General features: G+C 40.9%; 5 protein-coding genes across 13 annotated transcripts; 1 reads left to right on the forward strand and 4 right to left on the reverse strand.

Annotated features, from left to right (window-relative positions):
* Positions 1-2,852: 2,852 nt before the first annotated feature.
* LOC136719095 (regulator of G-protein signaling 7) lies at positions 2,853-77,493 on the reverse strand. Of its 6 annotated transcripts, none has more exons than XM_066696926.1 (19): positions 77,259-77,493; positions 69,750-69,867; positions 33,275-33,371; positions 26,889-26,939; positions 23,538-23,644; positions 21,986-22,037; positions 15,575-15,639; positions 15,008-15,084; positions 14,713-14,794; positions 10,530-10,604; positions 10,320-10,400; positions 9,715-9,776; positions 9,060-9,170; positions 8,363-8,488; positions 7,591-7,777; positions 6,952-7,041; positions 6,023-6,076; positions 5,372-5,408; positions 2,853-3,513 (listed from the first exon to the last, which is right to left on the reverse strand). In XM_066696926.1, exons 1-18 carry the CDS (start codon positions 77,306-77,308, stop codon positions 5,388-5,390), a joined length of 1,506 nt encoding a protein of 501 aa, XP_066553023.1. In that variant the 5' UTR covers positions 77,309-77,493; the 3' UTR covers positions 2,853-3,513; positions 5,372-5,387. The 6 variants fall into 6 exon arrangements, with proteins under 6 accessions (XP_066553023.1, XP_066553022.1, XP_066553027.1 ...); XM_066696925.1 differs by having other exon boundaries at positions 10,320-10,418; XM_066696930.1 differs by lacking the exon at positions 77,259-77,493 and adding an exon at positions 70,819-70,982 and having other exon boundaries at positions 10,320-10,418; positions 69,750-69,864.
* A 4,174-nt stretch (positions 77,494-81,667) lies between these two features.
* Positions 81,668-89,166, reverse strand: fh (fumarate hydratase). 3 transcript variants are annotated; one of them, XM_066696817.1, is made up of 10 exons: positions 88,995-89,166; positions 88,024-88,158; positions 87,450-87,560; positions 87,045-87,221; positions 86,764-86,946; positions 85,958-86,123; positions 85,640-85,843; positions 84,543-84,670; positions 84,223-84,376; positions 81,668-82,187 (listed from the first exon to the last, which is right to left on the reverse strand). In XM_066696817.1, the coding sequence occupies exons 1-10, from the start codon at positions 89,115-89,117 to the stop codon at positions 82,045-82,047; spliced, it is 1,524 nt and encodes a 507-aa protein (XP_066552914.1). In that variant the 5' UTR covers positions 89,118-89,166; the 3' UTR covers positions 81,668-82,044. The 3 variants fall into 3 exon arrangements, with proteins under 3 accessions (XP_066552914.1, XP_066552913.1, XP_066552915.1); XM_066696816.1 differs by having other exon boundaries at positions 88,989-89,166; XM_066696818.1 differs by lacking the exon at positions 88,995-89,166 and adding an exon at positions 88,830-88,935.
* A 9,932-nt stretch (positions 89,167-99,098) lies between these two features.
* LOC136718971 (E3 ubiquitin-protein ligase RLIM-like) lies at positions 99,099-101,384 on the reverse strand. Its single transcript, XM_066696782.1, has 7 exons — positions 101,254-101,384; positions 100,450-100,634; positions 100,280-100,366; positions 99,893-99,945; positions 99,685-99,770; positions 99,392-99,491; positions 99,099-99,152 (listed from the first exon to the last, which is right to left on the reverse strand). Exons 1-7 carry the CDS (start codon positions 101,382-101,384, stop codon positions 99,099-99,101), a joined length of 696 nt encoding a protein of 231 aa, XP_066552879.1.
* Positions 101,385-119,044: 17,660 nt separating this feature from the next.
* kmo (kynurenine 3-monooxygenase) lies at positions 119,045-126,407 on the forward strand. Its single transcript, XM_066696944.1, has 15 exons — positions 119,045-119,218; positions 119,488-119,557; positions 119,763-119,860; positions 120,376-120,465; positions 121,221-121,269; positions 121,831-121,918; positions 122,460-122,625; positions 122,780-122,851; positions 122,987-123,108; positions 123,407-123,554; positions 124,264-124,321; positions 124,485-124,567; positions 124,862-124,963; positions 125,150-125,209; positions 126,158-126,407. Exons 1-15 carry the CDS (start codon positions 119,162-119,164, stop codon positions 126,296-126,298), a joined length of 1,404 nt encoding a protein of 467 aa, XP_066553041.1. The 5' UTR covers positions 119,045-119,161; the 3' UTR covers positions 126,299-126,407.
* Positions 126,408-128,267: 1,860 nt separating this feature from the next.
* On the reverse strand, positions 128,268-135,010 carry opn3 (opsin 3). Of its 2 annotated transcripts, none has more exons than XM_066697015.1 (4): positions 134,318-135,010; positions 131,753-132,072; positions 131,197-131,470; positions 128,268-129,105 (listed from the first exon to the last, which is right to left on the reverse strand). In XM_066697015.1, the coding sequence occupies exons 1-4, from the start codon at positions 134,688-134,690 to the stop codon at positions 128,873-128,875; spliced, it is 1,200 nt and encodes a 399-aa protein (XP_066553112.1). In that variant the 5' UTR covers positions 134,691-135,010; the 3' UTR covers positions 128,268-128,872. The 2 variants fall into 2 exon arrangements, with proteins under 2 accessions (XP_066553112.1, XP_066553111.1); XM_066697014.1 differs by having other exon boundaries at positions 131,197-131,448; positions 134,318-135,008.
* Between the last annotated feature and the right edge of the window lie 9,169 nt (positions 135,011-144,179).

Consider the following 144,179-nt stretch of genomic DNA (forward strand, 5'->3'; position numbering starts at 1 on the left):
TATGAACTGTTTAGGTCATTTCTTATGTGGATTTTCATTCCAAAATCTTATATTTTGCATCATGTTAAAGAACCTTTAATCACCCCTTTGGTTATTACATATTTAAACTGATACTGAGTCATACAAATCAATATAGTGAATATAAAATAACACAAAGGAAGAAATGTATTTAACATGCCAACCATTCTTTAGTTTTGCATGTTCTCAGTTATTGTATAAATGTTTTATATATTAAAAAATACAATCACCCCTCTCATTAACAAAGATTTTCACCTGACAGAATTGTTTAACTGTTTTGATAGCTTTCTTGTTACAAATAGTATTTAAAGTAAAAAGCTGTGAAGAAAGTATGTTTTTCTCCATCTCAGAGAGTGTAGTTACTTAATAAATAAAAAAAAAAAAAACAGTTCTGCTCCAGTGTAAGTCTTTGGCACACCGTCTATCATCAGATCGTGTTGCTGTCCCTAATTATAATAAGCCCCAGTGTTATAAAAAGTTGCAGGTATTTATTTATTGATTTATTTTCCCAAGTGGAGCATCATGTATCAACGGGATTCCCCTCTCTTCCCCAGTGGGTCAGTCCCGACGGCTCCCTCTAGCGCTGTGCTGTGGAAGTGCACCTGTATAACAGATCCCATCGAGGAGAGTTATCAGAGCATCTAGAGCCGCCAGACAAAACAGTGAAACAGACGGGACGGGCATCGTCTCGGCACGGCTGTTTACAGACAACAGGTAGCTGGTTTATTTCAGGTGAAAGGTCCTGTTTTTCCCGTGCCTGACTGCGTATTTCACCCAGGCGTTGCTTTGTAAAATACATACATAACTGAAGTGAGTAAATAAGAGCACAAAATGTAGGATGGAAATGTAAAGAAACCTGTCGAATCATAAAACATTGATATATATGTTAAAGTAATATATAAATACATATGGTAATTATATATCAATTAAGCTAGTGATCAATCCACATTCATTTGACTCCAGAGGGACAATGCCTGGATCGGATGTCTTGCAATCCTAAGAATATTTGATGTTTTATTCCAGTTGACTGTGTATATAGAGTGACTCATACTCTGACACTCAGGAAAGCTGTCAGTCTAACCAAGTCGGGGATGTTGAGAAGCATGACTTAACTCTCAGTCAGCCAGTGGAGGATTCATTTATATACAATTTAGTATTATTTGACATGAAAAGAAACTGATATTCATTTAATTAACTGTGTTGGCTTGAGGTTTCCAGATATTTTTCCATTCATTTAGATTTTTTCCCCCATACCATTACATGAGACAGCTTTAGGAATAAATGTGTGTCTTGTAATTGCCCTGAAACTAATGAAAACAGGCTGTTTCTCTCAGATGAGATCTCAGCCTCTGTGTCCCTTAAACATCCCACCATTTCAGTGAAGATGTAGTGGCTACTGCCTAATGTCTTATGTTTATAATACAAACAGGATGAAGTGCATGTTCCTTACATTGGTGACAGCAGGGAGGGTTGAAGATTATATATATTTAAACTATTCATTGAAGGAGTTAACGTTAATTGCTTCAGCTGTTCAGAGATCCGCTTGTCCAAGGCACTGTGCAGGAAAATTATAGCGTTTTTTTTTTTTTTTTTTTAAAAGGTCTGATTTTCTACAAATGCCATCAATATTCTTCAATTCTGCAAAATGTAATTGTTGGTAGGAGACGGGGGTGGATGTGATAATGTAATTGGGATAAGCACAAGAAAACAAAACGGTTTTATCCTCTGTGCGTCACATGTGTATCTGTGTCCAGCAGGCAAAAGACATCCATACTCACTAACCACAACAAAGTCCACTGCACAAACAACAGATGAGCCTCACTGTGGACAGAAAACTAAAACACAACAGTAAAACAAAGCACTTCCACATTCATTTTGCCGTGCTGTAAGGACCTGGGTATTTCCTGTATTTGCGAGACGCTCTGTCACTTTATAAATGATTATCATGCATAATATTCCCGACACATTTGACAATTGACAAGATGCTCTTGATTTCTTAATTCGTGGTTTATGAGCAACACTCCTGTCAGTTGTTTCATAAACTTGCACCCATAATTTAACATTTTGAGAGAGAGAGATTGTGATGACATGTATGTAGGAATTTCTGAACAGCATTTCTACATTTCTTTGGCATTTTATGTAAAGTGATATCGATGTGTAAACCTGCAGTGCTGTGTAGATCTGACAGATTCTATGAATCGATGCTTCATTATTGTAAACATATTATTATTTATGCTAATGACTGAACTCTATTCCTTGTGAATAAGTAAACCAGGAAAAAGAAAGCGAACTCTACCTCTGATGCCCTCTGGTGATGACAGTCAGCTCTGTCTCGGGTAGTGAAATGCATTTTACCGATTGCTCATTTTAAATAGTGTGAATTGAACTCTGTACTTAGTGGAGATTTGAAAATAGCAGTTTAATACATTTTTCTAATTACCTTTAAAAATGCTTCTGTATAAATTGTTTTTGTTTCACGGTCACATATTCTAGCGATGAGAGTTGAGTGTGTATTCAGCAGTGTATAACTTGCTTTTTTTGCCTTAGCTTTGATTGTTTTGAATTTCTCTTTAATTAAAGCAGTTTAACAGTCATGATGGCATTGAAAAAGTTTGTAAAACATCTTTCATTGTATTTGAAACCTATTTAGCCCATTAAATACCTAAGAATGTTTTTGTTTGTTTAAACTCGAGTGCAAAGCTCCTGCGAAGTCTATGGAGTTTCAAATGGGTTTTTTCAAAGCAAGATACCAGAATAAAGTGACTCCTTGCTGCACTGTGTTCCTCCTCTGAGCATCACAGCACAGACACAAACAAACCAACCACCACAATATAAACAGATAAAGGGCCAACTTTAATACATTTTAAGTAAAAGGTGTCTTTAAATATGGTATAAAAATAAATGCAAGAAACATTAACAGAATTACAGACTACATCGGACAAAGACACAGCTTTTTTGATTTTTAAATTGTGACGTTATAAGTGTGATGAAAATCCCCTGTGCTAATTGTTTGTAGTGCAATAAATGCAGATGAGATGTAATATGTGCATATTTTGTAACGTTTCGGTTTTGTGGCTGATTATCCGTAATTAAGGTCATGTTCCTATGCAGAATTTTCTTCGGCGTCGTCTTCGTTTTTTTAAATATTTATTTTAACTCAATGTACTTCAGCTTGCGATAAACACACGAATCCAGCTGACATGGAAGGAAGAAATGAGCGAACAAAATCTTAAAAAAAAAAAAAAAAAAAAAAAAAAAGGCATTTCAATGTTTAACGTCTCTAGAAAGTCCATAATGCCTTGCCACACACTGAAGAAAAAATGAAATAAACTCAGTTCCTTGGACATGCAACAACTGGTCTACTGTCCTCCGGCTGGGCTGAGTAAACAGTGGACTACAATAAATGGGATGGTCCTCTTCCAAGCTAAAAGGTGACTGTATTTTTTAGTATGATTGCACAAGATTTGTTAGCCGCTTTGAAGTAAGTGATTTCCCCTGAAAAAAAAGAAAAAATACTTTTAAAGAGCCCAGCGACAGTTTAGGGTAATCAAAAAGCAAAGGCGTAAGAGGAAATGTGAGCAGCTGATTCAATGCAAGTTTTTTTACAAAGTGCTGGTGTGTGACTCGCTGTGTGATGTTACTGCTAACAAGATCACAGAGCAATATCATAACATCGTTGTATTGTTAGCAGCGAAGGACCGAGATCGAAAGAAAATGCGCTCTATGTACTGAATATTGAATAGGAGTTCAAAGCAAAGGGCAAACGGTTATATTTGAAACTACTGATCCACAAAATAGGCCAATAACTGTGATCTCGGTAAAACAGACGCTCAGAAATGAAAACTGACGCCTCGGCAGCCAAGCGAGGCGAGACGGATCCTCCACTTCTGCTAACTGTGGCCACCAATCCTTCAACATCTGCATTTTTTCTCTCGATATAATTCCTGCAGTAAATTTGAATGGAGATCCCAGGAGGTAGGGCTCAAGTACTAGAGTGTCCCTTTGTGAAACAGCAGCCCTGATTGCTGTCAGCAGATATCTCAGTTTGGGCAAATCCTGTGTTTAATTCTCACATTCATCAGCAGTGCGATTGCAGTGAATAATTAGCTAATTAAGTGTGACTGTAAGAAACCGCGTGGCTGTCACTCACTCGGCTATAATCAACTCAACATGATTTGCAGATGATTTGAAATAGGGACGCTCTCAGGTTGATTTTCTGGAATAGAATACAGTTGCTTTAATGAAACGTCTGTGTTCTGAATTGCGACACTAAACGGCTGTATCGTTCGACACAAACGCCGTGGAATTTGGTCAAAGTCATTCAAGGAATGCGTGCATAAGAAGATCTGGGAACTTCTTAACATTTGGCTGTATGTCTACCTCCAAATCCTTCCTGACTCATGTTGTTGTTTTGTAAATGGCTTTTCTGAGTGACTGCGCAAATTGGAAGATAATCTCTGTCCTTAAGTGACTTCTAATGCTGAGTAAAAAGCATTTTGCAGACAGAATATGGCAAAGTAAACAAGGGGCCAATGCCTCCGTTTTGTATCGTTGCAGAATTCATAACGAATATCTACCCATCCACTTCCAAAAGATTATCAAACTTAAGATAATGTAGCACAAAAGAAAATGGGACATTTTTAACGATGTGTATATTCTGTCGTGATTCTGCGGTCAACACTCACAGTGTTAGTAACTGATAATCACAGCAAACGCCACGATGATGCACACAACGGCTGAGCAAACAACACACACAAACTCCAGACACCCCGGAGGACCGGCTGCCTCTTTCACGACAGGTTAGTGTTCGGCTGCAATGTTGGTGTACAGTTATTAAGGCAGGGGAAAATAGAACAATATCAAAATAATGTGATGAATGTAGAATTAAAACACCACCAACATGTAGATGCAACATTTTCTGGCCATTTGCAACGAAAAATAGGGAACACAACATTAATTGTGGCAGCAAATGTTTTTCCAGACAGGTGTGTGTTGTTAGTGTACAGAGTAACCAACAACTGGGTGATATACAGTATATAAGGGTCTTTAATCACGTCATTTACATTTTCTGGTGACTTCCAGGTTTTATGCTGGTGAATGTATAAAAACATATGTATTGATATGTTTACTGTGAACATACCAGAAACTAATACCTGTGCCTTGAGTGTGTATCTTTGATATAGATGCGACCCTGGAGTCTGGATGGAGAAATCTACTGCCACAGAGACGGTAATTAAGACCCTTATATAATGCATATTGTTTAAGTGCAACACGAGGACGACACACACACGGAGGTCTACAGAATGGATGCGGACAGAGAAGACAGACGCCACTCGTTTAGCATCATCATTACCTGGAAGCAAAATCCTTCAAAATAAGTTCTTACTTTTCTGTGAACAAGGAGAGAGTAGAGAGATGAGGCAGTGAGTTACAGCCAAGATGGCACCCGTGCAAAACTACAGCAGTTTGCATGCACAGTCTCAGTTCACAAGAGCCGGTGAAGTGTCACTCTTGACAATTTAAACAATTAACAACGGCATTCACTTAATGCAAACGTATATATCGAGCAGAGTAGATTTTAAACAACTAAATACAGTAAAAACAAAAAATACATTTTCTATTCAAGACTTTCAGGAGAGGTGCACGTCAAGCAGATTTTCATCAGCCAATACCAGAAATCAGCCACAGTGTGCATCTGTGTGTATGTTTATATACACACACATACACACTATTCATGTTTTAAAGTACATTTTATAATACCGGGCAAGTTCTGGATGAATGAAAATCTACTAAAAGGAAGGAAATTAGACACAATACAGAGGGAAGAAAGAAGACTGATTACAATTGACCCTTTAAAGAGCTCGGCTTCTTTCTGCGGGTGCGAGTGTGCGCTGTGCGACGCTACTCTGCAGGGTGCCGCGCAATCGAGGTGCAGGGGCTGCGCTGTGTTTGTCAGGAGAGCGACGGGTCTGCGCAGCCTGCCATGCCAGGCCCATTCACTTACCACATTGCGAGTGAATTTCTCGAATGAGGTTCGGCGCTGCTGATTGTTTTCCAACTTAAATAAGCATAAAGAAAAGCAAGGGGGGAGAAAAAAAAGCAAGGAAAAAAATACACAGCTGAAAAGAAGGAGTGATGAAATGACTAGCAAGCAAAACAGAAACTATAGACAGAAACAAACGCTGAGATGGAATTTGTAAAAATAAAAATATAGGCATCGGCATAAATCACAAAAGAACGCATCCAAACTAATAATAAAATAAGTTTTGGGAGTAGCAATTAATCAATTAAATGAGTTGCGTAATAAAAATATCTGACATGATGACTAATGGAGTAGCTACATTTACACATGATTCATAACTGAAAGAACACTTTGTGTGGCCATGTTTACATCTGAAATACACACCTCTATAACAACCCAAAACAGGTCATTGTGGCCGACCACCCTTCTGTCACTCTGTCAGCTAGAATGTGATATTAATGAAAACCGTTCTGAATGGACAGAGGATTTAACAGCCTCCGCACAGCGCCCTGACATCAGCGACACATCCAGTGTGATTTGCAAAAGGGGAAAAACAAGGCGGCGCTGTCAAAGTGACTCCCTGTCTCCCTGAGAGGTTTTTATTATTTCAAATGTCCGTTTTCTGCACAGATATACATGCAAGAGAGTCAAACACAAATCCGGCTGGAAAATCACTCTGCGACCACCTTGCCCCTCGTCAACCTCACGCTGATTATGCATAAATGTAGCTGAAAAGAGGGGAGGATGACAAATGTTGTTCATGCAGCGTCGCTCACAAGCGTTAATGAGAGTAAATAAGTGGGTTTGAGATTCTTGTTTTTTTGTTTCTGGATGTTTTTCACCTTCAATTGATCCAGAACCTTTATCTAAAGTGTCTCTGCAGGGCCTGACCCGACCCTTTAAGCACGTACCTTTTTCTTGGCCTGGAGCAGCTCCTGGTAGGCACTGGAACGTATGAAACGAGCATAGGAGTCACTTTTCATCAGTTTGTAAATGTGCTCCTGAAAGTAAGAGCACGACAAGCAATTATAAAAGAGGCAGAGCAATCGGTTCACAACTGTAACTGAATCAGAAACATTTTATCTCCTGGTAACATGCTGAAACCATACAAAAGGCAGCAGGAGTCATTCCTCCCTGAATCCTGGCAACTATTTAGGACAAATAAAACTAATAATCAACATTGAATGTTTAATCCTCTGATCATAAAGTCTACTGACAAAATGGCTGCCCCCGGACGGAGCCCAAGAGTGAGAACGTATCACTTAAACTCTGCCATATATAGGAAATAAAGATAAATGAAAAGATCAGAGCAAGCCACCTGAATCACAGACATCAATATGCACTCAGCAGCTCTATAAAGGTAGATCTGCTGTATTTAACATGAGTCTCCAGCAGAGGGCAGCATTTTAATTTTGAAGTCACAAGACAGTATCTGAAACTGGCAGATGACACGTTTCAAAAAGAGACGCAGCATGAAACTAAATAAATCAGTACACCAATAAACATCGAGATGACCGGTGATCTGAAGGGATGCATCGAGCCGGGCACACCTGAGCGTCTTCGAAGGTGTACCGCCCAGGGTCCTTCACGTTCTGCGTCGTTTTGTCGTAACTCTTGGAGTCCACGTTGATGGCGCTCGGAGCCCCCGGGGCCAGGAACTCCTGCCAGATCTCCTGCACTCGGGTCGGCACCTCTCGGATGGGCCGCTTTTTCAACTCCTGAACGGCTAACCAGAACCTGCCGAGTCCAACAGAGCACAATGGGAGCTTGCTTGTTGGAGTCGCACCTTGTTTTGTTTCCTCTGTACAATTGTCATCAAACAAACCTGGCATGTGTCACAAAATAAACATGCTCTGCTCAAACGGCATTCACTAAATAATAGAGACACGTGGGCATCAAACCCAGACTTGTATTTCGGTATTCTGTACAATAAAACAGGCCAGGATCTCTGTGTTAATTCTCTCCACCTGTGATTCAAGCACTTAACCAGCAGGGGTCGCTGCACAATTGGGAATGTTCAAAAGAAACAGGCCATTATATCTGCAATAGCTACTACAGCTGTGCTTTCTCATTAGTTCACATTTTACAGCTGGTTTAGTGACCTCTTTCACCTTGTGAATATTTTGTTATCTGTGTCAGTATCTCAGAGCTGTCCCCCTCAGTATTATGGGGTCGTGCCAGAAGAACGAACGGATTAGTGTAGGAATAATCAAATCAGATCCATTTAAAAACCTTACACTCTTTACAATGAAGTCTATCCCTACCCAATGGACTCGAGTATGAGACTAAGATCCCTGCCGCTCCACTGCACAGGGTACGTACCTCAGGTTTTCCGAGCTGAACTCCGACTCCAGGAACTTGAGGAACTGCTCTCTGCCAATCTGGTCTTTCAAGACTTCGTTGATGCCGAAGGCCCATCGCTTGACTCGCTGCTGCCCCGGCTCTTTACTGCAGAGACAGTAAATAACAGTCACAAAGAGACGTCATCAGACTCACGACCACACTCTCGGCACTTATTGTGTTTAGACAGGGCCTTTTATATTCTACTGATTGTAAATGTCCACCACAATGAAAAAGTATCTCTAGGATTGTGCCAGTGGCTGCATTATACCCCCAGTTTTGTGTGGTTGTGTGGGAGAAAAAAAATGAGTGGAATTGATCAAATTAACAATTTAAGAGGGGCAAATAATAAAAAGTACAATATTTTTAATTCCTAAGGCTAGGCTGTTTGGGGGAGTTGCTGACTGACTCCCGAGAGCCGCTGGGAAGCAAAGCTGATCACATTTTCTACCACTAACATATGTAGCTGCAAGAAAATCAAATTACCGCCATAATTTGCAGTATAATTAAGACCCCTGGTCAGCCTCTTTCATTACAGATGCATTTAAGAAACACTGAAATGCTTCTCATCAAATGCCAAAATATAAACAATATTGATAGTCTGTTTGTAAAGATAACGTTGTTGTTGTTGTAAAAAAACATAACTACAGGGAATAAAGTGACGCTGTCATCAACAAACCTTGCTTCCAACTCCCACACTGTGGTGTCATCAGAAAGCCACGGGTTCGAGGGGTCGGGAGGCGTGAGAAATGGATCGTATTCAATATATTGTTCTGTGTAGCCTAACAAACTGTGGAGGAATATTATTATAAAAGATACTTGTTTGAAACATTAAGGCCTGTAAAACTGAAACAAAAGGGTAAAACATCAGTAGCAGCAAATTAATTGTCCAATGCCTTTCTTTCTCAAAGGAGGAATGGATTGCCTTTTCACTCACAAACACAAGAGATAATTGCTGTTTTAGATATGATCTCTTTTTACACAACAATGGGAATTTGCACATTAATTGCTCTGGAGGCAATGTGGGGGATGTTGGGAAATCCAGTTATTTGCACCACCTGATTATATATCCAAGCTACACAGCACAGACTCTCGAGACAGAAAATTAGCTTTATCATTAAATGGACATTATTCGCAAATAGATTCAATAAGGCAATATCCTGTAAATTTCCTTGGAAGTAACAGCCGACGTGAATATTTATCAACTAAAGATATAATCATGAAGAACTGCCAGTCTAGCGCAGAGTAACATATTTCCTGTGTGTGGCAGGGTACCTGACATTGCAGAAATGTATATATTTAGCTGATTAAAAGGAACCAAGAGCCAGACTTACCTCTCTGCAACTTTAGACATTTTTAATCGGTGCCTGTCTAATTGAACTTGCCAAAACTTTATCTGTAAGGAAAAGCAAAAACAATATCTCGCTGTCAGAAGCAGCACCAAAGCAGCAAATTACTAGTTATGGTCAAGTGATGTGAAAATCAGATGGAGGGAAAAGTTCTCTCACAGTGCAGATCTATCAAACTAGACAATCAGGGTTACATGGGGGGTATTTTTTGTGGGGCATCAAAACCGACATGTCTCTGTCTATTCACGGGGGGGTCCTTGTGAAGCAGCCAGGTTTGTTTTATTCACTTTGACAGCTGATTGACGTCTGTGACGGCAGGAGGAATATCGGGGCACTGTGGCGTCTCAACATTTTCCGCTTGTCCTAGAGATGTACATCTTCACAGGTGAATGTTAGATACCCTCCTAAGTTAATGAGTTAATTGTGACGATCAGACATCTCCCTGGCTCCAGAAGTGTCACATCATATTTCCTTTTTGATTTCAAACAATTCAATAAAACCCCCACGCATGTTCAGGGGGAAGTTTCGCTCTCGCGTGTGTGTGTTTCCTGAGCTGCAGTGTTCCCGTCGGACCGCGGAGGGACGCCTACCTGATCGTGCAGTTCTTCGGCGGTCGGCTGCTTGGCCTCCGGTGCTGGCGTGTGTGTGGGACTGTGACTCCGTATGTCGTTCTGTAATCCGTATACAGACTATGAGATAAGCACATTGTATTAAGGAGGCCACCCAGCATTAGCTTACTTGGGTTATAGATACCATTTTTATTTATTTATTTTACTTTTTCAGATTTTTAAAAGTCTCACCTTTCTCGTTTTATGGGGGTTTTTCATCCGTGAAGATTTCTTGATATCGACTTCTGTGGTGTTTACACAGCCAGGCTACACAAAAAGAAACACAGAAATATGCAAAATAAAAAGTCTTTCCATGTCATTGTCTTTCAAGAACAGATTATCAAAGAGCCTGGTGACTTGCAGCCTAAACTAAATGCGTTTGTGCTGTTTGTTAATATTGTATAGCCAGCAGATTTAAGCCACAACATTGCAAACCACTGAACTGCTGTCACACTGTTAGGCTAAAACATTATAGACATTACTGCAGCAAACGTTAAACAATACTTCAGCTATTTGTTTTTCAAAACATAGATTTTAAAATGGTTTTGGTCTTGGAATATGCTTGAATACAGTAAAAACCTGCTCAATCTTTTTTTTTTTTACAGCTAGTTCAGTTGGTAGAAAAAGCCAGCAGCCGTGATATGAATCATCAACTCACATAACCAGAGAATCAAAGCTGGTGTATGGAATTAATAACCCATTGTGTCAGGTAGACGTAGTGTACGCCTGTATGGGGGCCTCTGACAGAGGACAGATAACACGATGAGGCAACCCATGAATCCAGCTGTCTCTATCGCAGAGCCCTGTTCAGCGCAGCCGTACACAACCGAAAATCAGTTTGGTTCGTGACAAGACTTTTTCTGTTGCATTTCCTGCAACGTGTGGAGTCTGAGCTCACTGGCCTCCATGTGACAAGCTGGCGCACACTGTGATTGGGAAGAGCCAAAAAAAAAAAAGAGCTGAGAGACGCACGTTGAGTATAAATCTTGTGTAGATCACTTATTGCATGGTGGAGGCAATTTTTAATTAATTTGCTTTGATGAACCTGGCATTCATCAAAACATTATTCAGAGATGCAAAGGGCTGTTCCTCTCTGGATTGTCGTCTCACACAAATAGAGAGGTCCAGTTTGGGTATCTTAAAAGCATGGCATTTGAAACGTGGATATATTTTGCACGCAGTCTGAAGCACCACGGTGCAGATTAGTGATGAATGAAAATATATTGCTTCAGCTACACAAGCCAGTCTGCTTTATTATTTATTATTATGGTGCTGCGTTGTGGTATATTTTTAATAACGAGTCATCTGCTTAGAGGAGATGTACGATGTGAAAGGGGGACTGTGTTTAAACCGACTCCCTAAACCATCAGGGTGTTTATGATTCATGACTCTTCAGTGGCATACAAGAGCACGATGCTTGGAGGATGTATTTGTTCCTCCTGGTATCAGGCTTGTATAACTGTACCGATGATCTTAGTGAAGTCTGTCACTGCTCACTTCAAGAGAGACATTACTGTGAGTGTTGTTATCAGTAATGAAGCACTGTTATGGGACCAGTCTGACAGAAGCCAAAGAGAAAGTATTATCTTACCAGGCTTCCCAAAAACCCTGCAGTGACACCTGCCACAGTGCAGGATTTCTGACCTCTATAAAACTAAACCTGTCTGTTTGGTGATGAAACACAGACCAATGACCAATTATAGTGTCTACCTGGTGGCTTAAACTGCTGTTTCAAACACAAAACTGAATCCTACACCTCTAAAGCAGTGGAAGTGGCCTGATGTTTATGATAAGCACAATATGTACAGTTTACACATTAGTGGAAACCTCTGACATTGTACTCAGGAACTCAAAACACAATAAACATGACACTTCACTTTGTGTGGCGTAGAGAGAGTATGCTACTACTGTACACGGCAGGCTTTTCACTCTCAAGGAAAGCACGCAAGACCTGGAAACGTGCCGCGAAAAGAAACTACGTTTGAAATCCAGGCATAATTATCTTCTCCTAGGATTCCAAATGTTCCGTCACATTAGTTCCAAAAATGCATCCGCAAATAACACTTGAGAGTTGTTATCCACTAGAAGCCAGCGGTTACGGTTTTGAAGTGTTAAATGCTTTTGCTTTTAGACCACGTAATGGAAGACGCTTGTGAAACATGTCAGCGCTGCGTGTTGCGCTGCGTGTTGCACCCGCGATGAACTGTTTTAACAATCCGGAGAGGGAGAGAGAAGGACGGAGAGAGAGAGGAAACACAATGCCAGTGAGGTGCTCTTTATTCTCGTTATTACTCTTACTGAATCAAAGAAATCCACACGATCACTTTAACAGTGCAGAGGTGACACACAGGTCCACACAGCATGTGCACTGCCAGTTACAATTTGAATATAGCTAATTTTAAAAAGAGTAAAGAACAATTCAGGTCCAACAAGCACAGTTCCACATTTCAATTCATATTCAACTGGAAAATAGATAGATTAATAATAAAAGCATTAAAAAGAGGATTATGTTACATTTGTTCAATTAGACAACCTTTAATTTTTAATATGGCAATCAAGATGCCAGGTAAAGGCAGATGTTGAGCAAACTGTATGATCAAATTTTTTTACTACTGGTAACTTTTAGAATTTGCTCTTTCGCACACAGCTCCGCTCCACTGTTTTCTACCCAACCAAGCAAAACACCAACATTGCACAAACATGCCTTCTCTCCCCAACCTGTTTTCTGTTGTTGTTGTTTTCTAAGAGCATTCTTGCTTTCTTTGCAATAATGAAACTTCATGTTTGAACCTTGTTACATTTATTTTCAAACACATTCTAATTGGAACTGTCATTGCCAATTTACAGCATAAATCTCTCCTCGTGTAGGCAAGGGAATCCAATTTAACATCACATTGACCACACACTGGCGCACTGTTCCCTACTGAGAGCTAATGAATGTAGCAGTGTCGTTAGACCAACTGATTGACAAGGACACAGAGCACTTAAATTGATAATGACGACGGTTAGCACAGCAAAATCTGTTGCAAGTCTAGAAGATTAAAGGTTGACGCAACATGCATTTATCATAACAGTTTATCGATAGTTAGAGAGACAGACAGAAAGAAAGGATGGGAGTAGATAGACAAAAATGGCTAAGAATTTGGTCTTGAACTTTCTATTTTTCAGCCGTATTTTGAGCCAGTTTGTTTTTTTAAAGAGCTGTCGATGACCAGACCAACTTTACTTAAACTGTCATGTATTGAATGAGCCTTTGATTCCATTGTGCCATCTTTGTGTTCAAACAAAACGACCGTTGACATTAAATCACTCGCCTCTGCCTATTTTCAACTGGCATTGTTGGATGTAGCATCAAATGTGTCACTTTTCTTGCGGTGCCTTGTTCTGGAGCACACAATAAACACCATGGCACCATAATTAGGATGCAGATGGGTCTTAATGAGAACCAACCAAGGCATGTAGTGACAAGGAGAATACAAAAACAGTGTTTAAGCCCCACTGATTGCAGTGTTGCTTCCCTAGCTGGGTCAGAAAGTGCGTTGTAAGTGTAATGCCTAGAACTCAAAGAGCTTCTAGAATCTAATGGAGATCAAAGGACAACATCGCCCCCCCAACAAAAACATGGAGGTATATTAGGCTGCATTATATAATTATAGCAGATCACAGGGGAGAAACTCGAGAAGCAGCAGCAGTCGGTCTTCAGTCGGCGAGGCCTTTATCTTGCCATCAACATTTTACACCTCATGTGCAACCGCAGTTTATACATTTACTCAAAATAATCACACCGGCCTACAGCACATTTCATTCAAAAATACAATTCCACGGAGATTCATGAAGAACACTTAAAAGTGCAAACTAAACAGGCAGAAATCAATACCACGCCTCCCAGATAAAGCAAAATCGATGCTTGCGCCGGTCAGAGAATGACTGAAATGGGGCCCCCGCTCTAACTTCTGCATTTTAGAGTTTGTGGAGATAAACTTCAAGAGCTACTGGAGAGGAAGTTAGAGTCCTGCATCACACTGGGTCAGAAATGTGCTTTTGTCAGCTCTCTGGTCGCAGACACTAATCTGAGCAACTCCCTTAAGACCCCTCTCTGCGATTCTCTGGGTCCATTCTGGCCAAGACGTTACTACAGATGAGAAGAACGCGGACTTCCCTATTTATTAACAATACATTAGTGTCATTGTTTTGATTGACATGGCAGAAAGGCCATGCAAATGGAAATGTGCAGTTTTCTTTATCCTTTACATACAACATATTTATTTTCATCTGCTCTATAAGGGCAGCACCCCCATATGCAATGCTTCACATTATGTATAAATATATACAATAATATGTCAAATCATGTTTTAAATATGTGGAAATTACTTACAACGGGTCTGTGTACATCCCAAAATGCCCTTTCTTGACTGTCAAGGATTTTCCTTTCGATTTTGTCTCTTTTCTTGTCAACTCTGTACCAATACAAAATAAAACATGTTAACATCATAAATATGGTCAGCAGACTTTTTTTGAATTGAATATGTGAAATAATTGTTTATATTTTGTTCATCTTAATATAAGCCTTTGTTTTGCCAGTTGATCAAAATCATCCATCAGTGACAAATGCAATACAATTACTTTACACTTGTGTCAGTAAACTCGTGCAACACAACAACTATACTTACTTTGCTTGTGCTTCTGCTTGCATAAATATAAATTCCCATTTCCGCGCAAACGCTCTCTGTAGCCTTGCTAAGCTTTCCTGAAACACAGAACACAGAACGTGTCCTTAAACAATATCATGCCACCCGACGGTGCATTACCTGCAGTTTCCCACTGTGACACAACTTGTGCAAGAGCAAAGGAGCTGAAGATCTGGTTTGGTAAATAAGCTTGTGGAAACGGCACAAGAAAGGCCGAAAACAGTAACGTTTAGGAATTTACATAGGAACACAAAACTGCGTCAGACTCGAAGGCCGTGCTGTCATATATGTGCTGCTAGGAACTGAAATACACAGAAACTAATATATTAAAGGTCTGACAGCATAAGAACAAAACAATATACTGGGAAATTGCTCTTTTATATGATGATTATAATTACACCACCACAGAGTTCAGAATAAGTGCATAGTGAAGAACGCATATGACAGCGATATAAATGATCTTTGGGGTGATTTATCACAAATTTAAAGTAAAAAAATTGTTTTGATCCTTAGAAGGACACATGGACAACAACAACAGACGGGTCTTACGGCTTCATAGTCCGCCAGCTCCAGCCGGGCTTTGTTTTGCATTGTTCTTTTGCAGAGGTAAACAGCTGAAAGACAGGAATGAAGACGAGAGGTTACGAGCCGCAGTCTGACCGCAGACATGTCACAGCTAGTGCTGCTGGTGTTATTTAAATTTCCCGTCAAAGCCCTGCAGAACAATCCATGATATTACTGTTTACACAAGAAAGCAACAAAAGTACGAAATACTGGATATTTTAGGGAAACCATGGACTTGCTGGTTTGAGTAGCTGATTTGATCTGATCTGATTTGATGTCGGCTCTAAAAATATGTTCAATCCAATCTTATATAAAGAACAGTTTCAGTAGCAAGTAGTTGACCAACATTTTAATCCAAACAGTAATCCTTTGATTGCCATCATAATTTGTATATTTTTCATACATTAATTAATACATTACAAATATTAGCAGTTAACAAAAACTACACAAGAAAATACATCTTAATCAGCTATTTTTAAAATTGGATTACATTTATAATAGATCTCCTGTTTTAGACGGGATTTAATGCTGCCTGTTTCAAATGTATTAAAAATGAAGTTGTCAGGATTTATAAAAATAAATAAATATTGAGGTTGTTACTTCAGTAATACACTGTCACGGTCCGTGCTTTTTGAAATGTGTAACACTATAAATACATTTCAGGATCTGAGTCAAATGACTCATTGGACTGTGAATATAAGACTAAATTAGGTAGAAACACTGATGAGGATCTGTTACTAAATTAATTTTCCCAAGTCTCCCCTTTCGTTTTTCTGTTTGCAGAGATACATTACCTTCTTCTCCACCTTGAAATTAATTCGTAATAAATTGCTTCTGGGGATCCTGTGAGCTGGGAATCACAGATGATTTTCAATGACATTTTAAGAGGAAGGACAGATGCTCTTTTTTATCAGCATTACCTTCAAGTTTGATTCCACATTTCACATCAAACAGGTAAACATTTAAACATACTAAATATCTTCCATCTATGTTACCACATTACACAACCCCAGAGACAAAAATCGTACATCATTCCCCGTCCCTACGTTGATCAAATCTTCCACACACATTTATCTGTCAGTTCACCTCTCTGCTCCAGACATGCAAGACTGTCACTAAATTAGACTCCGACCGCACAATAACTCACCTCAATAATGACACACTCTTGACAAAAATACATCAAAAGAGCCAAAACGACAGGACAGATCATGGGAAGAAAGAATGACTGAATGTGGCAGATTAATCTGAACTTTTCTAAGATGTAATGCATAGAGAGACTAAAAAAAGCAAACACAGTCATTAAAATGGAGTCGGGATCATTCTTTTAGCTTTTGTAAGGAGGTTACCAGATATCCAGGAAACTCTTAATATAAATTATTATTATTGATTGTTATTTTGTGTGCAGGCACATTGGTAGAACAAATACCGCCACAAGAGGTATTTACAGAGCACAGATTTGTTCCAGTTTCTGCGTACAGTTGTGCCAGTTGTGAACCTTGCCTACTTCGATGGTTCTCTTAATCGTGTCCTAAAAAACATGCAGGGAGTCTCTCTCTCTCTCTCTCTGCCTGACATTATTCGAGGATTATTTGGACCGGCCAAATCAAAGACAACCCTACAGCAATGCGCTCGCTGCCACACAGGCACCTCAAAGCTCTGCAGAGTCTCTCTTTGAAGTCTGCTGTAGTCGTGTGTGATTTGCTATTAAGCCTAACCTTCTGCTCTCAAAATGATATCCTCTACAGTTTTAAACAATTACACATTAAGTCTCACTACACACAAGGAGAAAACAATCATAACCTGTACAAACTCGTGAATGTTAAAGTGATTTAAAGATATTCACGCATATAATCGGCAACATCTGTTGTCAGCTGATTTACAGGCCAAGGGGCCATAAGCAAAACCATAAACTGGAAGCGCCTGGAGCCTCTTCTCTTGCCCTCGACAGGTGGTACTGTCGACTAATGTAAATTCATCGGGAGGATTTTAATGCATTTCATTTATCCAAGGTGTTTTTTTTTCTTTCTTTCTATAACTGGGCATATTTTGCTTTGTTTGTAAATCGCAGGGCCTTTATTGGATTGACGCAAAGAGTAAGACCTGATCCATGCAAATCAATCTGGTGGCCAGTGTACATATTCACAGACGTGTATAAAAGTGGTCTAATCTCTACAGGCAATCATGTCAATAGCGTTTAAGTGCCCAAACAATACTTGTCTCACCCTAGTAGAAACGTGTCACAGTGCGTAAGAGTATGCGATGACATGGGGGCTTCTTATCTGGGTCTGGCCAGTGAGAGATGGAAAGAGGATTATACAAACAGTTGTTCTTACTGTATACTACGGCAGATTTTCATTTGTGTAATCACAAGACAAAGCTATTAAGCCTATCTGCCAAAAAAGGATGAAAAAACAACATAAATCACATCCCTGTGGATCTATCCACTTACCTACTGACCTACCTCTTTATTTACTATGTCTATATATTAAGTAAATATACAAGACTGAGAAAGCATCTAGTATGTAATGCTAATGAATCACATCCCCTATACAGTATTCCTCTGCTTAAGAGATAGATTCTGTCAGTGCCTTTTAAGCCTTTTAAACGTGTACCTGTGTTCAAGACCTAATTACTGTAGCTTGTTACTGTACTTGTTGCTGACACGTACACATTTGACTTGAGAAAAAGCAGATTCCACACTTTCCAAAACACTTTGTCTGTTCATCTCCGAGACGAAGAAAAAAGGAAAAAAAAACTCCTCAGATTTTTAATCTCATTGTTTAAGGCAAACATGCCCATTATCAAACAACTAATTGTAGTGCTAGCGCTACTTCAGGATTTTGCAGTATGCTGCCCATCAGTGAGGAGGCTAATTACAATGTTTAGTAGCAGAAGACGGAACAGCCTAATTACACGGCGGAGTGGAGTTTTTTAACAGACTTTGACATCAGTGAAGAATTTAGACTCGTTGTGTAAAAGCTGAAGGCATTTGTTCACCACAAAAGCGGTGTCCTTCAGCACGGGACTCAAGGGCATTCCCCGCCGTCACAATGCCTGTGTCTTACCGAAACACCGCACACATTGGACACAAGGACAACTGGCACGCTAGCACACTGACGTCAATATGTTCAGCTTCTATTTGGGTCATCTTCAGTTCAAACTGAGGTTTAAAGGAACTTCTCCAGTTTAACACGCTTGGTTTATACCTTATGTAAGGGAAAATACACATCGTAGCATCGGAAATCAATGCAAAACCTACACAGTTTCAAACCATAAGATCCTTTCCCCAATCCCATGACACTGATGTTAAGGTGTTAGCTTAAAGTACTTGAGTTTACATGGAAACTTGCACACATTAATTAGGTAATTGCAAATTAATCAATCTGGCTTTATTTTATTCAATCAAGTGGTGTTGGTTTTAACCCCAGGGCAATGCGTGATAACTTCATTAAACGGCAAGATGATGCATTCATGTTAAGAATTCAGATTTGCAAGCATAATAATATTTTAGCTCCTTCCTCCTACAAAGGTAAATCTACCGAAACACCAGACTATCACCACAGAAAATGGAATTCATACAGTGAGACCATAAACATAGTTTGGTTGGTGTTAATCTTTCCTGGATAAAGTGCAAGTGTATTCATAACTGTTAATGAGGATTTTTCATGCCTTCAAACGAGAAAGAACAAAGAGAATTCACTGTGCATTGAACTGCTTTTGAATGCAATATAGAATTTAACATAGCTTCATTATAAAGATCACGGCTGTCTTGCTGCTGAAATTTGACGAGATAACGAGTTTCGAATATGCTGAAGCCTTGAGAAATTATAAATAAATCTAAGTGGCGCCTTATTCCAGAGTGATAAATGTTTATTTCATAAAGCAGAAACTGGATGGTGGATCCAGCACAAAAGTCCTTTGTAGCCATCAATGAATTTGGCAAAACGACATGAAACACGACAGCAGCCTTTGAAAATCCAAAGGAAAACCTACTGCAAACATAAATGGCCGCGAAACTCATAGTAATGTGGGTCATCGCCTTTCATTCTTCATTCTTCTTCAAAACTAACACCTTTAAAACTCTGCGATTCTGGTACGAAGAAATAAGACAAGTAACTTGAACTGAAGCTACTGAACATAATCACATTCACTGAAGGAGGGATTTCAATCGCAGAATAAAGTGACTTTTTGCAGTTAGTTTTGCAGAGTTTTGCAAATAGCTGAACAAACAGCATGTGTCGGTATCAACAAAAGCAAATACACGTTTATATAATATATTTTTGGACCACAGCAGAGAATATTCCTGGTGAATCAGAACCAAAGCAGCATTAAATGAGTTTAAAGATAGTTTGTCACTTTCAACAGGAAATATCAACAGGGACATTTTTTTTTAATTAACACTTTCAATTAAAGACTGGAAGTTGACATTTAATTAAAATGTGTGCAATTTCCCCGATTTCATCATCACAGCTTTTAAAAGTGCAAATTCGTCCTTTGTTTTTATTAACCCATTTCATCCCAAGTGCTATCTGATTAAAAATGAATACACATTGAGAGAAATAAGTTCACAAAACATATTAAAACTTATAAAGTTGAGTATGCTGTCAATTAATCATTTTAAATGCTACAGATATATTTTATTTGTTTTGTCGAGCATCAAGAACTCAATCACTTGTTCGATATAATGATAATCAACACACACATATATACATTAACACAGGTAACATCAAATATAATAAGTGCCATGACTAATGCAGTTCACTGAAAGGTCAAATCCTATTAATAAAAACATGAAGAAATGTGTCCTGACACCAACGTGCCCAGTATGCGAGTGGACAAGCTCTTCAGAGTTGTTAATCCGAGCACCACCTGGCTGTTCTCATAAAATTAATTTATTTGTATTGATTTATTTGTAATTAACAAAATGAAGTGCTTTACATTTTGATGATGCCTCTAATGGAATTAATATTCAACATCTCTCTGTCTCTTTCTCTCTCCCTATATATATATACACTCACCTAAAGGATTATTAGGAACACCATACTAATACTATGTTTGACCCCCTTTCGCCTTCAGAACTGCCTTAATTCTACGTGGCATTGATTCAACAAGGTGCTGAAAGCATTCTTTAGAAATGTTGGCCCATATTGATAGGATAGCATCTTGCAGTTGATGGAGATTTGTGGGATGCACATCCAGGGCACGAAGCTCCCGTTCCACCACATCCCAAAGATGCTCTATTGGGTTGAGATCTGGTGACTGTGGGGGCCAGTTTAGTACAATGACCTCATTGTCATGTTCAAGAAACCAATTTGAAATGATTCGACCTTTGTGACATGGTGCATTATCCTGCTGGAAGTAGCCATCAGAGGATGGGTACATGGTGGTCATAAAGGGATGGACATGGTCAGAAACAATGCTCAGGTAGGCCGTGGCATTTAAACGATGCCCAATTGGCACTAAGGGGCCTAAAGTGTGCCAAGAAAACATCCCCCACACCATTACACCACCACCACCAGCCTGCACAGTGGTAACAAGGCATGATGGATCCATGTTCTCATTCTGTTTACGCCAAATTCTGACTCTACCATCTGAATGTCTCAACAGAAATCGAGACTCATCAGACCAGGCAACATTTTTCCAGTCTTCAACTGTCCAATTTTGGTGAGCTTGTGCAAATTGTAGCCTCTTTTTCCTATTTGTAGTGGAGATGAGTGGTACCCGGTGGGGTCTTCTGCTGTTGTAGCCCATCCGCCTCAAGGTTGTACGTGTTGTGGCTTCACAAATGCTTTGCTGCATACCTCGGTTGTAACGAGTGGTTATTTCAGTCAAAGTTGCTCTTCTATCAGCTTGAATCAGTCGGCCCATTCTCCTCTGACCTCTAGCATCAACAAGGCATTTTCGCCCACAGGACTGCCGCATACTGGATGTTTTTCCCTTTTCACACCATTCTTTGTAAACCCTAGAAATGGTTGTGCGTGAAAATCCCAGTAACTGAGCAGATTGTGAAATACTCAGACCGGCCCGTCTGGCACCAACAACCATGCCACGCTCAAAATTGCTTAAATCACCTTTCTTTCCCATTCAGACATTCAGTTTGGAGTTCAGGAGATTGTCTTGACCAGGACCACACCCCTAAATGCATTGAAGCAACTGCCATGTGATTGGTTGGTTAGATAATTGCATTAATGAGAAATTGAACAGGTGTTCCTAATAATCCTTTAGGTGAGTGTATATATATTCTATATATATCTATCATGGAGGTATGGCTATAAGTGATATAATAGCACATCCATAAAGAAAACACCGTCTGTATTGTACACTGTTCTTGGGTATGAATGGAAACATACAATCCTACAGCCATTGAGGCAATAGAGAAAATCAATATTTACTAACCATAGTCCGTGTTTTCTGGCTCCCAACAGTTTGATGGCCAAAAGTATGGTGTCTGTTGGGAAAAACACAGAGTATCATCTTAAACGTGGGGACATTTGTCTGAAGAAAGATTGATTTTTTCAGTCAGGCCTGATGATGTGATGTTTATTGGAAATGTGTTCATTTATTTTACACAGACTTCTGGCTTTGGCCTCGCATTCAGATAGAAAGAGATACATAGACAGATAGATAGGTAGATAGATAAACCGATATTCTCACTTTCAACCTGCAAGGAGAGAGTTATGACATCACTGCTTGTATATCAACTCAAGACATTTAAATCCTGATTGATGTGTGATAATCAGACCTGCTCTAATTAGGCAGTTAAGAGCCAGTGAATTGACAGGTTGTCAAAGCTCTTTACCAACACAGGTGATATGTGTTTACTGTTATCTATGTCCTAGTAATTAAAAACCTTCTTTCCACTTAGCTGACATGTAGTCATTTTTCTCCATGAAATCAGTTTTATTTCTACAGGGTCAACATGGGTATGAAAAACATTATAATATGATAATAATAATCTTAATAATTGTTCATAACATGAGCCACAGCTAGTGGATAATTAAAACAGATTTCCTTTGTCCAACATGTTCCACTGTGGATAACAAAAGCTGTTTAAACATCATCAACAATTTGTGAAGACAAAGAACTGATACGAGCGCTTTGGTTTTGTAACATTGTTGAAAAGGTCTGCTGACAATAATAACAATGACAAGTGTAGACCTAGTTTTACCTCACACACCACGACCAGGAACGAAACACTGAGTCACCAGAGACCCTGAGCTTTAGATACCTGCATACATGACGTATGTTTATACACCGAGATGTTCTTTAGTAAACTGTGATCATTATTCACAATGTTTATTGCATTTAGACAGGAATACCTCGATTGTGCTTATTTGACCCCTGTAATATAGTACGGTTAACATCTTCCTTACAGATCAACTTATTGTCAGGTTGTACAAAACTTGATGGAATTTAAACACGCTTTGACTCGTGCCACTAAGATTATGCTAAGAGAATCAGACATTTTGAAAAAAACTGTTCTGCTTGCCCTCAAAGAGCTGACACAGGAACTGCCGAACAAGCTTAGAAGTCAGGGGACATCTTTTCAGCCTCAGCAATCATTCAAGGATATCTTCGAGGAAGGCATAAGTGTTCTGCATAAAGTGACATCTATTTATTTTGCACAGCCTTTTCATTAACATATCAGGAAAACGCTGAACTTGGTCACAATAAGTATCTCATCTTCCAGCTCCATGCTGTGTCTGTGGGCTCAGAGTGTCAGCATCTTCAACCCCTTCCTCAAATCATCCACAGGTCTAATTTGTAACCGTGGCCACAGTGGTCACTAAACAAGCTGTTTACCATACTTCTCACAACCTACGTCCACGCCACCTCCTCGCCAAGATTATTTGTGCGCTCTGTTACATCCAGCTGAAAATAAATGCCCTCTCCGCCCAACATGAATGGACCAGAGTTGGTCTTCAGTCCTCTCGTGTGGTGCTCTCACCTGAAACCTGTAGAACGTGCCGTCGTCCTTCAGGGTCAGTACATGGTCTGAGATGGGAAAGAAATAGCCATGTGCTGCCATCAGCGTGCCAAGGTGCAGGGCCTCAACTGTGAAGGGACAAAGCGTGTCATTTTGTAGATTTATGATTGAGTATTTTTTTCATAGTCCTAACAGTATGGGAAAAACATACAAGTCTGTAGTCAAATGAGTTGAGGAGTTTCTCCTCAAATGCCCCACTATACAAAAAACAAAAACACCTCCCTGCTCTCCATATGTATTTCCCCTGACGACTACGTGCCATTATTAAGGCACGCTAGTGATGAACACTCTGCGAACCGAAACGAGAGCAACCCTCATTAACCTCGCCCTTACGGTGCCGGCCCACAGCGCTTTCCCTTTATGATCTGAATGTTTTTGTCAGTCCGTGCGAGCGCCACAGGCCAGGGCTGGCTGCCAACAGCATCACAGCCTCCCACAGGAGGCCTGGTTGGTGCAGTGGCTAGTCTACCATTGGGTGACACGGCCAATCACAGCGCAGGGAATTACACTGCTATTGATCTCAGTGCATCTGCAATAGCATCCACTCACTAGTGGTAATAGGGAACACACTGCCCTGGATTCCTACATTCTTTTATTGGTATATTAAATATCCAAATTATTTAACTTCTTAACGAACATCCTGTTTTATACTGGATGCAATTCAATTGAGTCCTGCCACATGGTTCAATTCCGATGACATAATTAAATGATCTATGGGTTGCATACACTCAAATTGCATGGAAATGGCAAAGTGTAAGCCCACCCTAAGAGAGGCACAGGCTGTGCGTTGGCATACAGATGGCAAGATAATCAATTGTCCAGAAAGGGCTGTGAACATCTGCAACAGGAAATAGCATAAAAATAGGTTAATGTAGCTATGGCTGCTGCCAAGAATATTAGAGAGTTCGAGAGATGGAGAAACTCTTCAGAGTGCTTCGAGTTTGTCAGTATGGGAAAGAAAAGATGGGGGTTGAGTTTGCAAAGGGGAGAACGCACTAAAAGGGATGAAAATGCATGACAATCTTCCTTACTCCTCAGGTTACACAGCAGAAGAAGAAAAACGCTGGTATTTTCTGGCCATATCCTGTCACACCGACACTGTGATTTTTCTCTCCTCACTTCTAAGCTCCTTCCAGTATTAGCAGAAAGCTCACAGCATGTATTAGTTTCCAAGGTCAGCCCAGAAACTCCAGCAAAGTCAGACAGTTTGGAAAGCGACTGTAAAAGGAGCAGCACTTGATGACTTATTCATCAGTTGCTACCTAAATTATGACAGAGCAGATGGCACGGAAAGATTAATGCTACACCTTTCTTGAGCATAATTGCTCATTAGGCTGCAGGCAAATGTCATCAATTCATTATTTCGCTGCAGCATAAAGTTTACTGACTCTTTGACCGCTCAATTTTTTTACTTCACAGCATCGATCCTTTGCTTGCTATTACTCAGGCAGCTGAATGTGAAATCTTTGTCCAATTCTTTTTTCTTCTGTTTGTGAGCGAGGCTCATACGGGGAAATGCGTTTTGACAATTTCTGACACTGATGTTGGTTTGGACACAATAACAGAGTTGTCAATCACTGATCCGTTCAGAATAAGGTACCGCTGTCAGTCAAGAGTGAAGCTGAGAGGCGCTAATTATCTGCCAGGGCTGACTGACTTGTGACTCCATGTTATTTCCATGGGAATTCCTGCTCAACTTGTATTCAATAAATCATCACATTTAATCATTGGATTAAATGAGTGGGTTGCGCCAAAGTGACCGTGCTGCCACACAGAAATCACGCATGATGGACTTCGATGAAACTAAAGCATGCTGGCCCTAAACAAGCGAACCCCTCAAATCCACCGTCTCGGAAAAGTAAGATATGAATAGTTTGATCATCACTTGCTTGATTTGAAGGTGAGCATGTTTCCTGTAACAGGCACGTCAACTCAGTGGCTGACACAAACGTTTTTATACACAAGAGATTCTTACAATTACTTTTAGACAGAGAGGCATGTTGATGACAGACTGGGATAAAAGTTTCTATGCCGTGTCAGTGGTGTGGAAATTTGTACTGTAATAGTTTTCTTGCCTCCTGATACACAAGGTCTCAGAACTGCGCAAGCTTGTGTTTTATTTCTCTAACAATGAAATTCAACCAGAGAGAAAAACATAATAATAAATATATACAATTTGTGTTGTTGTCAGCAATGGTGAGAGGAGCTCCTCTGGGTCGATACACTAAACACAAGGAGCTTTCAAACAGTGAGCATGCTTCCTGGCACTGGTTTCTGCTTTGACTACAGCAGGACTCCTGTCAGGAGAAGCCGGGATCCCTGCCGACTCTTCCCGTTCAGAGGGGAAGGTGCGGGAGAGCTGCGGGGGGGGCGGCTGTCATGGCAGGAGAGAGAGCAGTATTGTGCACGACCCCTCCATGGTGGCATTAGCATGTTGCCCGCCCGCAGTGTGATGTGCCAGGTGTGCCGAGGTACTTTTTCCTCTGCCCTATTAATGGCCTGTGGCAAGATCCGGCACACTTAGAAAAGGAAGGACTGCAGAAACATTTTATGGTGGGTTGGCTTTTCTCTTTCCCCCCCCCCCCCCCCCCATCTCCTGACAAAAAAATCACAGGGTCTAGCAGGTACGATCTGGAGCTCGATGATTCCTCTACCGCGTAGAAAAACAGCCGAAGCAGACATACAGTTTGACACTCATGGCTCTAATCTGAATGCAACGTGATGCTTGTTAAAATACCTTGTGTATTCCAAGGAGAATCTTCTCTTTTTACTTTATTTATTCATAGCCTTAGGAAAAAATACCACCAGCCCTACCAAGTGATTTTTATCTGAGTTTTGAATTGCACACGAGCTACATGCAGGATTTCATTGACATCACTTTCACTGTATACGTTGTATACGTTGGTCTACTCCTGAGAAAAAGTCTATACACTGAGAGCATTACTGGGGAACCATGAAATGCAGCATGACATCGCGCTAAGAGACTAGGAACACATTATAGCAGGACATCGCCGAGCGTTGAGGAGATGAACGTTAGAAAAAGACCCCCAGCAGGTCGCAATGCATGAAAGAGCTGCTCAGAACGGCACAGAAAGCCAGTGCAGGACGAAGCTCGAGCAGACATGCTGAGAATAACCACTGGATGTCAAAATGATGACAGACGCATTATGAATGAAGGGCATGACACCATCAGCCCCCTTCCAAATGGGTTTATTTGCCTCAGATTTAAAGGTTTAAAGAGCTCAGTGGGAGAAAATAATCAAATTGGAAGACAAACTGTACTTCAGGAACACAACTTATCGTATCTCTTACCTTGATCTTCGATACTTAGGTTTTTGATCATCCACTGTACAATATCAGAACCTGAAAGAAAACAAAAGTACGTATTATAAGGAGAAATTATATTTTAATCATAATCCACACCAAAAAAGAAACCAGAAGAGACATTTTTGGACTGTATGCAAAACACTTTCAAGTAGAGCTATGTGGGTAGTTAAATGCCCACCTAAACAAATTATCCACTTTTTGTTTTTCCCAGTGATCTGAAACCACCTACTTACTATCCATTAATTCAGATCAGAAGACTTTGATGGTACAGACCACGTGTCGTACAATAGCCCGTATAGAAAGTAGCGCACCAGGCCACCCACAGACTTCTCTACCCTCGGGGGTTATTTTTATTACATATTTTCTAATGTAACCGACACTGTGTGGTATACCTGCTGTTCATGTCTTAATATTGGTCATATTCTATAGAGAAAGGCCTTAAACTCTGAAATTCTGTTTAGTGTCTAAAGTACACATCCGTTGTTTGAAGTAGGGGTTCAAGGCATGTTCGAAAGTAGGACACATCTAAAGTCTGGCGGTTCTGCTGCATGTTTCATATTCTATAAATATTAAGAACAGAAGTTTTTTTAAGCGCTTTAAGGTCTACTGCAGAGAAAGCTGCAAGTTTGAAGAAATCTGCATAAACACCCTCTGTTCAAACTAAAAATAAGCAATTATATTTTTAACAACAGGACCATGATAAAAAAAAAACATCTAGACCTGAGAACAGACATCATAGGAATTACAAATAAAGCAAATTCCAAATAAATGCAAAGTTCACCTGAAATTGTATGCGCTTCTTCAAGCACGCCCACTTGTTTAGTGGGCTGGGATTATTATTAAATTTCAGTCACAACAGGTAATGTGCACAGCTGGAATGAATTACTCAGAGTAGACAACCATCAGGTTATAGTGACCGAATGATTATCAGCACTGTGCAGATTTAAAAAGGAAAAAATCAACAAGATCAGCATATACATTACACACAATTCAAAATCACAGAAAACAAATAGCCTACACATTGTAAATAGTAAAGCTATGTAGAAAGTTATGTAAAGCTATGTGGAAAGAACTACACAAACAGTTTAATTTCCATATCAGAATGTTCTGGCTCTCAAAGAAGTCAAACTCAAGCATCTAAGTGCAGAAGAGGTAGGAGACCCACTGATAATCAACACAGACAACTGCCTACCTGCTACCCGGGCTTTTTCACACATGAAATCAACACCAGCTGCTCAGATATTCTAAATTTAAGCTCTTTTAATTATCACTTTCACTCGTCTAACTTTGGGGCCAGGCCTATAACAAGCAACAAACAAGTGGATGGAGTAATGGGACCATATGGAGCTGCATAAACAGGCAAGTCGTTTATTTGAAGATCTGCCACCTTCTTCAATGACTTTCTGGGAGAAGTTGCCAAACTCATAGATTAGGAGAATGGCTTTCACGGGCCCACTTGTAAGCACGCCTATGTGTGCAAACCCAGATGAGACATTACAATGGATTAACTCTGCTAATACATTAGAAATTCTTGTTGTTTTCCATCTGCTTGTCAATGGGAAGTTGACCCACTTTCAAAATAAAGTATATTGATTTCTTCATATAAAGCAAGCCTTTACAAACACTACTAATTCTTAGACCAAAGTTTACCTAAAAAATGACAGACCAGACGATGTTAAAAAAAAACACGAAGGGAAAAGAAAGCGTGGCATTGGCCGTCAGGACCACAGACTGAATAATACTGTTTAAAGAACGGATCGCTCTACAATTCGACTTACAAGATGGCCGCCACTGACCAATTACTCACAGATGTTGGATGTCACTGGTATACAATCTGAGACTTGTGGCTGCTATATGGCATGAATTTCTAACCACCACTTGAGGTTTCTCTGGATCCTGCTGCACTAAATCTGTATAAAAAAAGGGGATGCTAGGCCTGTAAATACAGCATAATAGAGAAACAAAAATAATTGTATGAAATTCAACCAACCATAATTCTGATGTAGAAAGGCCACTCTCTACACTACAATGGATGGGCAGAGTGCCTGGACTGCTGAGTTGGTCTATATCATTTACTGCCTTTTCTCATTTTACTTAAAGTGTGTTTAAATAATTACTTTGACACGTTTAACTGGAGGGATAGCAACATTATGTCTGTGAATACAATAATGTCAAAGATGTGCACCCCCACCCTGCCTGGTCTCGGCTTGCCTGAAGCTTTGATAAAAACTGAAAGAGATATGAACACGCGGAGATGACGCCAAAGGAGTAGCTCTGAGAAACGGATAGTGACTCAGTTTCTACATGTGTGGCATTCATGTCACATCCCAATACGACGCAGACTCTCCTTTTACAACACAATGCAACACAGATGATTACATGAAAACAACAATAATGGTCTAGCATGGCCGCAAACGCACTGCAGCCGTGTCAGAACGCAGGATGTTCATAGAGGCCACTTCAGAACAGAGAACGGAAATGAAACACATTCTTCATAACAAGTATTCGACGAGGGAAGACTGGCTCTGGGTGTTATCAGTCTTATAAAATTAAATCATCAAAACAAACAACCGCTGAGACAACTACCAACAAAACAAAAACAAAAAAGAAGTTACTCACTACAGCAGTATCGGGTATAATAATAGTCTAGGCTGAGCTGTTGCTGCCAGACTTTTTTATTCCCTGACTTTCCTGTCCTTTCAAAATCAAATTGAGTTGTGACTTTTCCTATTCCGAGACGCTGAGAGTCTCCCCAGGGCTCCCCCGAGTCTCTTCTGGCGCCATAGGTGACTGACGCTCCACCCAAGCACCCTGAGGAACAGAGCAGACGTTTTAATACACTAGCAGAACCGATAGCGCTTTTAAAATATTCCACCCTGACTGGAATGAGATTACAGCGAAATGTGGGAAAGCATATCTGAGGGTTTGAGAAAGAAAGCACCGAGTAGGTTTATGTATTTATTTCCATTCCTATAGATTCGCAGCATTGTTCATTTGAAATTTCCAACATTCAAGTGTGGGTGTGCTAGAATTTGCAAGACAACACATTACCTGTGATAACCGATTTCTTTTGGCATATCTCGTAAGTTTAACATGAATGCCCTAATTGTCTTCTCATCTGTTATGTGAACATCCTCCCAGGGGACTACCAGTTATGCACAACTGTCGAATAAGGATAAATAATTAATCTAACATTCAAAGTGTGGAATCCTGTTAATGGATTTAAAATGTACTGGACACGCCTCAATATATGGGTGGTTATAAATCTTTGACCTTGTCCTTTAAAAACTTTAAACAGCACCTGCCTACTGCAAAAACAACAACACAGACCCTTGTGACGGGAAGTACACAATACAGAGCATTAAAACTAGCTCTGGGATGAGAGAGTTTGATAACCTATCAATATGAGAGTGCTGTGCTATATCCAAGGTAGCACTACACCCTGTATTGTCCTTTTCAACTAATGGAATTGTATCTCTCTTTCATTGTATCACAAGATAGTATTACCTGGAAACATGTATTGAACATTTCCCAATTCCTTCCACACAAGGTAAGTATGCATTACTGCTTTGTCGATATGTACAAAGTAGGGCGACCCTATAATGTGTCTGTCTGAAGTCTAAATGGCATTGAGTCCATTTGTGGAAAATACCTTCAGGAGGTACTGAAAAACATACCCAGATACACTCAAATTACATTTTATAAAGAGCCACTGAACTGCTATTTCTGTTCCTCCTCGTCTAAAATCAGACCACATTCTCTATCTCGTACTATCGTGGGCACGGCTCTAGAAATAACTGAAATTGAGAAAATAAAATGCAGTTGATATGTTAAAATATTTAACAACTAAGAACTGGCATAGGTGACCAGGTGAACTGTTAGCAGTATAGAAGTATTTCAAATAATACGAACAACATGGCAGATGGAGTAGATTTATAATACAATTGCTGCCCACATAACAGCCTCTTACTTACACACCCTGTAGTGTACACAGCTAAACTACAGCAACAGGGAGCTTAAATGGAGTTCACTTAGAGAATACAAAATATCAATGCAATCCAATACTCTGAAATTTCACAAAGAAATGCAGCGCTGTGTAAAACAAGACTTCTGAAATGGTCTTGCATAGATTGATTAAATTACCAATTCGGAGCAGCAGTCCTGGCACCACAGCGAACAAGCAGCTGACTTGCCAATTTGCACAGTTAAAAGCTGCTGCTCTCTTCTCCTGCGTCTATTTTTAAAACGTTTATGCATCATCATGCAACAGCTCTCCGAACTCAGCCTCCTTGCCTGTTCCCTTGGTTTCTAGCACTCTGGAAATAAGTTGATTGTATCATCAGTTTTTAGTTTAACTTCAAATAATATTTCAGTATTCCATGTTATGACACTCAAAATTATATGGAATTTATGCATTAATATGAATATAATTGAAAAAATGGTTAGAAAGTTACATATACATATATGCATACAATATATATATCAGCAGCAGCCTTTATTGATCCGCTGCTGGATATAAACAATATTGTATGGACACTGCTGGATATATAAGTGAAATTATGTACTACATTAAATGGGAATAACCTCACAAAGCTTTCGTATGTATTGAGAGTTGATGACCACTTCATTAAATGCATGTTCTTTATGCAAAATATTCACAGCAATCCTGCTCTTTATCTTGACAGCTCAATAAGACTATAATCCATCTGGAATTAGGCTGCCAGGCTTACAGCTTTTTTATACTTTTAAACAACCGTTTCATAACTGTACCCTGCAACACAGACGGTACTTTTTTATTCACCTGCATTTTAAATATGTGTTGAAGTGGGCTGAATCATACAGAGTTATAAACGCATGAGCCGGGCGAGGCCGTGCGTGTCGTACAGGACATACGGAGGGTTTCTCTGCTCTTTGTGAGAAAAAAAATATGCCAGTAATTTAGTCTTAATGAAATACCACCCCAAGAGGATTAGATTAGTACAAAGGAGGAAGGAAAATGCATAATGAACTGGTGCTCTCTCTCTCTCTCTCTCTCTATATATATATATATATATAAACCATGTATAACCAACATATTGGTTTGTGAGTTGATAATAGAGGACACAGGTTTTAGTGTATTAACTTGAATGGTCTCTTTGAAAATTAAGTTTTGTCTTCTTAGTACTACATGCTTGGTTACTGAATGGCTGAATGGCTGAATTAGATGATTAATTATTGATATTATTAATCTGGTGTTTCAAATGGGAAAACGATTATTTTTAGCAAAAGGATTCTCAGTAAAGTTGTGAATATACCTTTCAGTGCTTTCCTCTTCGGTCTGATTATTTCCTCTGTCTAAGCCCTGCAATGTGATGCAAATTAACCATTCATCTCCATTCAAATGGGGCCTATTGAAATCCTCAGCATTGTTCATCTTTGTCCTTCTGAGATGTATTAGGATAAATCTGGGCCATCAACAGAACCTTGTGTGTGTATCTTAAAGCAATATCCTATAGCTTGCCCTCTTGTAGCTGTACATACACAGGACAGAGTTTACAAAACTCATACTGACCTACTACTGTACCTACTGGTACATCAAGTGAAAAATGAATGAACAATAGGAAAACATATGTAGCATAATAGCTTATGTTGCCCATTGTAGATCAAAGTGATATAACTTATAATAACACTGCTCTTTCTACTTTTGCAATACTGTGGTTTTGCCTCTATAAGGATGTTGCTGTAACACCTAATTTGAAGGAAAAGCATGTCCACAGAAAATACAGCACGTTCTTCCTTTTTTTTTAAGATGCAAAGTGGGATCCTTGGTGCTTTTCCTTTGCTATGGTTATTAGTTATAAGAGAAGGGACTGGCACAGCGAGGATAATTAAAGTCAGCAAAATGATTAAAGATGCCATAGCCTTGAATGCAACAGAAGGTCTGAACAGAAGTGAAAAGGCTAGTGGCAGCAAAGAGAAGTGTGAGTCACTTCCGCGTCTGGCTGCGTTTCACCTGATCCTACAGCCGGCGCAGTCTCACCGAACGCTCCTGCCTATCTCGGTGCAGTGAAGAGTTTTGCCAGGGGCAGTTCAAAACTTGGAGCATTAGAAACTTTGTGCATTTGAAACTTCGTGACTGCATTGTAAATAAATGTCTAATAATTACACAGATGCTATAAGCAAATCCCCTAGAAATCCTTTCGCAACTAAGCCTTCAGATTTTCCCGCAGTGTTTGCTTTTGACTTTATCATCTTCCAGGGCATGACTCATATTATCTCTCTCAGTTAAATCTTAAACACTTATTACCATTATCATCTATTACCATTGTCAGCCAGGAAATAATAAGAATGATTTAAAAGTCCAGATTCATACAATACAACGTGTATCTTACCTGAAAAAACACTGGGGATCTTGGATAAAAAACTCTTGACTGTCCGGATGGGTATTCCATTTTTTTCATCTTGCATACGTGCTATGATATCTTCCATCTAGAAAAGGAGAGAAGAAAAGGAGGTAAAAATAACGTACAATATCAGTTTATGTAGCTTCTCTGCATGGGAAATAAATGTATCAAAGGTATATATCGTGAAATAAGTCATAGGTATACTTTATAGCCAATATGTTTTGCAAACCCACCAAATATCTAAATATGATCCTCTCTCTCTCTCTCTCTCTCTCTCTCTCTCTCTCTCTCTCTCTCTCTCTAATATATATATTTAGCGTTAGTTGTTCCATACATTTCCAATTCACATGGCAATGGCAAAGCAGTCAAATTCCACACTCTAGTACAATCACATGCCATATAAGTACCCGTATTAAATTGGACAGATTATATAAACCATGTAATGTAACGTCGGAAAATCAAATCCAAATATATAATAATGATTTCCCCACACTGAGCCTGAAACAGCATCATGTACCTTTGGTGGATTCAATTAAACAATTGAATCAATTGTTAAACAATTGAAAAGGCAAATCAAATCCTATACAGTTTCTCACACACGCAGTCATATTTCACTAGGCCTTTCTGTTACTTAAGTTGTTGCTCTTGGTTGGTAAAATAAGAATATGAAAAACTTCTTGGGGAACGTCTGCATCTTTAAATGGTCAAGCGCCTGGATGCCATTACATTATATTACGAAGCACACTAGCCTGAGCAAAGAACTGAATCAGAAATATTAAAAAATAAAGACTCTGTCATAAATCTTGATGTACCTCCATATTCTGCCTGGAAAAAAAATATAAACAATGCAGGAGATCCATCAATTTAATCGGCAATAATTCCATGTGAGGACTTACTCCTCGGCCGTAACTAACAGCCCTGAAAGTCCCTCATGCGTTTCCCAGACTGAAACTAGGTCTGACCAGGTGACTCAATTTAAGAGGCACACAAGCACTTTTTTTCAATCAATTTTACAACAGACCTAAACAGGAGCGCGGCTGCTCGAAATTGCTTTCTCTCTCTGGTGGCAGCAATGCCCAGCGCGACAATGTGACCCTCTTTGTCCACAGTTTAACACCTTGGGTTCTAGGAAAGGGGAAATTGTACCAACACGCCCACATACTGAAATACTGTGGGCCCAGCCGTTTCCCTCAGGGGTGAATTCGTGGATAAAATTAAAATAGGGGTTAATTCATATTGTGATGCATTTACTTTCGTCAATAAAAAGAAAGAAAAAATAACAAAAACTGCACCGTAAGAGCTAGACAAGTTGTGTTGTGTTCTGCTACCCATATGATGCCAAAAAATGTATTGATCTGACCCATCTTCACTCTATCGCAAGGATCAGTATGCATATCGTAATCTGCATTCAGTGAAAACAAATCACCTTATTATCGGGGCAAGAAATAATTCCCTTCTTCCTCCACAAGGGGAAATGTAATCCCGGAGGCGCTCTGTGATAGGCCGGCTCCTTGGCGAATGAGCATTTGATTCACAGTCACCTGACCTCGTACTCGAGCTGCAGAGAATAAGCAGCTTTCCTTTTCATCAGTATTAGCTGCTCCTGATGCCTTTATTATCTCCTTATCTACTTAAAGCAGACCGGCTCTGGAGACGCACTGTCACTATTAACTTAAACCCTTTTACTGGTGTGTAAAAGAAAAAAAAAAAAAGATAGGAAGAAAAAGAAACAGCCAGCAGTGGCTACTGGGACAGTCAATCACGGACGGAGCTGGCAATCCCGGGTCAGTCCTGCAGTATAATATTTCTGTCTGCTGAGAAGTAATGGAGACAAATGCCAACGAGATTACAGTGAATGTCGGGCGGACGCTAAGGTCTTATTTAGGCATCTGGGGCTACTTGTGCTTTTGTATCTGAACTTACTAATGGGCACGAGCAGTGAATAATCAGTAGGACTGAGATCCAGAGGCGAGGGATACGAAGGTTTTGACAGATCCCAATCTGATATGATATTGCACAAACACAATGGCTCTCAGGCTCCTGAAAGGATTGGCTGCCAGGGGGAGAGCGTACGGTACTCACGACGGCTCTGAAACAAACAGTGCACTAATACAAACGTGTGCCTGCAGCTGGGTCTTCCCCGAACCTGGCTGTGCTATGCAAAAAAAGCCATTAGGACTTTCTGAAAGAATAACTAAGATTGTTTTTTCTTAACAGATTTTCATGAACCTGCCATGATTTTTTTTTAATTCTGTGTGAGGTATTAATGCTTTAATAACAACAACAACAGTTTTCAACAGACCAAAATAAATATACTGAATTTAAAAGCATTGAAATGATTTTATTTGCTTTGCCATGTGTGCTAGGACCAAAGCAAACTAATATATAGAATCTCTGTACAGATGATCTGATCCCTCTTGAGACCAAGCTTAATTAGTGCCAAATAATGTCACTGCATTTCCAATCTGAACGCATGAGGTGTGGTTAATTCTGTAACCGAGGGGACCTAACATGGCAGACTAGGTTATTGAGATGCCTAACGTTGATCCAGGTTAAGAAACCAACAAACAGACACATACAATGTTGAAGCCTAAATGTAAATCCTCAAGCGTCAAATACAAAATGCCCCTCGAGCTGAATTTCATAGAATGATTAAAAAACGTAGCAAAAACAACAACTACAAATTTGCTCAAATTCAACCCGCATTATGCCAGCCTAACGATGCCTTTTGGTACCAGATCAGCAACTTCACCAACTGAGATCTAAGGCACCGTATGCTATTAAATAATAAATGCGATAAGAGTAAGCAGGTTATATCATTTAATCAAAAATGCATTAACAGTCTTATTCCAGAGTAAACGAGTCAAAATAAGTGATACATAACCTTGACAATTCGCCCGTGAAAAACCATGGTTCATATTAAATATTAAAAACACGATATTAAATTCAGAGCACTGTCTTAAGTCCCTTGAATAATTATAATTTTGAATCCAGCATTAATCTGTAACCCAGTGTTCCCCCCACAGTCTGCATTTGTTGAAGAAGTTGTCAATATTGAACTAGGGTGCACAGTCTACATTGCTACAACACTTCAGCAGTACCACAGTATCTGCGCACTATAGGAGCTCTGACAAGGATGCAAGAGCATGTAAAAACACCAGGAACAAGAGGCACTGTGTGGAAATCTACTAGTACAAGGTGTGCATCTAAAGTGCACAGCTATAGAAGCCACCAGCACGGAATAGGATCCCTGGATTAGAACAACATTGCGTCTCTATCACAGTCTGGATTCATAATTGAATTAAAAATCACTTCAGTATTAGGACAGTCAACATGCAAGTCAGAGCAGCTTTTATGGAAATGAGGTACTGTCAGTCGGCATCAGCGAGTGCTGCAGCTCTGCTCTTAAGGCCTGGCAGGATCATTACTATTATCCCCCTTAGCAAGGCTTCTGACTCAGATTAAATGGATCCAAACTGACCAATGGGAGCACAAGCAGCTTCAGAGAGTAGTGAAACCATCTTTCAGGCCTAGGCATCCCTTAGGTTTTGTTTCTGTATACGTTTGCAAGGGTAAATAAACATCTATAATGTGTAAAAGTTACATGCTATAATAAAGCATCAAATAAACGTATCAAATGTTTTTTCACCTAAACCATTTTTGAAACCCTAGACATTGATGCAAAGTAAATAGAAATAATATCTGATATCATTCATTCCGTATAAATGTATTGATTTGCTGTTGAAGAGCGGAGGGTAATAATGCTGCTGTAAAAATCCAATATTTCCGCCCCCCTTAATTTGATCACACTTGTAAAACTAGGCAAGCCATCATCTGTACTACGATAAGAAAGATAAGATTTTTCATGACACATTCCTAACAAGGCAATATAACGCTGCCATACGTTACAATTAGGAACTTCCTAGTAGAAAAGAAAAACAAATATTTGAACAAGTATTTGTCTCAAGAGCACAACTCCCAGAACTGTAGTCCGTAAGAGGTGCATGTGCATAAATGTAATATCTGTTTGATGGCACAGACATGAGACTAATTTTAAAGGCAATGTAAACTGTTAGTGGCTTCTAATCTGAGGTAAATTAGTTTTAGAAAAAAGTAATTGAACATTTGTAACTAAGCAATATTCAAACCAGTAAGAGCCCTCATGAGAGAATTATCATGACTCACCCGTGAAGCGAATACACACCTGTATCCTATTGTTCTACTACTAACAAATCAAAACGCGGTAGGGTACAAGTTTGTAAATTATGTTTCGCATGCAGGTCTGGCCCTCAGTTACATTTAAACAATCTGTCCTACTGTGAAAAGTAACCAAGGTATTCTAATGTCTCCTGGAAACAGGTAAACAACAGTAAAAGTAGGATTTTTTTCCATGAAATATAAAACTGCTATACACAAAGAAATAAGATGTATACAAGCATGTACAATTTTGCCATTTTATCATTATAATCCTAATTAAAAACACACACACATATACAGTGAGGGAAAAAAGTATTTGATCCTCTGCTGATTTTGAACGTTTGCCCACTGACAAAGAAATTATCAGTCTACAATTTTAATGGTAGGTGTATTTTAAGTTATAAATTGATTTGCATGTTAATAAGGGAAATAAGTATTTGACCCCTTCGACTTAGTACTTGATGGCAAAACCCTTGTTGGCAATCACAGAGGTCAGACGTTTCTTGTAGTTGGCCACCAGGTTTGCACACATCTCAGGAGGGATTTTGTCCCACTCCTCTTTGCAGATCCTCTCCAAGTCATTAAGGTTTCGAGGCTGACGTTTGGCAACTCGAACCTTCAGCTCCCTCCACAGATTTTCTATGGGATTAAGGTCTGGAGGCTGGCTAGGCCACTCCAGGACCTTAATGTGCTTCTTCTTGAGCCACTCCTTTGTTGCCTTGGCTGTGTGTTTTGGGTCATTGTCATGCTGGAATACCCATCCACGACCCATTTTCAATACCCTGGCTGAGGGAAGGAGGTTCTCACCCAAGATTTGATGGTACATGGCCCCATCCATCGTCCCTTTGATGCGGTGCAGTTGTCCTGTCCCCTAAGCAAAAAAACACCCCCAAAGCATAATGTTTCCACCTCCATGTTTGACGGTGAGGATGGTGGAGTTGATGCCAAAGAGCTAAATTTTGGTCTCATCTGACCACAACACTTTCACCCAGTTCTCCTCTCATTTCAAAAAAGTTATAAATTGATTTGCATGTTAATGAGGGAAATAAGTATTTGATCCCCTATCAATCAGCAAGATTTATGGCTCCCAGGTGTCTTTTATACAGGTAACGAGCTGAGATTAGGAGCACTCTCTTAAAGGGACTGCTCCTAATCTCAGCTCGTTACCTGTATAAAATACACCTGTCCACAGAAGCAATCAATCAATCAGATTGCAAACTTTCCACCATGGCCAAGACCAAAGAGCTGTCAAAGGATGTCAGGGACAAGATTGTAGACCTACACAAGGCTGGAATGGGCTACAAGACCATCGCCAAGCAGCTTGGTGAGAAGGTGACAACAGTTGGTGTGATTATTCGCAAATGGAAGAAACGCAAAATAACTGTCAGTCTCCCTCGGTCTGGGGCTCCATGCAAGATCTCACCTCATGGAGTTTCAATGATCATGAGAACGGTGAGGATTCAGCCCAGAACTACACGGGAGGATCTTGTTAATGATCTGAAGGCAGCTGGGACCATAGTCACCAAGAAAACAACACACTACGCCGTGAAGGACTGAAATCCTGCAGTGCCCGCAAGGTCCCCCTGCTCAAGAAAGCACATGTACAGGCCCGTCTGAAGTTTGCCAACATCTGAATGATTCAGAGGAGAACTGGGTGAAAGTGTTGTGGTCAGATGAGACCAAAATTCGAGCTCTTTGGCATCAGCTCAACTCGCCGTGTTTGGAGGAGGAGGAATGACCCCAAGAACACCATCCCCACCGTCAAACATGGAGGTGGAAACATTATGCTTTGGGGGTGTTTTTCTGCTAAGGGGACAGGACAACTGCACCGCATCAAAGGGACGATGGATGGGGCCATGTACCGTCAAATCTTGGGTGAGAACCTCCTTCCCTCAGCCAGGGCATTGAAAATGGGTCGTGGATGGGTATTCCAGCATGACAATGACCCAAAACACACAGCCAAGGCAACAAAGGAGTGGCTCAAGAAGAAGCACATTAAGGTCCTGGAGTGGCCTAGCCAGTCTCCAGACCTTAATCCCATAGAAAATCTGTGGAGGGAGCTGAAGGTTCGAGTTGCCAAACGTCAGCCTTGAAACCTTAATGACTTGGAGAGGATCTACAAAGAGGAGTGGGACAAAATCCTTCCTGAGATGTGTGCAAACCTGGTGGCCAACTACAAGAAACGTCTGACCTCTGTGATTGCCAACAAGGGTTTTGCCACCAAGTACTAAATCGAAGGGGTCAAATACTTATTTCCCTCATTAACATGCAAATCAATTTATAACTTTGAAATGCGTTTTTCTGGATTTGTTTGTTGTTATTCTGTCTCTCACTGTTAAAATACACCTACCATTAAAATTGATAATAACTGATAATTTCTTTGTCAGTGGGCAAACGTACAAAATCAGCAGGGGATCAAATACTTTTTTCCCCCACTGTATGGATTCCTCATATAGACCACTGGAAGCAACATACTGAGTAAGGATTTCAAGCGTCAAAGACTATAATTATTAATATTTACAGGTTGAGATCCACAATCTTTATACTAATTAGAAAAAGCATGAATATTGTTTTTAATTTAAATTAAATATCGTGCAGCAGTAAATGAATTAGATGCTGCTGAAATTATATGGAAGTGTAAAATTATGCAACACTTCCTAATTTTGTTTAACCGTAAAACAGGTTGTATCCCATTAACTTTCTAGCTCAGCGCGTTGTATGCCAAATTACAATGTTCTGACAGGTAGACAGGTGCAGAATCAATTCCGCTGAAAAGCTGGCACGTATGGGACCAGTGCCCACTGTGCAAGTCGTCTCTGCAGCTTGCTTTCAACAGAATCACAGCTCTTTAGATTTTGGTTTGTGTACCATACATCCTGAATCATAAATCATGCTAGAACAGCTGCTGACTGCACTTCTCACCACATTCTCATATTGGACTCAATCCCAAAGAAAACCTTTGTCACCGTTGCGCCCGACAGGTATATAAACATTGTGTGTGTGTGTGTGTGTGTGTGTGTGTTTTATTTGCTGACTTTTATTCTTTGACGGCTAGACCTGTGCTGAGCACAGGACACGCTAAGACAGTTAAAGTATCCAGCTGCCCCAGCCAACAGCAGATTTCCAGACATTCAAACCAGCAGCTCCTGGGCTGAGTGACTGCTATCGTGCACACAGTTAAATTTATTCCACAAAGTGTTTTATACCTCTTTAGAAAACGATTTTAGAATTAGCTGAAAGTACCAGTTCTGCTAATATGCATAACGTCTGCAGGGAAACACTCAGCTAGCACACAAGGAGATTTGCTCGGGCTTTTGTTTCCTGAGGACCAAACCTACTTATTTTGGCTCACTTTACACTGAGTGGCCACTTTATTAGGGACACCTCCCCTTTCCATGAAACAGACTGCACGGTCTGTGACAATCCAAGAATCTGTGGGATGAGGTGGAACGAGCTATTCGGAGTAGAGATCCAGCACTGGACAATGTGCAACAACTACAGGAAGCAATGGAGTCGACATGAGCAGCATCCCTGTGGCACGCTTTCGACACCATCAAGTCTTGATGAATTCAGGCTGTTCTGAGGGCAAAAAGAGGGAGCAACTCGCTACTAGGTCGCTGTACCTAATAAAATGGCCATTCAGTGTAAGTGTCCTGACTACTGCTCTCAACAGAGGTTTTGAAGCTAATTGGCAGGTATGAAAGACTCTCTGATCTTGGAGAAACACCTGCTGTTTACATTATAACTGCCTAATTTCTGATTATCTAATCACTTTTATAAATGTTGGTAAAAACAGCAAATACTCTACGCACGCAGCATCAGTTTTAATGGTTTACACATCAAATAATGGTCTATAATTCTTTGTCCTTTTAATTAACACTATGTATGCAAATTACCCTTTATTAAGTATCCACTATTTTTCTTCTACCACTTTATCACCCTGCAGAGCTAGCAGGTCTGAGGCCGAGCACCTTTTACTGCCCACTGGCAAGCTTGCCAGCCATGAATGAAACGACGGCATGAGCATGACAAACTGTATTCGGGAGCAATGGTCCCCATCAAAGAGGACGCGATTTTAGAAAGCTCTCAATAATGTTCCAGATTACAGAGATAACATCTAAATTAGGCCAGCCATAAATAGATCAAATTAAAAGACTGTAGTTCTGCTGTATAATAAAGCTGTCAGAGCGACCACTGCAGGGAGTGTTTATGGGACAGCCGGGCCATTCTTCTCATCAACAGGTAAATGATGCTCTTCAGAAAGCTGTTTAGCCTGGCACTCTGCAATTACCACAGATACAATACTGCCTTTGGAAACTGTCCTTCAGATAGCAGCGAAATAGCAAAACACCACTTAATTATTGATTAAGTTGTAATTGTATTAATGGATGTCCAACGTGTAATTTAACATGTTTCGCCCTCTTCATAACAAAAGCAGCTGTGTCGGCATGCATGACATCACTGAAACACTGACTGTAGCTCTAGTGGAGACAATGTGTGGCTGGGTGTCACCCGGGGATCCCCTGAAGCCCAACCATACAACTACTCATCTCCACATTATAAGCATGCCTATAGGTTAAAATATTGTATTCAACAGAGAGACTGTTGGTATGGATTTGAAGGATTGCTGTTTCACCCTGAGATCAATGTGTGTAAAATATTCATAAAAGGCGTTTACTTAAACCACGAGCTGACACTCATAATTAATGGCTTTTCCTGGAAATGTCATATCTATAGGCAGAAAGGCAGAAACAGAATAGCGTTATTGCTTTAGTGTGACATCACCGAAATCAATACTGAGGTTTTTAATGGATCATTGCCTCAATGAACCAGAGGATGTGTAGGGAACATTCCTTTTGTCAGCAACGACTGCCAGGAATGGCATCCCTATAAATGGTCTAACCTTTCGTAAAACTAGCGTTCTATTACACCAATCAATACGAGATCCATCAAACAGATGGAACTTGATAGCGATTATACGCAGCTTAAAGGTTTAAATCTGTGTTGTGTACAGAACCCGCCCGCAATCCAAGAAAGCTAATATGGCCACAGCCTCCATTTGATAGCAGTAGTTATACTTTAGAAATAAATGTAGTAGCATGACTGAGAAATGAGATTATATTATTATTATTTGAATTCTTCAAAAGGATAATCTGCACAATGGAATTACTTTTATTTAACTGTTTATCTTCCCATATGTTTTAGTTGGATTGAGCATGATGGCCTGTTTATTTTATGTCAACAGACATATGGAGGTGTCTATATATATATAAAGAAAATACATTTCTTTATATATATATATATATATATATATATATATATATATATATATATATATATATAAATTATATATTTTGAAACACATCACCGAGGTACTGCAAACTGAATTTATTAAATGTATTAAATTGTGTTGACCTGCTGGGATCATGGGCTGCTTTGTTTTCAAGCTTCTGACACAGCGGTGCAAGAGTGAGACATGGCCTAATCATCTTCTTGTTAAGGAGCATTCAGGACACGAAACTATTTTCATTTTACTGTCGGTTTAAAGCTTTTATATCTCCCTAGTGTTGTAATAGAATACTATCCTTTTAAGATCAATCAGTTTTTCTTGCAGTAGATAAACTAACATACTCGTATGTCTTTCTTTCTCTTTGCCCGTCTCATTGTCCTTTGCTTTTTTGCATCTCAAATTAAGCTTTGAAGACAATGCCAAGAAGGTGGAAATCAACAAGTGTCAATAACCTTTTTTAAACATTTTCAGCAGCTGACCTTTTTCAGAAAACCTTGAGGGCAATAGAAAAATAGATATTTCATTTTATTTTCAGCATCCCAGAGGGGACAGCATTTGTGTCTCTGAGTGCCACCAATTCCCCTGGTTTCAAGCAGACCATCATGCAGCTACGCTCTCAGCTTTCTCTCCTCTGTTCTCCGCAGACCAGACTTAAGAGGGAGAAAAAGCGGCTCAGAAGTTAGGAGCCATGTCTGTCATAACAATGAGAATACATTCTTGTGCTGCGGCTGGCACACACACATATCTCTGAAGGGTTTGAAATACTGTCCCTTTTCTGTATATTTTGGAGTGGTTTGATTTTCTGACACGATGATAAAGTCGTGCTTAAAAATTGCATCTTGTAAAGAATTTCTCTTTTGAAGACCCTCATCCTCATTCTCCACCTCACCTATCTACCTAAATGGTGATGTGCTCAGAGATGCTGGCAGAAGGATAATGCACTTGCCAAATAGTAATAGTTTTATGTTAAAGCCGAGTACATCTTGCCCTTTAAAATTAAGCTTTTTCTAGCACTGATTTAAAATGTACCACGATGTGTATAATATGGCAGACCACAAACGCAGTGGGGGCAAGTGTCGAAGCAGAGAAAAACAGAATCTCGCAAACGACTTACATCAGAGGAGGTCATCTTTCTCACAGGCAACTTGTGTCTCTCTAAATCGGTAATTGCCTCGACACTGAGCTAAACTCTGTTGAATAAAACTAGTGAAACAAGAGCAAGTGAAGGAATAAATTATCCTTCTGCATGAGATTTCCTTCCAGCCATCATCATTAAAAATAATTAATTCTCGTTCGGTGAAGTCAACACCTAGCCGGGACGTACAAAAGGATCGAATTCGGCTATTGAGCAGAAGTTGTATTTAATAAACATTTAACATTATCACAAAACACAAAACGACTGGTTTCCACTACTTATAGGTACAAAATGACAAAACAAACACTTGTCAGAAATTCTGGGGAAGATAGTAAGCAAGCAATGTTATTTTTCTTGTTAGAAATGAATACATAGGTGTGAACATCTTCCTTTATCTGAAATTACATTGTCACATGGGTGCTGCTAAGTAAAACAGTTTCACAGTCTCGCTACATCCACTAAAATGGAAACAAAACAAGGACGAACCCGAAAGAAAAAATGGTTTTCAATTGGGTGAGTCATGAGGTACAGTAAAGTCAATTTACTATTTACTAAGTTAACAAACAGCACTAAATAAATAAAATAAAATAAAAAAATGAAACGTTGCACATTTGCAGTTCCACAACTAGGTCTGGTTTATTAAACTGACAAGGGAAGCAAAGGGAAAAGAGAGATTTGCTGCAAATATTTAAAATAAATTCTTACTTAAATCTACCCCAGTTCCCCTGAGAATTAATTAAACCATTTGACATCTTATGAAATTCTAGCTCGATCTGATTTAATGTTAATGACATATTTATTAAACTACATCAAAACGTAATTAAAAAATAACCACCCAGACTGAGGAGAGTACTGGAAGCTAATTACAGATGTTTAGAATATTAAATTCAGATTAAAAGTTAAAATTACCAGCAATATTACCTATTCTTTTTTTTACGTATTCTTTTTTTAAAGATGATTAATACCAAAGTATAACAGAAAATGACTGAAGATAAACTCAGCTCCCAACATAAAACCATGAAAAGGATTTGGTTCCTTTGTTTTGTTTTCCCACCAGTCATTAAGGATATAGATCCCACTAGAGAACACAGCTTCCCTGGGCAGCATTGTCCTCATATTAAAGTACACTTCAATCAGAACAGAAAAAGGTCAGAAAATTAAACCGATCCGAGTTGTGTTTGATTTAGACTGGGGAAGTGTAGAACTCTGGGTGGCGAGATAAAGAGACACATTGTTACACAAAACCTCCCAAATCACAAACCCTTTTGATCAGTGCTTTTAACATATAGGCATCCACAATGAGATTGACTTATTGTACCGTCTTCCTGTTCCTCTTCCTCCTTCTTCTACAGACGACTTATGTCATCTTTTATGTATGTATTTATTTGCCATTTTAGAAATCCAAGGAGAGTATTTTAAAGGATTAATCTCCCAACACAGATCTACCGGAATGAACCAAGGACAAAGCACAGAGAGGTGTAATAAATGCCTTGTCACTCTCCGCGCTGCTGGGAGGTGTGCAGAGAGAGTGCAGCGGCTCGGAGCCGGGGAGTGGCCGACCGCAGACCCGCAGACCGTGGCTTCGGAGGTACGGAGGGAGGTAAATACTTCAGACGGTGGGGGGGGGGCGAGTAATTCCAAAGGACAATTAGGAGTCGCGCAGAGAAAGTTATTGACCTCCGAGAGATAAGGTTATTGGAAGGCGAGGTGAATTTAAAATGTCTGTTACTGTGGAAACTGCAGAGAATTTGAGGTCATTGTGACTACATCACACACGCGCACGCACACACACATGCAGACACACACAGGCACACACACACGCAGACACACACAGGCACACACCGAGTGCCCATAGCAAACAGGCATCGAGGAAATGTCCACCAGTGCTGTAGCTTGCTACCGTTTAAGATGGGCCACAGTTCTTCCCTTCGGCCCCAAACACGTTTTTAAACCACCACCTTTAAAGGAGGATAAAAAGTGTGATTTGAAATGTAGTGTAGAGTGATTTATATTATTTTACTTTTTTCATTACATTCAGATGCATGTTTCCACCAAAAACTTCTAAAGAGACACCGTGCCCCTTTGAAACCACTGCCCAAAGCCATATGAAGTAACCATTGTGCGGTGGCTGCTGCTTTCCATTTGAAAAGAGCCCGTACTCCTGTGTCTGATCATCGGTCCGGTCGCCCTTTGTTGTGAAGTGAAGGATTTCTGCATTTAGTGAAAGGTTTTAAATAAAAGGTAAATTTGCCTTCATTCATGAACAGAACCGTCCGAAGATTAAACGGGATTCTATTTTCGGGGGTTCGGAAGCGTTTTGAAAACATTTCAACGGTTTGGCAGATCCAAAGCCTGCCTGCTGGAGGTGTTCGCTGCATGAAAAACAGATTGAAAGTACACATCAGGGAAAGCAAATACTTCAATCGGAAGAAGACATTATCCAACTGTGACTGCCAACCAGTCTGCCTGGCTGCACAGAGCGGCAGGGACGCAGAAGCTATCCTCGAGGAAGGAGGGAGCTCTGCGTGTGGTAAAACCGCCCGAATCAGGTCAAATTAACTCCAACCCCCTGGATGTATCGTCTGAGACAGTAACCCATAAGTGCTTTTTCATTTTATTTCATGTATTAAGACTGCATGCACTGAGAGACACAATAATGCATGGGGCTCCAGGCAGTGCCTAAGCCGACCACACACTCCATGTAATGAGCGGAGACTCGATTGTGGCGCTGCTGAGCTCGGAAAACACATTTCAAAAACGTTGGATAAAATATGAAGAGATAAAGACTTTGCAGCAAAAGGAAAAGAAAGACACTAGACCGGCTCAGAGCTCAACAACAAAAGCCTCTTTCATTAAACAGAACAAGCAGATAAGCCTCTGATGACACCCACGTTTGTCCAGTATATGTTTTAATTTGCCAGTTAACCTTGACTCCAGGCCCAGATTTGAAAAAGAGTCCTAGATTTCACATCTGATGACCGTGAGTAACTTGGAGGGTTATCCTGTTGGACTATTACTGTTCAAGCTGTTAATTATAAACAGAACAGTGTTTTTTGGGCCAATGCAAACGCTATTCAAATATAACTTCTTCCTACAAGAGACCATCAATCTCGGAAAGCTACCATGCATTACTAAATGAATATTCTTCCCACTCAACACCTGCAAGAAACATGGGGGATTACATGACTCCCGGATAACTAGGCCATGCTCAGCCTTGCCTGTCTCTCTGCATTCGAATTGCACTTCACCGTTTTGTAGGTCTGCTCTTTAAGGACAGATTACAATCAAATTAAAACAACTCTTTAAAATCCCCTGTTTTGAAGGCACTGTGATTATAAAGGATGCAATCAAGGTAAATGTTAATTTAGGTTTAATGTGTTGTGGTTTTCCTTCAAGCAGAAGTAATGTGCAGTGTTTACTACTAACCACATCACACAGCTTCAAAAAAGGCACAGGAAAGGTGTGAAATGTGAACAAGGCCAAGAGCGAGGTCTACCTCTCCAGGGCATGGCCTGTCGGCCGGGGCCCGCCGACCGTGTTCCCTGTGAAGCCGTTTATCAAGGTTCTGGGGATCACGATCGACGGGACCAACACGGGCACCCGGAGCTGGGAGGAGGCCATAGCAAAGGTCCAAAGGAAGATCCACGGCTGGAGCACAAGGACCTTGACGATGGCTGGTAAGGTGCTGGTCGTAAAGGCCATCCTCTTCCCGATACTCCTCTACGTAGGAATGATCTTCCCCCCAGACAAGGTTATCGCAAAACTAGTGACCCGAATTATATTTCGGTTTGTCTGGGGGAGCAAAATGGAGAGGCTGAAAAGAGTGCAGATGGTGAAGGGTACCCTGGATGGAGGCAGGGGGGTCCCGGACGTTGTGCGGCTGATAAAGGCGCAGGGGCTGGCCTATGTGGTCAAGAACATCCAGGCTGCTGGCAAGAAAGTGAGTTTCATGAACCGCTTTTATTTTGCCAGCAGCCTGAGACCATTCGGCCTCTGCGCCATGGATAACACCAGGCCGCACTCGTGGGATCCCCCGCCGTTCTACAGGGCGCTCCGAGCCTTTGCGCTCGAAGTAGGCCTCCATAAAGTCGTGCTGGCCTCCTGGGATTATAAGACCATCTGTAGTCAGATGAGATCTACCCAGGAGACCAGCCGGATAGAAGATTTCCCTCCCGAAACCTGCCGGTTTATCTGGGCTAACGCTACGCACGTTTGCCTCACGAACACGCAGAAAGATGTCTCCTGGATGGCTGTGAGTCGGTGTCTCCCCACCCGAGTGTTCATGCACAGAAGGGGCATAGCTCCTTATGACACCTGCCCCTATAAGGGTTGCCTGGGGAAGGAGACGGAGGCTCACATCTTTAGTGAGTGCCCCTCCGCCCACAGGGTCTGGCTCCTGTTTTCTCCGTTCCTCCACAGGTTCGCCGTTCCTGCGCGGGCGACCGCCCAGCAGATCCTATACGGTCCGGCCAGGGGAATTTCAACATCTACCCTGAGGTGCTGGTGGCGTGTCGTCTGCGCAGTGAAGCAGGCACTGTGGGAGGGACGGAACATCTGTTTGTTCAATAAGCAGGAGCTGGACCCGATCGTCATCGCGCGGAGGGGCATGGTGTTTGTGAAAGACTACGTCAATCTGGAGGTCCATCAGAGGGGCAAGGAGGAAGCCTATAAGAACTGGCGCATACAAGATCTGGGGGAGCTCAGGATCCCATGATGGGACCCACCTCCGGGGACGGTTAGTTCCCCCTGCTGGAGCCCGAGTCCAAGATCTTTTAAAGATTTTACGGATGACTGTTTTAAAAAGATTTAAAAAAACGAATCTTAATTGTTTTTAAAGATTTAGTTGTTTTTAAATCACATTGTTTAGGGCTTTTTTGGTATAGTTTTGTTATATTTTGTTGTCAAATACATTGACCGTTTTGGGTTTAATTTAAAATGCATTAGACTTTTTTTGTTTGTTTTTTATTTTTTCCTTTTTAATTGTTTCTTTATTTTGTTTAATGCATTTTCAGTTATTTTCAATGTATTTGACTCTTTTGTTGGTGTGCAGTTTTTGCTTTTATCACGTTTTGTTTATTTGATTTGAGCACGTTTATTTTAAAGTTAATTGTTTTAGTTTTGTTAAAAATCACAAAGATTTTAAATTTTTTTAAGTGATTTTAAGAATTTATATTTTAAATGATTTTAATCATAAGTATTAAATATTGAATTGTTTTTATTTACGAAATGTAAAATACTTCAACCAAATAAACAGTATTAAAACAACTCTTTAAAATCCCCTGTTTTGAAGGCACTGTGATTATAAAGGATGCAATCAAGGTAAATGTTAATTTAGGTTTAATGTGTTGTGGTTTTCCTTCAAGCAGAAGTAATGTGCAGTGTTTACTACTAACCACATCACACAGCTTCAAAAAAGGCACAGGAAAGGTGTGAAATTCAAGCAATCGATCAATCAAGCAAAACCAGCATTTGATGATTTGTGTTTAATTGAGTACCATTTCCCAATGCTTTAAACTACTGTATCAGCAAAGTAGGTACTCAGGCCTCAGTACGAGCAATACAAGCCTGCAAGTTCAGCTCGTGGCTGGAGGTTAGTGTGGGAGGGGAGCAAGGAGACCTAATGTGTCTATAGAGAGAGCAATGGTTTTTGAAGAAAAGAGCTCGCAAAGACTGAAGCCAGAGTTGTAGCATAAAGAGACTTGAGATGAATCAATAAGGATGAAAGCAGAAATACACACATGGAAGACTAGCCCACAGCGCTGAGAGGCAATTTCCTTCAGCTTTCTTTTCAAAAATGGTTAAGCACAGTGAAGAAAGTGCGAGGGGGGCGCATTTCCACGCTACAGGAATCGCTGAAGCACCAACGCGTACGCAAAGATGCCAACCTGAAGGATAGGAACAGGAATAGCTGCACAATGTCTAATTTGCCATGGAGGGAAGAAGCGATCTTGTCCCTAATACAGGTGGGGGGGCAGAATGTGCTATTCATGGATGCCGACCAACACACAGGAGGGAAAACAGCTTTTTAGGACGAGGTCCTCAAGGTTCCTCACATTTAAGAAGGCATTAAAGGAGCAGAAACTACCTTTCAAATAAATTGCTCGGCTTACGACAGATGACCTGTGCAGTGAAAACATAAAACATGTTTCTTCCCCCCTCGATAAAATCACAAGTTACAAGCATGCATTTACAATTTCAACCGAGACACTTTTCCAGGACACAAACCAACGATTTCTTAATCTATTTATGGTGCAAGAACATAGATATGCATGCTGAAAGGCATGTTGGAAGTATATTTCCAAAGATCAGCAAGATATTTTGCTCCAAATCTTTCAGGAAGCCCAGACCTGAGTGGCACTCCCCAGGGTCTCAAGGCAAGATCAGAGACTGGCTTTGTTCATGAATGGAGCTAACATCCCTCAGTAAGGCATGGCTAGCTTCAGACATTGTGCGGCTCTGCGGGGCGCCTTGGAGGGGTTTTGCAGCAGGACCTTTACATTTCATGTTTGCAGCTCCTTATTTATTTTCTGCAGTTAAAGGTTAATATTGCATTACATGTACGGCTGTGTGCATAAACACTATGCTTTCCTCGGCCTGTGAAGACACTGAGAGCCGTTAGCCAGACACGTCACGCAGAAGGATGTTTTAAAACGTCCCCCTTCTTCTCATTACAAAAGCAGTGCACATTCTAATATGACACGCCTTCCGTTTGAACAGTTATGTTTAATACCCTGATAATTAACCACCAATTAACTGAATGCGGAGATTTATTATAATTAAACACTGATATATATATATTTAGAGAGAGAGCGAGAGAGAGATTTAAAGAACATCTCGTTGAGATTAAATTCTAAACTCATTTAGTTATTTCTTTGTTCTGGAAAATAACATGAATGTCACACTGTGAAACGGATTTAGAGATTGTGCCGAAAGCATTTACATAAATTCTCCTTCTGACTGCTACATTTCCCTGGGAATTGTGTTAATTTGGTAAAATATCAGATGTGCACCTACCGCTCGTTTGCTTATCTCCTGTATTGTGCGGGAAAGGAACGACCCTGGCCAGCGACAACACTGATACACACAAACAAAGCGGAAAAAAAAAAAAGATGCAAAGCACAGGATGCCTCCAGATAAAGCTGTCGACTGTCACTATGACAGCGGCATGATGATTGTTTGTACTCTGCAGACACCACTAATGCACTACACATTACTAAAAAATGATGCCATCGCTACTTCAGAAATCTGTAATGCGCCAGGCGATCTAGAAAGTCAGTCGTATGTGAGAAATTCCTTTTTTCAAAGAAGGTATTTTCTGCATCCCTGACATCTTATAATGTACCGCAGCCAATTACTTGAAAATGCCCACTGTACAGTAATATTTGCATTGGTAACAGTGTGTTTAAGTGGAATAATTACAGCTTAAGCAAACACTTCGCACACTGTCAGATATTCTCCAGTTACAATGTCTACATGATAAAGCAATAAAAAAGTCAAACCGAATGTTAGGGTATGTTGTGAAAAGTGTAGAATTGAGAACAAGGGCAGTGATGTTCAGAGTGTACAATGCACTAGTTAGAGCTCATCTGGATACTGTGGACAGTTCTGGGCTCCACACTTCAAGAAAGATATCGCTGCTCTAGAGGTAGTTCAGAGGAGAGCAAGCAGACTTATTCCAGGTCTGAAGGGAAAGTCCTACTGAGAGACTGAGGACCTGAACCTTTTCACCCTGGAACAGAGGAGACTACGTGGGGACTTGATCCAAGTCTTCAAAATCATGAAAGGCATCGACCACATCAAACCAGAGGAGCTTTTCCAGATCAGCAGGGACACACACACCCGGGACACAAATGGAAATTGGGCTTCAAGGCATTCAAGACAGAAAACAGGAGACACTTCTTCACACAGAGAGGCGTCACAATCTGAACAAACTCCCCAGCGATGTGGCTGAAGAGACAATTTGGGAACATTCAAAAACAGACTGGATATGATCCTTGATCACTTAGTTATTAATGGACACCAAACGAGCACGATGGGGCGAATGGCCTCCTCCCGATTGGACACTTTCTAATGTTCTTCTTATGATACTGCAACCTTCAGAAAACAAGCTTTTCCAGATTTTAGGCGATAGTATTTTAAAACCTATAGATTTGAGATGTTATGCAAGAAATAAAGAAATGGCATTTTGTTATTGGTGAAACTCAAAGTTGTAGAGCAGATTATTGTGGGTAATCCATAAAAGCCAACCCATGCATATGTATGGTTGTTTATGTTGAGGTTGTGGTATGTGTGTGTGCTCACGTATGCACCTATTTGTGTTCCTGTGGTTCTGCTTCAGCATTGCGGTCCACTCACATGATGTGAGCCAGGTGTGCTATAGCTTTTGTAATATTATAATAAGATTTCTTTTAAACTAAAATAAATAAATGTGTCAATTTGCATTTTACTGTAGACCACTGACTACATCAACAAACAAACTAGATCAAACTTATGCTTTTTCTTATTATCTTCCCTAACAGGACAATAGATGTGAAAATGTAGATGACCACTGCCTGAAAGACATGTACACATTTCAAGAAAATACCCAGAAATGTGCCACGACCTTCATGTTCGCATTTATTTCCACACTCTTACATCAAGCATACGTTTTTTTCTAAAACAATTTCAGGTTTCTGTATCCTTGCCTGTATAATTTTGCAATTAATCAGGTACCGCATTCATTATCGCAAACAAATGTGGGAAGTCGCTTGCCTCTTCATGCTTTCTTTGGAGAGAAAGTGACAGCCTGTGCTGACATTTGTGAAACATCAATGCAGGTGAAGCTGACATTTCACTGATTGGGAAGCATGCCTGAAATTAAGCACCTCTAATTGCACCAGCCCCTTATTCCACAATCAATCAAGAAAAGTCAATACGGCTCTTTTCTAATCCTATTTGTAATTTCAGAAATATACAAAAACAACTCGGAGCGATACAGACTTAATGTGTGGCCCATGGGAGGCAGGCTGCATACCAAATCTCCTGAAGTTGTTTAAGTCCTCGGGTCTTGCTTGTTTGAATATCGAGTACACTACTGACCCCCACTTCCTTTGGATGGAACAGATCACGTTAGTTTGTAACGAATTTCGACAAACAGAGACAGACTGCAAATTTTGCATTCACGGTTACTCTCAGGGAGCTGCACCAAAAAATGTCTGTTGGTCTCTTAAAGGTCAAGAACAAAGATGGTGAAAATTGCATTGTTGTTTTCAAGTTATTCAAGCCTGTAAGCAATAATGCCTGCTTTATACTATAATTCATGTAAATTACCTTCAGAACATCTCTATGAACGGAGAACTCTGTAGCGATACTACAAATATAGCTTGTTTAAAAAATATTTAAATAAAAAAGCAACATAGGATTCAAATCTTAAAATAACCCAGGGCGCTCTCTCAAAGAGATTTTTAATATACAATCTGAATTACAATTAAATCATTCATTAATCAAATTAGAAGGAGACATTTTGAAAAGCAGTCCTCTCTATTTGTAATGCGGTCTTGTTTTTCACATGCTGCCTGAATGATCAAACATACAGCTACATTGTACATGCAGAAACTTGCTGTGTTTTTACCATCAGCAGCATCTTTCTATTGTCTAGTAAAAACTACAGGTCAAAGTGGCGTTCTATCTTCTCTACGTGTATTAAAAAAAAAAGCATTTACCTTCCCAGGGCAAGTCTTGTCATTTTATATCTAATCCCACATACTAACTGCTATGCTATCTAGATACTCTCTCAAGATACTTTAACGTTAGCTCCCTGACATTTGGCTCGCATTGCCATTCTTGCTCAAGGGGTTTCAAAAGTTATTGTCTGATAACTTTATGTTTTCGTTTCATTGTTTGACATGCAGTACAGAAGTCACACCCACACAAGGAAAAACTGTAAGTGAGCAGACTATTTGTTGGCCCTTTCCCTGGTTTCTAGCTGTACTTAAACAGAAGTTTCTCCTCTTGTTTTTTGCACTTCACTCTCCCCGCCTTTGCTATGTGGTGATTTCTGGCACTGTATACACCGCACGTCACATGACACCAGAACATGTATTTGCTCACCTGGTGTATCATTGCTTTCATGTTAAACTGCCAAAACACAAAAAGGTCTTTTGTTACATTTTGTTGGCTTAATAATATTTCCAGGTGGTTGAAAGCACTGATGGAAGGCAAAGTTAATATTTTTCTTGTTGCTTGCCTACTACTGCTCACACATGGTAAAGGGTGATACACAAAGAGGGTTCTCCTACTAGCAAAAATGTATCAACCAGCAACAATATATATATATATACAATGCACAGGAGGTACTTGTACGATAAGTATTAAAGATGCACAGAATATGAGCTTCCTTTGTGCCTGGGCTTTGTTGACTACGAGAAAGCATTTGATTCAATATGCAAACTCAGTCTTCAGAGCTCTAAGGAATAAAATCACTGAGGAAACCTATACAACTCCTATTAAACAGATCTACAATAATGCTGCATTAACAATCCGACTCCACCAAGACACGGACAAGATCAAGATGTATAAAGGAGATGTCAAGGAGACAAAAGCTCTCTAAAACTCTTCACAGCTACTCTTGAAGAAGAGTTCAAGACTTTGGGCTGGGAAGAAAAAGGAATCAAGTTAATACAGAGCTCACAAAGACGCATGGAGAGGTGTATACTTGTCATAACAAGAAGAGATGGAAAATAAATGAATGGATCCGAGAACAAACCAAAATGTGTGACATCATTGAAAGAGTGAAAACATTAAAATGGCAATGGACCGGACACACTGCAGAAGAACAGACCAAAGTTGGACAAAGGAAGCCATTGAATGGATCCCAAGAGATGAAAAAAGACCTAGAAGACAACCAGATAGAAGATGGGAAGATGAAATCATACACTTGATCAGAAACTGTAGATCGAAGCAAGTGGAAACATCTTGGGGAGCCTTCACCCAGCAGTGGATCAATATAGGCTGATGGTGATGATAGATATATAAAATACAGTATGTGTCTTAGCCAAAAGTCTCAATGATATAGACATCAATTGCTTTAAATACATAACATACCCTCTAAAATTCAATGCACATTTTTCATGTCGCTTAGGTTTTTCAAGAGATTTTCACTTTCCAAAGCGTAAAAGTGTAACTATATATCCATACATATTTATATAAGCAATGAATCACAATATTAGCTTTCGACCTAAAGTAGTCTGACCTCAAAGTCAAAATTTAATTGCAAACGTGCCGTCTATCCCCCAAGGACTGCAGCTGCCATATTATTTCTCTCAACTGCAGAAGCACTTCAAAGCACTGATGTCACCAGCATCTTCCACTGCATAAACCCACAATCAGTATCTTATAGGGCTCTCCATGTCCGTGATGAGCATCGTCTCTGCTTTGAAGCACTTTTTGGGGTAATATTTGACCCTTGTTTGACCTGTTCCCACAGAAGGAAATATAATTATTCTTAGACCCTTGTTTTTCTCCTGACCTTATTCTGAAGGGGCTCGTTCTCAGTCTCCCCCAACCCTGGTGACTGAAATCCCTGAAGCTAGTTTCAGCTTCTTGCTGTACATCCTCTGTTGACAGGGTGCTAAATTTGTGCACCCCCCGCCAACACACAGACAACCATGTCACTCAAAAACATGCTTGTATTTACTGTGGATTTAGGGTTTAGGGATGTAAATCTCTCAGTGGTGTTTAATTCTGCACCAGGCTGGGCTTGTGAGTCACACACTCTGTGCTCTTTAGATGCTCGTCTGTTGTGTCCTCGACTGGAGAAAGAGCGTTTCATTTGTGTGTTACACACAGCGCTCTGGAATATAATAAGCAGTAAGATCAGCTGACTGTGTGTTTCTTGGGAAGGCTGTCGTGCCATAAATATTGTGCTTTAGGCTGGATTCTTACAATAGGTGGTGAGAATATTATGGTTATTCTTGTACAAAAGCACAATGTGTGAAACAAATCTGAATAGTAGTCCAGTTTAACGGATCCTGTTTCCTCCCTGTACTGCAGAAATGTGTCAGGCATGCGGACAGGGTTTCTCAAAACATAGGGTAACTTCCACTTCACATTCACAGGTTAGAGCTCCAATCATATGCTCCCCGTCGCTCCCCATCAGTATTTTGTGTCTGTTTTGATTTCGATCTCAAAACAGAGGCTTTGCTGCATCCCTAGGATAGTCTGACTCAGTGTCTTCCGTCACATTTTCGTGAGTGCAATCTCTATCTAGTTTTTTTTTTAATCAGCTGAAGTGAAAGCTGGGAGGCTGTTGGAAAGCCCCCTCCGCAGGCCAATTCAGTCCATCGGTCTCTCGCAGTGGGAGGCAAATGGGTGCCGGTGACTAAGTCGGTGTTGGTGGTTCTTTGGGAATGATTGTACAGCAAGTGGATATTACTGCCCACCTAGTTTTATAATCCAATAGCCACACATCTAGTGAGAAATCGCAGTACAGAACGGGAAATAATAAAGTCAGCACAATCAAAAGCAAGCGGCAAACTTCAGCCAGCTGTTCGACTACCTTATGCTCAGCAGAACTATTCAAGCGTGGAGCAGAGAAGCAAGGGAGAAAATAACACGACTACAATAACACTAATTGCAATCCAGTTTAATTCAATTTAAACTAAATTTATTCAATTAAATAACACAAAAGGGCGTTGTGTCAATTGACCTGCACTCTACACCGACAAATTAGCCTTCTCCATCACATGATAAGCAATGGCCCGGGTACACACACCGTCAGGGTATTATGACCGTCTCCTTGGGTGATATCTGACACCACATCTAACAGGTCCGTTGTAATGTAGTGATTGCGAAGCCGGTTTTCACCATCACTTGATGATTTCTGAATTAGGTAATAAAGTGCAGATGCACAAGCGTGGGATCTGCATCTGATAGCACCCGCACAGCAAGGCACCACTATTTCAGCCACATACAACCCACAGAGGGAACTGATGAGAAATAAACTTTATAGAAGGCAGCTTATCAACACCCAGTGGTTCTTGTATCATTCTTGCATAACCTGCACGTAACCTGTGCAGGAGCCAGGCAGCTCGATACGACTATTTTTAGGTACTGCAAAGATTAATGCTATGCCTGACATTCTCAGAACAGACTTAACAGGAATGTATGCATGTGAATACAATGTGTCCAGAATAGCAATGAGGGTAGTTCATTCTGTGGGATTTTAGGCTGCATTTGGATAAATCTGTCTCATCTGCAGTTTGGACCAGTTTTCAGTCAATATTTAACACTTGGGAAAATTTCATTCAGAGAAATCGCAACAACGTTAACACTGAAGACACTATCAGTCCAGTGTTAAATATGGCACCACATATTGTGCGCTCGCAGAAAAACACGGCTGCATATATCTGGTATGCAGGTCCCTGAAGCACGAGATGAGACACTAAATGGGTCCGAGGACATATCATTCCCATGAAGCAAATATAACAGGCATGTTTGATTATTACAATGAACTTGGAAGTCTTTGATTCATAGAAATATATTCAACTCAGTCTAACAGTGAATCAAATAACAATATAGTCCCAGAAGCTGCTTTATATTACGAAATATTAACAACCTCTTCATATTACCATATTGATTATTATATTATATTCTGTATTACATTCTCCTGTATATGCAACAGATATGCTAGCTTTCTCACTAATCCACTGTAGCTTGAGGTCTTGGGGGGGACATCAAAAAACGAACTGCATAAACAGATTCTTTAAGGTTTTTAGAAGCAGGAAAATGCTGCTTGTGCGGGTACAGAATCACTGTGGTGTTTCAGATTTGATGTTGTAAAAACATAAAGGCGAATAAAACAATATTTTCAGATAATTTCCCGCTGCGAATATGACAAGGATTAGCCTCGAGTCACTGAGAGGAAAACTCGGAAACTAGTCTTTTTTTTAATTATGAGGATTTGAACGCACTGCTTCTGCATTTTAGTTGTTCGTCATCAGGCTTGAAATTACTTTTACTGTATTGCCCATCCCATTAAGCGAAAGTCTGGATATATGAAACAGGTTTGTTTTGATCATTACATGATAACTTACACCTACAACCCGCCTGTAAAGGAAACGTTTAAAAACACCACAAATGCAAACAGCTGTTCCCATTCCGGAGCCCCGTAAATGTGTTCCATTTGAGAAGAAGAAAATAAATGCGGATTCTCGCACTGCTTATAAAACCTGGAGTCTCTGGAGGATATCACGGTGCATGCCAGGCAATGCATTATATTTCAGTTCTCAACAACCAGGGTACAAAACCACAAGAAGAAAAGAAAATCGACAATGCAAATGTCGGCACAGAAGTCTCAACCTCCGGGGTGAAGACTTTATTAGGGAATCGATACTGTAGTTAGCAGCAACCTATTGGTCAAGTCAAAGAGCTACAGTGTTACAGAGGATTGAAGTATCCGACACAGGGGGCGATACCGACAGATGAATAATTGAATACTCACACATAAACAATTAAATTTGTTTGTGAGAAAAGAAACTGAAAACATATCCCAACCTCTTTCAATTAGTTTTTTTTTATTTGACTGGGTATGCTTTATGTAAGATTTGGAATCTAATGCAGGCCTTTATTTACAGCTGCTAAATGTATTTATAGTGCCTTTTTGGGTTCATCAGTTTTTCCACGTTCTCTTCCTTACTAGGCAAAATCAATGTATAGATCTTTAACATACCGATTCAAACACATACATTAATGCAGATGCCCAGGGTCGGCTATAGAAGCTTTACTGATTCCCTGAACCCGATCGTGTGGACCAGCGGCGTACTTCACTGTGCATGGTTGTCATGGGAATTCAATCCCCTAATGCACTGCTCCTCACTACGCTGCTCATTCCAGCACTGCTGGGGGAGCGCACAGCACTACCGACAAGGCACTGATGTCAACTGAAATCCCTTCATTAATCTGCTCTCCACTGTGCCGATGAAAAATTCAATACAAATAAATCAATAAATCAACAATAATCATCATCATAATAATACAGTTTACAGGTTAAGAAATTAAAAGTGAAGAAAATATTCTTTACCGCACTGTATTCATTCTGTTTACAATGATTAAGATGACAGTGATGATGAGAACGCTGATGATTATTATTATGACTGAATTGTGTCACCAAAGCATTTTTCAGGAGTTAAAGTTTTACATAAATCTGCCATTAAGAACGATAATATGTGCGGCGTATTTTTAAATCCTTATATAGCACATTGACAAGACATTTCAACATCACAAAAATATCTGTATTTATTAAGACAAATACCACAACCCTACTCTACAGTAATCTCTCCAGCAATCAGGAACTCATCTGAGCTGATGTCTCGGGCTCCCTGGGCCACATTGTGGTTTCTGTTATCTAATGAAAATAGTGCAGGTCCGCCACTTTCTGCTGCAATCACAATTACTGTGGGAGTCCGTGTCTCAGTCAGTACAACCTCATACAACCAGCTGACTTCCTCCATCCTACCATCAATCACAAAAGTATGAAGCTCGCCTCACGCTCAGGGAGGCAAAGGAGTTAATTTTGAATTCTATAAATCCGCCAACAGCACCGTGAGCTCGGAAGAATCAGCCTCTGAAACACTGCTGCGTATTTCAGGAAATGTTCTGCCAAAAAAAAGGATTGATTGATTGATTGATTGGTTGGTTGGTTGGTTGACTGACTGACTGACTGTCCCAGTGATGTTTGTCAGCAGTGTTGATTTCTGAGCAGCAGCTGTCTACGATGCCCAGCTGCATCATGGGCCGTCTCTCGGTCTCAGAGGATCCAAATTCTGGCAGCAGTTCAGTCATCAGCCAACTCACTTACAGATCGTTCAAGATTTCCCCCGACTGCGGACACTCCACTCAAGAGCGCCGCGTCTGCCTTCTCCAATTTGTGTGAGCAGCCGCTTCAGTCCTAATGCCTGGGCAGATGACATTAATGGGCTTCTTTTAAATACCACAGTCAGTGAACAGTATTTAGACGGTTCGGTTCAGTTCTGCATCACTCAGTTATACTCATGAAGAGAAATACTTTAACTTTTTTCCAATCTAAACACCCCCCAGTTAAATGGGGTAATAATTAACAGTACAATTCTACTATTGATTTATTTTAAAAGATTTTGTTTAAATATACTCTTAACACTACTAGGTATACTTCATGATACTTTGAAATGAAACCGTACTACCAGGGAAAAAGCCAATAACAGGTCTATCAATGACAGCCACGCTTGGTCTTTATGCCAGTAAGTGTTTTAATCGGGGAGAGGCTTAATGCACTTCTCCTAGGGATAGAGTCGAGCACTGTGCAATAGTACTTCATTTATTTCATTTTCTTAAATACCCCAGTCGCTCGCACAAATCTATGACCCTTTTAGAAATGACAGGCATGGATATATTTACTGCATCTAATCAAAAGCAAAGGATTACAGTCAGGTGTTCGATTAGAGTCAGGCCATAAAATCATGATTGACCACCCTTGAGAAAATGTGTGGCTGAAGCGTGTGTGTGTGTGTTTTGTAGGATTTGTGGATGTTATTGCTGTGATGCATTGCTTCAAGCAAAAGGTGGAGGTGACAGGAAAGTGAATTAAGAGCCTTTATCGCTGAAGAGTAATACAGCGGAGAGATTTCCACATGTAAATTGAATATGAACTATTTCTAAACAATTAGCCGGAAAGCATTTTTGTAATAAATATATTGTGTAGGAAATTGTAAACTATTATACCTATATATTTTGTATAATTGTATATTCTGTATCATGATGATATATATGAAAAACTTGCAATGCAGAAGTCAAAGTTAAAACCTCATCGTTTTCATGTAAGAAAAACTCCTCAAAGACGCAACAAAGGAGTTTTCATTGACACCTGGCTGTAAGCAATTTTATTGTAAAAGGTACTTGTCTCTCTCATGTTACAAAAGCCCAAACATGCGCTTGGTGAGAGTTTATATAACCGTTGAAAGAAACTACTTCAAAGGTATGATTAGGGGAAGGGAACAGCATCGCTGGTGAGAATCCAGAGAGACAGATGAGCGAGTGAGAAATAGGCCGTGTTTGAGTGGCAGGTGGGCAAGTTTGAACAGGATGTAAGAACCAAGATTGTGATTTTATTCCTGGGAGGCTTCCCGTTTAAGCCTTGTTAATATGGTCAGCTATGAAATCCAGAACGATATCTGACATAAACCAACCAATCCTTAACTGAAATGTACCTGATGGTTCAAAGCGAAGCAGCCATGAGGTAAATGGCAGCAACCTCAGTATGGGGAGGACGGTTGAAGGATGGCGCACGGCACTTTGATTTTATAGGCTCTGTATTTCATCAAGAGTTTGACTTTCCTTGACTTTCAGGATAACAGGCAACTTTTCTTTCTTGCAGACATTAGTATTCTGCACTGCATTAAAAGGAGCTGCATTTTAACAGTATAATAGACTCCATATTGACCTATTGACAGTTGAACACAAGTGACATGACTTCTGTTTTAATGATGGTTAATTAACTTCCCCTGCTACTCCACTTTCTACATACTTACATTCATTGACGCTCTAAACAATCACTGTTGTTTTTTTTCAACATGTTCTTAATTTGAAATCAAAGGAAAAATGCTATTCAGGGCAAGACCGTGCATAAATTACACGCACATTGTTCATAATTTTCCGGCATTTCCAAACAGTTCATTGTTTCACACAACAATTATACAGTTAATCTTCATTCTCTATTTGGATTGTGTATGAGAAAGAAGACCATTACTATAATCATTGTATAACTAATGGTTTGAATATAGGTTTGTATTGTCTACGTTATCATGTGACTTTGTTTCTTTTTTCTTATCTAATTGATCTTGTGTTTTGGTTTCTTCGTCTGATGCGACTGTTATTTCCCAAGAAAGAAAGAAAAGAAAACAGGTAAACTAAAGGATCTTTCCAGGCCTCAGGTGCTATAAATGTAGGTGGAAAATACTATTTGAGTCAAGAGTGTCTGCTTAAAGAACTTCATGAATAGATGCATAAATAGTCTTCTGCAAAGTATCTTATCACCATCAGCTGACAGAATCCTTTTTAGAGCGAATGCCAAATGGAGTATGTGTGAGGACATCCCGAAGAAAATGTTTAGAGTGCTATACCCTGGTGTAGACACAGATAGCTGTGATGCACTGTGGTACAAAACCCTTGGAAAGCACAGTGAAGCTTTCATTCCGTGCATCAAACTTCCAGTAGTCCAAAATTAAATGCCATAACGATATGAAACATAGATGCGAGTACAAGTAATTATGAGAGCAACTCATCTGATTTTAGGCTGTGTCCATGTCCTGCAGGCACTTTTCTATAAAGGTATAGATTAGTAAAACAAAGACGGAGCTTGCCCAGAGGCAGCGAACAGGAAATACAAAAATGAAAGCTTTAATCAATTAAGATGTTGAAAGCATGCTCATAAAATCAGCACCCAGTGTGAATCAGATATGACTGGATATCACACACAATTATGTCTCAAAAATAATAATAATAAAGATTGTCTGTGATCAGTTTCCTGTACTTCAACAGCTGCTATTGGGATGTATTTGATAAAAGGTTTTGGAGATCACTTTACAGCACATATTTAATAATTTAAAAATTGAGTGGCATGCATGTAAATAAGCTTCAAGAAGATAATGCCTGTGATTCCATTATCAAAACTGTCATCGTATTAAAAGCATTACCATTTTGATCAGTATGAAGCTAATGCTAAACCTTTTTTCTCAATAAAATGATATATATATGCTTTTGTATAATTACAATTGTACAGTTCATATGTATTCCAGTGAGTTGTGAAATCTCTGTGGATTCGCTACTATCAGGGAGCAACGAATATGGATCGCAAGAGCCTCCAGTGACGACTGAAAGACTTAACGACACTGCAAAATAGAAGATACATTACATAACCTTTCAATTAGACTGATGTCTGCTATGGATAGTTCACGTCTTGCTAATATGGGAGAATTAGTCTCTTGGGAACTATCATCCTAAAATACTTTAATCTTTCAAAGCATTAATGCATGTTCTCGTTTTCTTTTTTTTTCTCTCGTTTCTCCCTTTGGTAGTATTCTGAAAGATCAATGATCAATGAAATGTGAGGTGCCGTTTGTTCATAGTGCTGTTCATCTCCGACTTAAGCAGGGCTACAGACACAAATTTAAAAGTACAACGTCTCTGCGATCATTTAAAGCTTTCGCCGTCTATTTTTATTCCGTGCAGCCCACATTACGGTACATTTTAAAACCAGCAGTGTATCTAAGAGCTCCTCACATGGCTAGAATGGGATATCTCAATGAAGTAGGGCTGCAACGATTAGTCGACTTATTCGACTAGTAAAATACGTTGTACCTGCGTGTCTGGAAGTCTTCTGTCTATTGCGGCAATCCATTCACCGACAAGTATATAAATACAGTTTGATATTATAATTGCTAGTTTTATTATTAGTTGTACTTATCTCTTTACTGAACCTGGGTATGTAGTACACAGGAGCATACAGGGGTAATGAAAAACACAATTTGATTATTTGTTTTGTATTTCATTCATCATATATTTACATTTTAAAGCAATTTCAATTGGGAAGGGTTTTCATTTGGAGTTGAAGTGGTTAAGTGTAATTTCTGGTCCTCCTCAGGGCAATCAGAGCCCTGTATTTACAGAGTTCAGTGAACTCGAGAAGAGGATGCCATGTTGGTTTTTGTTGTTGTTATTATTCGAATAATCGATAATTTTATGTATAGAATAATCGATTATCATATTAATTGATGGCTGCAGCCCTACAATGAAGCCTGTGAGTCATGCGTAAATGAGGCCAGTGGCTTAAGTGGGGCTTAAGGGGAACCCAGAAAATGTGTGATATTGAATATACCTTCCTATTCTGCTATGTGACTAATATAAGAATGATAATCTTACAAATAACGAGTGAAAATAAATCTGACACAAATCATAATGGGAAAAAACCTAGTGAGATTTAAAATTCGTTCGGGGAGGTTTTCAGAGCCACATCACAGATTGTTTTCGGTGTGAAAGTATTTCAATAGAGCACAGCTATGTCTGACAACATTGCTTTGAATATGACATGAAAGAGAGCATCAAGGAAGCACCAGAGATGTTTCAGACGTAGAAAATGCGAATCCTGCACACAGAAGATCATGTTAATTAATTAATCTGGAATCTGGTTTTACATGCCTTACTTTTGACTTATTTAAGAGATTCACAGTGAATCTGCATATTGTTGCACCAACTGTTTCGCCAACCATGTGCTGCTTGTGAAATCTGCATTTTGAGTCTATAGCTGCAGCCACAAGAAACATCCTTGATACTGCGAATGCCATACAAGCATAATGCGTTGTGTGAAATAACTCATCAGCGTGCTATATAGTATGGAGGTCACAGAGAGAGATTAAATGCTAGAATCCCTGTCGGAAAAACACTGGATTTCACTGTGCATGCCTCTGCTATTTCAAAGTGCAGTACAGCATCCACCCCAATACACTCATCCTCTTTTCATTGAGCATCACATTTGTGACAACAGCCAATAAACAGAAGCCACACCGCTGGAGGTCGATGCTGCTAAGCTGAACTGACGCGAGCGAGAGCTGTTTCTCAGAGGTCTGGCACGTGTACAGCTAAAAACAAGACGGTAGTGTCTCAGTTCTGGCACCTCACAGACCGCTTTGCCTTTTGCCGTTTTTGTTTTTTGTCCCCCCGTATAAATTTTGTTTTGACTTTCCCTTTCATTCAAATGCCACTTGACCATCGCAGAACACCTACACTCCACACCCGATCACTTTATTGAGCCGGAAATCTACAGCATGTTCAAAGAAAACACCCACTGGGTTATTTTAGACGCTACTGCCAATGCTCGATGCATTTCTGACCTGCCTTGTTTCTGCAGCTTTGCAAAACTTTATCAATGGCCACCATTTCACACACAGGAAAAAAATGATACGCAGAACCTCTTTACATTATAGATAGGGCTATAGATGCTCTTAAACATCCACAGGTATTTAGGGCTTTTTCAGCATCAGATGCCCTCGCCCTGAAGTTGCTCGGGCCCAAACACCCACTGGGCCTGGCTTTTGATCCACCTCCTTCTAGTGTCTTTTCTGCTGCCTCACAGATGTTATTGATGGCTTTTATCCGATTCCATGCTGGTATATCCAGGCCTTGAACCTCCCTGGAAACCCAGACCCATCCACCGAGATGGGCCAACTCTCTAGTCACAGATAGGTGGCTCAGATACTCTGTGTCCTTGAAACTGCTGTTGTGAACACCTTCCTCAATGTCTTCTCAGGTTTCTCCATGGCTGAAGGGATGACTATATCACCTTCTTTTTCCTCAGTACTAAACTGCGAGACTTTGGTGGTTTAAAATTGCCTTCCCAACCACAGCCTTCAAAATTCTCTGTGAACTCTAAAGAACGAAACAGGCGAGTGCGTCTCGTTCCAGTCACAGGGAACTCTGGGTAATCAGGAATGAAGTCTGAATGTCAAAGGCATTAACAGATTGCTTGAGTTGATTGTCACCTGCAAAATTAAGGTTTCATCACTACATCTGGATAATGCTGCTTTATCGAAATCCTGCCCATGATACTTAATACAAAATTTAAACTGCCTTGATGAAGCTTTGGCATTTACCATTAATTCTATTATAACATTAAATGGTTAGGGCACGTGGGACGTTGCTGTGATAATTGAGAGAAATACAATGCTCCAGTTGTTCCCTCTCCATCTATAAAAGAAACATGCTCGGGCATGTAGGGAGTCTCATGCTGTCCGCTGGTCAGCACGGTCACGTATGTGCAGTTTGATGTGATGAATTCAAACACACGTGGGATATTTTTTATTTCATGTTAGACTCTTTGAATATAATTAATCTCTGCTAGCATCTATGTTTCTTAAAAGGTACAGCATTTCAAACACCACAAAATGGTCTTAAGATTCTTTAGTTTCTGGTTGTTCTTTATTTTATAATTTCTAATTCCTCCGGTCATGCAAAGTAGCATCATCATTAGGAATGGCTCAGTGATCTAGGTCAAAACCATAATTCCCAGTGACGCAAGCCTCAGTCAAGTTAAATGTCACACAACACATTATATAGTGGTCTGCGGCATCGTGCCAGACTGTACGCATCTGTGTGTAAAGTAAAATGCACATACTGTACATTGATTGTAGTCAGCATTTGTACTTCCTGGTGTTGGTCTTTACAGTCACTTCAGACAATGGTTTGTTGAGATTAGATCACAGTGTGTTACACGGCCTCTCACAACCTGACCAGCCGCTTGGTGCAACACGTTAATTTGTTTACGAGAGCTAATTACAGTGGTATGCTATGAAAGCAAGACTTCCTACATATCAGATCACAACGTACAGAAAATTACACAGCCTGCTAATTGGATGAAACTCATTCCTTATCAAAATACAGGAATACTGTAAATACAAATGTATTTTAATATTTGTATATGAAAACCTAGAAGCTTAACCCTGTCTGTCTGTGATATTTGAAAATGAGTAACGAATCATGAAACAGTCCTGAAACGCAAAGAGAGCAATATTTAAATATATTAATCATTTGCTTTAAACTGCCCATGAGAATCCAGCATTTGATTCTCTGAAGTGGAGGAACCAGCAGGAGTATACTTATTGAGGTGGTACATTTCACAAAATATAACTAACTGAGGCAAGGTTGATAGTGTGGCCCAGACTCTGCAAACCACCAACTCTTGCTAATTGTCAATATCATTGAGAAATGTGATGTAAGCCTCTTGCCTATTCTGTTTAGCATTAAAGTGAAAATATAACCATAGGCAACCACAGTTATTTATTGTACCATATGCAAAACAGCAAATCTGATTCCTGAAAGTGCTATAATTACATAAGACAGAAGTAGCATCAGCTAGTGTAAGAGACAAAGCTGGAATACAACATAATTTCTGTTCATGGTCCACACAGTGACAAATGAGTGTATTGTTGCAAAAGCCACTTAATCAGCTGATATTAATTTGCTAAAGCAGACCCCAAATAGTATGTAATTGCTTCATTCCCTAAATAAAGAGCACTCTTCCTAAATAAAGTATTCTCTGCATGCTTATGCATTGTATTCTGTAACATTACAGGATATATTTATCTACACATTGGATGATTGTAAATGTTGCTTGCTAATCCTGGTGTAGTCCTCATCAAATTGCATTGTAATCTTTAATAGCAGATTGGAGTTGGAAGTAATTAGATTTAGGCAAGCAACTGCACACAATTCTCAACATCTAACCATACAGTCTGAATGTGGGCCTCATCACAATTACAGATAGCCATCTGCCACTTTTTCAATTATCTGAATGTAATTTGCTATTTAACTTTGCATTTTGCATGATAGACATCACTCTGAGATTGGAAGAAACACAATTGTCCCCTTTGTTTAATTGCATATGCACCAGTAGATTTTTTGTCTAATTATTTCATTACAAGGAGAAAAAAAACAATTATGGTAACAATGCAAACATTGCAATGAATGAAATATATGACATTCAATATATTGAGACAGAGCATTTAAAGATTGGATTCATGTTGTGTTACCTTGCTCATATTACCTGGAAGACTTTGTACAATTTTAAAAGTATTACCTTTGGTGTATGAAGATGAATAATTTCATTATCATATAAAGAATTTTAAAACAATCCTGTATTCTGGTTAATCTTCAAATAAAGAGCCAAGAGGCATTTCTACATAAAAATCATTGAAACATGGCACCAGCAGTGTGAAAGCATCGCACACAGACACCATTTGACCTCAATTTCGGTAGTATGACAAGCACCACCATTATCTCAGACATATATATATATATCTGTCAAGGAAAAAACTAATATTGTGGCAGATCACACAAATTAACATATGTCAAAAATGTTGTACCTTATTGCTTTCAGTCACACAGTCAGAAAAAATACCATCATTCCAATTAATTCACAATATTTGTGCCTCAAAGTGTTGTTGATGACATCATTAACCTACTGTATCTCGGAGATTACGACAACTAAAGATGGGCGATGATCAATTGTGTATTCCAGTTTCATGTACACCAAGAATCTCTCTGTATCTTGACATTCATGAGCTCGGATAATGTGGGACTCTTGGTAAAGAAATCCAGAAGGTGTTCTTTTGCACATTAATTTAAAAGCACCCACAGCCAGTCTGTAGAGGTGTGAAAGCACGTTTCAGATGCTGCTAAAAAAACACCACGGTATGTCTTCATAACTATGACAACAACTGAGTTACTGTATAAACATAATTCAGCACCAGGATCATGGACTGCTCCCCCCCCCCCCATAGACATAATAAAAAGGTATTCACCAAATGAATAATGAACTTAAGGTTTTTCTATATAAGGTGTTGGGAACTAATGTCAAGATTTCAAAGACAGTTATATATAAACATCCATTCTACCACGTTACACAGGAAAGATTAACAACTTCACAGGTGAACACATTTTAGTAGAGCTTCTGAACAAGAGCCCAGGAAGATTGGGGATGAGGGATGAATAAAACATGTGATTTAAACTCAGCCTTCTCACAACTACACAGGTCTCTCAAGTCTGGACTCCAATGGAAAATAAACACTCTACAATTCAACTGAAAGGTGGACACATCCATTATCTATTGTGCTAAACGGGTCTAAATGAGGCATCCCAGTCTTAATTTCTCCTAATAATTTAATGGTTAAAGTTGAAATATTGAGGAATGGGGTGAAATATTTTGGGCGAGAAATGCTAAGCGTCCCTGGTTTCCTCTCGGGGGGTGGGTGAACAGATAGCATCACGAGAGAAAGGGGATTCAATAACAGATAACCGACTCCCTGTGCTCATTCACTGTGGTCCCTCCATATACTTTCAATTATTCTGCTATATTGTTTCAGGCCCCCTTGATCAATTTCTCCACATTGCCAGGGGGCTCTAGAGAGATTTTCTGAAATGGGGGAGAGAAGATGCCCCAGGCCTCCCTGGACTTTAACCACTGCAGCTTACTTTAGTGTAATCAAAATCCACCGAACAAGCGCTTCTGTTCTTAAGGTAACAGAGTGAAACAGAAATGTCTTTTCATTAGCAATGTGAGAATACCCAAGATACTTAAGTGTTTTAAAATAGCAATGGGGATGTAAATAAGAGGCAGGGGAGATAATCTTAACAATAATATCATGTAACAGAATACAAACGTAGCAACAAGAACGAGAGTCAACGCCTTGGTCATTAATTTGATCACTTTTAGGCTGAATGTTCCAAATGTAGTATCTCATCAGTTCTTACAGTAAAGTTGTCGCTGAATCACCCTGGCAGTTCACCCAAATAAATGACACCCAAATGTAACTGCACACCCTAGGTCGCACACATGGGGCACATCGGTAGAACAATCATTTTCACTTTAGGCATTTGGACAGGCATAATAATAATAATAATAATAATAATAATAATAATAATAATAATATTATTATTATTATTATTATTATTATTATTAATAAATGACCTCTTGTCTTAAATCCAATACAAGAATGCAGTATACAAAAGATGTCAAACCTATTACCATCACTCTCACGGATGCACAACCTGCATGCAACGCTGTTTTCTGTTTTTGTTTGTTATTTTCTTTTTGGCGAAGGTTGAAGAAGAGCTAACAGCCAGTGTGCATTCATATTTCAACATTTGGAAGAATTAATGTAAACACCAAAGGGTGTCAAGAAACGACACATCCCCTCCTGTCCTGTTTTTGTTAAATAATAACACTCATCATCTGATGCTGCAGAACACTTTGTCCACAAATGAAGCACAGCTTGCCTTACCTTTCTATAGACGAGCATGTTGGGGGATTCGTCCGCCACTCCGTTGCTGCTTTGCCCATAGTTATTTGCCTGCGCCATGACCCAATGTGACCAGCAGCCACGATCTGCACAATTGCTGCTGGGAGAAGTGAACGACACAGAGAAACCAGTGAAAAGATCTACAGTCAGGCTGCAGTGGCCAAACAAGGTAACTCCGTCACTTTTTACTCTGGACGAAGTAAATGGTGGACAGACTGCTCTCTAATAGGATTGACACTTGACCGCCTCCTGAGGAAATCTCAGGACAGTATGTGCAGAAAATAAGTAAGTAAATAATAATAATTTCAATAATTTCAATAATAAGTAATATTGTTGTACTAACCAATGAATACTGCTACAAAATAAGCTCCCACTAAAACACCTGTTTTACAAGAACTTATGAATAGGTTACTATTATTATATATTCTTGTATTTCTATTAACGTGTTTTATTTTTTAATACACCTCCTGCATCGATCTATTAGTATGTGATAACTAAAATCCTGCCATTTCGACTTTTGCAGAAACCAAACACAAAATATGGTCTTTAAAATGAATACCCGTTCAGGGAGAGATCTGAACATGCGAAATAAGACGTGCTATTAATCCTGAAAAGCCTTGTTTTGGGTGCACATTTTACACCACGAATAACCTGACACGTTGCAACCGTGTCAAAGCATTCTTGTGCATCATACATCTGAATGCTTACATTTTACATGCAGCAGGCTGCTTATTTCTGCATTTCCTAGCAGATATACGTGCTTCCTGAGATTTGCACCCATATGCGCTTTGTATACGGATATGCGCGACGCAGTGGACAGATCCTCTCCCTAGAACAACTGCATTGCACGGATTGTTTTCCTACAACAAATGGCAGGCTGCTATTTGCACAGTGAAGCAAGAGCCATTAGCAATTTCAGGACCACAGACAGCGACCAAGAGGGAGCGAGATGTCTGCAGCGCCCAATCAATCCCCCTCTGCCTCTGCCTCTCTCCCTCTCCCTCCACGGCATGAAGGCAAAGTCAACGGCGATAACGGGGCTCCGATTTACCTCCGACACGCACAGACGGCGAATACAAATCCCGATTTCTCTCGGCGAGGCGCTGGTGCAGTTTGTCAGCTGGCAGACGCAGGAATGTGCTGATAATTCATTGGAAACGGCGAGGATGTTGCACCAGACGCAGCCCTGCGCTCCCGTCGCCCTCCTCTCGCAGAGCAAACGGTGCCGGAGAGTGGCGGAGAGGCGCGCGCACCGACCCCTGGCCAATCACGCGCGGGCACCCGAACGTCGAACGTCCCCGGCGCCTAGGCAACGGCACGGGCGAGGGATGCGAGCGTTCTAATTATTCTTATCACTATTCTTATTATTATTATTATTATTATTATTATTATTATTTATTCATTGGTATTGGTGAATTTTCACGTCAATACAGACTGTGCTGGCTACTATGGATTTGTAAACCGATTTTTAATACAGCGTTTCATTTTAGCTCAGTATTTGAATGTGGTTTTATCATACCACTCTATACTTCACACATTTCTTTACTATGTTTGTAGCATGGTACACCATAATACAGTTGAGCTTAATTTGACCATAGTACACTATACTTCACCAAAGTGTTACCATGTAAGCATTTTACCCTACACTTGACCATATTTTGTTTTACAATGTTTATAATTTGGTACACCGATGTACCATGTCATACTGGAGCATACAATTCCATAGGGGACTAAGAGTATCATGCATGACCAATCAAATCTGACCAAATTTATTTTAAATCAATAATGATCCATCAAATCCATTAAAAAAGCATGTGTCAGGAAGAATCACTGTTGGAAGTTTGCTATGTGTAGCACAAGAACTGTGGGAGGAGCTATTGATTGCCTGAACAGAAAAATAATACTAATAATATTAAAAATACACACATACAGTCACATGCAGACTAATGACAACAAACTGAGCAAAGGATAAAAGAACAGTCTAGAAACGTATATAACCAAGAAACAATGCTATTCAGCTAACTACTAATTTCTAGGACTTTCTTATATAAAAAAACAGCAAATACACATTATTTTCCTCTGTCACGATTTATTCACTAATGTTTATTTCTGCACTCAGTACTTTATCACTGTATATCACATAATCTATCTCAATTAATGTACTGTACATTGCACGAAAACTTAATCAAACATATAATTAGCATTTTCCAATGTTTGGGTCTATAGTTTGGCACTCACAATTGTGAATTGTATATTGAAATATATGGTGTCGACTATGAAGAACATTTTATCAGTTGATGGCTTGTTCAAACCTTTGTGGTGACAACATGCAGACATAAATAAACTGTACATTTCACTAATTATATCCAGCTTGTATGCACAAATGTGTGTGTGTTAATTACAGACCAATTTAATTCTTATGAAAGTATCAGAATTTTGGAGGGTGTAAAAAGGAGAAGTGATAGTATGTGTGCAACAAAGCCCTCCCCCTTCTAACCTCTGCTGCTGTGCTGTCACTCAAACACACACACACACACACACACACACACAAAGTGTTTTGCATTCACAGCCAGGACTTCACAGCTGGTGAAAGACATTTTGGCTGTGGAAAGCTTTCACACTGCCCTTGAAAGAATGTGAACTCATCCATAACATTAGTGCCAAAATGACAGAGGTCTATGGTAGAATAGCTGATTAAACTAGAAAGTAAAATAGACGTTTCAAGAGGCATTTAAACTATAAAAAAGAAAGGGGTGTGTGTGTGTAAAATAATGATCACAGTCCTGGATCTGCTTTAAGCTCTCTGCCTTAGTTTCTCTGATATATACATACAAGCACAAACACACACATACACACACAATATATACGTGGATGTGTGTTTATGTATTCTACACCCTCAACACTTCAGGGCCAGTCAATGCAAGTGCAAAGAAAGGGAGCAGCCCTGGCACGGCATGATTTGAATGTAACCCAGGCAGTACAGCCAGGCTTCATTCCAGTCATGTCTCTTTTGGGGGGTTTCTGAAAAGACAATACTATGGGGAGGGGGGCTGCTCCACTGACTTCACAGTTACAATGGTAGGACACAGAAACACCAGAAAGAAGGAGGTGCAAATGTAGACAGTGACACAAACATCCAATATGCTTCAATCTCTGTCATTGCGCTGCTCTCTGCTTGTGCATAGAAAGAGAAGTAGGCTATACACTGTTTAAAGCATTGCAGCTTTCAGACATTAACACTGAAATCCTTCAATTACTGATCCAAATATTTGTTAGGTATATTTACAAAACATTACTAAAAATATATACAGTTTTAAATCCTAGTGTAAGTGATTTTTAAATGTATATATTATATAATATATAAATATGTATATATTACATATAAAGATAATTGCTTTCAATAGTGCCTATTTCAAATACTGCTTTCATCTGTGTTAAAACAAGAAACAAACAAAATTATGCAAATCAATTGCAAATCAATGAGTATATACATATATTTAAAGTATAATCTTCACATAAAATGGACAGTGTTTAAAGCAATTCTTTATAAAAAAAAAATCCTTATATTTAAACACTGTTATATGTTCGATAAACAGTGGATTGCCTTTTTCTGCCGAGTAAAAGGCAATCCGTGTGTAGTGTTCTCCACTCTTTGATTCTGCCAAGGCAGATTTGCATTAATTTAATTCATTTTCATATATTTAGTGGCAATTTGTTCCAGATTGGCTTCTTAAAATGCTTTTTGCAATTCCAATTTTGCGATCTTGCAGTACAATAAACCCTGGGAGTGCCTATGTACACAATATCCATTTAAGTTACTATAATTTAGGTGAGCAGTTTCCATACACACAGAAGAAGTACCTGCATATAATGGCACCACTCAGTACAACCACTGAAGCCAACAATCGACTGAAAATAATGTAACATAATGCACACTTTTAAATATCTTTTTCTGGTTAAAAATCCATTTACTTAAATGAAATTCTTGTGTGTGTGAATGTCAGGGTGACACAAGCCAGAGTTCATGGTCTACTACTGAAAAGTTGTGAGTTTAGTTGTGATGCATTTAGGATTTATAAATACAGTACTAAGAAAACTCAGGTAAGTTTGTGTTCTACTCATCACAGCAGGTGCTGACATGACAACTGGGCTCATTCACAATTCATACTGAGGCTGAGATATTACATAAAACTAAGATCTAAAAGAAAAAACTCTGTGAACATGAAACTCACTGAAGTCACAAAAAATAATTCCTGGTTTTGAGATACTGAAGCTCATAACAGAGAGTGTCAGCCCCTTCTCCTGCTGCTGCCTCCCCTTTGAAGCCACCTGCTCACACTTTACACACTGCCTCTGGGAATCAAGATGGATGACTCTCCCTGCCTTGTCACTTGTGCAGATATATTCAAGCACCACCATTCGGCTTAAAACAAAGGCCCCCGAATCACCATTATGATTATTATCAAAGCACACAACTAAATTATACATTTGACAAATCAATATTCTTAATATTATTACTGCCAAATTGCCATCAATGATCGCTTAATCATTCTTTAATGGAAGATACTTAATGATACATCACCAGAGAAACACTGCTGAGACAGTGAAGGAGGTAAAACAGACCCTGGCTACAATTGTCTGGATTCACAGACAAACTGCGAGGGCAGCACTTGTGAGCGAAAACTGCTCTCCTCTCCTACACCCACCGCTCATCCACACTAAATACCAACAGAGGCTAATTTGACCCCCTTCTGAATATATTAAATCCCTTCTACTTGCTATCCTGTGTCTTCTGTGCACCCAAATGTGGGAAGGCATCATTGTGTTCTGCATGCATTTCTAACGTGGAAATGCGTGACTGTGCACATTAGCAGGTCTGATTCAAATCGATTAGATCCACGCTGGTGATGCTTTACACAGAGGGGTGTTCCTCACAGCGAGACAAAAACAGCGCATTTACACTTGTGTGAGCGATCTGCGCGGTGTGGTGTAATCAAATGACAAGAAAGGAGGAGAGAGAAGTAAAACACTACCGTCTCTTTTTCTTTTATTTTTATTGCTTTGTTTTGTCTGGTTTGGTTTTGTCTCTTCCTATCCCTGGCATGAAAGGCAGAGATCTGCTTAAACCTAATTTCTGTCCAGATCAATTCAGCTCCAATACTGGAGTGGTGAATAGCTAAAGAATGCAGTGATGTAAGAGTTGGCCCGTGTTGAAGGGGAATTGGGAGCTCTCTTTGTGGTGACTGAAGAGAGTAGGAACATACTTAAGACAAACACAGTCTTTTACAAAATGTGCAACAGAAAGTCTCGGTGACGCTTCCCATTCCTGCAGAAATACAATAAATGTACGCATTTAAAAAAGTATATATGATTGGGAATAGTTGATAAAGTTATCCTTCTAATACAACACAATATCAATAAGAGATTTTTATGAGATATATTTACTGGCGTGATTTATATAGACTAGACCAAGTCATTTGCAGGAAGCTGTGATGATGTGTTACTTTGATTAATTGCCTGTATGTGTGTGTGCCGGCCTTTTCTTATGAAACTGCAGGACAGAAATCAAGGTCTGTATCCTTAGGAGATTGTGTGTGCACTGTTGCAGTAACTAATTAATGCAGTTAAACAGGCCATCTAAACACCACTCATGGGATCTCACGCCCACGCCCAGAGTCTTGGACACTATGCATTGGATTTGGTGCTTGTAGATAAAAACGCTTTGAGCCAAGAAGAAAAATTAAGCTTCAGTCAAAATTAAAGTACGTTTCCACCCTGACGCAGATCTGAATTGATTCTTGTGCTCTGAAGACTTGAGGTGGTGCTTATACAGCCGTTGAAGAGGGCGTCGGAGGAACTTTAATCAAGATGAACCCAATCCTCTCCTTACAATACAGTTCTGAAGTGTTCATTTCACTTACGTTCCAACAGAAAGAACAGAACCCAAAAATGAACATATGGCCACATCAAATAGTAATTAGATACTAACCAAATCCCTCATTCTTTCTACAAATGTGTGTAAAAACCTTTACGCCTGATTTATTATTAATTAGTGTTCCTTCGTTGAGAGCCCCCGAGGGCTCCACTTCTCAAGAGCTATTCCTGAGGGGATGCTTTATTTGTTTCGCGTTTTGTTATCCCTGCCTTCCGTGAAGGGTTTCCAGCACCACAACTACAAACCAGGACACCATGCTCTTCGGCCGTGCTTCATCACAATGCTGGTCTCGATTGATTTGTTATTTAAGTCCCTCTGCCTGAACGGACGCCCTGGAATGACCCCCCGAGCACCATTCTCACAGAAATAGAAATTGGCGTCCATTGGCTCATCAGCCCCCCAGTTGAACGTATTAGAAACATAGATGCAGGAGTGGAGAGTGGGCGAATGGAGAACGTGCCTCAGAGCCACAGCATCATATTAATACGTTGCTTACAATGACAGGTACGTGTTGATAAAAACCTGGATTTATTTTTGCGGTTTACTACCCAGGTTCAGTCACATTTGGCTTCTGCATACATACATAACATCATGTGGTCTTAACTGCCTCGGTTTAACAAAATACTTGTTACTAAAATGAATACCTCGAAAGGGCCGACCTCTCACTGAGCCAGGAAAGCAAATCAAATGTAACTGCTGCATACAAGACCACATGCAATCGCTCTGAGTGCTAAACATGCAGGTTAGGATTAGCATTGTGTCACAACATGCTGCCATTCCTGACAGAATCACGCTTTATAATATGACCTGAGTGGCATTTTCATAGGCAGATTACTAGATGAAGGTTTAGATTTCTAGATATACTAGGTAGATTCTTTTTTTATTCTCCTAATTTAGCTTATTTTTTTAATGCGGTTTATGGTGACAGAACCAGAGCATTTTGCCACCTACAGCCCTCAACACTTCCATTCCCTCTTGAAAGTGTGTGTCCAAGAAAAATGCATTTCTTTTCAAAATCCTCAGTCGTGAACAAGGATTGATCTTTGCTGAGGCCTCAGTCTTACCAAATGTCAGTCTAGGCTCTGGTTGTCAGTTTGGAAAATGCGATCACCTGGGAAGAGCTTTCACACTGATATGCTTAATTAAAGGAATTGGGCAAAGACAGAGGCTGGGAGCTTTAGCCCATCCCCTGGGAGCCCCCGGATTAAGTCGACACTGAATGCTCCCTCTGGCACCATAGGGGGCCACATATGTTGCCCACCGAGTGTCCCCCAGTTGATGCTACATCTCCGGGTGACGGCTGCTGCAAAAGTCACTGAGTGGAGTGGCACTGTGGGCACCATATGTCACTGTAGCTCTAAGAAAGACTCACATCCCAGCAGTTTCCTTCCAACACTTCTGGCAGAAGCTGTTGTCTATCTTGATGACTGTGATGACTGTGTATGCCATGTTTATGTGCATATTGTACCACACTTGCGGTTCAAATAATAACACAAAAACCACGCAAGAAAAGCAATACAAAGAAATAAAGCAAGGTCTTAATGAGCTGCACTAACCTGTGTGAAGAGGTGATCTTGTCTGGCGTCTGTTCGCGTCTGGCCGTCATGAAACACAATAACGGGTTAAACACGGTCACTGTTTGTGCCCTTTGGCAGGATAAGGTGCACAATGTCCTTTTGAATGACAGGAGCAGAATAATGTAGTTTTTATCCGCTAATGAATGGGGAAGTGATTCAAACAGCGCCGCTTGGCTACTGTAGCCACCAGTTCAAAGAGCCCGCTGACGCCGACGCTGTGTTGATCTGAAAATGCGCATGCGCAGTGCACGTACTTGGGTGGCATCTGACTTGAGCTGTAAATCTGTGCAACTTGGAGGTCTATGGCTGTTATGATTACACAGTTAGATTCAGTTTAAATCAATCCTATGCCATTGTGTGTATTGAATCTAGAGGTGTGTAGATTATAGTGGTTTTGTTTTTTAGTTCCATGTAAGCAATGGATTCACACATGGGCGGAGCTTTTAGTCAAAAATGATAATTAGTGTTAGTCCTCAATCTAGGGGTATAGCTGGGTATGCCTAGTCTTAGTAGCACACAGATGTGAGCAATGCATACATATATCAAATTCTGCTAATGATTCCTGTTCATTTGATTGGTAGTATATGGTTAAATAATGAAGAGACATAACAGTAGTGATGTTGTCCTCATTTTATTTTTGTTGCTGTATTTTTTCTCCTTCAACCTGTCAGCGCCTCAATAAACCTCCGCCTTCTTGCACTTTATCTTGCTCTGCCTCCTTCTACACCACTCGACTACATACCTTTACAATAACCATATATCAGATTGAAGTAAGAAAATGCCCAGTGAGTGGCTTTCACAGATTTTAAAAGCAAGTCGAAAGAAACAGAGAAGTGAAACATTTAGAAACCAGATAGTCTCACACCTAAAACTGTCCAACAGCGGATGCATGTTGACTCTGTGGACCCTGCCAGGGAAGACTAGGAGTCAAGAGCTGGAATAAACTCAAATCCTTTACAGGGTTCTCCATTAGTAACCCAGAGAAAGGGAAGGATTACAGGGCTATAAACCTGATATGACCAACAGAGGAGGACAATACTTAATCACAGCATTACTACACAATGAAAGAGAGCTACTTTTTCCCTGGGGATTTTCCAAGTGCATGGTTTATCAGGGTAGTTATACAACCATTAAATTATATATAAAAGTGTTCAAAGTGGAGAATTTATAGCTGTTCCTGATTTAACATAAGCATAAGACATAAATATATATTTTTGTGTGCAGTAAGCAAGTGTTTATTTCAGCACAATGGTCTTACAATGTGTATTTATTGTTTGCCTTGATTACAGTTTACTTAAGATGCATTGTAGCAGCAATAGTCTCACCAATACCATTTCCTGAAAGAACCCCCTATTTTGATTAATTTCCTTTCCATTTGTTTGTATTGGTCTATTTTTTTAATCCCTAATCATGAGTCAGTCATTTCACAATTGTGCAAATGCCAATACACAAAATTAGATTTCTTACAGTCACACACTAGTGGTTCACATTAAAGTGTAAATGGAGACAGACTATTAAATATACAATTCCATTCAGAAAGGACATTGAAGTGGCTGATTTTACGAATCAAATCACTGTTTTCCAGGTCAGGAACTATTAAACTGTCAGCCAACCACATCAGTGAAATTAGGTTTGATTCTCAGCTGGTTCCACATCTTACAGTAATGGTTACAAACAGCGTATTCAAATCATAGACAGTTTTTCATGAATATCCTATGTGCACTATGCAAATAATACACACTGTAACAATCAATTCATTCATGGCTGCATGATACTCAGTATATATAGCTTTTTAATAAATAATTAACTTTTCATATCTGAAATAGTTGTTTAAAATATTTTGCTTTTGAAACTGAAAAGCAACAAAGAATGTATACGAAACAAAATACTTATTTGAATGTATATGTAGATTTAAAATGTAATATCAATTTCAAATTAGCTGGCCCATCAGTTCCTTCCGAGTAAAACCCTTTCCAGGAACACACTACACTGGAGATTTAAGTGTGAACAGCTGCCAGGCCTCCAGTGCTTTTAATAGACAAACTCCTTATTAATTCCCCTTCATTTATCAAGAACATTAATTCTTCTGTAGAGGAATAATATACATCAAGAGCTAAAAAAAGATTGATTTCCAATAATTCTAAAAGGAATTCCCAGCAAAATATTTAATTCATTTTGTATAAAGTGTATTCATGTTCATTTAAATCTCGCAAGGATATTATTGATTAAATTACCCAAACACGAGTACAAAAATTGACCTTAATCAATTGTCTGACATTTATACCACAATTCAATTAATTAAAAAGTAGAAGTTATGTCATTAAAGTAGCGTGACTTCCAAGATTCTTTAAAGTCTGAATGGTGATGTTGGCTGCACAAACGTGAGCGACTGCCATTCCTGATGCACAATATTAACCTGGTTCAAATGGCAGTATAGTTTCCTTGATGATGGCCCTGATCTCCACAAATCAAAGCAAAATGTAAAGCACAATGACTTACCACTGACTTGGGCCTTCTTGATTGGCCATCACACTGCAAGTTGTTTTATTATACATACAAATAAATAAACCTCAAACCTCAAGATTCTGCTGAATTTGAAGACAAATAGAATGCTATAGTTTACAGAAATACAAAAAGCTATACAATTTGAACTATAGAATATATAAGGTCATATACACCAATCAGCCATAACATTATGACCACTGACAGGTGAAGTGAATAACACTGATAATCTCATTATCATGGCACCTGTCAGTGGGTGGGATATATTAGGCAGCAAGTGAACATTTTGTCCTCAAAGTTGATGTGTTAGAAGCAGGAAAAATGGGCAGCGTAAGGATCTGAGCGACTTTGACACGGGCCAAATTATGATGGCTAGACGACTGGGTCAGAGCATCTCCAAAACTGCAGCTCTTGTGGGGTGTTCCCGGTCTGCAGTGGTCAGTACCTATCAAAAGTGTACAAGGAAGGAAAAGCGGTGAACCGGCGACAGGGTCATGGGCGGCCAAGGCTCATTGATGCACGTAGGGAGCGAAGGCTGGCCCGCGTGGTCCGATCCAACAGACGAGGTACTGTAGCTCAAATTGCTGAAAAAGTGAATGCTGGTTCTGATAGAAAGGTGTCAGAACACACAGTGCATCGCAGTTTGTTGCGTATGGGGCTGCGTAGCCGCAGACCAGTCAGGGTGCCCATGCTGACCCCTGTCCACTGCCGAAAGCGCCTACAATGGGCACGTGAGCATCAGAACTGGACCACGGAGAAATGGAAGAAGGTGGCCTGGTCTGATGATAAGTCTGACGATGATGACAAGCACACTGACCATGGCAGTGAGGATGAAAACGGCACCTCTGACACCGATAGGGGAGTTGGGCAATCAGTGGAAAGAGAGATAACTATAAAGGTCCTAGAACCTTCTATAGTCATGTACTTATTTACTTAGAGACTCATTTCAGTTTTAAGTGTTATTTTCTTTTCTCTTCATTAGAATAATGGAGGCCCTGAGACCAGTCATATTGATTCCTCTGTCAGCTCTGATGAATCACGAGTTCAAGGTGTTGATTTGGCCTCCAAATTCCCCAGATCTCAATCCAATCGAGCATCCGTGGGATGTGCTGGACAAACAAGTCCGATCCATGGAGACCCCACCTCGCAACTTACAGGACTTAAAGGATCTGCTGGTAACATCTTGGTACCAGATACCACAGCACACCTTCAGAGGTCTAGTGGAGTCCGTGCCTCGATGTGTCAGGGCTGTTTTGGCGGCATAAGGGGGACCTACACAATATTAGGCAGGTGGTCATAATATTATGGCTGATTGGTGTATACATCATATAAGCAGGTCACAATACTTGAGGATTGTTTTTGACTTACATTTTCATTTATTTGTGCTAAATATACATAAACGTATTCTGTTCAGTATTGCACACATATAATTGGCTTACATTTATCTTGAATTAATAGCTGTCATATAAAATAATCTTTATTATTCTCATGGCATCTGTATACAAATAAAAATGATGAGGGCCCATCATACCCAGTGAATAGCATTAACAGTAACAAAGCACGAGTATGAAATAGGTGTATAGTCCTTTTTGTTTGTATGAATGCATTGTAACAATAAGATGCTCTGTCGCAATTGTCTGGAAGATGGTTAACCTTGACGGCTCCCCCTTCTCAGCGCTCAGGCACATCCCTGAAGGCTTTAACCGCCATCGTCCCTTTCTGGAATGTTAACTTTTCGTTTATAAAATTCTTTTTTTAATTAGGTTTCCCTATCTCTGCCCAGAGGTGCGTCTGATTGAGAACTGGAGGTTTCAGGCACAGTCTTCACGCAACCTTTTCACCTCCCCTGCAGGGGAAGGGAAGCTAATTTATTGAATACACACAGGCACACGTAAGGAGGTTCTTTTAATTACATTTTCATTCAACAGTGACTTGAGGGCACGAAGTATGAAAGTGAATTCTGTAGGACCCCCCACCCCCCCTCTGTTTAAATAGGGAAGAGTATGAAAACACATCACCCTAATGAAACACAGATGGGTGCGATCCCTCTCTCTCACAGGCTGCTGCACACGGGTCAAATGCGGTCAGAGATAACGGGGAGATAATTGTTCAAAAGTTCAATAGCTTACACTGCATCAGTCACTACAAGCTGTAGTAAGCCGTGCAGGACACAACAATGGACTGGCAAGTCTGTAAACATAGCAAGTAATCCGTTCTTGGCAAAAGGACATTTTATTTTACAGAGACAATTTTGATATTTTAATTACTTAGGACCCAGCATATCCTCCGGCTTGACCCACTGGTCAAACTGCTCCGCTGTGAGGTATCCCAGCTTGATGGCCATTTCTTTTAGTGTTGTTCCTTCTTTGTGGGCTGTCTTCGCAATTTTGGCAGCTTTGTCATATCCTACACAAAAGAATAATAGCGTGATTTAAAGACAGTGTGTGTGTGTGTGTGTGTGTGGGGATGGAAAAAATGTTCACCGAGGGATTTATGCGCTCTTGATGTTCACTAGACATTAATTTGTGGCAACAAACCAGAATGCAATTTCATGTGCAATCCTGACAAGTATTGATATAAATCTGCAGAGTATTTCATAAATTAGCTTTGATGGATGCATGAGCGATGAACACACAATACTACACATATAGCGTATATGCAAGCCACAAGTTGATCATTAAAAAGGCACCCTTTGTTCGGTGTAAAGCCCCACTGCGCTCACGTTGGACTGTGAGCTCCAGGTGGTATTTACAGCTTGGAGAAAGATTGCGGTTGACAGGTAGGTTAATCAGAGAAATGAAGGAGGTGGTTCCTTAAACCCGATTAAACCCTTTAATCTCGTTAAAGAGGAGAGGATAATCAGCTAACGTGGACGGGGGGGGCTGGCTCTTCTGGGGCTGCGAAGCGAGGACTAATCGGACTGACACAAAAGATGTAACAATAAATTATTCAATCTTAGTCATAGTCTTTCTATTTGATCTCCACTTCACAAGGAGTCCATTTCAAGACCGCTACCATTTTCAAACTTACTACAGTTGGACAGGCATCGGGGGAGAGCATTTCTAAAAACCAAGACCAATATTATAAACAGCTGTGGCAAATCTATCGATCGTGTATTGCAGAGGAAAAACTAAATCCAAAAAGTAGTCTCCCGGGTTTTTTCTGCATTAGTTTTCTTTTTCCTGGCCACCAATACAGCATGTCAAGTAATACATCAAATGCCCTCCTCCCACGGTGACCTCGTAGGTCATAAGACCATGGAGAGAACATTTTAAACACCATGGACTCATTTCCGAGAGTACTGTACAGTTCAGAGGCCAAGGAAGCGACACAGAAGCCACTGTAGCAGTAATATCTGTGACAGGCAAGGACTCGGATCAATCGATCAAATAATATCACTACAATAAACAAAAACCACTGCAATCACACACGTCAGGACGTACGTCAGAAAAACTGACAGCACTGATACAGAAAGCACTACTGCGAGTTACACACACACACAAGCCCACAATATCGCAAAATGTGTGTTGCTTTGACATCGACCCCTTGACAACCCGAGCTTCACGGTGCTCAGAGTCCAGTGCAATCAATATTGTGCAAGGTCATACTCTAAGTTTATATAAAGCTGGATAATCGTTTTATATTTGACCTGGAAGGCGCGCAGCAGGGCGGCCGTGTTTATATCGCTTCTGCTCGGCCATTAAGCTCCGCACAGCTGTCATACCTTGAGAGGGCACTTATTGTAATGTCGTTGCATCAACAGGGCAACGATTTAATAAACGAATGAGAAATCCAGGCCACTTTTGCTTGATTTCCCTTCTCCTCGGCTCCTCGAGAGCCTCCGGCACGTTAAGGACAGGACTTCAATCAATCTGTCATCAGCCACCCAGAAAACAAGACAAGCTGTTTTGGGAAAGCAGGAGCGCTTGTCTCAGACATTAATGCATTTGCCAGTCTGATGCACGTCATCCATCAGCATTAAACGTCTTTGGCACCATAATCCACCCCCTTTTGCTCTCTTCCTGTCCATCCGTGGCCAAACACTGTTCACTAAGAGGCACAAACTCCTCCAGAACTCACCCAAAAATAAACATTTGCACAATTTAATTATTTCCACAGCCACCAAACTGATTTTAAACTGTAAACGCATCACAAAATTATGTTTTTTTAAATAACATGAGCATTTAGGAGAGATGCAAGTCTTTCAATATAAAACCGAGAACCTTATTTTAACCAGTGCTACGAAACCATATCAAAAATTTTGCAAATCCAGTCTACACACTATTTTTGTGCCTTAAACAAACTTGTGCACTCCGAGTCACCCCAAATAAGGGTCTCTGCTGAGCAAATAAAGCAGGCACACCATACAGGCATGCGAGTTATCTGCGAGCGGCTGCTTTATCAGTGAGTGGCTGCCCCCTGCTGGCAGAGAGGGCCTCACCTATGTGTGGATTGAGCGCCGTCACCAACATCAGGGACTCGTTCAGGAGTTTGTCGATCCGCTCTCGGTTCGCTTCGATCCCCGCCACGCAGTTCTCCGTGAATGAGACGCAGGCGTCACCCAGCAGCTTGGCCGAGTTCAGCACGTTTTTAATCTGCAGGAAGAAACTGCATCGGAGATCAAATGCATAACAAATGTTTCTGCTAAAGCACTGTCAGATGAAAACATCCTTACTCCTAGCACTGGGCGGGGACTACTGTAAGAAAGCGTGGGGTAGCCCATAACAAACCTCTTCGTCCCCAGTCTGTGACATCACTTACCATCATAGGCTTGAACACATTCAGCTGGAAGTGCCCATTGCTGCCCCCCACTGTGACAGCCACGTTATTCCCCATAACCTGGGCAGCCACCATCGTCATCGCCTCGCACTGCGTTGGGTTCACTTTTCCTGCAATTAAGAGGAAGAGAATTGATGATTATTCACCATGAATAATAACCCCCCGAGATGCCCCTTCTTTAGCCTCTTAGAATTAACAACAGCTTAAGACTGCAATTATTGTTACTAAATTAGGTTAATTATGCAAAGCATTTGATATGTAATGAAGAAGTTGGCTGGAACAAAAAATGAGAAGACCTAGCAGGCCCCATGTGATCAGAGTTGGGCCCCCTACTGTACAGCGCCAACAGAAAAGCAAAGAATCGATTGTGAAGATGACCAGGAAGCCCAAACTGCTCCACTGAACGCATTTGGGTTTTCTATCCGGGATCTGAATCCCAAGATCTTCCAGGGGAACGGATATAAAATGACTAATGCACAAAGCCAGCAGGTAAAACATCAATACAACACGACCGGCAACGAAGATAAAAGGGCATTCGGTCCACTGAGGTCTGGAAAGGCCATCCAGCCGACTGGGGCCTATCTGTTGATGAAGAACTCATCCCACAAAGGAATCGCACCTTCTTAATTGGATCCAAAAGGTAAAGAAAAACAAATCCACTATTTAATGAGCTCTGGTTTGATTTCTAAATCAGACACAGGCCGACTTAGCACCTGGCTTCTGTATCTCAGGAGCTGAAAAGCCCATACCACACTAATTAATTGAACACAAATATAAATTGAGTTTTACACTGAATTCACTCAGTTTATGCAGTTATACACACCCCTACCATCTTAAATATGCACAGGGAAAAACAGAAGCTATACTTGACACAGGGCCAGTCAGGGAAGGACTATATTCTGAACTGAAACCTGAGCCACGTGGCCGAGAGGGTTTGACAGCTGCAAACTGCAAGGAGGGCTTATCCTATTAATCACAGGCCGACGGAGAATTCATTTTCCTTTTGCGCCTATGCCTTCAAAAACGTCCCGTAACTGTACAAAACCATTCGGAGCTCCCCGTGACCTGACGCCGCCCACCTGGCATGATGCTGCTGCCCGGCTCGTTCTCGGGCAGGCTGAGCTCCCCCAGGCCGCAGCGGGGCCCCGACCCCAGGAAGCGGATGTCGTTGGCGATCTTCATCAGGCTGCAGGCCACCGTGTTCATCTCGCCGCTCAGCTTCACCAGGGCGTCGTGGGCCGCCAGCGCCTCGAACTTGTTGGGCGCTGTGACGAAGGGCAGACCTGGGAACGAGACGGCACACGTGGGCACCTGTTGATTTACTCCTTTGCCTCAGGAAGAGATGCAGCAGTTTAAGGCTCGGTGTGAACTAGAGTTATTGTGCCACGTTTTCTTACCGGTCAGGGATGAAACCCTTTCTGCCACCTTCTCGGCAAACCCGATGCGCGTGTTCAGGCCCGTGCCGACTGCCGTGCCACCGGCCGCCAACTCGTAGACTCTGGGCATCGCAGCCTTGATCCCCTCCATGCCATACTTCACCTGCTGCACATAGGCACTGAACTCCTGAGACATCAATCAAGAAATAGAAATACAGATCAACTAGAACCCAACAACCCAGATTCCTACCCTGGCATCTCAGAAGAATTGACAATTACTTGTTATTTCCGTACATAATATCAATAAAATATAATTAACTGTAAATGATCTCTCTGAACTGCACTCAAATGGAGCAGACAGATAAGTCTCTTATTAACGTGGCCTGTGGTTTAATCCTGTTTGAGTGGTTCTTGTTACATGATGCAACTTGGCTTCCTGCCGTTAAGTAGTTTTTCATTTTAAAGTCATGTGATGTTTCCCAATAGTTAATGTTTGTCCATATTTTTGCCCCTAGTTAACCTTTAAATAATCCAGAGGTGGACACTCGAGGTTTATCCTTTCGAAAAAAACACCACATTAATTTCATTAACTCTGTGTAAATTAGGAGCAGTATGTTTTCTAATGAGGAAGTAGGTCTTGCGCTGATTAGGAGCACAAAGCATTTGGTTAACTTTATTTACAATATACCCAAGTTAACATACACCTAAAAATGTGGTTTTTGAAATATATAAACACAGGAAAAGAAGCGTGCCAGGTCTGCGAGAGCACAATTGGTCAACAACATCACAAGCTGTCGTTAAAAGCAAACGAACCACACAAGCCATACCTGGCCCAGAGTGAGGGGCACGGCGTCCTGCGTGTGGGTGCGCCCGATCTTAATGATGTCTTTGAACTCCAGGGCTTTGGCCGCCAGGGCGTCGTGGAGCATCTGCAGGCCGGGCAGCAGGACCTCGTGGACCTCCTTGGCCGCGGCGATGTGCATGGCGGTCGGGAACGTGTCGTTGGAGCTCTGCGGAGATGAGTCTCTTTCGTAAACAGCCCGTCAAACATCTTAAAAACATGCCGTTCAATCCTGAACACATCAGAATTCAAGATCTGTTGACACACCTGGCTTTTATTGACATGGTCGTTGGGGTGGACCGGGTCTTTGCTGCCCAGTTTCCCGCCCAGGATCTCGATGGCCCGGTTGCTGATCACTTCATTGACGTTCATGTTGGTCTGGGTACCCGAGCCGGTCTGCCACACCACCAGAGGGAAGTGCTCGTCCAGCTTGCCAGCGGCGACCTTAAAAAACGCAAATGGAAGGGTTTGAAAACAAAGAAAAGACGACAAATGTGACACGCGAACCGCAAGACCGATTCCCCCAAAGCAATAAATGCAGCACAGCTCTGGCAGATTATGAAGGCTAGGCTCTGAACTTCGAAGGAGGAGTAAGTCTAAGGCTCAGGGGGGGACAGACTCCGACTCAAGCCGACTCAAGCACCTGCGATAGACTATCTACAGACTACGTACTTCATCGGCAGCCTTGACAATGGCATCGGCGATCTTTGGGTCCAGGCCGTAGTCCTTGTTGACTTCTGCAGCGGCTCTCTTCAGGATGCCAAAGGCCTTGATGACTTGGATCTGGAAGGCATTTGTAAAGGTGAAGGCAACAACGCTGTGGACACATGGAGAGCAATCATCTCCCTTACTCTGTATTATAACCCTTACTTTATGGTGAAGATATCAGACTCTTAAAAACTCAGTGTGGCACTTGTCTAAGAATCGAAAAAGGGAGTTTAGAGTTTCAGTATTGACAGTATACAAACACAAAGCAAGAACCCATACAGAAATCCATACACAGATATAGTAAAGAAAAATCCACCCTTTACAAAAGTAACTGCATAAGAAATACAATCTGTATACTGTATACAATCTCTAAAAATAAACATTATCTATACTACTCAGAGAGAAGAAAAAACTGTAACAAAACAATGTTATGAAGGTTATTTAGTTTTAGACTGTAAAACTGTACTTTATTTAGTATACACTCACACACACACACATTAATATACAAATTTATTTTCAAGCTGAAGGAGAAACTCACTGGCATTCGCTCGGTCACTCCACCGATCTTGAAGTTCATTGTAGACCTGACAGTCTGGGCTCCATAGTACTTGTCACTTGGTACTTTCAGCTCCCCAAAAGTGTCCCGTTCAATTCTGTAAGACTCTGAGCTTGCCTGGGACAAATTAGCATACAAATATATATATCAATGTATCGTGAAACAATAAGAAAACAGAGAAACAAAGAGTCAGTTTCATGTTGTCAAACGATTTCAGATGGAGAAATTCAAATATGCATCATATTGGAGCATCAGCTTGCTTAGATACAGTGCTACAAATATAAATAGATTTATACCACAATTATAAGACAACTATGTAACAATTCATTATTTTCCAAGTGACATCTTCCTTTTCATGTTACAGCAGTCCCACCCACTTTTTAACTCTTTGTCATAAGCCAGCACTGAAAGTCTTTCAAAAAAAAAAAAAAAGATGTATAAACGACAAAATCCTGAGTCCTGAGGAATTGCCATGTACTGCTTTCAGAATTAAGCTTGAACATTTTCTGATGTGCAGGATTTCATTATTTTAACCCTCAAATGCACTGGCACAAGTCTTTGTTTTTGAGATGAGGAAAAAATAGAAACTAATGAATAACGTGTGTAGGATAAATAGCAAGCTCACCGCCATTGTGGAAATAGTACAGTGCCAAGTGGGGAAAGAAAGTGAGCTTATATTGCATGCAAGTTTGCCATTGACCTTGTGTGTGCATTTTGGCACAAACCTATAACATGCTTGCATTTAAACACAAGCAAACTACAATGTTACACAATTAAACGCAACTTACTTCCTTGTGTAACCGCAGAAAATCTCAATTCCTTAAACACGCAGATCAGACAGTTACTAGGAGGTGACAGCACCGCACAGAAAAGGTCATTCGCGGGCCTGGCGTGCTACCTGTGCGCTATTTTCAATGCACGATTAAAACCTTGACATTAAAAAGCACCTTTACCATTCTTGCTGGGGCACGGATGGCGATGGCTGCAGCGCGGCAGGTCTGGCTGACAGCGCCGGTCTTGTGCAGGGCGATGCGGCTGCTGTTTAAGCGCTGGACGCTTCTGAGAGAGCGATGCATGGCGCTGTTTAGGCTGCAACACCGGAGGGGAGGAGGTGGAGGCGGAACCTTTGACACAGTGTGGAGGACACATATCGCGGCAGGACCACCCGGAAGAGGATGAAGCACTACAGGGCGAAAGCGAGGCTCGGAATGCCTCAGTCCCGGAAGTGCGGTAAACACACGTGTGTCTGTTGTGTTGCCAGTCGTGTGAGTGATTCCCACTGTGACGCGTATAAAGCCCTGTCATTTCACAGATCTGCAGCCTACAAACAAAGGAGCGAAGCCTGGATTATCACAATTCGCCGAGACATTGGATCATTTTTTGTAGTATTATTTTCAATTGGTTTTGCTTGCATTCGGCCGGCTCATAAATGATTCTTAGTTTAAAAATAAGAAGTTTTACAACGTGTGATTTCGTTTTTGTTACTCCATGTTACCAGATACCAGACTGAAAGGAAAATATTGATTTCATGTTTATTAATGAATGGATTTTGCAAATTTACCAGTTAAACCAATCAGAAGCCAGCCACCATAAGACAGACAGTCTAGATGGACAGCTGTCTGCAGCTTTTTCTATGTACACGCAGAGGCCAGAGACATTTAAATGCGCCCTGGACAACTATTGTTCATGGCTTAACCTGTCTCTGACTTACCAATGTGCTCCTGTAGGACTAGGACGTCATATTTCTACATGAGCAAAAAACACTGATATAAGATCATATTATAGATACACCTGACTATATGCCTACAAAATCCCTGACTTTGTGCAAGTATTCCTAGAAGAATTGATGCTGTTTTGAAGGCAAAGGGTGGTCACACCAAATATGGATTTGATGTAGATTTTTCTTCTGTTCACTCACTTTACATTTAGTTAATTGATAAATATAATCTATTAACATGTCTATTTTTGAAAGCATTCATACTTGACAGCATTTTTTCACACCTGCCTCAAATGTTTGCACAGTACTGTATATGTATGTATGTGTGTATATAATATACATATACATACATATCTATATATCTGTGTGCCAAATGTGCATATAATACCTTGCACTTGTCCACATTGAATTTCATCTGCCAGGTGTCGCCCACAACTGAATATTATCCAAGTCCCTTTGAACAGCCTGTGCTGCCAAGATTGTATCTGCTGAGCCACCTATTTTAGTATCATCTGCAAATTTGACAAGTTTGCTAACTATCCCAGAATCCAGATCATTAATATAGATTAGAAAAAGCACAGGCCCTAATACTGATCCCTGTGGAACTCCACTAACAACCTCACTCCAGTTAGAACCGACTCCTCTAATCGACACCCTCTGTTTCCTTTACATCAACCAGTTCATAATCCATCTGCTTACATTACCCTGAATGCCTACATCTTCCAATTTGAGGATCAGGTGTGGAACCTTATCAAAAGCTTTTTGAAAATCTAAGTATATCATATCATATGCTTTCACATGATCTACAGCTGCAGTTGCATGTTCAAAAAATTCTAATAGATTAGTAAGACATGATCTGCCTCGTCTAAACCCATGTTGACTATCTCCAAGAATATGGTTTTCATTAAGATGCTCCTCTATTTTCTGTCTAATCATTTTTTCCAACATTTTACAGGTGATGCAGGTGAGACTGATTGGTCTGTAATTTCCTGGCTCAGTTTTGTCCTCTTTCTTGTGGATTGGTTTGACATTTGCTGTCTTCCAGTCAGTTGGCACATCCCCTGTTCTAAGTGTCATTTGGAATATTTGAGTTAGCGGCCTATAAATAATTTCCCTCATTTCTTCAAGTACTGTTGGAAATATCCCATCTGGCCCAGGTGATTTGTTTGTTTTTAATTCTGCTAGTCCCTTTAGTACCTCCTCCTCATTTATCCTGGTCTCTCTTAGGGTTTGACTGAACTGATTGATAACCTGTGGCATGTTATCTGTCTTTTCTTTTGTAAAAACCTCTGTGAAATACTCATTCAGAACATTTGCCACATCTTGATCGTTTTCCAAGATACTTCCATTTTTGCCCTTTAGCCGTTTCACTTCCTCCTTTATTGACCTCTTGCCGTTGTAGTAAATGCCATTTTGGTCCAAAACTTCCTCAGATGGGCTTTCAATGTTGAATAAAATGTAGTTTTAGTCTCATTAAACAACATTGGCACCTGTGGTCTGATTATTATTTTCATTAATTTAAGGTTGCATGTTATTTAATAGTTAACAGAGCAACACATTGTAAAGGTACATTAACTGTCCACACTTTGAAGACTTATTATTTCAAAGTTCCCTATTACAAAACTATGGTATGCTCTAAAGCTGTTTCTTTCCTGTTAATATAATTGATGCAATATATGCATTTCTGCCACAGAAGAACTACAAGGTGTCTGTGAGCAGTTTAGACATCTGTAGAAAAGCACTGATCTGAAATAAAACCGCTCTCTGTGTGGCAGTGGAATGCAATCTAACTTCTCCAAACTATTCCTCAATAATACAAGTGAACAGACTTTTAGTCAAACAGTCATTGGTTTATTTGGATCACATTTTGAAATTTCAGATAAATATATATATAAAAATAAAACAAAACTCTTCTTTGAGCCTCTTCCTCCAGGTCCTCTCTAATTTTGGGTCAGTTAAGCTGCATGCCAGCACACCGACCAATAACACAGGAAAAGAGTTCGGAGTCAATAGATCAGCAAGAGTCCGACTGGAGAAGAGTCAGCCAGTCCGGGTTGATTCCACTGGGGGTTCGTTGTCCAATAGGGGTCAGAAAGCTGGGGATCCATGGAGAGCTGAGGTCAGGGCGGCCCATGGCTGAGGGGAGCCTGTGTGTCGCTCCTCTCTGACAACAGACGGCCGTCTAGGTTGAGAAGCTCGTCGCTGCCCCACCTTTAATCTCCCAGTGAGGTCTGGATAGAAAACACGCAAGAACTCCACCACCAAAACACACCTGGAGAGCGTCGCTGCTGGCCCTGTGTCGCTTGAGAATGCAGAAACAGGATCGGGCTGCCTCGTCCACTCCCCTCTCTGTGGCTGGACCCATCAGCACTCGTAGGGGATGTTGAAAGCCCCTAGAAGTCCTGGGGTCGGTCATTCCTGCATACTGGCCTTGGAGAAACACAATTCCTATAACATGGCTTTAGGCGATTCAAATGTCCCTCGAGTCTGTCCCTCGCCACTAACAGGCTGATATAACTCATGGGACAGACGATTGGTCACAGTGTGAGGGCCCAGGTAGTGTCTCTGCAACTTGGCACACCTACGACTACCACCTGGAGAAATCTGACTAAAAATATTTACTCAATAGGGAGATTTTAGCTCCAGTATCTAAGGTCTTGGTGGGCAGGCAATCGATCTGGGTCTTGGTGAGCGTTGGAGAGAGTACCTGAGAGAGGGAGAGAGAGTGAGAGGCCGCAGAGAGGGATAAGGGTTAACTGTGGTCAGCATGAATATGAAGCATACAGACTGCTCAGCGGCTGCTTGGAAAATCAACGTCTCCTTGTTTCTTCTTGTTTGGTGTTTCTCACATTGGAAGGTACCATGTCAGCTTGTGGTGAAAACTAAATATGTAGTCAAACATTCAAGAAGCTGAACAACGCAGCGCTCTCAGGTGAGACGGGTGGTTTAAGCAAACACACACAAGCATGGCAGCCGTGTACGGAGAGGATGCCTCGTGCCATTACCTCAGAGTGGAAGCCCTGCTCTTCAAAGGCACACATCAGATCTGCAGGCCGGCCTGGGCAGGAGCAAGAGCACAAAGCCTGGTTTAAAGCACTTCAGATCATGGATTTCACTGCAGTAATATTAATCAGATAGTCAAAAGCAGGACACACACATCTATATCTAAGGAAGGATCAAGAAACAACAGGACAGATACCAAATATAATCTGAAATGACCCATAAGACAAGGGTGAACTATAAATAACACTTCATAAAACAGTGTGTCCCTTCTTTATAAAGCATCTGGAGCTGACGTGGGACCACAGCACAGGACAGATGTCCTCTCAATCACACTGAACTTCATCTAACAGATCACTTATGTGTATTGAGGAGCGTTTGGTATTGCTCACCAAAGGGCATGAGGAAGCGCTTCAGGAAGCCCAGCTCCTGTCCACTGCCTTCCCCAGCCATGGCTGCCCCTGAAGGGGCCACACTCCCTGGGGAGGAGGACGAGGAGGTGGAGGTTGCGTATTGTTTTAACGGCAGCCTGACCAGACATCGAGATGAAACTATCCATTGCTGCTGCTGGTGAATCTGTTATCTGCACTGGTCTGTGTTGTTACAAACAGGGCATTACTGCTAATGCAATACAACACCTCAGTAGAAACCAGTTCACATATTTGACACACAGACACACAATGACACAAGAAGGCTGCTGTCCCTGTTTGTACTGAATGGTATAGGATGCTATAGCAGATTGAGAAATCCTTCCAAAACACTTATTCGCTCGTCCCCATTGTGCCGCCTTTATAATAATACATTATTATAACAATAATTAAATGATTAAAAGAGCAGTAATTCATTAGGCAGTCCCGACAAACATCTTCCCCTTTAGCGCACAAACAATCAACAGGGATTGTGACAATTCTATCGACTACAAAGAGCTTGTGGAAATAACTTTCCATAAAGTTGACCTGGTTGCCTTAAAAATCGTAGTTCTGAAAAGTCTTTACATTAGCTGAGATAACAAAATGAACCTGTTGCATTAAGTTATTCTGAGAAGACTGGGCAATCAAACAAACACACACACACACACACACACAAATGTAACATCCAATATATATATATAATTTATTGTAAGTTTTAACCTTGCGTGTTTGGGACTTTGAATCACACAAAGCATTGCCACCTGTTCACAAAATGGCCTCTCACATTAAAATGCACAAGAGCACAATATGACATTGAACAGCATCTCCTTATATAGTGAGTGAGAGTATGTGAGATTGCAAGCAAGCAAGTGATCCAACTCCATCTCTCAAGGCACATTCATACTCAAATGATCAGCTGATGCCTTGATTTAATTCAATATTTTTCAGAAAAGGCATCCAACCAAGTGTGTTGATAATTTTGTTTAACCCAGTAAATGCATGTCATTCCCCTTAAAACCTTTAAAACATTTAATCTGACTGCAAAAATACTAAAGTTACGGTAAAGACCTATACGGTTTATTATTATTATTTTATTGGTTTTACCGTAAAGGAAAGGTAAAATACAGACTTAAACATTACTTTTTATTTTCCTTTGAAGAGTAACTACTGACCAGCTGTGGAGGGTAATCCGTGCCAAAATTAAAATAGGAAATAAATAAATAAATAAATAACGAATTAAATAAAATTGTAAATAAATTAAGTAGGAAATACATAAATAAGTTAATAACGAAATAAATTAAATAAGAAATTCATAAATAAATAAACAACTAAATAAATAAGGAAATAACGAAATCAATTTAAGAATAAATAAAATAGGATATACATAAATAAATAACGAAATAAAGAAGAAAAAGAACAAAGGAAATTAATTAATACATATCTTTCGATTCATTTCATTTTAACTGCATTTATTTAAAGATTTATTTATTTATTTCGTATTTTATTATTTCCTGTATTTCCGAGCAAACTTTCAGATGTAATATCCATGCGCTACAAGCGGGAAAAATAGGAGATGCTTGCAATGGCATTCTCACAGCACACACAACTATATACACACATACAAACACGCACACACATGTACACATGCCAATATACACGTGTGTGTGCCGCCTATAATGTAAGCGAACATTAAAGCAAAATAAACATAAGTAGAGTTAACAGAGGCACTACTTTCTGCTGCCGCACCGCACTGTCACACTGCCTCCGCTCGGCCCCGGCGGCCATTTTGTGCCGAGAAAACGCAGCATCGCGGACTGAGACTCAAAACAAAGAGTCGCTTCTGCTGCCGAGTGAGTCAGGTTTGCGACACGTAACTGTGATCCTGAAAGTGTACTATCTGAGTATTATAGGACTACTTTTACTTGAGGAAGTTGTTTGGCGCGTTTTTTGTCTATATTTCATTAAACAAAATCGATTAAGTATCTGTCCGTGTTGACATGTGTCTGGTATGTAGGCTGTATATTAACAAGCAATCAAGTGTTGGCGAAGCATCTGTGTTGCCACTTGTTGGTGTTGCTGTAGGGCTGTGTTAAGAAAGTGAAGTCTTTAGAAGAAAGAGATTTCCAGCATTGCTTTTTAATGTGAATATGTAATACCATTTTGGCCATTTGGTAATACCAGCAAAGCACCCCCACCATCACATTGCCTCCACCATGCTGGACAGATGGCGTCAAGCCCTCCTCCAGCATCTTGTCATTTGGTCTGCGTCTCATGAGTGTCCTTCTTTGTGATCCGAGCACCTCAAACTTGGATTCGTCTGTCCATTACACTGTTTTCCAATCTCCCTCTGTCCGGTGTGTGTGTTCTTGTGCCCATCTTAATCTTTTCTTTTTATTGGCCAGTCCATATGGCTTTTTCTTTGCAACTCTGCCTAGAAGGCCAGCATCCCGGAGTCGCCTCTTAACTGTTGATGTTGAGACTGGTGTTTTGCAGGGACTATTTAATGAAGCTGCCAGTTGAGGACCTGTGAGGCGTCTGTTTCTCACACTACACATGCTAATGTATTTGTCCTCTTGCTCAGTTGTGCACCGGGGCCTCCCACTCCTCTTCCTATTCTGGTTTGAGCCAGTCTGCGCTGTTCTGTGAAGGGAGTGGTACACAGCGTTGTACGAGATCTTCAGTTTCTTGGCAATTTCTCACATGGAATAGCCTTCATTTCTCAGAACAAGAATAGACTGACGAGTTTCAGAAGAAAGTTCTTTGTTTCTCGCCATTTTGAGCCTGTAATCGAACCCATATTGCTGATGTTCCAGATACCCAACTAGTCTAAAGAAGGCCAGTTTTACTGCTTCTTTAATCAGCACAACAGTTTCCAGCTGTGCTAACATAATTGCAAAAGGCTTTTCTAATGATCAGTTAGCCTTTGAAAATTATAAACTTGGATTTAGAAACACAACGTGCCATTGGAACACAGGACTGATGGTTGCTGATAATGGGCCCCTGTACGCCTTTGTAGATATTCCATTACAAATCAGCCGTTTCCAGTTAAAATAGTCATTTACAACATTAACAATGTCTGCGCTGTATTTCTGATCAATCTGATGTTATTTTAATGGACAAAAAAATGTGCTTTTCTTTCGAAAGCAAGGACATTTCTAAGTGACCCCAAACCTTTGAATGGTCATGTATATCCGATTTTATCTCGTAATTTGACAATTGTGCTTTCTAATGGAATTGTATATTTCAGCATTCATCCTACACATTATTTGACCTTCACTGAAGGGAATAAATAAGTACAGTATGCTTTTAAGACAACAAATGTGTTATCTGCCCTTGCCTAACCCTTTCCTTGTCTATTTTGCATTTTGTTTTGTGTAATGTCTAGATTAACCTATTAATCATTCAGTCGTTGTGGTTCATAGCCAAGATAATTATTCTTTCTATTATGTTTTAGTATATCAAAATGAATTGTTCAAAGATCAATCTGTAAAATGCACCTTAGGTTTATTTAAAGTTTTTGAAGTGAATACATGTATCCCCCTGTGTAAACTGTAGTGATCCTACATATGCACAGATTTGTATATTTTGTGTATTAATATTTGGCCTATTTCTTACATTTTAAAGGTGAGGCTTTGACTCCTGGTGTTCATTCATCTCCACTGACAGATTTATGAAGCTCCTCCTCTTCAAGCAGTACAGCAAACAGAAGTGCAGCTATGAGGGACTGTTGTGCCCGTTATTCCCAGATAAGGGATGTCTTCCCATGCATGCCAGCTGACACCCTGAAGAGAGAATGGCCCTTCCTATTGGAGACGACAGGCGTGCTTACTCATTTCGAGGCACTTACGGGGATACGTTTGGAAGACACTCTGACAGAGACATTGTCGTCTAAAAGGAAGAGAGTTGTTGCCTGCATGAGAAGTATTGGTTATGGACAAAATAAAAAGGTAATTGAAGTAAATGCACTACTGGAAAATGCTGAAAGAGCAGTGCAAAGCAAGTTACCAGAAGTTCCAGGGACAGTATTGCTTATCCTTGCATACTTCCACGATGATGATGGGCTGATGTTTCTTGAGGCCAGTGACACTTGTGTATGAGATGAAATACCTGCATTGAGTCTTCCAGTCTCATCTTGCACCACGTTTTGTGGAGAGTTATTTAAAATTCTGTATTATCTGAGGTGTGAAGGAAACCATTAGTACATTCCAGGAAGTTCTCACTCTGATGATTGATCCTACTACATCTCCAACATCCAGTACCCTGCAGAGCTGGCATCAGTGTTGGAATTCATAGAGGTAACTGTCCAAAACTGCTATTTGACATATTTTGTACTTTGTTGGCATTTTAATTGTAGCAGTTTTATACTGTCAATACTAACAATTTATTGATTTCATATGAGGATGAAATGTGATCTTCTGGAAACCTATAAACTGTTTTGATCAGAAATAATTTAGTGTTAGTTATGACAGTTTAAATTCTTAAAAATACTTCCATTTGAAGTCTGGTTAACATTTACAGTTGGTGAGTTTTGTGAAGTTATTACAGTGAGGACTAAACTAGTTTTACCTGCAGTAATCAGACTTGTATTATTTTAGGTGCTTTGTAAACATCAATCCAGGCAGAGGAACAGAGGCTGAAAGACTGATGTAAGAGGAGCAGTATGCTGTCAGATTGGTGTCAGAAGCCGGCAATCCATGGAGAGCTGAGGTCAGGGCGGCCCATGGCTGAGGGAAACCTGTGTGTCGCTCCTCTCTGACAACAGACGGCCGTCTAGGTTGAGAAGCGCGTCGCTGCCCCACCTTTAATCTCCCAGTGAGGTCTGGATAGAAAACACTCTGAGGCAAGAACTCTACCACCAATACAATGTTCAGTCAAGTATTTTATTGTTCCCCCTCCTTTTCCAAGGCACAGGCGGAATTGGGCAGATGCTAGGGGCGCGTCCATCCATAGGGGCGCCCAAATGCATGAAGATGTTTGTAATTTTTTTTTTTACGAACATAGTCAGCCCTCCCCCGAAGGAAACACGTCAACACCCCGCCCTCCCACCCCCACTAGCAAGAGAGAAACATCATCAGCACCCCCCAGCGGTAGCGTGAAAGAAACACCATCTGCCCCCCCACCGCTAGCACCGTGGACACAACACTGTCAGCACCCGTTGGGGGATGTGAAGGCATTTTTTCTTTTTGCCTAGGGCAGCAGAACGTCCAGGGCCGTCCCTGCCGTCCCCGTGCCCTCGCTGTCAGTTCAGGGCTCGTCATTGTGCGTGCCGAGTCCAGGGCGCCCAAGGACAATAGACTGTAGACGCTTCGAGAGTGTCGCTGCTGGCCCTCTGACTCTTCAGAGCGCAGAAATGGGGTCCGGCTGCCTCGTCTACTCCCCTCTCCACGGCTGGACCCATCAGCCCTCGTAGGGGATGCCGAAAGCACCTCTGCCTCTTGCTTTCGTAGCCTGGAAGTTCTGGGGTCGGTCATTCCTGCATACTGGGCTTTGAGAAACACAATTCCTATAACATGGCTTTAGGCGATTCAAATGTCCCTCGAATCTGTCCCTCGCCACTAACAGGCTGATATAACTCATGGGACAGATGATTGGTGACTGTGTGAGGGCAGGTAGTGTCTCTGCAACACCTAAGACTACTACCTGGAGCAATCTGATTAAAAAATATTTACTCAATAGGGAGATTGAGCTACAGTATCAATAAAAAACAAATATCTGCCCTCCCCTGCACTCAGAGCAGGACAAACTAATCCGGGACAAATGACTCTCTCTGCTTTATTGGACGACTGTTCCCTCTCCACTCCCCTTCTCCTGAACCTCCCGTCTCCCTTCTCTTGCCTTATGTCCCCTCACCAATTTACTTAATAGATTAACGAGGTAATTAACAACTCACCAGCACCAGGCAGGACATGCGTCAGGCTCCGCACCACCGATCACTGGAACATCATTTTTACATCCCACCTACAGATGGGACAAGAGGTGTTTTCCTGGAGGAGAAACATGAAAACAAAAGAAACAGGATTCAAAATGCACTAGAATGAACTTCAGAGCGTCTCAGTGAAACTCCAGTGACTAGATGGCATTCAAATAGATCTGCTGAATTAAACGCTTGATCATGGAACTGATGTGTTCTTCACATCACTGTCAATATCGCTCATTACTAATGGTGGTTGATGTGAGAAGAATGTAAATAAATGATCCAGTTAGGAGTGCAGTGAGGGCTCACCTGTAGCCAGTGATCGACACACTGCCCGTGATAGTCCTGAAGACAGGGCAGGGTGCAGAGCTCCTCACCCTCAGTGTATTCTGTGAGGCAGATCTGACACCTAAAACACAACAACAGTCAAGGGACCAAAACTGCTTATTAACACATACTGGCGATAAGTGTGTATATAGACATCCCAGAATATTAGACTGCTAAACTGTGAAGTGAGTTTCATTAGACTTCACTGCGTCTGCACACCCAAGGTGAGTTGGACATGTTCTAACGCAGGAATATCCTGCAGGAGGCCAACTCACGCTGTCTTCCCTCCGCAGTGCGCCAGATCGAAGGCCTTGGTGGGCAGACAATCGATCTGTGTCTTAGTGAGCGCTGGAGAGAGTGCCTGAGAGAGGGAGAGAGAAAGAGAGGTTTAACCGTGGCCTCCTTATTTCTTTTTGTTTGGTGTTTCTCACATTGGAAGGTACCATGGCAGCCGTGTACGGAGAGGATGCCTCGTGCCATTACCTCAGAGTGGAAGCCCTGCTCTTCAAAGGCACACATCAGATCTGCAGGCCGGCCTGGGCAGGAGCAAGAGCACAAAGCCTGGTTTAAAGCACTTCAGATCATGGATTTCACTGCAGTAATATTAACCAGACAGTCAAAAGCAGGACACACACATCTATATCTAAGGAAGGATCAATAAACAACAGGACAGATACCAAATATAATCTGAAATGACCCATAAGACAAGGGTGAACTATAAATAACACTTCATAAAACAGTGTGTCCCTTCTTTATAAAGCATCTGGAGCTGACGTGGGACCACAGCACAGGACAGATGTCCTCTCAATCACACTGAACTTCATCTAACAGATCACTTATGTGTATTGAGGAGCGTTTGGTATTGCTCACCGAAGGGCATGAGGAAGCGCTTCAGGAAGCCCAGCTCCTGTCCACTGCCTTCCCCAGCCATGGCTCCCCCTGAAGGGGCCACACTCCCTGGGGAGGAGGACGAGGAGGAGGCAGAGCTAGAGGGGTCGGCCGCCGGCACGGGGGGCGTGGAAACCGTCCTCTCACGTTGCAGACGCGGCTCCTCTCTGTCCTCTCCTTAGCAAAGGGCAGGAGGTATCGCTCTAGGATCCCCAGCTCCTGTCCACTGCCATGTCCAGCCATGGCTCCCCATGAAGGGGCTGTGGAGGAGGAGGAGGAGGAGGAAGAGGAGGAAGAGGCGTAGGAGGGAGTCCCCTCTGCAGCTGAGGTGGAGGGGCTGGCAGCCAACGCAGAGCTGCACGCCCCACTGTCCCTCCTACACTCGCGCGTTCTTTCTCCCGCATCTCTCCATTGTGCCGCCGCTTGCGCCTGCAAATAATAATAATAATAATAATAATAATAATAATAATAAGTTAATTCATTAGGCTGTCCTTTGAGAGACATTTTGCTCATATCATCCCCTGGCTTTAGCAAACAAACAATCAACAGAGACTGTGACAGCAGGGGAGAGATTAGACTCCCATTGCATAGCAGTTTGAGACATTTTACAGGCTGTATATCAGCTAATAAGAGACTCTGGAATATTGGTACCTGTTACCTAATTAGAAGTACATATGTTGAGTTATATATTTTTTTCCTGCTTCATCCATGTCATTATAATGAAGTATATGTAACAGAGTTATTATTGTCTTCAATTGAATTCCATCAAAATCCTGTTTGCTTATTCTTGTCGATAGCAACACCAAGTGGCCTTCATAGGGAATGACAACTATCTCGCTGCATATGCATTGTCGTGTACATTGTCAATCTCCCCATTTGCTGTGTGCACTGGGAAGATGGGACGAGAGTAACACATTGCACAGCATTGCTGTCCATTGTGCAGGGAGGGGCCCTACCTCGGCGCTGGCGCAGTGACACCGGCCGGGGTCCGGCTGCGTCCGGCACTTGGAGAGTCGGGAGGAGCTGTCGGGACCCAGGAGCTGCCGTCTGGGTCTTCTAGCAGCAAGTCGACAGGACTGCGATCCATGTCTGCTTATCAGTCAATATCTGCTGATTCTTCAAATATCTCTCACTTTCTTTAGGGAGAAGGATATAGGGTCAGATTTGGGGTGACAAACTATTATATGCATACATTACAGATCTAAACTGTACCATGGTAAAGTACACCCCACTCTCACACACACCATCTCATGTGTTAAACTTGATATATACACTTTATTACACAGTTTATATTTTGAGTTTACATGTGTATGGATCAGCAGATACCTAGATGCGCTGAGATGTTAATCTCTACATCTTTATCATACGGAACTATTTGACAGATCTAGCTAAATTCGTTTTGATTTAAAACTTTCTCTTTTTATTTAATTTCCCCTCCGTTGTTTAAAAAATCCTGTCAAACAACATATTTTTGTATTATAGCTCAGTATATCTCATCAGGTTTTACCTCAAAGCCACTAACACACAACACTGAGCATTCGGCCACAGAATGCAGAGCATCGCACAAGGCAGTGACGTCACAATGGCAGATTGAGGTTCATAAACCAGTGACGTCAAAATAAATGAAGGATATAGTTTATTTGAAGTATGAGTCGGTATTAGGGTTGCCAACCGCCCCTTACAATACAATTTAACTTTTTCTTGTGTTGCACTATTATTTAAGTGATTTGTGCTTGTTAGGGGCTTACCACTTATACTCTTTAAGGTACCTTAAACATACTTGTTCTAGTTGTATTCTTTATAAAGTTGACTATTTTCCAACAATATAAAGAACTTCAAAGCTGAAATTTGAATCTTTTTCTTCAGATCATTGTCCTTGTGACAGAAATACAGTCATCTACAGTATCATTACAAGTCTCTAAAGTCAGTTTAGAAACAAGATGTTCTTCGTGACCCTATAAATGAAAGCTAGTCTCCCTCAGTCACTGTAAGGGTGAGTATCGCAGACCCACATTAGCACTAATCGTGGACTCCAGTGTCATTGTAGGTACAGGAGTCCTAGACTAGTGCTAATCCAGGTCTGTGAACATGGCCATGAAAGACACTGTAACAGACACTGCCATCTCCCTTTTTAATAACGGCAGCGGTATCCACATCTTGCCTATTTCCTTCCAGTAGCCCCCAGTCAATTTCGGTCAATTCTGCATTATAGAACATAATTTGTGTAATTTTGCTTTTATGCAATAAGAAAAACAAAATGTGTAGCCCGTCGAGAACTATCTGTGTGCCAAATGTGGGAAATCCTAGCTACAGTGACCTCGATCATAGTTTCTATTCGAACCAGCAAGAGATTCAGAGCAACCTTCCTGATTTTAAAGTTATAGAACAAACTTGTCTACTGGCTGCATAAGTCTGATCATAAAATAAGATTTCATGAGATCTCTTATGATCAAAATGCTGACTTTTTGAAAGCCTTGAGGTGTGGGATAAATTAATACCTTTTTTACTCTGGAGCTGTGCTGAGTGTGCGGGTTCTCTTTTTCAGATTTTCCATATATAACAATTACAAATAATTAATTGCACTCGTATATATGAACAGAGGGATATAGAACCATTTAAGGTATATTAAATTAAACCATGCTGCAGAGTGGAATGACACACTCCAGTATGATCAATTAATGCACTTTAAATATCGTGCCATTTTGGTCCAAACCTTCCTCAGATGGGCTTTCAATATTGAACAATAAAGTACATTTTTAGTCTCATTAAACAACATTGGCACCTGTGGTCTGATTTTTATTTTAAATAATTTAAGGTTGCATGTTATTTAATAGTTAACAGAGCAACTAATTGTAAAGGTACATTAACTGTCCACACTTCGAAGACGTATTATTTCAAAGTTCCCTATTACAAAAATACACTATGCTAGCAAGCTGTTTCTTTCCTGTTAATATAATTGATGAAATAGATTAATTTCTGCCACAGAAGAATTATAAAGTGTATGTGAGCAGTTTAGACATCTGTAGAAAAGCACTGAACTGAAATAAAACCGCTCTCTGTGTGGCAGTGGAATGTAATCTAACTTCTCCAAATGTTTTTCCAAAGTGAACAGACTTTTAGTCAAACAGTCATTGGTTTATTTGTGTCACGTTTTGAAATGACATATATATATATATACATATCTGCGCAAATGTATTGGGACCCTTACAGCTCTTAATTCCTTGTGAAAAGTGATGAAAGCTGTTGCATCATGTATACTCACATGCCTTTGGTTTGTCATAGAATGAAGCAAAGAAGCTGTGAAAAGAGATGAATTATTGGTCATTCTACAAAGATATTATAAAATGGCCTGGACACATTTGTTGGTACCCCTTAGAAAAGATAATAAATAATTGGATTATAGTGATATTCCAAATTAATTTGTTTCTTTAATTAGCATCACACATGTCTGCAATCTTGTAATCAATCGTCATTCATTCAGCCCATTTAAATGGAGGAAAGTAGGCATTGTGCCGTTTGGTATCTTTGTGTGCACCACAAGGTCAGTGGAACTGTAGCCAACCTCCCTGGTTGACCACAAGAGGAAAATTGACCCCAGAATGAAACAGAAGGATAGTGCGAATGGCTGAAAAAGAACCAAGGTAACAGGCAATCTAAGCCTCATGGATGTAAAATAGATCAATTTCAATATATAAAGTACAGGGGATGTCAGATGATTGATTCTCAGAGCAACCTTCCTGATTTAAAGTTATAGAACAAACAAAAGTCCAATGATAAAATTTGCTTTAATTCAGAAGATTTGATGAGATCTCTTATATTCAAAACTTTCAAACTGGTCCTGGAGGACCCCCTGCCCTGCTGTTTGTTGTTCCAACTGAGGTCTTAATTGTTTAATTGAATCCTTAATTGACCTAAGTAGTGAAAATATGACTTAATGTCAAAGTGACAGCTGGAAGTCCTGCCTTACCCCCGGTGCCCATGGACAGGAAGTCCCACTTTGAACCAGAACCCTCTCCTTCCAACCAGCCCCCGGGGTTACCCTTTGACCCTCTCCAGTCAGCCATCTTTTTAGGATGACAGCCATTTTGGTAAGGGCACAGGTCACCTCTACCTCACACTGTTCGTGTGTGTGTGTGAAAATATTTAAGAGGTTAAACTTATTATTTGTTTTAGGTTATATGTTTTATGATTAGGTTTGGGATGGTATAGTGTTAGGAAAAGAAAAGAAAAGAAAAAGAAAGGTATAGACATTCAAAAATGAGACTCGGTAAAATATGTATCAATGTCAGTCTTTTATTGTGACGGCTCTAAAAATGACAACAAGATATCAGATCAGAAGTAGACGGCAAGATTAGATACTGACACGGATGACCAATGATCTCCCCTCCCCAACACCTACAGCAGCCAGAAAGAAACAACTGAACTGTACTGCACTAGCTACTCCCTCTACTTGTTTATTGGCCAGGGCAGTGACACTGATCATGGGTATTCTGTCTAGAACAGTGTAGAAATTGGGATTGGTCATGAAAGGTATAGAATTTCCAAAAGAACTGTGCAGAACTTTTTGGACAGCTGTGAAAGCAGATTCACCAGGCTGTGACTCTTTATACAGCATTCTCTTGAGCACATTGGGGAGGGCCTCCACTGTCTTCTCAACATCCTCAACTAGTGATTTCACATTAGAGTTACCAGTATCATACAAATCACCAAACTTGTGAGCTATTAGAGTGAGGATGACATCTTCAAGATAAGCGTAATCCCAAGGTCCCCGGGGTTTTCTTTCTCTTAAAAAATATAGGAATGAAAATATAATGTGTTATTGTACAGAAAAGCAGAGCTGACACAAACATTATTTTATGTTTGTAAAACACATAAGCCTGGTTATTTACAACCTTCTCAACTATTTGCATTACTTTCTCATCCACACTTTCTAACAAGTCACTAAACCATCTTGAAGGTAGAGTGCATGTTTCTAGGCTATGCAAAAGAGTTTTCACTTCTTTCTCAGTCTGCCTGGTGATGCTCATTACACGTAGGGTACCAGCAACACATAACACAACATTAAGCAAACGTGTGACACTTATTTTGTCGCATATAAGAGCTACACTACTCCAGACACTCCCTTGCTCATGATCTAAAGTTAGACAGATGTGATGTAGTTGGCTGGGATCGCCTATCAGACAGTCCTCATATTTATCAAATAATTCACGGCCTATACAATGTTTTAACACGAGAGCGACACTGGCCTTTACAGTATGTGTCATCACCAGTCCTACATGCTCATCATGGTTTTTACAATTATTCTCACACCTTCACTGTCTGAATCAAAATTCTTGTTGTTTCTAGCAAGAACAGAAGCAGTCAATGTTCAGTCTTGTTTGGGGTCTTAAAGACCTGACAGGAATCAATATCACTGGTGTCAGGGCCTCCATTATTCTAATGAAGAGAAAAAAAAAACACTTAAAACTGAAATGAGTCTAAGTAAATAAGTGCATGACTATAGAAGGTTCTAGGACCTTTATAGTTACCTCTCTTTTTGCCCAACTCCCCCATCGTTGTTCAGAGGTGTTGTTTTCATCCTCAGTGTCCTTGTCATCATCATCAGACTCATCATCAGACCAGGCCACCTTCTTCCATTGCTCTGTGGTCCAGTTCTGATGCTCACGTGCCCATTGTAGGCGCTTTCGGCAGTGGACGGGGGTCAGCATGGGCACCCTGACTGGTCTGTGGCTACGCAGCCCCATACGCAACAAACTGCGATGCACTGTGTGTTCTGACACCTTTCTATCAGAACCAGCATTCACTTTTTCAGCAATTTGAGCTACAGTAGCTCGTCTGTTGGATCGGACCACACGGGCCAGCCTTCGCTCCCCATGTGCATCAATGAGCCTTGGCCGCCCATGACCCTGTCACCGGTTCACCGCTTTTCCTTCCTTGGACCACTTTTGATAAGTACTGACCACTGCAGACCGGGAACACCCCACAAGAGCTGCAGTTTTGGAGATGCTCTGACCCAGTCGTCTAGCCATTACAATTTGGCCCTTGTCAAAGTCGCTCAGATCCTTATGCTTGCCCTTTTTTCCTGCTTCTAACACATCAACTTTGAGGACAAAATGTTCACTTGCTGCCTAATATATCCCAACCACTGACAGGTGCCATGATAACGAGATTATCAGTGTTATTCACTTCACCTGTCAGTGATCATAATGATATGACTGATCGGTGTATGTGAGGGCTATGAAGATTTACAAAATTACTTTGGCCTCGCAAAAGTCAAAGTTTACCCTCCTAGAAGGTTTTTTTTCACTGTGCTACTGACCAGATTTGGAAAAAAAACTTTTCTTTATGCTCTGTCAGACGTGTGCCAAAACAAAGCAGGGCTCTCCCTGCACACACAGCGACGAGGAGAGAGCGCTTACAGGTGTCTGGTGCACACCAGAGCTGCTGGCTGCTATAGACATGGGTTACAGAATAGCTGAACTATACGAGATCTGGCACTTTAAGTACTCGACCAACACTCTGTTCTCTGACTATATTAAAAGCTTTCCCTCCTGAGAGCTTACATCTAAAAGGCAAACAAGAAGCTTCAGGCTACCCCGAGTGGTGCAAGAATGACACAGACCGTGAACGTTACATCAGAGAGTATTATGACAGAGAGGGGGTACACTTGGACCATTACAACATTACTAAGAATCCGGCCAAAAGATAGATTTCAAAACTGTTTTTGAATTCTTTATGGGGAAAATGTGGACAGCGACCCGATTTACAAAACACCAGTATTGTGAGAGACCCCAACTAATTATTTAAATATGTGTTTGCCCCATACCACGAGGTCTTGTCTTGTGATTTTATTGATATTATGACACTGATTCAATCATTTATGTAAGCAGGTCAAACCAGTGGGACCCCGAATTAGGAGATTATCTGGGGCAATTGACAAGTGAGCTGCCTCCAGGTCAACACATTACAGAGTTTGTTGCTACAGGACCTAAATCCTATGGATATAGGTCAGGAGGGAAAGCTTGTATCAAGGTAAAGGGAATCAAGGGAATCAAATTAAACGCGGCTAATAGTGAGAAAATTAATTTCGATAGCCTAAAAGATTTGATACTTGACTATGCGGATAAGGAGGCTGGTGAAATTGTGAAATAAAAGACATTACACTGCGGCAACCGGGGATAGTACGTGTTAAGCTTGACTGGCACTTAGAAATGAGAACACTGCAAAAGACACTGAAAGTCGTGTATGATAAACGTGTCCTGAGACCAGACCTTGCATCCTTGCCCTACGGGTATTGAACAGTGGATTTTAGACTGCAGCACCCATTTTCATGTATTTAGTCAGGGCCCTCTAATTGTGGGAAGAGTGTTTTTTTTTATCAGACAATTATTAGACAATGGTGGCCATGGGGGGCCCTGTTCACGGGTCTCATATGATTGATCTGGTTAGGGCTGTCACACAGCCGCATACTCTTGCAGCAGGGAGAGCCCCAGAAGGCTGGGGCAGTTTTATGACTGTTAGGGCGGAGATTAATACACCCAGAAAATAGTCTCTCGTGTAAATGTCCTTAGTCATAATGGCCCCAATCTGTTGTGTATTCATGACTAGTTTAGAGAAAGCCACAATGCACTATGAGCGAGTAGTGCCCGGTGCACTCTTGATCCGGGCTGAGGTTGAATGCAAACAGTGTGTAACCTCCGTAACTCCTTATGGTCCACTACGAGAGGCTTGTCTTTTAGACGCTTTCCGGCTGTTTCCACCAGGTCAAAGTACTCCCGAACACAATTATCATTCTTGAAATCCGGTTGTAGCGGTTTAGTGGGGATCTGTTCCCCATCTGCATACAGGGCCAGCAGATTGATATCACAATGTTTAAAGTTGAAGGGGTTTTGTGTAAGGTCACCGCTGAAAGTGGCATTGTCCACAAAACCAATTACTATTATTTTAGGCAATTGGCCCAAAACAAATTTTCCTGGCTGCACACCCAGCTTCCTCTGGCCAGACTGAACACCTTCATCTGAACCCGATCTACAGGGTATTTTGCATTAGCCACCTGCAGCGCATCGGCATGGCCAAACCTCTTCACAAACGGAGCTGCTGAGAGAATCGAGAGTTTAAAATCCTCAGCGTTGCTCAGGAGACAGAACTCTTCTCTGTTACAGGTGAGTTTAATTCTTATATCAACTCCGTTCAGCATTAATTTGTCTTGAAAAAACAGGTCTGCATGAATACACCCCAACAATTCCAGTTTTCGGCTTCCTGCTGTATAAGCTGCTCTATTTCTGAACCCCAGGTTTGCCCCGTTCAGTGCGGTTACTTCATGCTGACCGGCTGTGTCCTTGACAAAAAGGCCTGCAGAGCATTCTGTGTTCAGGGTGCTTTCACTGTAGTTGAGAATGGATTCTATTATAGCCCTGAACGGATAACAGTTGTTGCTCTGGCCTATAAGTCTGTTGCCGATTGTGATGTCGACCTGGCTGAAAAGGGAAGCCACGGGGTAATTTACCAGGCCCACCCGATCATTTTGGGCCAGATCGGTGCCATCGGGCTTAGTTATTTTACAAGTCAGATAGATCACAGTGTTGTTCAGATCTAGATAGTCTTCGCCGTTTCCAGTGATGTAGAATTCCAGTGGGGCGTTGTCAAACAGCGCTGTGAGGGGCAGCACCTCCACATAGAAAATCTTCTCAATGCTGGTCTGTGTGGGCGCCAGCTGAAAAAGGTCCAGTTCGGATTTGGGGTTTAAAATATATCCCCGCGATGTTGTTGCCTGGAACTCCTCTTCTTACCGGCAGCGTTTCTTTTATGATTGCATTTCTTCTGTACAGCCCTTCTTTTAACAGGTGCCGGGGGCCCTGTGGGCCCCAGTGGCGACGTTCTTTTCCTTTTAATGCTTGTCCTTATATACATTAGTCCCAAACCCTCCTGTTTCGGAGCATTTATTCTGTTGGCCACCACACTTGTAACCTGACTGACCACACCTTTAGCTATGTTAAGAGCCGCCGATCTGACGTGAGGTTTGACGTGTAGCTTTTCTGAATAATGCTCTAAATATTCCAGCTACCCCCACACCGTATTGTACCGGCATCCTGGCGAAACCACTGGACTGGGGTGTTGGTGTTCAATTATATCGGTATAAACATACATGTGGTTAAAACCAGCAGTAATATCCGCATGATGGGGCGATTTTCCCCCCCCCCTTCTCGGGAATGAACCCCAAGATGTGTGCTAGTTGGCCCCTGGTAAAAAACAATAAAGTCGAATCACTGAAAATCCTCACGCTTCTACTAATATAATTGTATTGAAAGTGTACCTTGGGCAATGTGGGGACTGCTTTGATAGCATTATTCATGGCTGTTAACAATACTTCAATGTTTTTATAGTAGCCTTGTGATATTTCATAATACCAGTCTGCAGTTTCTTTAGAACGCACCCTTGGGTGAATATTCTTTTAAAGGCTGCACACACTTGCTGACCCATTTTGTTTTTTATCGTTACTGCCCAGGCGTATTTGGACAGCACATCTATACAGGTTAGAATGCATTTCATACCATTATTGAACTTTGAGAACTGACCCATTTCCACCAGGAAATATATATATATATATATATACTCACCTAAAGGATTATTAGGAACACCTGTTCAATTTCTCATTAATGCAATTATCTAACCAACCAATCACATGGCAGTTGCTTCAATCCATTTAGGGGTGTGGTCCTGGTCAAGACAATCTCCTGAACTCCAAACTGAATGTCTGAATGGGAAAGAAAGGTGATTTAAGCAATTTAGAGCGTGGCATGGTTGTTGGTGCCAGACGGGCCGGTCTGAGTATTTCACAATCTGCTCAGTTACTGGGATTTTCACGCACAACCATTTCTAGGGTTTACAAAGAATAGTGTGAAATGGGAAAAACATCCAGTATGCGGCAGTCCTGTGGGCGAAAATGCCTTGTTGATGCTAGAGGTCAGAGGAGAATGGGCCGACTGATTCAAGCTGATAGAAGAGCAACTTTGACTGAAATAACCACTCGTTACAACCGAGGTATGCAGCAAAGCATTTGTGAAGCCACAACACGTACAACCTTGAGGCGGATGGGCTACAACAGCAGAAGACCCCACCGGGTACCACTCATCTCCACTACAAATAGGAAAAAGAGGCTACAATTTGCACAAGCTCACCAAAATTGGACAGTTGAAGACTGGAAAAATGTTGCCTGGTCTGATGAGTCTCGATTTCTGTTGAGACATTCAGATGGTAGAGTCAGAATTTGGCGTAAACAGAATGAGAACATGGATCCATCATGCCTTGTTACCACTGTGCAGGCTGGTGGTGGTGGTGTAATGGTGTGGGGGATGTTTTCTTGGCACACTTTAGGCCCCTTAGTGCCAACTGGGCATCGTTTAAATGCCACGGCCTACCTGAGCATTGTTTCTGACCATGTCCATCCCTTTATGACCACCATGTACCCATCCTCTGATGGCTACTTCCAGCAGGATAATGCACCATGTCACAAAGGTCGAATCATTTCAAATTGGTTTCTTGAACATGACAATGAGTTCACTGTACTAAACTGGCCCCCACAGTCACCAGATCTCAACCCAATAGAGCATCTTTGGGATGTGGTGGAACGGGAGCTTCGTGCCCTGGATGTGCATCCCACTAATCTCCATCAACTGCAAGATGCTATCCTATCAATATGGGCCAACATTTCTAAAGAATGCTTTCAGCACCTTGTTGAATCAATGCCACGTAGAATTAAGGCAGTTCTGAAGGCGAAAGGGGGTCAAACACAGTATTAGTATGGTGTTCCTAATAATCCTTTAGGTGAGTATGTATATATATATATATATATATATATATATATAAATAAAACCAAAGTCTTCTTTGAGCCTCTTCCTCCAGGTCCTCTCTAATTTTGGGTCAGTTAAGCTGCATGCCAGCACACTGACCAATAACACAGGAAAAGAGTTCGGAGTCAATAGATCAGCAAGAGTCCGACTGGAGAAGAGTCAGCCAGTCCGGGTTGATTCCACTGGGGGTTCGTTGTCCAATAGGGGTCAGAAAGCCGGGGATCCATGGAGAGCTGAGGTCAGGGCGGCCCATGGCTGAGGCAAACCTGTGTGTCGCTCCTCTCTGGCAACAGACGGACGTCTAGGTTGAGAAGCGCGTCGCTGCCCCACCTTTAATCTCCCAGTGAGGTCTGGATAGAAAACACTCTGAGGCAAGAACTCCACCACCAATACAATGTTCAGTCAAGTATTTTATTGTTCCCCCTCCTTTTCCAAGGCACAGGCGGAATGGGCAGATGCTAGGGGCACGTCCATCCATAGGGGCGCCCAAATGCATGAAGATGTTTGTAATTTTTTTTTTTACAAAAGAGCCCTCCCCCGAAGGAAACACCGGCTGCCTCGTCTACTTCCCTCTCCGTGGCTGGACCCATCAGGGGATGCCGAAAGCACCTCTGCCTCTTGCTTTCGTAGCCTGGAAGTTCTGGGGTCGGTCATTCCTGCATACTGGGCTTTGAGAAACACAATTCCTATAACATGGCTTTAGGCGATTCAAATGTCCCTCGAATCTGTCCCTCGCCACTAACAGGCTGATATAATTCATGGGACAGATGATTGGTGACTGTGTGAGGGCAGGTAGTGTCTCTGCAACACCTAAGACTACTACCTGGAGCAATCTGATTAAAAAAGATTTACTCAATAGGGAGATTGAGCTACAGTATCAATAAAAAACTAATATCTGCCCTCCCCTGCACTCAGAGCAGGACAAACTAATCCGGGACAAATGACTCTCTCTGCTTTATTGGACGACTGTTCCCTCTCCACTCCCCTTCTCCTGAACCTCCCGTCTCCCTTCTCTTGCCTTATGTCCCCTCACCAATTTACTTAATAGATTAACGAGGTAATTAACAACTCACCAGCACCAGGCAGGACATGCGTCAGGCTCCGCACCACCGATCACTGGAACATCATTTTTACATCCCACCTACAGATGGGACAAGAGGTGTTTTCCTGGAGGAGAAACATGAAAACAAAAGAAACAGGATTCAAAGTGCACTAGAATGAACTTCAGAGCGTCTCAGTGAAACTCCAGTGACTAGATGGCATTCAAATAGATCTGCTGAATTAAACGCTTGATCATGGAACTGATGTGTTCTTCACATCACTGTCAATATCGCTCATTACTAATGGTGGTTGATGTGAGAAGAATGTAAATAAATGATCCAGTTAGGAGTGCAGTGAGGGCTCACCTGTAGCCAGTGATCGACGCACTGCCCGTGATAGTCCTGAAGACAGGGCAGGGTGCAGAGCTCCTCACCCTCAGTGTATTCTGTGAGGCAGATCTGACACCTAAAACACAGAACAACAGTCAAGGGACCAAAGCTGCTTATTAACACATACTGGCAATAAGTGTGTATATAGACATCCCAGAATATTAGACTGCTAAACTGTGAAGTGAGTTTCATTAGACTTCACTGCGTCTGCACACCCAAGGTGAGTTGGACATGTTCTAACGCAGGAATATCCTGCAGGAGGCCAACTCACGCTGTCTTCCCTCCGCAGTGCGCCAGATCGAAGGCCTTGGTGGGCAGACAATCGATCTGTGTCTTAGTGAGCGCTGGAGAGAGTGCCTGAGAGAGGGAGAGAGAAAGAGAGGTTTAACCGTGGCCTCCTTATTTCTTTTTGTTTGGTGTTTCTCACATTGGAAGGTACCATGGCAGCCGTGTACGGAGAGGATGCCTCGTGCCATTACCTCAGAGTGGAAGCCCTGCTCTTCAAAGGCACACATCAGATCTGCAGGCCGACCTGGGCAGGAGCAAGAGCACAAAGCCTGGTTTAAAGCACTTCAGATCATGGATTTCACTGCAGTAATATTAACCAGACAGTCAAAAGCAGGACACACACATCTATATCTAAGGAAGGATCAAGAAACAACAGGACAGATACCAAATATAATCTGAAATGACCCATAAGACAAGGGTGAACTATAAATAACACTTCATAAAACAGTGTGTCCCTTCTTTATAAAGCATCTGGAGCTGACGTGGGACCACAGCACAGGACAGATGTCCTCTCAATCACACTGAACTTCATCTAACAGATCACTTATGTGTATTGAGGAGCGTTTGGTATTGCTCACCAAAGGGCATGAGGAAGCGCTTCAGGAAGCCCAGCTCCTGTCCACTGCCTTCCCCAGCCATGGCTCCCCCTGAAGGGGCCACACTCCCTGGGGAGGAGGACGAGGAGGAGGCAGAGCTAGAGGGGTCGGACGCCGGCACGGGGGGCGTGGAAACCGTCCTCTCACGTTGCCGACGCGGCTCCTCTCTGTCAGCCTGTGAGAAACAACACACAGATCAGCAAACGCCACAGCATTCAACTGAATTGTTTTAACGTCTGCATCAGCCCATTTCTAGCTGCAGTTCTTGTGCTTATTTTTGCTCAGTTGGTTTAGATGGTGTAAGTGGCAGATTGGGGAGATTGCAATGCCTGACTGGCTCAGCCGGGCCCTGAGGACAGGGACACTGACACACCCTTTGCAGTCGCCACAAGCATCGCAGCCCCACTGCCAGCAGCGCCACTAACCTGGAGACGCTCTCGCACCGAAACGAGCAGCACTTCAGCACCGCTGTCGCCGAGGACAGTCTCCTCTGCCTGTCCTGTGCTGCTCCCCTGGAGGACGTCACCCTCGGCTGCAAACAAAAGCAGAATAAGACGTCACTGTTGCACTGGTTCTACCAAGACCGATCATTAGCAGAGACAGGACATGAACTGCGCAGGTGGAACAAACACCTCCAGCACCAGGACTGGGGACGCTGATCTAAAACATCTATCTGACTCATTCCAGGCCAACACCATTGGACACCTGTTGAGAGACCATTCCTTACCAAAGGGCAGGTGGTATCGCTCCAGGATCCCCAGCTCCTGTCCACTGCCATGTCCAGCCATGGCTCCCCGTGAAGGGGCTTTGGTGGAGGGGGGGGAGGAGGAGGAGGAAGAGGAGGAAGAGGCATAGGAGGGAGTCCCCTCTGCAGCTGAGGTGGAGGGGCTGGCAGCCAAGAGCTGCACGCCCCACTGTCCCTCCTGCGTGCCGTCTTGCACCTCAGCTTCTGGCGCTTCTGTTTAAGAGAAGGAGACGGAAATGTAAATGCACAAATTGAAAGTGTCCCATTAAAGCATTGACGTGTATTTTCTGTTTGAACTACATGAAAGCCCATCGTATAGGAGGCTATAGCAGACGGAGAAATTCCTCCAAGACACTTACACTTGCGCGTTCTTCCTCCCGCATCTCTCCATTGTGCCGCTGCTTGCGCCTGCATAATAATAATAATAATAATAATAATAATAATAATAATAATAATAAGTTAATTCATTAGGCTGTCCTTTGAGAGACATTTTGCTCATATCATCCCCTGGCTTTAACAAACAAACAATCAACAGAGACTGTGACAGCAGGGGAGAGATTAGACTCCCATTGCACAGCAGTTTGAGACCCTGGAATATCGGTGCCTGTTACCTAATTAGAAGTACATATGTTGAGTTATATGTTGTTTTCCTGCTTCATCCATGTCATTATAATGAAGTATATGTAACAGAGTTATTATTGACTTCAATTGAATTCCTTCAAAATCCTGTTTGCTTATTCTTGTCGATAGCGACACCAAGTGGCCTTCAAAGGGAATGACAACTATCTCGCTGCATATGCATTGTCGTGTACATTGTCAATCTCCCCATTTGCTGTGTGCACTGGGAAGATGGGACGAGAGTAACACATTGCACAGCATTGCTGTCCATTGTGCAGGGAGGGGCCCTACCTCGGCGCTGGCGCAGTGACACCGGCCGGGGTCCGGCTGCGTCCGGCACTTGGAGAGTCGGGAGGAGCTGTCGGGACCCAGGAGCTGCCGTCTGGGTCTTCTAGCAGCAAGTCGACAGGACTGCGATCCATGTCTGCTTATCAGTCAATATCTGCTGATTCTTCAAATATCTCTCACTTTCTTTAGGGAGAAGGATATAGGGTCAGATTTGGGGTGACAAACTATTATATGCATACATTACAGATCTAAACTGTACCATGGTAAAGTACACCCCACTCTCACACACACCATCTCATGTGTTAAACTTGATATATACACTTTATAACAGTTTATATTTCGAGTGTACATGTTTATCTCTACATCTTTATCATAGGGAACTATTTGACAGATCTAGTTAAACTCGTTTTGTTTTAAACGTTTCTCTTTTTATTTAATTTCACCTCCGTTGTTTTAAAAATCCTGTAAACAACACATTTTTGTATTATAGCTCTCAACACGTCTTACCTCAAACCACTAACACACCACACTGAGCATTCGGCCACAGAACGCAGTGCACCGCACACGGCAGTGACGTCACAATGGCAGACGTCAAAATAAATGAAGGATATAGTTTATTTGAATTAAATTTGTTTAAATAAGAAAAACATGACAATTGCTCTGTTAATCAGTGTCTGATATGTATTGCTGTGGTTCCATGAAGATAAAAGTAGTACTGCATTTGTTTTAATAAATTTTATTAGCATGTGTATTACAACTTTTGCTTGAAAGGAGTATAGATCATGAAGCATGAAGCATGCTCTTCAGCTGGTCATTTTCTCTTTATTAAGAACAGGGTGGTTAATGCAGGCAGAACAGAAACCTTGAAAATGCACACTCTTATATTAGTAACAAGTGTAGGAGACCAGATCATACTAATTTCTGCAAGATTTCCATTGCTTTAGATCAAAGCCCTACAACTTTCAGTTACAGATCAATCTAGCTCTTGCATGACCTGAACTGTCCAATAGTATTTTACTGCTGTGCTCAACTTTTGATGCCAGAGTAATTTGTTGTAAAAACAAACACAAAAGGATCCAATTCCAATCTTCCTCCATTGCTTTGTTAAAGCAGCTACTCCAGAGTTTGTGTCTGTGCATCTTAAGTCTTAAACCCACAGAGTATCAAGAGATGCCACTAAGGTGGATGATAGAAAATCCTTGTCTTGTATAGTTTTATGTTAGAGATGTTAAAATCAGGCACATATCACTGAAGTTTGAAATCTGTCGCACCTTATATAAAAATAATAATCAAAGCAATAAAACAAACAAACAAACAACACTGTTGTCCGAGCCCCTGTCTTCCCCAAGAGTCCTCGCTCTTCTCCGTACATCAAGGAGAGAACAGAGCAGGTTGGCTCTGAAGGGACAGGACCTCTCTCTCTGTTTCAATATTTCTGCACCTCTCCCCAGTGCTGGGACAGGGGGCTCTTTGAAAGCAGCTCTCCAGCATCAAGATGCTTGTGTGCTGTGCATCACTCTCTGTCTGTGGGAGCTCTCCTTGCCAGGTGAAGAGAGCCATAAGAAGACAGAAGAAAGGAAAAAGCAGCGTTCAGAAGTTTGTTCTCAGTCGCATATTTTCATCCTTCAGTTTTTCGATTTCTGCCACCAGCGAGTCAGCCATGGAGTAGCTCTCGATCAGGGAGTGGATTTCACTCTGTAGGTGTGAAACTGCCTGATCATCTCAACTTGCAGATTGACAATATCCCTGTGGCACGCTGCTCTGTGGAGAGATAGAGAGGGAGAGGGGGAGAGAAAGAGAGAGAGATAGGCAACATTCACAGGTCTGCCTGGTCTTGTCTTTCGCATCCTTCAAGGTCTACTCCATGCCTCTCCATCCGGGGCTCAGGTGAGCAGAAGACAAGTGCTCACTGGATGGCACTTGAATGCTCGTTGGACGGCCTTGTAGTCATTTCTGTCACAATGAACAACATTTTTGGATAGACTATATACAACTTCCTTTCACTACTGCTACTATATAATAGTGCTCCTCTTAAGCCACAAACCCTTTACAAAATGATCAAAAACAAAGAACAATCTACACAAATGTAACCATTAAAGGAGATCCTTTGTAAAATGCTCATGGGATTAATGAAGGCTGTCCTCTCCATCCTCCACCTTCCTTCTCTCCCGCTGTCTATCACGGGGACATACAGCGGCCGTACAAACCATGCGAGCAAAGACTCTTGTGGCTCTACTAAACAAAATGGTCCAGATTGCAGTTGAATCCCCCTTTTAAAATAATGATTTAAAGGTTGGTGGAATATGAAACACCAACTCCAAGGTGTTAAACAATTAAAATGATTAATATGCCAGTACTTGTAATTGCTTTCACTTCTTTTGCAATAGATTTTGTGGGAAAACCTTAAGAGAAGTAGGGAATTCATTATATATATATATATATATATATATATATATATATATATATATATATATATATATTATTAACTGTATACAAAATAAACTGTACATGGCTTTGAATAAATATTTGGTTTATGAATGGCACTGCTTTTATTCATCAAACAATTTCACCAGAACTGTTAATTGAATCAAGAGCTCTAATGTCAAACACTATTATCACCAAGTTTTGCACTAAAGGAGCAATTGGTGTCTCAAAACTAAAATGTCATTATGTCATTATATCTTAACATCTCAATCATTTAATTACCACATTAATTACAATGTACCGCATTTTGCTTACACATGTGACCGGTGAGGTTAATTGGTCCTCATTATTAAATGCAGCTGGTGCAGGTAATAGTATTGCGACAGATCCTTTTTGCACACAATGACCTTTGGTCTGATGAGATTTGTCAATGTCTGTTATGGTTTGGTGCGTTTGGTTATATTTTTGCCTACTGTCTAAGATTAAGTGTAACCAGTTTACTAACATGATTTTATGCATCTTAGGAAATAGATTAACCCCCGAGGAAGTTGCTACTACAATAGGTCATTCAATGCAGCAGGAATCATTTTGCTTCCACTTTTTAAATGTTATTATATGATTATTAGAGGGGGTTGATGCCTTATTTTATTTTGCGCTTGCAAATGTAGAGTCAAGGTGTTGCATGTGTTATTGATAAGGCGGTACCGTATTGCTAAAATGAAAAGCATCGCTAGCTCTTTTATTCACTCCTGTATTTGTTTTCTGTAATAAACTGTTTACTTCTTCATCGGTGTATTCTGAGTTTACTAACGGAGCTACAGTATCAATGTTAATTCAATTAAGCATTACAATTTTTAAGGTTTAAAAATATGTATAACAGCAGAGGGCAGTAGAAACTAACGTGATCTCAGCTCACATTGAATTGAATGGCTTAATGCTGATGGGTTATGAGGCTAAGCATCCTGCAGACTCACAGCCCCGTTTTCTTGATGAAATGAAGGTCGGTCATCTTTGGGTATTGAATCTTGTGGATCCCATTAGACTCAGCTGTCATCAGCATGTGGCTGTTGCACTGGCATGGTGTACCCACAAATTGACTTTATTATACTTCTATAATTGTATCATTTTTACATACCCATTTATACAGCTGCGATTTTACTGGAGCATTCTGGTACCTGGTACTGAACCCACGACCCTTAATTGAAGTTACACTTTTAAGCTAAATATATATTTTTTAAATAACAAATGCATTGGTGCCTCACTAGTATTCAACATTTGTATTGTAAGGTCACCTGCCACATTCATCAGAAATAATTAAAGTAAAGGTCATGGGAGGTGTTATCTTTTACATTTCCTTTACATCTGTTATCTTTGACATCTTTTGTGTATCATTATCCATTTATATCGAAACTATTCACCTAACAGCCTGTGGACGACTTCTCGTTTGAATTGCAGAAAAAGAAGAACTGAAAGGCTCCTCCCTCTGGTTTGGGGTTCAAAGTTTACTCCGATATTAAAAGCCAGCATGCTTGTTGAGAGAAGCCCAGTCCAGGAAACTGCTGTGAAACTCTTCACAACTACACCGAGTCACATCCCAAATCAAGAGCGACTCTCCAGCCCCTGCCATGGACCACCCAGCACAGCAGACTGCAGTCAAAGTGGCCGTAGTCGGAGGTGGTTTGGTAAGGACGCTGTTTATTCCAGCTCAACCTGTTGTTATACAATAATACAATTTATCATTTACAAAAGTATCAAAAGCATTCATTCTTCTTTGGGCACTGCGCTCCTGCAGGACTATGACGTCATATTGCTGATATCTGAGAATATTTTAAATAGCTGTACTGTATATATATATATATATATATAATTATTTAAAGCCGTTCTGAGTATCACGGACGATTAAGTCAATTTAAATAAATACACTTGTATTGTTATTCTTTAATTTTATTAGGTTGGTGCCTTAAATGCCTGCTTCTTCGCAAAAAGAGGTTTTCATGTGGAGCTTTATGAAGCTAGAGAAGGTAAAACAAATATATTGATATTACTTCAATCATTCAATCATGATGTTGCTTGCATTTATACTGTATATGACATACATTTCCTTACTATTTTTTAAATATGCAGACATGCTGTTTTTGTCATACCTGCAAGAACATCTATGTATATATCTTATAGCACCATACAACTGTGCTGAAAATGCTTTAAATATTCTGTAATTCCCTTTAGATATCCGAAGAGCTAACATGGTTAAAGGCAGAAGCATTAATCTGGCACTTTCTCACAGAGGCCGAGAAGCTTTGAAAGCTGTGGGGATGGAAGAAAAGGTACAGTTCTCTACAATATATATGCCTTAAGGGCTCTAGACTTTTCACCTGGCCTTCCCTGTGCATTTAGTTAAGAATGTCAGTTTTAATCAGTTTAACAACAACGTGACATAGAGGATTTTCTGTATTTCAGGCGCATTTGTTGTAGATTTTGAGGTCTCTAAGAAAACCCCACAGAGTTGCTTTTGTCATGTCGGTCCGTCTGACATCCATGAAACTCTTACGGATTCCAGGCAAATCCTGCATTTCTTAGTGCCTCTGCAATCACTGAGTCAGACAGCATGAGGATGTAGGGTGACTCACCTTCCCTAATCAGTCTGGAAGCCTCACGGCAGTGACAAAGCCATTGTATTTATTCACCATTCATGCCAAATAATTTGTAATAGAATAAAATAAACTCCTTCAACAATCATTTAAATGCCTTATTTGTATATGCAAAATCATTCATCACACAGCAATTAGGATTTAAGCTTTGACAGTTGTCTGATGGTCGTTGCTGCAATGCTTGCTTTCAGATTGTGTCCACAGGGATCCCAATGCACGGGAGGATGATACACTCTCTGAATGGGAAGAGGTCCCCCATCTACTATGGCAAGAAAGGACAGGTAATAAGTGTCCAAAATCCACATCCAGGTCTCTGTTTGAACATTATACTCAGCCTCTGTGTTCTCTAAAGTCAGCAGTACTTGCTGAAACAAATGTTAATTATTACTGATGTATTTGCATTTACTATCACAGTCTTTGCTTAGAAAAGCCTGTGCCGTGGTCTGATCTTTACATGAAAAGCAAATTGAATGGATCAGATGGACAGATTTGTATCACATGGCCCCTTGTGTTGACCGCCTTTTGAACCTTTCATGTATAAGAGCTCGTTGTGACAGTGCTGTGGTTTTCAGAGGAGCAGAGCTCACTCTGCTGACATCACTGCAGGGCATGGCGGACTGGCTATCGGCAATTCTGCCAGATGAAAGTCCGGTCCACTTTTTAGTTCGGTGGGCCAGTCGGTTCCCATGTGCGCCGGTCGCCCCGTGTAGTCCCCCGGACCGCAGATCGCCAACACCCCGCCTGGACCGCACTATGGAAATATGCTTTTCTGTTACAGTTCAGTGTGAAGCAATCACAGATTGTTTCCTTTAGCTTCTAAAACCGGGAGATTAGCATTCAACTGCTGAATGGTGAAGGTCATGCCACTAGCTTCATATGGCCATCTGAGCTTTGACATTGTACACACAGTACATCTTGTACAGATCTTTTACACACAGTACAGATTTGTATGGTTCACTTTGTCTGGTTGAAGTGCAAGGGTTAACCTTTCCAGTCAATGAGTGATGTCTTTATTCATGTTATGTTTGTGTTTCAGTACATCCTGTCGGTTGACAGAGCTAACCTAAATAAGGAACTATTGTCAGGTAAGTAAAAATAATTAAAAAATAACAAACAACCCCTACTTTACTTGATGGCATCTTTTTTTTTTTTTTCTCTTTAAATATGATGAACAGGCAGTGTGTGAATTGAAATACCCTTTGGCTTTGAAGAATTAGCTGGATTAGTTTTATATTATGATCAATTGTTTTTACTTGTTAATCAGTAAACATGACAGGATACTCATGTAAGTCATGTACTCATGAAAGTCCCTCATTTAACCATAGAGCCCTAGAGCCTAGAAAACACATCTGTCTGACCGCAGGGGGGATAAAACTCGCCACTCAGTACAAACTGTACGAGAGGAGTCTCGTTGTGCTTTATTTTAAATGCACTCGGTGAGGTTCACAGTCTTTCTGGAAGACGAAACGAGGGTCAAAGGATAGTCTGTCCTTTTGAAAAGAGGCTCCCTGGGGGTGGGGGAGGGATCTCAATTACGTGCACTCTTTTATTTATCATTCAGGTCTAGCTCTGCCTATGCTTCCAGAGGTTACAATGTAATGGCTGTTGAATTAACCAGCCCCCTTTGTTTGTTTTTGCTTTTGAAGCGGCTGAGGCTTTTCCTAATGCCAAAATGAGCTTTGGACACAAACTACTGGACTGCAATCTGGAATCGGGGATGATGACATTCCTTAGGTAAACAGTACATACTGAACTGAAATGTACATACTGCTGGAAAAATAAATCTGATGATACAATAAATGTCATTATTGTAAAAAGAAGATCTGAAAATAACACCTAGTGCACTAACCAATGGTCTATGTTAAACAGTCCAATAAGGACAAGTAAATGTGTAGAAATTAAATACTTAGTTCGGTGAAAGATAAACAATTCAATTCCTTACCTCATATTTTCAATCTTTCTGTTTATAAGTGGTTATAAAATGACATGTCTGGATTAGTGTGTCTATGTTCTGAAACCCGACCGTGAGGTTTCATAGAAAATGTGCAGAGGAACAAACAGCTCCTCTTCTTACAGTTTGGCATTTTGCAGTTGTGGACAAATGTTGAAGATGGAGAACAAACCCAGTCTCGTATAATTTCCACATGCAAACCCAGCATAAATTAATTTCCCGTATTGTACCAGTTACGGTAAATGTTCTTCTGCACAATCATTGCAGCAGGAGGCTCTATTGTGTTGCAATGTTCCAGGACAACCCTGTCTATTTGTGCTGCAGGACAGACGGCTCCACGGAGCAGGCAGTGAGTGACCTCATCGTGGGCTGTGATGGGGCCTTTTCTGCTGTCAGGAAACGGTTTATGCGTCAAAACCGTTTCACTTACAGCCAGACATACATTCCCCATGGGTACATGGAACTCACCATACCCCCAATAAATGGTGAAGTAAGTATTTCTTTATTGTCAATTTTTTGGTAGTTACGGTTTGAGACTTTCCGTTGTTGACAGAAGTGTGTTATTTTAGAAATAACAAACCTGCTTAACTATCAGACTAAGAAAAACAGTGATATAAGTTTGTTTAATCTGCTCTTTCCCACAGTTTGCCATGGAGCAAAATTATCTCCACATTTGGCCAAGAAACACATTCATGATGATTGCTCTACCTAACTTAGTAAGTGCAGTTGTTGTTTTAGATGTCAGATGACACTTATAAATCCTAAATATGTGTGTTGTCATAAAATATTTCCTAGTGAAAAAAGGGACCTTGCGCTTTCCTGAGCGTCACTGTTGAATCTCGACTTTCTAGGACAAGACGTTTACCTGCACCCTGTTCATGCCATTCGAGGAGTTTGAGAAAATCACTACGGCCAGCCAAGTCCTGGAATTCTTCCAGAGATGCTTCCCAGACGCCATTCCTCTCATCGGAGTGTAAGAAATATCTCCTCCTGTTGGGGCCCTGATACGCCACCATCACAGTGACTGTTAGAGACAGTACACAGTGTAGGAAGAAGGTCTTACAGGGTCTGACAAAGTCTTTTTCATATCTGACCAATGGAATTGCTTATGATCAAAGCAGTAAGGCCTTCATTCAAAAAGGGGCATTAATTTTGCTTCTACTTGTAAATAACAAATTTGTTTCAATCCCTGGAGCGCACACACATTCACCTGCAGCAGTGTGGCTTGTTCTAGTTAAAAACCAATTGTTCCCATGATTTCTCCTCCTCAGAGAGGCTCTGAAAACGGATTACTTCCGATTGCCAGCCCAGGCGTTGGTGTCCGTCAAGTGCTCCACGTATCACATGGGAAACAAGTGCTTGCTGATGGGAGACGCCGCGCATGCCGTGGTTCCCTTCTATGGGCAGGGGATGAATGCTGTAAGTAAAGGCACAGTTATATCTAAGAGGGCAGGAATGAGTTTGCTAAGATTGATTGATTTTGCATAAAAACAACTCGCTTTTCCTTTTTTGTTCCCTGAAGATGCGCGGTCACAAATCGCTCGCTGATGTTCACTGTATTATTTCCCTTTCCTTGCAGATAACGTCAGACCTTGAAAGTTCAATCAAATTTGTTAAATACTGAAATAGAATTCGTTCATTATACATACGGCTCTGACATTTCAAAACTGTTGATTGCTTTATGTACCCGGGGATTCAATCAACTGACAAATTCTCAATTTCGGTGACAGAGTAAACAAAACATAATGATGATTGAATGAAAAACTCATTTCTCCAAGGCCAGTGATTATGACAGCTGTACTCGGAGGCAGTGCTGTAGTCAAAACCACCATATCCGAGTCCGAGTCGAGACCAAGTCCTCAAGGGTCCGAGTCCGAGTTGAGACCTGGAGTTATACTATGCAATTTGTGGATAGTATAATTGTCACTTGGCCTCCTTATTTACCTCCTGACCATGACTGTCCTCGAGTCCCTGTTTGCCTGATCGCCCGACCCTTGCCTGTGACCACGACTACATCTTTGCCTTGCCCTTGCCCCCTCCTGTCGGTATCTGACCCATGCCTGTCTGTTTAATCTGCTGTGTCTTTCAAATGATTATTTCTAAACATTTGTTTTTTCCTTTTTCCAAGGGTTTCGAAGATTGCCTCGTTTTTGATGAATTGATGGATCAGTTTGATGATGATTTCAGTGCGTATAATTTCATTATTTTCAAAAGTAGACGTATACCAGACAACCGTTTTATTTTTAAAGGAATAGGAAGAAAAGCTGTATTATTTCATTCGAGGTGATCACAGAGAAAAATGAATTTGTTTAACAAAAAACACCACACTGTGTTTGTTTATGATTTCAGACCTCTCGCTTCCTGAGTTTTCCAGACTCCGAGTGCCAGATGACCATGCTATATCAGATCTGGCCATGTACAACTATATTGAGGTAATTCTTGGTCTAAATCAGCAGCCAGAAACCTTTGTAACTGGAATGAAGTGGATAAATTGTAATAGGATGGGTTTCTCTTGCTGTTACCCATGCAATTTACTTTGTCTGCCTATACTGAACCACTTACAAGGTTATTACTGTTGTCCTTCAAGCTGTTTTTGGTTAAATAACTTGTTTATTCCTTCTGGAATGCAACTAATTTCTATAAATACCCTGCTTTTGTAATGTTTATTTTCTGGTTTATGCCTTTTATTAGTATGATGATAATTACATGCTATTTTGTCTCCTTAGATGCGCGCTCATGTGAACTCCAAATGGTTCCTGTTCCGAAAATACCTGGACATGTTCCTTCATTATATGATGCCAAATACTATCATCCCTTTATACACTATGGTGAGTCTTATCCAGAACCATTCTGGAATCTCTTTCGCTCTGCAAACGTTCTAGATCTCTCCAGATATAAGGTTGTGCTTTTGTTAAGGACACAAGCCAGCCTTTCTGTACACATGTAAGTCGATTGTCTGTATGAAAATCCGTTGCCCTCCAGTTTGTCCTTACTGAACTGTCCTGTCCCCACAGGTCACATTCACCCGAATCAGATACCATGAGACAGTCAAGCAGTGGCAGTGGCAGAACAAGGTGAGATGGAGTCACCCGCGGGGATGCAGTATTTCAGGTGTCGAACTGTAAAGCAGATTGTGTGTCATACTGATGCTCTGACAGTTAGTGAAAAGAGACTTTTTGATACGCCGAATTTGTCCTGGGGCCAGTCCCACCAGCTCAGTATAGGGAAATAAAAGACGTGACCTTCTGAATGGATCTGAGGTAGCAACAAGTTTTTGGTCACAAAACATGGAAATTGGAAAGGCAATTATGTGCTTAGGCAATTAGGCCATTATTTGATTTGTCACCAGTGAAGCACAGCTTGGAAATCTGTTATTACCAGAAGTGTGCTCTGGAGCCACTAGGCAGCCCCACTTCAGCTACCCAAATCAAATGTAAATCAAAAACGCTGAAGTGTAGGACCCTTACGAAAGATGTTTAGTGTGAAGAAGAAAAACAAAAACACTCTTCCATGTACTTGACTTCCTCTCATTAGACAAGAGTCCACAGGATCACTTTTGTTTGTATCATGTTTGTCATGGAGGCTTTAGGTGCACTTTGAGTCCCAGTCATTCAAGTGAATTTCAATCATGATCAATAATAGGAGGACAATGAAGTTTCAAATGCAATCAGTTTATATTCATGTGGGATTGATTAAACATATACATAGTGCTTAGCCTTAATTTGATATTAGTTGTATGTAGACACAAGCCTTCAAATGTTACTTTAACTTGTGAATCTCTATTGTATACTTGATGAGTGAAAAGAAATAGAAGCAAAGCTTTCCACATCACAGATATCCATGACTTATCTGGAACCTGTTTGCTGCTTTGACCATATTTCTCTGATAGATGCTGGTTAAAAAACGCTTCAGTTACATTTCTTATTAGATTTAATTCTTTGACACCGTGCAGTACATTGGTGTAAAATTTCGATTGTCATAATGTTAAATGCAAAAACGTATCCCTCTGTGTTTCCTTCCAGGTGATCAACCGAGGACTGTTTCTGTGTGGTGTTTCATCTGTAATAGGTGGAGCTTACCTGCTCTTCCGGTACAATCCCTACATACCTAGCGTGCCTCTGGATCAGTTGTGGAGCTGGGCCCAGAGCCTGAAGCTGCTCTGACATGGTCTTGTCCTTTTGTCCTTTCTTTGTATATGTTATGGAAACACTAATAACCCTGTATGTAACTGACTGAGAATTTTAATTAAATTGAATTCTGACCTGCAGCAAATATCACGTCTCAGATTTGTTGGAGACGCAATGATTCGTTTAATGTAACAGAAACCAAAAATACCCACTTCCTCACGTGTGCGTTACTATACTGCTGCTGATGTTGAGGACAGACGACTGCAGTTACATTTCTGTTTCCTCCAGACTCTTTGGACTATACCCCCGATGGACTTACTGTGGATAAACAGTAATGCTCAGAGGGAATAGGGAAAGGGTTGTCCCTCATTTGGCAGTGTAATTGACGTCATGAATCTTCATTACTGATTCTAGTGTGCTGCAACTGATTGTCGATGAGAATACCTAATCAGTGTGAGACTTTGTCCATGGCATTGTTGTGGGTCTGTCAAAAGAGCATCACATACAGTGAGGGGAAAAAGTATTTGATCCCCTGCTGATTTTGTACGTTTGCCCACTGACAAAGAAATTATCAGTCTATAATTTTAATGGTAGGTGTATTTTAACAGTGAGAGACAGAATAACAACAAAAAAATCCAGAAAAACGCAGCTCGTTACCTGTATAAAATACACCTGTCCACAGAAGCAATCAATCAATCAGATTCCAAACTCTCCACCATGGCAAAGACCAAAGAGCTGACCAAGGATGTCAGGGACCTACACAAGGCTGGAATGGGCTACAAGACCATCACCAAGCAGCTTGGCGAGAAGCTGACAACAGTTGGTGCAATTATTCGCAAATGGAAGAAACACAAAATAACTGTCAGTCTCCCTCGGTCTGGGGCTCCATGCAAGATCTCACCTCGTGGAGCTTCAATGATCATGAGAACAGTGAGGAATCAGCCCAGAACTACACGGGAGGATCTTGTTAATGATCTGAAGGCAGCTGGGACCATAGTCACCAAGAAAACAATTGGTAACACACTGCGCCGTGAAGGACTGAAATCCTGCAGCGCCCGCAAGGTCCCCCTGCTCAAGAAAGCACATGTACAGGCCCGTCTGAAGTTTGCCAATGAACATCTGAATGATTCAGAGGAGAACTGGGTGAAAGTGTTGTGGCCAGATGAGACCAAAATCGAGCTCTTTGGCATCAACTCAACTCGCCGTGTTTGGAGGAGGAGGAATGACCCCAAGAACACCATCCCCACCGTCAAACATGGAGGTGGAAACATTATGCTTTGGGGGTGTTTTTCTGCTAAGGGGACAGGACAACTGCACTGCATCAAAGGGACGATGGACGGGGCCATGTACCATCAAATCTTGGGTGAGAACCTCCTTCCCTCAGCCAGGGAATTGAAAATGGGTCGTGGATGGGTATTCCAGCATGACAATGACCCAAAACACACAGCCAAGGCAACAAAGGAGTGGCTCAAGAAGAAGCACATTAAGGTCCTGGAGTGGCCTAGCCAGTCTCCAGACCTTAATCCCATAGAAAATCTGTGGAGGGAGCTGAAGGTTCGAGTTGCCAAACGTCAGCCTCGAAACCTGACTTGGAGAGGATCTGCAAAGAGGAGTGGGACAAAATCCCTCCTGAGATGTGTGCAAACCTGGTGGCCAACTACAAGAAACGTCTGACCTCTGTGATTGCCAACAAGGGTTTTGCCACCAAGTACTAAGTCGAAGGGGTCAAATACTTATTTCCCTTTTTTGAAATGCGTTTTTCTGGATTTGTTTGTTGTTATTCTGTCTCTCACTGTTAAAAGACAACTACCATTAAAATTATAGACTGATCATTTCTTTGTCAGTGGGCAAACGTACAAAATCAGCAGGGGATCAAATACTTTTTTCCCCTCACTGTACATCTAATAAAGTCCAGTAATCACAGGTACTAGATGAGAATTATTTTTAGTTTTTTGTTAATATTCAGAAATTCATATGATGGAACAACAGAAAAACAAGGAAAGGGTTCTTATCTTAAAATACATCTTATTTATTGTACTGTACAAGGACTATTTTCAAAGCATATTGTGTAGGACAGGGTATAGAACATCTATTCTTATGGTTTTGTGACTATTGCACTATAAAAGATAAATTAAGTTTTCCAGTAGCACACCATGTCCAGAAGAGGAGGTATGTTGTAGGAAAGGATGATTATTGACATCTTAAACTTTAGTCTTAACCGTTGTCTCAGAGGCACATCTTTATGCAGGTTCTTCTTGTACAGAACTCATTTTGACAGCCATAAAGTACTGAGAAAGTTTCCTTGTTCATGCGTAATCTCTCTCCTATGTCCTGTGCCTTATGGCAGACGTGTTCATATCTTGGTTCTACGCTTGTCAGCGGTGCAATCTGGTGTAGTTTTATCAAAGGTTTTGAAAGGAGAAAAATGGTCTGCATAAAATAGTCAGTCCTTGAGACTAACAGCTACACAGAAGGATATCCATGAACTCATGATTTGGTGCAGAAGAACAGTCCATCACAACCCCACAGGACATGCTACTATGTGATGTATAACTTGTCCATCGCAGGCTCTTGTGGCCTTACAGAGGTCGGACTTGGATGACATTCACCTCAGGGGCACAGCTCTTGGAAGACACGTCCAGGTATTGCGTGTCGTTGCTTGTGATTATGAAGACTATGGATGAAGAGTTGAAGGTCACCTTCTTCTTTGGCCGGTTGCCTACTTTCTGGGACACCACAATAGGTCGGATTGGCCTCTCCACCCTGGCGATTGGCCTTTCCTTGAGGGACCTCTGGAGTCTCAACAACCGGGCACAGAGAAGCTGCATAAGGCACCGCCGGAACTACGGAGCAAAGCAGAGCAGGCAGCGTTCAATTAATTAAATTGGAATAAAACCAATGAGTCATTTCGGGGGTGAAAGAGAAGCGTGTCAAGGTGGAACAATAAATCCATGCAAAGCAGGTGTCTGGTAATGAGGTCAATAAAGGAGAAAGTGAAACAGCTATCGGGCAATAATGGAAGTATCTTGGAAAACGAACAAGACGTGTCAAATTTTCTGAATGAGTATTTCACAGAGGTTTTTACAAAAGAAAAAACAGATAAAATTCCAATAGGCTAACAATCAGTCCAGTCAAACCCTAAGAGAAATCTGGATAAATGAGGAGGAGGTACTAAAGGGACTAGCAGAATTAAAAACAAACAAATCACCTGGGCCATATGGTATATTTCCAACAGTACTTAAATAAATGAGGGAAATTATTTATAGGCCGCTAACTCAATTATTCCAAATGACACTTAGAACAGGGGATGTGCCAACTGACTGGAAGACAGCAAATGTCATACCAATCCACAAGAAAGGGGACAAAACTGAGCCAGGAAATTACAGACCAATCAGTCTCACCTGCATCACTTGTAAAATGTTGGATAAAATGATTAGACAGAAAATAGAGGAGCATCTTAATGAAAACCATATTCTTGGAGATAGTCAACATGGGTTTAGACGAGGCAGATCATGTCTTACTAATTTATTAGTTTTTTGAACACGCAACTGCAGCTGTAGATCATGTGAAACCATATGATATGATATACTTAGATTTTCAAAAAGCTTTTGATAAGGTTCCACACCAAAGACTGATCCTCAAATTGGAAGCTGTAGGCATTCAGGGTAATGTAAGTAGATGGATTATGAACTGGGTGATGTACAGGAAACAGAGGGTGTCGATTAGAGGAGTCAGTTCTAACTGGAGTGAGGTTGTTAGTGGAGTTCCACAGGGATCAGTATTAGGGCCTTTGCTTTTTCTAATCTATATTAATGATCTGGATTCTGGGATAGTTTGCAGACTTGTTAAATTTGCAGATGATACCAAAATAGATGGCTCAGCAGATACAATCTCGGCAGCACAGGCTATTCAAAGGGACAATTTTCAGTTGTGGGCTGACACCCGGCAGATGAAATTCAATGTGGACAAGTGCAAGGTATTACATGCAGGTAACAATAATGTCCACTATAATTACACTATGGGAGGAATAGAACTAGATGAAGTAACGCATGAGAAAGACCTAGGAGTCTATGTGGACTCCTCACTTTCTCCATCCAAACAATGTGGGGAAGTAATAAAAAAGGTAAAACAATGTTAGGGTATATTTTCAAAAGTGTAGAATTGAGAACAAGGGCAGTGATGTTCAGACTGTACAATGCACTAGTTAGAGCTCATCTGGATACTGTGGACAGTTCTGGGCTCCACACTTCAAGAAAGATATCGCTGCTCTAGAGGCAGTTCAGAGGAGAGCAACCAGACTTATTCCAGGTCTGAAGGGAATGTCCTACTGAGAGACTGAGGAACTGAACCTTTTCACCCTGGAACAGAGGAGACTACGTGGGGACTTGATCCAAGTCTTCAAAATCATGAAAGGCATCGAGCACATCGAGCACAGAAAACAGGAGACACTTCTTCACACAGAGAGGCGTCACAATCTGAACAAACTCCCCAGCGATGTGGCTGAAGAGACAATTTGGGAACATTCAAAAACAGACTGGATAGGATCCTTGATCACTTAGTTAATAATGGTCACCAAACGAGCACGATGGGGCAAATGGCCTCCTCTCGTTTGTAAACTTTCCTATGTTCTTATGTTCTAATGCATTTTCTTCATTATATAAACATACAAGGTACATATGTCTCTTTTAGTTGATTCTGGCTCCATTAAAATCACTTTTAAAAATAAAATGTGGACTAAAGCTATCAGCAGAGAATGTGTAATTGTTCTAGGATTACCAGGAGTGTGGCCTGAAGCTACTGATGTTTTGATTATTAAAATAACTCATATGGACATTGACATTGACATGCTATGTATTGACCATGCAAGAAAGAAACCTGACACTGACTTCCTTCTAGCACTTTAACCCGTGACGCACACGCCCAGAACAACTTACCTTCCGGCTCATGATGAAGTAGATGACTGGGTTGTATGCTGTGCTGGACTTGGCGAAGAAAGAAGGGATTATAGCCACAGTCGGGGTGACGACCTGCTTCTTGCCAAAGGCAACCAACATGGAGACCACGGCATAGGGCGTCCAGCAGATGAGGAAGGTGGAGATCATCAGCAGGAACATCTTGGCCACTTTTTTCTCGTAGCGGAGGATCTTGATGATCTGAACCGTCTGAAGGTCTTGGATGCATCGAAGCTGTGGAAGAGAACTTGAGCATCTGAAAACCATGAATGGGTGTTTAGATCAATTAAAATGGTCCCTTATTTGAGAAAAAAATAAGAACTATTGCTATTAAACGGTAACCTTATATGATAGCTAATTATTATTTTGTATTAACACGCATCACTTGATAGGCCTGGTGTAAAAGAGGAAATACTCCACCTCATGGCTGACTAACAGCAATTTAAATGTGTAAGGCATTCTTTACAGGAGTAAACGTGGGTCATATATATTCTACTTCCATTATGCTCTCTGTTGTTTCGTAGGCTTCAATTCTTACCATTCTCACGGTGTATAAGATGTGTCCATAACAATAGGCCATGATCCCAACAGGCACGAAGAAACAGCTCAAGAAGAAGAAGAGAATAAAGGAGGCATCATTGGGATCCTTAGAGGCCCAGTCCAGAGAGCAGCCCAGTCTGTGTATCTCCAGAGTGTATCTATTCCAGCCAATCAGGGGGGCCCCAGTCCAGGCCAGCGAGTAGAGCCAGATGTAGGTGATGGCCTTCCAGGACCACGTGAAATCAATGACCTTCGCATGGACCACCCGGATGTAGCGCTCGTACGCAAGGGCGGTCAGTGTCATGATGGACACGATGCCTGTGTAGAAAAACGACGGCACAAGGCTTAGAGACTCCTGATAAACATCCTCAGATGTGTTAGAGAATGGATGGAAGGAAAGAAAAACAGAGAACATTTATTGCTGTACTCATAAATCACGCTGGCAAGATTCAAGATTCTCATACAACTGAGACAAATAATTAAACCACTGGTTGGCACTTGGCCTTCAGAACAGGAATGCCAAGACCATTTTTCAGCTCAAGAACCACTTGCTAAAGATCATTACCTCCCTCTTTGAGAGTTTGGCTGTGGTGTGCAATGATTTATTTATTTGGAGGATTTTTATTATTTTTTAGGGTGTAAAGACCAATCTAATGAATACTCCAAAGGCAATAACTACCAATATAATAGAAAATGTAACATATAAGGGAGTTCACTTCACAACACTAGATTGCCCTACAGAAAATGTCTGAGGAAGTCATTTTGGGAATAATAAACTCATGAACCGATCATTGCCCATGATATCTGAGTGTGTAGGCAGATGGCTCTTCATTACAGCATCTGGCAGAACACATGGAGGAGAATTCAAGATGCCAGAACAACAGCAAATCTGAGTTCATTGGCTCAAGACTGATTCTGCCAAGTTAATGATAAAAAGCTTGCACCTCTTCCTGTTTGTCCCTCAGTATTTAAAACACCAGGATGCACCATTAGGTGGCGCTCTAGTTACAAACAGATTCAAACGTTAAGAAATGAAGTAACACAAATTTGGATCGATAGACAAATAGACAGACAGACCTGGAGTTTATGCAAAACCCTGAATTTTGCAAGTCTGGTTTTCTCAGTGAAACCAATTCCACAGATTTAGTAGTTTTCTTTAATGTTTTCACATTGCTAGCTAAGCTGCTCAAATGCACTGAAATGCAATTTAATCATTAAAAAGTTAATTGTGGGATATTAGTTTCACTAAATGAAGATATAGACAATTTAATGGAGCGTTCTTCTAAGTTTTTTGTTAGAAAGTCATAGATGTAATAATAATAAGAATAACAATAACAATAAAAATATAAGTATATTTTATGTAAATTAATGTTGGATACTTGAACCCATATGGTTTTGATCCAGTGATTTAAAGGGCACTTCTTGAAGGTCAGTGTAGTGTTAGGATATTCTGAACAAAAGTATAGTCGAATGCATTGAAATAATATAATAAAGGACACGTATATATGTATAGCATATATAAAGTATATATGCATATATAGAAAGAACAAACAAAAATGTTGCATTCACATACTTTCTTCCAGAGGATAGATTCATTAGGCACCACTATTATTAAATTAAGTGTTTGCTTTAATGCGAGAGGACCTCAATTAAACAAGTTGCAGAAGATTCAGTAGATTCGTTTGACATAAAACACGTTTTAGTTCTTCCTTTTCTTTTTCTACCGAACATAATTGAGCGAGAGGTCAGAGCAAAGGACTATGCACCAAGAAAGCTATTTGTAATTATGAATTATTTGAACTGCGAGTATTTAAAAAATACACACCTGCTTTTCAATGCACACAAAATAGATCCAATGATTATGAACACCTGTTTTAAACCTGTACATACTCCTATTTATAGCTTGCAGCATAAGACAGTAGCCTAGACAATAAGACAACTGCGCACTGGAGAAGTGTATTTACAACGTGCAGTGTGTGATCAGTAGTAAAGGGGTGCAATCAATTATTAAATTCATCATGCCCATCTCATGCATGGTTCGACTCAAGTCAACATATAGACGACATGATGTAAAAAGCAGAACTGAGTTGATTTACGACCACATAGTGCAGAAGTATCTCCAGGAAGCTGTGGTTGCTGGCCCGAGTCAGAGATTTTGCATTTCTCTCCTTTTTTCTTGAGTCACTGCATATGCCTGCACTTGGTGATGCTTCTCAATTCTACTCCGCAGATGAGATAAATACTTATTTTCTGTAGATATAGTATTACAAAAATATGTTTCATATATAGTTACATTTGCTCATGTTTCGCCCACCCCCCAATAGAGTCCCATCGACTGACATATGATTTAATTGTAAAATGACATTTTCAGAGATTGCTGTCAGCAGGATCAATGCATGCTCAGTGATCAGGAGCTTCTTGCCCTGACAGACACCCATCTACCCGGACTTCCATCAATGCCAACGTGCCCAGCAAGTCTGTTTACTGAAGCTATTATTCAGTCACTGCACAAGCAGACATGTCCACAACTCACAGCTTTTGAGCTCTGTAAAGGTGCACCTACCGAAGAAACTGTTGCTGAACCCGTCCCACACGCACGTCGCCGCATCCCAAACCCATCGCCCCTTGATGCAGGACAGGAAGGTGAAGTTGACTCCGAAAACCGAAACCAGCAAGTCGCTGACACTGATGTTGAGCAAGAAGAGATTGGTGGGTGTGCGCAGTCTCTTACATTTGTAGAACAGGACCAAGACCAGGACGTTGTTGCAGAAACCCAGGACGCCTATGGTCCCCACTGTGAAGGCGAGAACTTTGTAGGTGCCGTTGCTGAAGAGGTCCTCGTCCCCTGCGATAGTCCCCGTTTTATTAGCAGGATTCATGGCTGGAGGAGCCCCGGGTTGAGCATCATCTCGCCCAGGTGAACCATCCCTGCGCATCGGGGCTCTCCGGAGCTGGTCTTCAGCTTCGGCTCTTTTTTAATCCGGTTAAAGCTGGCGTCTGCTGCTGCAAGAATTAGGGCTTTTTTAAGCGATAAGGGGTGAGGGATCTGGTTAGTGTGTCATCCGTCTGAAACTGTTCACGTAGCCATCACGTGTCGCCTGCATACATGACAGCGGGCATCTGGGAGAGTAGTAGTAGTGCGTGAGTAGCTGCACATGGAGCAGCTCCTGCGCCCAGACGCCTGGCATTATTTCAGTGGGATTCAAGCATTTTAAGCGTCTGGTGTCGTAGGTAGCCTAGGAGGGGATAACCCACACGTTTTACATGTGGAAATAGAGCAGAGCAAGTACAATTGTATGTTATGGTATGAAGTTATGTTGTATTATGCCTTATACATGTATTAACATTTTCATGTAGCCTACACAGCAAAATCTTTGGTGTTAAAATGTTAACATGCAGTGTTTGCATAACACTCATTGTGTTAAACTGGCACTTTGAGATTGAAACCATCTTGAGAGTCGGTATTAATACTGGGTGTCAAAATTAAGAGTGTTGATTTTACACTGTACTGGTGTAAAACCAAAGAACTTGCCATTCTCACAGTGCATTGTGGTAGTTTCCTGAATAATTGTTTTATTTTTTCTTATTGTATAAATGTTAATATTTTAAATGATTTACTGTAAGAGGGTACAGTATGTCTTTACCGCCAATATATTTATATTTGTTTTGTCCAGTTTGTCCAGCACCAACCATAGTCTTTCTTGTCTATTTGTCTGCTTGTGGTGTGCTTGCAAGCATTAACTGTATATGCGTGACCAGTGTGCTTGTCTGACTGGGTTTTGGTATTTATTAACTTATTTAGTAACTGAATGTGTTAATTCCACCCCCTCCAAGACTCCAGGGAAGATGAATGCAAACTACTGGCCACTGCTTTTACAGACTGTGCTTGTCTGATGTGACTTTAGCAAGACATAGTTATTAGCTGCTGATTTTTTGAGTGATTGTTCTTGCTAGGCTATTTGCTGTAGAAAATGTGAATAGCTACTATGTCTGCTCAAACAAAACATGTAATCTTACGCCAGCAGACAACAAGACAAGAAAACAGGACATGTTCATTAACTAACGCACCTCTGAGATCAGATTCTACACATCATAGTGAAAGATTTAGGTTTGCGGTCTGTTCAGTTTTGATGACAGCTCCTCTGGTGGATGTGTGTGTGTGGGGGTGTTTGTGTGTATGGGGCAAGGTGTTGGGATGGATTCAATGACAGCATGTGTTTTGAGACAGAAAAGGTGCAATGGAGTTAGGACTTTAGCTCTATGCAGCTCAGCAGATGGACGGAGCGAACCGGCACTGGAATGCACGATCATTTTATTTCCCCACAAAGCTAAAATATTGGGGGGGACAAAATCGCTTACTTTTAATATTGGAGGGGACACATCCCCCCATCCCCCGTGTGAATTTTGCTCGGTTGAATTTAAGGCTTCAGTACAAATGTATGTTTGAACATGTTTTTACCTCCCTGTTGATGGGAACAGTATAGCTGCACAGTGGACTGTGAGGGAAGCCTTGCTGGCAGTAAAACCTCCAATTCAGCACTTTTCAGGAACTGCGCAAAAATGCTAGGATGGGGAGTCTATCCCAGAAAAGTCCATTCCAGATTGTATTTTGTCCAAATTTGGGATTTTTTTTGTATTAGTTTTCAGTACACTTGTCTCACATGGACCTATATCATTAATTTTGAGACTGTGAAAAGAAAGTCTGTACAAACAGAGGGGAATATCACATTTTATTTTAAATAACAAATGTTTTTTTTTTTTAAACTGAGATGTTAATGATATGGAATTTAGATGTATTTTTATTTTGGTAAAATGACAATACACCCTTATCCAGGGTGACTTACAATTGTTATACTATAACATATTGGTTTTACATTTTACCCATTGATACAGCTGGGCACTTACTGAAGCAATCTAGATAGGGTGCCTTGCTCAGGGGTACAACAGCAGTGCCCCCCACCTGTGATTGAACCCACAACCCCCCACCTCAGAGTCCAGAGCCCTGACCACGACTCCACACTGCTACCCTGCTGTAAAGGACAGGGTCAAGACTGAATCAAACTGATCTTACAATTCTGCTGTTAAAATCTACTCAATTGATAGACTTCTAGTTATTTTTTGACAGATAAGTTACTCCTCATCAGTGTGTACATGTGTGTGATATTTTTCTGGAGTACCATTTCGGTACTATGGAAGAGGAGGACGGACACCTAAACATTTCGGTACTTTGGAAGAGGAGGACGGACACCTTGGGGTTCATCGTTCGTCGAGGCATTGCCGACACTGGGTTTTTCAACCAACAGGCCTCGAGCTACAGACACCTAACTATACCCGCCAATTCCCTTTGGACTTAATATTAGGTTTCATATGTTTTTTTTGAGACTGTGCTTTTTATTATTTTAAAAAAGCGACATTGAGGCTAAAACGTATTCTAAAGGAACACAACTAAAGGTAAGACCTTGGATGCGAAAGTGGTTTGTTCACACTTATGAATGGAGAAACCGGACGAAGTGTGAAGGGGTTTAGCTGAAAATGAAACCAAGCCAAAGGGTCTTAAACTTTAATTTAAAGTACAGTTTTGAAATCTCTAAAACATTAAATGTCCTTTGTGTTTTTGCAAAATGTTGTCGTCCGTGTCTGAATGTGTTCGCGGAGAGAGCGGTCCATTTCACCACGTCATCGTACAGGCTCCGCTGTGCTCGTTTTGATATAGAATTCCGTTGTTTTACTCTTGTGTCTTTGCTGAAAATATATTTTATAAATACAATAGCAAGACAAGAGTGTGTTTAACAGGCAGGTGCATTGAGCAGGCGGTGCAGATGTGAAACTGGCGTAGACTGGTCCTGTGGTGAGGGTAGATAACCCAGACACGCCACAACAACACGGTTCTCACAGACACGTGTACTCTGTGCTTAAGCACGACGTCCTGTTTATTATTAGCAGTAATAACAGATAAACCCTTCAAAGCTTGCTTCTACAGTAGAAACATTAAACTGTGCTTACACTAGAATTATATTTATTTATTTATTTATTTATTTATTTATTTTAATGTGTCTTTTATTAGTTTTAATTACAGCCAACCACCATAACATGTTACCAAAAACAGTGGGCTTCCTCAGAGGAAACAGTTCATCCTCTTGCTGTACTTTGCCTCCAGGCGCTGTTATTTTTGGGATTCCTTGCACTGTTAGTTAAACCACAATGCTTGACCTACATTCACTCTGGTATTCTTGAAACTGCAAGACACTGATAAAGAAACAATACAATTTCACAGTGTTGCACTACGACACCTGAATGCACTGTGATGTTGTGGACAACAGTCGCTATTCTGTTCAATGGAAATGTATGGAGGGAGATCATGAATCTACTAGCCCAATAATTCCACTGGTGTAGCGCACCGGTTCGAATCATGGTTCGCTTGACATCTTGACCTCAATCCCATGGAACACCTCCGGGATGAAACAGAGCGGCGAGTCAGGAAGAGACCACAGCAACAAGTCTCACTGCACTTGAAATGTGCTGTGGTTTAAAAAGCACAGCCATCAAAACAGCTGTAGTAGCTCTTCAGAAACACTGTGTTAAACTGTGTCTATAAGTTAAGTATGTTTATTCAATGACAGAGTGATATTTATTATCTGATACTTACATATACGTATGCCTGTAACGTCAAGCATTTCTGTAAGATTTCTAGAGGTTCCTCAGGGAATTTATTTAATTGTCTAGTAAAGTTACACATACTCTGTTCATTCTGCAGATTCACTTCAATCATCAATCCTCACTCCTTTCTGTTTAGACTCTTTGTGGCAGTCATGTCATAAAGTCCTGATCTTCACACACACACACACACACACACACACACACAGGGAAAAATAAGATATAATGTTGAATAATGATTTCTTCATAGACAGCATGCACTGTGCATAATAGTATTCAATCATCTTTCACAATCTGGAGTCCTTGAAAATTGCTGATCAGTGGATGTCGCCAGTAAGAATGTATTATTCAATAAAGAAAGGCAGTTGGAGGTAATAATGCGGCCTTGAGTCTCTTCCTGGCCTTTTTATTAGGTGAAGAATGACGTCTTATGGCTGTCAAAGTGTTTCTGGTCTGAAAGGGCCCCTATGGCTGGTATGAGCTGCGCTGCAGGACAGGAGCAGTTCGATCCGATTAGGCTGAAGTATGCCACTGGTATTTAATCTGAGCCCTGTCTCAAGACCGGTTTCTTCCCTCGAAAAGCATGACCAGAGACATGACCAAGTCTGTTGCAATGCAAACACCCCCCGAAATCAACCTGTTTCAGATCGCAGACAGATGCTGAATACTAACAATACGCTGAATACTGAAAACCTTGCCTCTGCTCCCCACCATTCTGTTGAAATTTGTAAAGCCACATCCTAAACCATTTTTGCATTAATTAAACGCATACCTTGTACAGCATGTAAAAGTGAATTCCTTACTTATAGTGCCAATGGCTTTGAGTGGGTTACAAAGCCTGGGTTTTGAAGGGGACAATTTAAAGTGGATGCTTTGCTGAGGAATATGACCGGACTGCTTTGGATGTTTCTTGTAGTGAAAGGACCCTTCAGAGCCGATTTATAGATGTGTTCCTGCTGCCTCTTTCTCAAACCCCCCCGAGGTTGTAACCTTGGGGCTTGGCAGGCACACCTTTAATACCCACAGTAATTATTCACACAGAGAGGCAATCCTGTGACTCACAGATAAGAAGCTGGCATTGAAATAAACAGTTTCTCAGGAGTCCCTGTGTGAAAACACACGTCTTGCTGGACTTTCATTTTCTGCTGATGTCCTTGATGTTCGGTTCTGCATCTGAGGGATGAGAAATGAAATGTAATTACATTTCCGAAACACGTATTAATACTTCAAAAAATATGCTTACCTTTTCCCAGTAATGCGATTATTTAAATAACAGCACCAAACCTAGGCTAATAATGAAGACGTATTTTAAATCTGCCCTTTATGTCTTTTTTTCTGAAAGATGTATTTTCATTTCTGCATTTAATTATGGCTTAGCTACATTTTATACTGTCAGGCTGCTCGGGAAACATGAAAGTATAAAAACGTGAAGGTTATTTTTCTGCAGAGGTTATTGAAGCACTTTAGCTGTTAAAATCATGAAGCCTTAAAGGATGTAAAGATAGACAAACCAAACACATCACAGTCCTATTATCTGCATGAATGTGTCATTAGTTCGACATGTGTTTGTTTATATATAAATATATAATAAATATTTAATATAATATAAATAATATAAATCTTTTGAAGCTGATTTAAAAAAAATAAATCTTGTTTACATCTGTACGTTTATCATTCAGATATTTATTTCCAGATTAATCTTTCTTGATGAATAGATATAGGAATTACAGCATCGACACAGTTCATTCTGAGAGGCACATAACCTTCTATTGTTAACTCGGTTTCATTAATTCTTAATGTCTGGCATAAAGCAGGGCAATTTATCACCTGCAATGTTTTCCTGATGTTGAGCAACATTACAACAGAAACAAAATATCATCTCTAGAACAATGCTATGCAGCCTGCTGAGATATATGACTACAGGGCCCTGTCAAGTCCCTGTGCAACATGAAATCATTTAAGAAAGGATTTAAAAGATGTGCCAGGACCAATCAGAAAATAATGCAGTGGAACTGAGATTAAATAAAAAACGTACCATTTATAATGCTCTAAACCTTGTTAAAAGAAGAGTCTAAAATTATGCATAGAGAGCCTTATCTTGGCACTTAAAATGTGTTAAAGACATAAACCTGCACACAGCAGACTTCATTTGAATGGGAAAACTGCAAGGAATTAAATTTCCTTTTCTTCCCTTTATTTTTTATCATAACTCCACGATTAATTTGTTTGCATATTCCTTCCATTCGAATGTAGAGAAATGCAAACAGGAACTGCACTTTCAAACCAAAAAGAAAAAGGTATATTGTGAGGAAACAATTCACTGAATTTTTTCTTGAGATGCTGAATTGAATCCTATATAATGCAAAGTGTTTGCACACAAAGGCCCCTGTGTTGTGCAATTGTGCACGATTGTATTAATACAACAATGGAGTGAATCATAGACTGCAGTTTGACAGTTTATTTACAATGTGCCTTTTTTGTTGTCTACTGTACAGAAGATCACAAAGAACCAGGCCTACTTTAACGTAGTGGTAGACATCTATTTTTTAAAGGTGTGATTGAACTGCAGTGCCCTGGTCCCAGAGGTGTGTGACACAGTAGCACCAACACAGTACCAGGGTGAAACTGGGTCCATATTTCATGGGATCAAAGCCTTTGTTCTCTAGTGTAAAAGGTAATACAACTCCTTCAGAGACCTTGCTAAACAAGATAACACGATATTTGAATCCTGTTTTCTGTAGTCATGTGGTAAAATGTTTTGTGGTCTCATAAAACTAAAATGGAACATTATGTCCTAATTTAAATGCATGAAACTTTGAGGCACTGACACAACGCAATGTGAAAAACATCTAAGGGGGTGCAGTCTGTCTATAGGCACTGTCAAGTGCATTGTAATTGGTTTTCTTAAGTTAGTGTTATTACCACAATATGTTTAATCAAGTCCTGACTTCTTTCCTTGATAATTAATGAGGCTTACCTCTCTTACTAAAGCCTTTGAAGATATCCCTTTTGTCCCCAGAATTAATCTTATTGATCTTGGATTTTTTTAATTGACAGCTTACTGTAAAAGTGAAGAGTGATGAATGTTGATTACTTATCAAGAGGCAGATATTCTTGGACATATTTAGTCTGTATTTAGAAATGATTAATGTATTTTGTGTACCTCTGCGTAAGTTATCAAACGTGCTTTATTATCTCTGGATGACAAATGATTCTATTGAAGATGACAAAATCTTTAATACTTGCTATTTCAGTGATGGGGTATAAATAGAAGGACTTTGGCCTTAGCAGCTGAAAAGATCGCTTCTGGATAATCAACCTTGAGCAGATTAGATGTCACTTAAGCTAAAAAGAAACAAAAAAAATTGAAAGGATGTGGTTTTAAAGGGCTTATAAAGCCTTCAGCATTAAAAGTGAAAACAGTAAGTTTATATTTATATTTTTATGTTTTTATATAAAATTTTACATATATATATGTTTATAAGTTTATATTTAACTATATAGCTTTATACTCTTGGATTTATGTAAACACGTGAAGAAATAATCAGAGGCCCTTGAACTGTTTTCCCAGGAATTTATTCATACACCTTGTTTACAGTTTTCTTAAATATCAGGAATGTGTAGATGTATTGAAAATTAATTACATTTTCCTCATGCACAGTTAACACATATCATGCTGAGTTCATATATCCATTGTTTTCCAGACGCTTCTCCGCAAAGACATTTCTAATATACTTCCCTCACCCGAGCTGATCCTGACCCACTTTACTTTCTTGCGCATCTTCACAATGCCTTGATCTTCTGCTGAGTTGCTCTTTACACTCGGTATGAATCATCCTTCAAAGACTACAGTTCAGTCCCAGATAGAGCTCTTTTCACGTTATTTTGAGATCTTGGAGACTGGGAGATTTTGGCAGTCCTGTAATTTATTCAGCTGCATTTTTTCCCAAAGTGCTTCATCTTCTACTGTAACATCCCGAAACCTCAACGTTTGACCATTGGATTCCTAAAGCCCGAGCTTATCAACAGAGGCAAAGCCTTCACTTAATCCAATAAATCACTGAATTGATATGATCTACCCAGAAAGTCTGCTTCTCAGTTTGGACATTGTTATCATTGCTCCCTGTTTCAAAGAATCATCTCTCACAAGTTACAAACAGAAGGCCTTCCCATCTGTTCAAAAAGTTTCCTACAAAAAACCACTCCCTCCATGTATTAAACCTTATTTTAATAAATCCATGAGCTATTCTATTCTGAGAGAATAGAAGAGACCGATGCCTTCTTAAATATATTCACAAACATCAGAGGTGTCTTCATTAAAATCTAACCCTGTAAATGGAAGGGAAGGCTTCAATGGAGATATTATGGAAGATATCAAAAGAAGAATAAAAGTGGGATGGAGTGCATATGGAAGAAACAACACGCTACTGAAAGGAAATCTACACACAGTGTTTGAGCATACTACCAGTGCAGTATACACTCACCTAAAGGATTATTAGGAACACCATACTAATACTGTGTTTGACCCCCTTTCGCCTTCAGAACTGCCTTAATTCTACGTGGCATTGATTCAACAAGGTGCTGAAAGCATTCTTTAGAAATGTTGGCCCATATTGATAGGATAGCATCTTGCAGTTGATGGCGATTAGTGGGATGCACATCCAGGGCACGAAGCTCCCGTTCCACCACATCCCAAAGATGCTCTATTGGGTTGAGATCTGGTGACTGTGGGGGCCAGTTTAGTACAGTGAACTCATTGTCATGTTCAAGAAACCAATTTGAAATGATTCGACCTTTGTGACATGGTGCATTATCCTGCTGGAAGTAGCCATCAGAGGATGGGTACATGTTGGTCATAAAGGGATGGACATGGTCAGAAACAATGCTCAGGTAGGCCGTGGCATTTAAACGATGCCCAATTGGCACTAAGGGGCCTAAAGTGTGCCAAGAAAACATCCCCCACACCATTACACCACCACCACCAGCCTGCACAGCGGTAACAAGGCATGATGGATCCATGTTCTCATTCTGTTTACGCCAAATTCTGACTCTACCATCTGAATGTCTCAACAGAAATCGAGACTCATCAGACCAGGCAACATTTTTCCAGTCTTCAACTGTCCAATTTTGGTGAGCTTGTGCAAATTGTAGCCTCTTTTTCCTATTTGTAGTGGAGATGAGTGGTACCCGGTGGGGTCTTCTGCTGTTGTAGCCCATCCGCCTCAAGGTTGTACGTGTTGTGGCTTCACAAATGCTTTGCTGCATACCTCGGTTGTAACGAGTGGTTATTTCAGTCAAAGTTGCTCTTCTATCAGCTTGAATCAGTCGGCCCATTCTCCTCTGACCTCTAGCATCAACAAGGCATTTTCGCCCACAGGACTGCCGCATACTGGATGTTTTTCCCTTTTCACACCATTCTTTGTAAACCCTAGAAATGGTTGTGCGTGAAAATCCCAGTAACTGAGCAGATTGTGAAATACTCAGACCGGCCCGTCTGGCACCAATAACCATGCCACGCTCAAAATTGCTTAAATCACCTTTCTTTCCCATTCAGACATTCAGTTTGGAGTTCAGGAGATTGTCTTGACCAGGACCACACCCCTAAATGCATTGAAGCAACTGCCATGTGATTGGTTGGTTAGATAATTGCATTAATGAGAAATTGAACAGGTGTTCCTAATAATCCTTTAGGTGAGTGTATCTTACAAGGAAAAGTTAATGGAAGAGTTGTTTTCCAATTGTCGGCCTATTTTCAGTTTCACATGTTTTGA

Source organism: Amia ocellicauda, chromosome 23, assembly GCF_036373705.1.
Source record: "Amia ocellicauda isolate fAmiCal2 chromosome 23, fAmiCal2.hap1, whole genome shotgun sequence".
Lineage (NCBI taxonomy): Eukaryota > Metazoa > Chordata > Actinopteri > Amiiformes > Amiidae > Amia > Amia ocellicauda.

Bases quoted from the DNA above. Each gene is read 5' to 3' on its own strand.
- LOC136719095 (XM_066696925.1), bottom strand. From the start codon at position 77,308: ATGACGGCCAGACGCGAACAGACGCCAGACAAGATCACCTCTTCACAC. The intron at 10,605-14,712 runs GTAAGTAATTTC...CTTTTTGTGTAG, and splicing joins GGGATGTACACAGACCCGTT to CCTGGCTGTGTAAACACCAC. The intron at 10,419-10,529 runs GTGAGACTTTTA...CTTATCTCATAG, and splicing joins ACCCCCATAAAACGAGAAAG to TCTGTATACGGATTACAGAA.
- opn3 (XM_066697014.1), bottom strand. From the start codon at position 134,690: ATGCGCAGGGATGGTTCACCTGGGCGAGATGATGCTCAACCCGGGGCT. The intron at 132,073-134,317 runs GTAGGTGCACCT...TTTTCTACACAG, and splicing joins GTTCAGCAACAGTTTCTTCG to GCATCGTGTCCATCATGACA. The intron at 131,449-131,752 runs GTAAGAATTGAA...TCTCTTCCACAG, and splicing joins TCTTATACACCGTGAGAATG to CTTCGATGCATCCAAGACCT.
- fh (XM_066696816.1), bottom strand. From the start codon at position 89,117: ATGCATCGCTCTCTCAGAAGCGTCCAGCGCTTAAACAGCAGCCGCATC. The intron at 88,159-88,988 runs GTGCTTTTTAAT...AATTTGTCCCAG, and splicing joins CCCCAGCAAGAATGGTAAAG to GCAAGCTCAGAGTCTTACAG. The intron at 87,222-87,449 runs GTACGTAGTCTG...GCGTTTTTTAAG, and splicing joins TTGTCAAGGCTGCCGATGAA to GTCGCCGCTGGCAAGCTGGA.
- LOC136718971 (XM_066696782.1), bottom strand. From the start codon at position 101,384: ATGGATCGCAGTCCTGTCGACTTGCTGCTAGAAGACCCAGACGGCAGC. The intron at 99,492-99,684 runs GTGAGTTGGCCT...GTTGTGTTTTAG, and splicing joins CACTGCGGAGGGAAGACAGC to GTGTCAGATCTGCCTCACAG. The intron at 99,153-99,391 runs GTGAGCCCTCAC...TTTCTCCTCCAG, and splicing joins GTGTCGATCACTGGCTACAG to GAAAACACCTCTTGTCCCAT.
- kmo (XM_066696944.1), top strand. From the start codon at position 119,162: ATGGACCACCCAGCACAGCAGACTGCAGTCAAAGTGGCCGTAGTCGGA. The intron at 122,626-122,779 runs GTAAGTATTTCT...TCTTTCCCACAG, and splicing joins TACCCCCAATAAATGGTGAA to TTTGCCATGGAGCAAAATTA. The intron at 123,555-124,263 runs GTAAGTAAAGGC...CCTTTTTCCAAG, and splicing joins ATGGGCAGGGGATGAATGCT to GGTTTCGAAGATTGCCTCGT.